Raw genomic sequence first — 144,179 nt, 5'->3', positions numbered from 1 at the left:
AAGGGTACGGGCGCTGCGCAAAGCAAGGACAAAAGGACGGTGTACCATCAAAGGCTATGGATCAGTGGCCTGCATGGGTCTAGGGGAAAGGTACGATGTCGGTTGTCAGGAAAAGGAGTGGTACGCATGTACCTTATCTGGTCTGGGGCAGCATGGGTGTCCACGTAGATGTACGTGTGGGCCACACAGTGGGCAGCCGTCCTTTGGTTCTTGTGCGGCCATCGTACGGGCACCCTAGTAAGTGTGTACGGTCTAAATTTTGGGGCGAGGTCCCCAAATTTGGGACGCCCGCCTCGATTTGCGTGCCGGACCGCCCCGGGGGTAAATTTTTTTTTTTTGTCCGAGAGGTTCTCCTGGTCGTTGGGGTTCAGACCGTTCGTCAATCGGACGCCTGGTCGTGCATTTATTAAGGTTTAAAGGTCGTCGCTTTTTAACTAAAATGACTACAATTTATGTGTAAGCTTTGATCCGGTGTCCGTTTTGGAAGCTGTAAAATCCTATATTAAGGTAAAATCGCGTGCAGATTCTAAATTTGGGCTCAAAATTTAAAGATTCTAAGTAGAAATGACTCAAATAATAAAATCATTGATTTTTATACCATAAAAACTCATAAATTTATCTATTACATGAACATTTCCTTATTAGTGAAGATGGGTATGTTACATGGTCATTGGAGGTGGACATTGATGAATCAAGGCTTATAAGAATATCCACATTTTGCACATGTGCACAATGGTGACACACTATGCCAAGTGTGTGTGAAAATTACATAATCCCATAAGCACGTTTTTATATAAAAGGCAAAGTAATGAGAAGTAAAATCAAGATACAAAATGTGCACATTGGATTTTATTTAAAAAATTAACCCCTATGAATTTTTCCATGCATGTGAATTTGTAAACATATTTATGCATATAAACATGGGCTAAATATTAATTAAAGCCTATAAAATAAATTAAAATAGACATGGTCAAGTAAAAAATAATTAATGTGTAAAATTGGTAAAGAATTGCTAAGATTGAAGCCTAGAAACATGAAAAATTAAAAGATTTGGTGGGAATGGTTTAAAAGGGACTAAAGGTCAATTTATTCAGATATTGAAATAATGCATGAAGAGATAATGTGGAAACCTTAAAGTAGCTCAATCATGCTTGCCCAAGCTAAGATTGGGCTAGATAACTAAAGGAATGTCCAATTTAACTAAATCCATGCAACTACACGCTTTTATGCCTAGGAGATAACTAAAGCTAAAAATTTGTATACATAGAACCCTCCCTCCTTCAAATTTTCCATGCCTTCTAGAAGAGTGTTTAGGATGATTTTACTATGCTATTTTTCTTATTTTATCACAATCAAGTACCTACATAGTATAAGTATATACTGTAAGAGCATAATTAATAGTCTATGTCCTATTTAGTTGTAGGCTCATATATGTAGATTCACGTCTGCAAGCTCACATCTCAAGCTCGTACATCTATGCTAATCAAGCAAGGTAGGTCAAAGAAACACCGCATGCCCATGGTCGATATTTTTTGGTAATCCAAAATTTCACCCCCAATTCATGAAAGCTCTATAATGATTCCCTTCCTTCTACTCACAGCATCACCGTGCTTCAAGAAAGGAGGTCAAATAGCCAAAAATGTTTCAAAAAGAGGTTCAAGAAGCACCTAGATCCGTTCGGCCATGTCCATGACAAACCACCCATCGTTCATGGTTTACCAATGTACCTAGAGACTAGGTGTCCTAAATTCTTCCATTCTCATTAATAACCCAACCTCATTCACACTTGCCTTATCAGCCTCATTATACATTAACAACTAATTCCCTATGTAACACCATGTGTAAGCATTAAAAAAAAAGTAAAATGAAAAGTGTCGAGGCAGTGTTGGATTTTTCACTAGAAAAAGCTTGTACATGGACCCACCTTCTTTTGCCCAATGCCCATGCATGCCACTTGTCGTATCCACCTTCTTTTTCCTAATATCCATGCACGCCTGCCATATACATGGGCCCACCTTCTTCTACCAAATTCCCATGCATGCCACCTGCCATATCCAACATGGGCTCTACATGTAATAGAGACTTAGGAACTGTTCTCTCATGAACTTGTGTTAAGCCTTATCACCGATAGTTATCCACGTACATTTCTAGATGGGGGGACCATGGTGGGCATAAGCTTGGCCCATAGTAGCTTTTCCTCAAATCAACAATACAATACTTCCGTGGCCTTGTCTTTGACCACACCGCCCATTTGATCCATGAAAAGATGCAAGGGGAGAAGAGAGCTTGAGCTCTTGCAACAAGTACGCACACACTCACAAAACCCTAAAAGAGAACACATGAGGTGAGAGGCTGAAAATCTTCTTCTTCACACAACACTCAACACACCATATACAAAGATAAGAGTACACACAATGAAGAGGTACTCAACCAAATGCATACTAGGGTTCTCTATAGTATGAACCCAGCTAAATGAGCTGGCGCTATAGCTATGCCAATCTCTAGAATGGCTGTCACACAGCCTATCATCCCACTGGCCACATATCACCCATGATCTCACCAACCATGCCAGTGGTGTAAGTGTGGGGCCTATCCCCTAGGCAGGTCATCCGTATCCACTGCCTCACTAGATGAGCTTGATATCTCAACACTCCCCCTTGAGCTCAACTCCATCTCATGTACACCAAGCAAAGCCCTGAATCTGCAGAGCTTCTCTGTACCCAATGCTTTGGTGAAGATGTCACCAACGTGATCCTGTGTGGTGCTGACATAAACGAGGTCAACGTCTCCTGCCAAAACCTTCTCTCTGACAAAATGGTAGTGGACCTCTATATGCTTTGTGCAAGCATGAAGAACTGGGTTCCTGGCCAACTAATGTTGTCACAGAAAATGACAACTTCAAGTAGCTTTCTCAACCAAGCTACCTCACATGCTGCCATAGCATCACCTCTGTACTCGGCCTCTGTACTGGATAGAGCAACCGTAGGCTGCTTCTTGCTGCTCCAAGTCACAGCAGCACTCCCCAAAGAAAACATGAAGCCACTCTAGGAGATCTTCTATCTGAGATACTACCAACCCAATCATAATCTGTGTACCCATGTACACATATCTCTGTCCCAGTTTCATAAAATAGTCCACAATGCAAAGTAGACCTCACATACCTCAATATGCATCTCAATGCATCCAAATGCGGCTTTCGAGGAACCTACATAAACTGACTCACCAACCCAACAGCATAGCTCAAATCTGGCGTGGTGATCGTCATGTAGATCAAGCTTCCTACTATGCGCCTATACATAGTACGATCCTCCAAAATCTCTCCTGAATTTGTACTCAACTTGCCATTCTGATCCAATGGCACTGAGATAGGCTTACAGCCTGTCATACCATACTTGGACAACATGTCCAAGCCGTACTGTCTCTGCAAAACAGTAATCCAATACCATGTGGTGACCTAATCACCTCAATGCCCAAGAAATATCTGAGCTCCCCTAGATCCTTCATCTCAAACTTCTGTCTAAGCAAGATCTTTACATCAAAGATCTCTGCATCATGGTTCCCCGTAGTGATCAGGTCATCTACATAGATGACAACAAGCACAACCCCTCTATCACTGTGTCTCACATACAGCGAAAAATTTGCATTGGCTACATGAAAGCCAATAGTGACAAGATATTCAGAAATCTTGTCAGACCATGCTCTTGGTGCTTGTTTTAAGCCGCTATACAAGGCTTTCTTCAACCTGCAAACATGCTTGGGGTGACTCGCATCCTCATAACCAGGTGGCTACAACATATACACCTCTTCCTACAAATCCCCATGCAAGAATGCATTCTTTACATCCATCTGATGTTGTAAAGACCATTGCTTTGACGTAGCCACTGCTATATCACAACTCTCACTGTTGCCATCTTGGCAACTGGGCTGAAAATTTCCTCATAATCAATGCCATATGTCTGCACATATCCTTTGGCTACCAATCTAGCCTTGTACCTGCTTATGCTTCCATCACTTTGTACACCCACTTGCATCCAATGGCTTACTTTGTACACCCACTTGTATCCAATGGCTTTCTTGCCTTCAGACAATTGCACTAAATCCCAAGTCTCATTTCCATATAGTGCATCCATCTCCTCATCCATAGCTTTCTCCCAACACACATTTCCAACAGCCTCATCAATGCACGTGGGCTCTACCACCTGTACAACTTTTGCCATGTATGCATAGTGATGTGCCACATAACCATCATAGGTAAACCTCTGCACAGGATTCTTCATTCTCCCAGATCTTCGCAGCTTTGCATTCATGGCTTCCATAGCCTTCTTTACACCAAGTGTTCTCATAGCTGGTATCCTAAGATCCTCATCAAGGCTCATCTCCGAGCCACTAGAGTCTCCATCAACATGAGAATGCCCTGCAGAAATGTCATGCATACTAAGGGGCTCAACCACTTTCTCTTTGCCTTTATGTGATGTACTAATCACATTTGCAGGATTGGTATTATGACGCAGCCTGTCACTCCATGGTCTATCCAACTGAACCACTAGATCAGGACTCTCTTGGTCCACTCAAAGACTGCGATTGCTAACTTACATTCTGTGCAACCGCATTTCCACTCACATCAACCCTAACAGCTTCTTTTTCAGCAGCATACTAGCTGCTCATCTCAAAAAAAACAACATCCCTACTTATCCTCAACTCACGTGTAGCAAGGTTATAACACCTATATCCCTTTTTCTCAAGGGAATACCCAATAAACACACATTTTTCAGCTTTTGGATCCAACTTAGTTCTCAACTCATCTAGCACATGCACATATGCAATGCATCCAAAGACTTTCAGATGAGCCAAATTAGGTTTTCTGCCAGTAAACCTCTCCTATCATGTATGGCTGTAGTTAGAGTCCTGTTCATGATGTAAACTGCTATAGAAACAACCTCAGCCCAATAGCTATGTGGCATATTCTTCTCTCCCATCAATGCTCGCACAATCTTAGCAATGTGCCTGTTTTTCCGCTCACAGCAACTCCATTTTGCTACGGAGTGTATCTGCATGTAAACTGTCTCTGAATACCATTCTTCTTCAAAAATTCAGAGAACTCATCGGAGAAGGACTCTCCCCCTCCATCTGACCTTAGGCACTTTACAGCAACTCCATTTTGCTACGGAGTGTATCTGTATCTACAGAGTGTATCTGCATGTAAACTGTCTTTGAATACCATTCTTCTTCAAAAATTCAGAGAACTCATTGGAGAAGTACTCTCCCCCTCCATCTGACCTTAGGCACTTTACATGTTTCCCTCTTTGCTTTTTAACCATAACTCTGAAATTCTAAAAATGAGTGAACACCTCACTCTTCTCCTTCATGAAGTATACCCACACTTTCCTTGTGTGGTCATGAATAAATGTCACATAATACCTACAGCCTTCCATAGACATGGTCTTCGTAGGACCCCCCATACATCTGAATGCACAACATCTAGTGCATTTCTGCTCACATGTCTGTCACGTGGAAATACATGCTTTGTTTGCTTTCCAAATTGGCATGCTTCACATATTTTCTACATACCTTCAACTTTAAACTTTAGCAGCCCTGTCACAATTCCTTTAGTCTGCATAGACTTCATTCTCTGAACATTCACATGTCCAATTCTTTTATGCCAAATGTATGTGTCTCTGCAATAATTCTTGAAACATTTGCAAACATCGCAGCACTCACTTCAGGCATGTTTACATTCAATGTAAACATTCTACCCACTATGTTGCCTTTTGCAACCAACCTGCACTTGTATTTAAAGTCTTCAACATAACAACCATCAGGGTTAAACCGAACCTGCAAACCCTGCTCAATCATCTGGCCAACTGAAACCAGATTCTTTGTTATGTTCGGAACATGAAGTACATTTGCAAGGTACTTCACTTTGCCATCCTGTATAAACAATGGCACATCTCCAACATGGGCAATTGGATGAGTAGTGTCATCCCCTGCTTCCACAAAACCTGGTCTTTCAAGGTTTTTCACCTCCTTGAACTACTCCCCACCATGACTTGTCATGTGGTTTGAAGCACCTAAATCAATGTACCATACATCATCTTTATGTGCTACTTCAACATTTTCAGACATGGCATTAACGACATGCTGCATAACAAACAACCTTTCATTATCCTCATTGTTTCTGCTCGAGGATGCATAGTTGTTTTGCTGCAATTTTCCATTTTGCATGTCAGCCTTCTTCTTATAACAATCTGCCTGCACATGTCCAGGCTTACCATAATAAAAACATCCACGTGTATCATTATACTGCCTTTGCCAATTTCCATGACCTCTTTGACTCCCCCTGCCTCTAAATTGGCCTCTTCCACATGTGTATTGTTGTTGTTGTGAATTCTCGGACTATTGTTGTTGCTGCTGTTGGCCATAATTCTGATTACCTGTTCAGCCACCTCCTTGGCTGCGTCCACGGCCTCCTCTACCTCATCCTCTTCCTAAACTTGTGTAGAAGGCCTGTTGCTCTGAACTGTTTTTGTTTTGTGAAGATTGTTGGTCTTCACCTAAGCTCTTCTCTTCTATAATCAACATAGACACCAAATCTGTGAAATTGGGAATGTTTTCTTGAGTCTGAAGACGTCTTGAATGCCTTGTATACTGTGGCTCGAGACCACGTAGATAGACTTCCACCTTATCATCATCATCTATACTGAAACGCCAATAGATGCAAGGGATTCCACAATACCCTTGATCTTCAATGCATAGTCATTCATAGACATACTTTTTTCTCAACAGTATGAAGTTCATTCTTCAACTGTATCTTTCGTGCCTTGGTATTCATTTCATAGAGTTTTACCAAGGTGTCCCACGCCTCCTTGGGGGACTTGGCATCCTGTATGTGCCCAATCATGATGTCCTGTATACTGATAGAGAGCCAATACATAACTTTTCTGGCTCCTTGGTTTGAATCCTTGAACTCTTTCACATCTGCAGCAGTCGGATTGATCTCCAGTATCTCCGGTGTCTCTTCATGCTCACCTTCTATGTAGTCCTAGTAACCCTTTCCCATCAGGAAATTTGTCAACCTGAACCTCCAAGCATGGAAGTTGTTCTTGTCAAGCTTCTCAGCAACAATCTGGCTTATGGCATCATTTGACATCTTGCCAGACACACAAATTTACCAGAAACAGCACTCTGGTTTGTCTTACACAAACTGCTGTATTTTCTGCAACAACGGTACTGTACTACACTCAAATGTCACAAACCAGTGGCCTCAATGTGCATACATACACCCAATGGCAACTGTTTGACCTCCTTGCAGCACACACAATGTCTGCACAACCAATCTGTCTTCTTGTAGTTCCTAAAACAGAGTTCTGCATAGAATTGATGACTTACTTGCAGTGCTCGAAATCGCCTGCTTTCCGAAAAACGGAGGTCCTAACATGCCCGAAATGCCTTTTTGGCCAAAAAAATGTAGTCCGATAGGACAGTATAGTTGCCCTATAGCTTTACTCCCACGAAGAAATCTCCTCAATCAGAGATTGTTTGCCGGTGCCTCCCGTAGAGCTCCCGACAAGGGTGTAGTCGCCAACACAAATAGGGAAGAGTAGATGAAGCTCTTAACCTCGTACCACTTCCTGTGCTTCTCTTGCTTGCAGCTCAGCCCTTAGCATGAACCAGGCTCTGATACCATGAAAAGATGCAGGGGAGAAGAGAGCTTGAGCTCTTGCAAGCACACACACACTCACAAAACCCTAAAAGAGAACACACGAGGTGAGAGGCTGAAAATCTTCTTCTTCACACAACACTCAACACACCATATACAAAGATAAGAGTACACACAATGAAGAGGTACTCAACCAAATACATACTAGGGTTCTCTATAGTGTGAACCCAACTAAATGAGCTGGCGCTATAACTATGCCAGTCATCTCCTTATGCCTCCATCTAGGTATAGAGATCTCTCCCTTTACCCATTTGCAAAGGAGCATTTTGGTGTGGTAATGGAGTGAGGATGTGAGTGATTAGACAAGCTAGAGAACCCATATTAGAAAGTTGAATTTGCAGTTTGAAGGCAAGACCCAACGACACATGCTTTAATAAGGCTAAGGTATTCACTTAACTTGAACATATTTAGTGGTTAACAAATGGCATGATTTGTGGTGACGATAAGCATAGTCTGCCATTCCATAGCAAAATACTACCTTCTATTGGATCAATTGAGTCAATTGTTACTTGGTTTTAGGCAAGAGGCTATCCAAGAAGTAAGCTTCTGCTCCAACAACTTGCTCCAACATATAGTCTATGTAATGATCGCGAACTATGGTGGCGTTAACCTTTTTGAGGTTTACATAGACTCTAAGCTTCTTGTTTTTTTTTTTGGAAATAATCACTATATCGGCAACATCAACCACCTAGTGTCATGTCGATGAGCTTGTATTGCCCTTCTTTGACCATTTGTGCTAGTAGGCTCTCTATTTGGATGGTTTTGTGTCTTCATGATGCTGAGGGATGGTGTGTTTTACCACTTCTTCTCAAGGAATTACCTTCATGTCAATATACTTCTAAGAAAAAATATCATGAAATTCAGCAAGGCTATCAATTCTCTTCATGTTATTATACTTCTAAGAAAAAATATCATGAGTGGCAAGGCTATCAATTCCCCTTCTTACTTAGGGGCAAGGTCTTTAGCAAATAAAGATTGTCTTAGGTTCTTCACTAGGGCCAGTGAAATTTAGTTCTTAGGCCTTGGTGAGGCCATTATACGAGGCATGAGGGTCTCCAACCAAGCTCTTCTCATCGTATACCACTCTATCCCCAAGGTTATAGGACTTAAAGTACTTTGCCTCACATTTTCCACTTGAGGTTCGATGAGCCCTTTGAGTTTGGCATCCTTCTTTGTCTCACCCTTGAATGTGTTGAGCTTGTGTCATAGAGCTTGGCTTGCTCAAAGCTCATGGGCTCTTTGTTACCTTTATTAGCCACTATCTTGGCCTAAAGGGTGACCTTATTTATGTTAGATTCCCATCGTATAGAGTAGGTCTCCTGTAAATCCATGGTCTCAACATAGCAAAGAAAATGAAGAGATGTCTCCATTAGGAGAAGATACTTCTCAGGTTTTCTATGCGGTTTTCTCCTTCTTGGCAAGGTGATTATGGTGGGAATGCATAAGTTACCTATGAAGGAATCTCGTTGGGACAAATAACTAACTACTCTTAGTTTAAAGTCATTGTTTGCTTCCAAAAGGACGTTGCACCACTAAGCATAAATTGGGATGCTATTTCTATCTTGTCTAGTCTTGCAAACCTTGTTCTCTAAGCTTGCAAACCTTGTTCTCTAAGCTTCTGTGGGATAGTGTCCATGGTTTTCCAAGACATAAATCCAATCCTTAAATTTGTCAGGCTCTAGAAGAGGCTCACAATCCTGATTCCCAACAACTTGTTACAACATTTGCAAATGTTGACCAAAGTGGTTCGAACAACAGTCATTATCTATGGGAATACCTTGACCCTTGGGATGAGCCTTCTATGTTTTTATGTTAACTTTTAAGGACTGCTTGCCTTTTCAAAATGTGATTGGTTTCCCAATTGTGAACTAGCCTTGTAGTATCTCTCATGTAAGTCTTTCTAAAGGATCATGATGTACGTCCCTCTTCTTTGGAAATCCATCACCATAAGAGTGTGGTGGAAACTTAGTCCAAAGATCTTAATCTTTGTATCTTGAAGTGCCCAAGGGTTTGGCTGTGTTCTCATTAGTAAACTTGACTATGAGGCTTGTGCCTATGATTGGCGGGCTTCTCGAGGCCCTCCAAATAATCCTTGTCCTTGGTGGTTATGCTAACACTAGCACCACCATCCAAGATTACAATTACTATCATTCCTAGGTAACACATTTGTTGTTTTTAAAGTAGTATCACAGCTTGTCCATGATAACTTTTTACTATCCTTTGGTTTTGGGTATGGAAGGAGAGTGCTCAATGTGGCATGACCCCCTCTTTAATTTCATGTGTACTTACACCAGTACTGCCATCCCAGATTGTAAAAATGGTCATTCCTTTGTGCACGACAAGTAACACTTTCATCACTTTTTGTTCATGGGAACTTTTGGCTATCCTTTGGTTTGGGGTATGGAGGGAGAGAGTGCTCAATGTGGCACAAGTCCCTCTTCAATTTCATGCAAATGGGCTCTTGGGTTCCCATTCATTCAATCAGATAAGTCTCCCCAAAGTTGGAAATTTCTTTGCAAAAAGAGTGAAAGATCCTTGCCCTCTCCGCGCAACGAATTCGGGGTGCTAGCAGTGGAAGTAGCACTTCTTGCGCAGGGCAGAGCCTCTCACTCAGGGTCTCGCCCATAGATATTCGGACAAGAGACTAATCCCTCGGTTCTTCCAAAACCGAACCCGGAAAAACTTCCCTCGCCCAGAAAGCACAGGCGATTCCTCCAGGATATTTTTATTCTAATGTAGTCAAGAGCCTTAACTAACCAAACTGATTCGACCGAACCCGTAAGTCACATGGTCACATCAAGGAAGAGACTTGCACTTGGATCATAGAGACCAATGCTTTTTTCCTCATCAAGAGGCACAGCCGTTGATTCTTTTCCATAGAACAAAGACTGTCCGGGATTTACTTCATCTATCATACCATAATAGAATTGAGTCTCATTTTAGAGATCCATCAGTCTAGCCTAACCCCATCCAGTCCCATGGGTTAGCCAACTGCCCAACCACTGTAGTGATAGGATCCATTTAGGAATTTGGTTATTTTTTGTCCCAGGTATGAGAGAAAAGAGTTCCCAGGCTCCCTAGTCGACGCTACAAGTAAACTTCAAGATAGTCACACCACTTACACACCCAATATGAAATTGCCTGTTTCACAGATTCAGCTGTCTTTAAAACAATCTTTTAATGAAACCATAGTATCACTGATCATAATCCTCCAAAATATCCATGTTGAATTCTAATTTCCAATCATTCTTTCATCGGTGTACCTATGGCATCATTGGCAACCAGAACGCTCACCACCTGTCCATTTTTCAATAGTTTCTAGCTCATAGTACCCAGAATTATATTCACTTATGAAAATCCAGATGGATTCTCCGTTGAAGATCAGCAAGATCAACCAACAGATCATATAAAAGAGCCATGGAATCATCCATTGAAGACCAGCAAGGACAATCAACCAGATCCATGCCCGAGTTCAAAAAACAACTCTAACTCCTTGTTCCATTTTCTTCCTTGACGCATGCGTGAGTATCTTCGGCGACCCAGAGCCCAAGCACCATATGGTCAGCACCCTCTAGGATCCTTCGCAGGTCACTTAGCGCTTCACTCATAGGCTGCTTCCTTGGTTCCTCATCCACCGTACCGGAAGCTCACCATTTAAATAAAACCGAGGCTGGTTAAGACCTCGATCGAGCTTGTTATGCGAGACATCCTTCGTTGACTCTCCGTTAGCTATTACAACTTTATCAATTAGGTCTCAACGACCTCATTCACAAGATGGTCAAAATGCTTTCCCAGCATTCTTGACATGAAACAGTCATTTAAAAACAAGTTTCATAAAATTACAGTTTCTAACGAACTATCATCTTTCCACATTGTTCCACATCATTTCTCGTTATTCCACATTCTTCTACATCAATTCACATTGCTTATTCCGCATCCAGTCATATGTATTCCCATCGTCTTCATCCATTCTCATCCAATCTCATCATATCACATCCAATCACATCATATTACATCTCATCACATCTATCCTCATCACGTCTCATCCATTCACATCTACCCATATCCACATCACATCACATCCATTCACATCACATCTCATCCATTCACATCTACCTAGATCCACATCACATCACATTCATATATCTCATCCATCCATTCACATTACATCACATTCATTTATATTCATTCAGATCCACATCACATCCATCCACATCGCATCCATCCACATTCATTTATATTCATTTAGATCCACATCACATCCATCCACATCGCATCTCATCCATTCACGTCTCATCACATCATCCTCACATCCATTTACATCTCATCATATCCTATTCACATCGCATCACATTCATTTAGATATCATCACATCACATTCACATCCATTCACATCACATCTCATCCATTCATATCCATCACACCCATTCACATTCATCACACCCATTCACATCCATCACATTCATTGCATCCACATCACATTACATACATTCCATCCACATTACATCACATCCACATCTCATTCTCATCCATTTACATCACATCACATCCTTTCACATATCATCACATTTCAATCTCATCTCATCACATTCACACCACATCCCATCCACATCTCATCACATCCACATCCACATCCATTTACATCACATCATATCCCATCCGCATCTCATCACATCCACATCCACATCCATTTACATCCCATCCACATCTCATCACATCCACATTCACATCCATTTACATCACATCACATCCCATCCCATCCACATCTCATCACATCCACATCCACATCCATTTACATCACATCACATCTATCACATCCACTCACATCTTATCACATCCACTCACATCCTATCACATCCTATCACATTGCATTCACATCTTATCACATCCACTCACATCCTATCACATTGCATTCACATCTTATCACATCCACTCACATCTTATCACATCGCATTCACATCTTATCACATCGTATTCATATCTATTCACATTTAGTAACATTTTCTACTTTCGATACCGATGGGACTTTTCTAAATTTCTGTCAATTACTTGGCCTAGTTAAAGGTACTTTTTCTCGATAGATATTTTCATATCCTTTCTCAAATTTCTCAAGTGACATATATTCAATATTCTTCTTTTGAGTAAAAGATTCATGGGATTTACAAAAATCAATTCTATCCATATTTTCCAATAAAATTAATAATGCTCAAAATTTCACTTTTGATAAATACTCATAATTTGAATTATGCTAAAAGTTTCTCTTTTAGCATTTAATTTCTTGGATCTCAAATATCATGGAAATTTCTCTTTTTGTATAAAATAAATTTATCAAAAATTTCTCTTTTACCATTTAATTACTTGGATCTCAAATATCATGGAAATTCCTCTTTTTGCATAAAATAAATTTATCAAAAATTTCTCTTTTACCATTTAATTACTTGGATCTAAATTATCATTGGAATTTCTCTTTTTATATAAAAATAAATTTATCAAAATTTACTCTTTTCTCATAATCAATTAATTATGCATAATTACAAAATTAATTCTCATGAATATGATGAAAATCATTCTTTTTGCATAGGATGTCCAATCCTAGAATATGGTAGGAAGTCCTCTTTTAGCATTATGCATAAAAATAAGATATGTATTATTTTCTAAAAATTTTACCATAGATTCACTGATATTACTGATAATTTTTAATTTTTCTAAAAAAGAATAAGACATTGCAATACAATTACGATAGAAGATCTATTCTTGAACTTAAATCCAAATTATGATATTAAATCATAAATTTAACCATAATCATAAACTTAATTATGATTATTCTACTAGATTATGCTATTTCTATTATTCCTCTTTTCCTAAAATGATAGGATTATCTCTTTCACATTTAAAATCACTTAAAGTAGTTTTTTAACTGCTTATAAATAATTTAAAAGAATTTATCATTATTTTGTTAACATAAAAGCATAAAAATACCATTTTCTTATCCTCTAGCTTAAGAAGCTTAGAGTTTGGTTTTGAATTAAGAATTTATCAACGAGAAGCATTCTTTTTCTAAGAATTAGCCATAGGAATGACTATTCTTTTAGGAGAGAGAGATATACATAAAAAGCATTCTAAATAATCATAAAGATTAACTTTTTTATGATTAATCATTAAAATTCTTAGAAAAAGCTTGATTTGCATTACAAACAACTAATTAGAAACTTCTCAAGCTTGAGAGGGGTTGAGAAGTGAAATCATTTGAGAATATTAACAAAAACCATAAAATTCCTTCTTACCTCAAGGTTTGGCTTGCTTCTTTATCCTAGGAGTGAAGCCCCCAACCAATCAATTGGTTTAGTAAGTTGAGAAGAAAGCTCCAAGAGTTGTTGAAGAGAGAGAGAAGCTCCAAGCTCTCCAAAAGTAGAGGATTTTTAAAGGATAATATAAAATATGATTATTTTAATGTAATACTGGCATGGTATAGCTCATAATACTGGCATGGTATAGCTCATAATTTTTTTTAAAACGACGAAGGATCTATTTATAGGTGAGGGAGGCCACTAACCAAGTCCAACTGGGTTCTAGAATTTTCAAGGTTCAGTTTGACTCAATTTGGACAAGATTTGGACTAATTTGGCTCCCTTTTTTATTTGGTTTGATCCAGGAGAGAGGAGAGATAAAAATATCACAATTTTTTTTGAATTAAAAACCCTTCCACATGTGTGGAATAGGCGCCTACCTCAAGAGTCCCCCTCTCCTTATTACCAAGGTGTCAAAAATGTATCATTATTCTAAAATATCTCATTTTTTTAGTAATATCTCATAGTTTTTAACTAATAAACCTTGTACTCAGTCAACTCTTCATCGTATGTGAGAATTTACTCATTTTTGGGTATTTTATTTTATTCTTTTGGATTTATCTCATCCCAACACTTGGATTAATCCAATTGTCCCATTGGAACCTTAATTGGACCATAATCCAAATTTTTTTGAAAATGTAGACCCTTAGGTTAAGGTCCTTTATACACATTTTTAATTAATTCCAAATGCACATTGGAAAGTTCATTTTGAATTTCTGTTTTAGGGGAATCCATTTTAGACATGAGGAGGATTTTTATATCCAAAGATATCTTAATTTTGGATTATCTCTCTCTAGACATTTTCTCTCTCTAGGCCAAAACAGGGTAAAACAAGATCTTTATCTATTTTAGAGAGGGGAATAATTACAAGAACAGAAGGGGAGGTTCTTACACCTTTACACCTCAAAAATTGGAGGGAGGAATCTTACAAAGAGAACTTATCAAGGCTTGGATTTTAGAGGACAAGAAGGATGCGAGGCTTGACTAGTATTCGCACTCAGTTTGTTTATACTCACTCAGTTTTAACACTCTTAACATGGTATTAGAGCCATCTTGGGCTCTTGATTATGGTGGATATCTATGTTTAGTAGCCTTTATGATGAGAGTTCGTTTAATTAAGTATATTGTATAATTTTTGAATCTTTTATTATGAAAAAATTAAGCACACTCTATCAAAATTTAGATTGCACTTGGAGTTATGGAAGAAGTGTAGACTTTAGCATTATGAAGGCTATGGAGTCTACATCAATAACAAAGGAGCTACCAAAGAAGGATTTTGCACTAAGAAAAGATTGGTTTTGTGAAATTTTACCTCATGAAGTTTTGGTTTGAGCATGAGAGACTGCTTAATGTGAAGAAGGGTTCCTAGTTTATGGGATGAGTGAATCCAATTGTCTTTTTGCACTTGGGCAAAGAGCATAGGTAGGTGCAGGCTTATCCAAGCAAGGGGAAAGCGGTGTGGGAAAGGAATGAAGCCCATGAATAAGCACATTGGCAGAGATGTGCTGATAGTTTTCTCAAAGAAGGGGAGCAAATTGTGTGGAGTATTTCATGATATTTTACACCTTTGGTTTCAAGAGAAACCATGTGAAGAAGCACCCTTGAATGGTTTCATGCAAAGGAAGAGCATGCAAATTTGAGAGCTCAATGGTAAGCTAATAGAAGCCATAGGATGAGTGGCTAGTGGCCTTGGATTGGGCTAAGACAGAATGTGTGAAACCTTATATGGATGTTATTGGCAGTTTGGAAAATTGCAAGCAAAAAGAAGGCTTACGAAGCCTTAGAAAGCTCAAGGGAAGAGCTAAGGTCCTCAATGCACTTGAAGAATCTCAATAGTGAGTTTTGGTTAGAAGCAAGGCAACAAGGCAGCCAACATGAGGGCTAGCATCAAGAAGCCCGCTTTCCTTGAGTTTTGGTTAGAAGCAAGGCAACAAGGTAGCATCAAGAAGCCCGCTTTCCTTGAGGTTACCAAGAAGAAATCAGAGGAGGCACAACTAGAGTCTAAAGAGTTAGAGAAAAAGAATGAAGCAAAGGAGGAGAAGGAGATAACCCTTAAGGTGTATATTGGGTGAAAAGAGGAGGCCCTTAGAATATCTAAAAGCAAAGGAAAGGATGGTCACAGCTAACAAGGACTTTGAATCCATGCAACTGGTTGACAAAAAGAGTGACGAGGAGTTGTTTTTAAAGTTAGGTGCTTGACAAAGGCAAGAAGAAAGAGGTGACAGTAAGTAGATATGGCAACTCTGCATAGCATGGAGAGTGCAGAGCTAGGTGACATAATCAAAGAGTGCATCTCCAACCAGTAGTAGTGAGAGCATCTCAACCAACAAGTATCTAACATCAGAGCCCCTTTTGGGCATGCTAGTGGTGTTGTGTTCAACACTACTATAGCCAAGGCTAGTGTAGTAGTCACCCCCCTCACTATGCAACTCCAACTCCACTATGCAGCTAAGCAGGCCATAGTTGATTGCAAAGAGGTGATAGCATCCATGTCACCGTAGAGAAAGAGTGGGCATGGGTGCCCACTTTCTCTGAGTTTCCACTTGCCACATGTTTCAATGTAGCACCACAAACATCGCTGCTATTGGTGCAGTATAGTGTGGGGGGAGTTCTCGATTTCAATAGAGGAGACAACAAAGGAAGAAGAAGAGGAGTAGCCACCACCATCTCTAGTATTGGTAACATATAAAAATAAGCGGTGCAGGAGAGAGCCATCATGTTTTTGTGTGTGTGGTGATATAGTGGCCTTATCAAGATAAAACGTTTTTGAATCACTGCAATATAAAAAGGATTGTATTTTCTCACCCAAATGATACGGGTCTCTGCTACCCAAGTCCGCAGGTGCTTGAAACGGTTTGTATTGTGGTGTACATTGAGTTATGCACCGATGGGCGATGCACTTTGTGGTTGGTTCCTTCTCCCGAGCACATGGGTGTCCAAAAAGCACTTGGGTGGCTCCACACCTGAGAAAAATGGACTCAACTATCTAGACTAGTAGACACATGCACACGCATTGAGTAGAACACTCCAATTTAGCATGAGGGGGAGTGTTGAAAGATAACTTCAACACAATGCCAAATTGTCATGGGTGAGTGTTTGGTTAATTGATTAGATAGTGGTCAAGTGTGAGTGGTATGAAAACACACTTCACTTAAGAGGGGGTGTTGAAATATGTAAGCTCGGTTTATTTGGTTGAGTGTGTGAACGCACCTTAGAGGTGCAAGATATTATCTTGTGAGTTATGGAAAGATAAGAATGCCACGAGATATTGTGTGAATAATGAGAGCCACATAAAAGAATGTGGAAAAGGGATTGCCACATGGCATGACACATGAAAGGAGATTGTCTTAGAGACTATCTATATTAGAAGCCTTTCATTGTATGGTTGACAACACAATTGCAATAGAGTTTGGTTGAGTGTACTACTTTGTCTCTCTCTCATCATGGAGTTTTTAGTGTGGTATAATCCACCCTAACTATTCTTATTAATTATGTACGCACCACCATGATTAATCCTAAGTTTTAACATTCTTAATAGAACTAGTTGAGGTGGTCATAATATCGAAGGTGGATATGGTAGTTCTGGCGGTCTATACCTCTCACTGGGTCTTGTGTTAAGATGTCAAGCTCAACACAAGTTGGCACTCATAATGTGCCTGGGTGACCATTCCACCTTTACACCACTGGCGCATTTGGTAGCTCACACGATGGATTTCTACAGAAGCTGGGGACTACACCTACCTAGTCCAACCGAGTTATGTCATACTTATCTGTATAGCTCACCTACTTAGCATGTTTACACTATGGACCACTTGTATATAGTAATCTAGTACTTATATTGGTTTTCACTTATATTTTGTAGATCTCTTTTGAGAGCAACAAGAAGAAGAAGGTTTCAGCCTTCCATCTTGGTGTGTGTCTTATCCATTGTTGTGTGTGTGTATGCTTACAAAGAGCTCACGCTCTCTCTCTCTCTCTCCTCCCCCAATCTTCTCATGGTATTAAAGCTTGGTTCACACTAAGAAGCTGAGCGAAACAAGTGAAGGAAGCTGCAAAAGCAAAGAAAGTAATGCACAGGTAGGAGCATCATCACTCTAGAGTCTACACGTCTACACGTCTCCGATTGAGGAGTTGTCTTCGTAGGTGCAGAGGTATGGTGCATAATACTTTGTACTGAAATTTTACGACGACTGGATTTGCATTTTGGCCTCTGTTTGGCCAGTGTAAGGTGTTATCGGGCACTTCTGGGAAGTTCTAGTTTGGAACTATCTCTGCACATACTCTAGTTATGGCAGTGCAACAGTGCAATTTGGGTGTCTAGATAGTGACTACACATGTATTCTTGATTGTGGGTATATGTACATGTACTCTGGTCATGTGTTGTCACATACAAATTGTGCAGAAGTATCACTACAAGAGGTATTGTTGTAATTATGTTACAGGTTACATGCACAAATTGTTTATTTATAGATTTTTTATTGTTATAAGCAAACATGTCATACAAATTGTTTATTTGTAGATTTTTTATTATTGCAAGAAAACATGTCAGACACATCAACTAAATTATCAGTGAGAAGCTTGACACAAGAACAACTTCCATGCATGGAAGTTCAAAATGACTAATTTTTTTATTGGAAAAGGATTTTGGGACTATGTTGAAGGAGACAATGAGAAGTCTCTAGAATTTCTTAAAGAGAACGCTACTAGTCCAGCAAAGATAAAGACATTCAAGGATTGAGATAGGGTGTAAGAAAAGTCATATATTGGCTTTCAGCCAGTGTGATAGACACTATGATAGGGTATATATAGGATGCCAATACTCCAGTAGAGTTGTATGGCAAAACCTAGTGAAGATGTTTCAGAAACACAAAGGCAAGGAAGTTGCATCTAAAACAGGAGCTATTCTAGAGAAGAAGAACACATCTATCAATGAGTATGCATTGAAGATCAAGAGTATTATTTGTGAATCCCTTGGATCTATTAATGTCTCATTAGAAGATGAGGAATTGATGAGTGTCTATTTGAATGGGCCTAGCAAAGAATATAAGCCATTCAAGACCTCTATTGTTGTAAGAGAGAATGTTCCCAACTTTCGTGATTTGGTGTCTATGTTAATCATAGAGATAAGTATTTGGGTGAAGACTCTTCCTCTCAAAGTAAGAATACTTCAGAGTAGGCCTTCTACTCAAATTTAGGTAGAGACCGTGGCTGAGGCCAAGGTGGTGGCCGTTTTGGAAATCAAAATTATGGACAGTAGCAGAGCAACAATAGTCCAATGATTTGCAAAGCAATAGCAAAAACACACAGGTGGTGGAAGAGGCCGGTCTCAAGGCAGGGGGGAGAGCCAAAGAGGCCAAGGCAATTGGCAAAGATAACAATCAGGATTAGGTTCAAAGGATTGCTTTTATTATGGTAAACAAGGTCACTTTGCGGAGCAGAATGTCACAAGAAACAGAGTGACATAAGAAGTGGTAAGTTGGAGTAAAACAATTATGCATCTTCAAGTAAGAAAGCTAAAGATAGATGTGAGCAGTTGTTTGTTATGTAGCACATGTTGCAAACAAGGTCACTCTGCAGAGGAGAATGTTACAAGAAGCAGAGTGACAAGAAGTGGTAAGTTGGAGTAAAACAATAATGCATCTTCAAGCAAGAAAGCTGAAGATAAATGTGAGCAGTTGTTTGTTATGTAGCACATGTTAAATTTAGTGACTGTAGATGTATCCACAAACGGTGATGATGTATTGTATGTGGATTTGGGAGCCTCTAACTACATGACTTGTCTCATGGTAAGTGGTTTAGAGGTGGCAAAAATTTTGAAAAACCAAGTTATGTAGAGACGGGGGATGACACGACTCATCCTATTTCTCACATTGGGAATGTGCCATTGGCTATAGAGGATGGCAAGATGAGGTACTTGGCTAGTGTACTTTATGTGCCTAGCATAACAAAGAATTTGATCAGTTTGGCAAATTATTAAGCAAGGTTTGTAGGTATGCTTTAACCCTAAGGGCTGCTATGTTGAGGACTTCAACAACAAATATCATTTGGTTGCAAAGGGTAAAAGAGTGAGCAAAATGTTTACTTTCGATATAAGCATGCCTGAGGTAAAAGCTGCTATGTTTGCACAAGGTGCAAGTATTATGGCTGATATAGATATCTGGCACAAACGTATTGGTCATGTGAATGAGCAACGATTGAAGTCTATGGAGAATTCAAAAATTGTTACAAGTTTGCCCAAGTTTAAGGTGGATGGAATGCATAAAGTATGTGAAGCATATCTATTTGGAAAGAAAACAAAGAATGTATTTCCACATGATAGAAATGTAAGTAAGAGAGCACTTGATGTGGTGCACTCAAATGTATGGGGGGCCCGAAAAAGATGATATCAATGGGAGGATGTCATTACTATGTATATTTCATTAATGACCACACAAGGAAGGTGTGGGTCTATTTCATGGAAGAGAAAAGTGAAGTGTTTACTCACTTTTAGAATTTCAGAATGTTGGCTGAAAAGAAAATAGGTTTATAGGTTAAGTGCCTAAAGTCAAATGGAGGGGAAGATTACTTCTCTAATGAGTTCAGCAAGTACTTTTGAGAAAGCATGAAATTTAGAGGCAATTCACATGCAGGTACAATCTGCAGAATGGTGTTGCTAAGAGGAAGAATAGGCACATTGCAGAGGTTATTTGTGCATTAATGGGGTTGAGAAGAGCATGCCTCATTATTATTGGGTTGAAGTAGTTTACGGCTGAAATTTACATTATAAACAAGACCCCCATAATAGCAGTGCATGGTGTGACTCTAGAGAAGAAGTATATTGGTAGAAAACCAGATTTGTCACATTTAAAAGTGTTTGGATGCATTGCATATGCACACATTCCCGATGAGCTACACTATAAGTTGGATCCAAAGGCTAAAAAAAATGTGTTCATTAGATTCTCCCTTGAGCAAGGGTTACATATGTTATAATCCTGTCACACGTGAGATAAGGGTGAGCAAGGATGTTGTCTTTGATATGAGATGAGGAGCTGGTATGCTATTGTAAAAGACTCGATTGGGACTAATGCATAGGAAAAGCAATCACAGATTGAGTGAACCGAGAGTCCTCCAGTAGTGGGTCTATTGATAGACCATGGAGTGGTAAGGTACATCAAAAAATCAATCCTACAATTAAAGGTAAAGAGAAGGTTGATGAGTGTCTTGGTATGCTTGATATTTCAATAGGGGATTCATATGTTGATGGATTCTAGTGGCTTAGAGCAAAGCCTTGATGAGGAGTTTGGGATTCCAACTATGAAGACACTTGGTGTAAGGAAGGCTAAGGCAGCCCGCAGGACACCAAGGATAGATCAAGGACCATGCAGGTCAGGTAGGGTCAAAAACCTATTGAGAGATTAATGCATGATGGTTATGTAGCTCACCATTATGTGTCTTATAAATCACCATGCAAGAACACATTCTTTACATCCATCTATAAAGACCAACCCTTTTCTATAGCCATAGATATAACATCTCTCACAGTTGCCATTCTCATAGCCGATCTAATTTTTTTCTCATAGCTAATGCCAACTATGCATAACCCTTGGCAACAACTAGTCTTGCCTTATACCTGTTCATAGATCCATCTGAGTTGTGCTTAAATAGCCCTAGTTCTCGGTGCACTAGGAGTAACCACCAATAATGAAATGCCAAGCTCATCATCAAGGCTATACTTGGGGCTACTAGAGCCACCATCCACATATGAGTGACCTGCTGATAAATCAGGAACAAAATGTTAATCTATATTTTTCTTCCCTTTGCATGATACATGTGTATCAGCACCTGTAGTAGCACAAGATGATGCATCTACATTCCTTGCATCTGTCCTCAACCTACTTGTGGATGACTATGCCGGTCCTTGCTAGGGAACTCAAGGACTACCGACACAAACACTAAGGTTGGGGAAAAGGGAGCGTGAAGCCTCTTAGGGAAGTATACCCGCCAAGGATGAGTCGACCTCATTGGCTAGACATGCAAGACCTATGCTCTACATTGTCTACCATGCTCTCCGACCACCTCTCCTAGCACCGTAGTATCCCTACAGGCCTCACACACCACTGACCCCTCACTCACCTCACTCACACAGAGAGAGACAAAACACCAATAGAGCACAACATTGTATACCAATTGTAATAGGCAAGAATCATACAAGAGAGACTGTGCTCCAAAATGAGAATGTGCTACAATGAATGTCCTCCACGAGAGAGTGTCTATCCGTGAGAGTGTGTATCTTGTTGCTGAGAGAGTGCTCCCCTTATCTCCTCCTTGGGTGTCCTCCTCCTCGGGTGGTGCTTAAGAGGATCTCTCCCTACCTTAGGAAAGGGAGAGGGGAAAGGAAGATGGTGCCAAGAGAGTGCTCCCCTCAGGATCTCAAAGAGGATCTCTCCCTGCCTTGGGAAAAGGGGAGGGGTGTTGCCTCCATGAGTGTCATCAGAGTTGGCCATGCACATCGGAGATGTTGGAGGACACCAGTGCGGTCGAAGATGTCGAAGGGCACTGGCGGCGGTCGGAGGGCACCAGCGGTGACGACGGTTGGAGCAGTCGGGGAGCTCGGAGGTGTTGGAGGGCACCGAGACGGGCATAGAGCATTGGCGGTCGGAGCCATCGGAGGGCACTGGGGTCGGAGTGGTCGAAGATGTGGGAGGTGATGGTGGGAAGCTCTTGGTGGTGTGGAGGACCTGGCTTCCCGTGTCTTCCAGAGGTCATCCACTACTACTCAATTCACCGTCCTGGTGAATGCCACAAAAAAAACATAGGTAGTTCTCTGTGGCAAGGTAGCCTCTAGGCAAAACATCCTATGAGTAGGCTCCGAGGAATACCTCATACAATGATCTTTCCAGGAAAACCTTCTGGAGAGATACAAAATAAATAAAAATGATTCAACTAGGCTCCTGGGGCAATCTTCATCTAGCAAGCAAGTTGTGGCAAAATGATTGAACTGAGAGCTCCTGGGCACTTCATCCAGCAAGCTATCACTAACTATATTACCACTATCATCCCCCGAGCAAAGGCTCCGACAAGATGGTTACTCTACACCAACAAAAGCACAAAAACCAATCTAAACAATAATCATCACTGGCCACTTCATCTGGGTAAAAGTTTCGACACAAAGTCTAGAACATAAAGATACAAAATGAACCTTGGCCATAGCTAGTACATGCCCATAGGCAAACAAAATATATATATATATATATATATATATATATATATATATATATAATTACAAAATAATGAATCAACCATCATAAGTGGCATGGGAGGAGGCATCGGTCCCAAGCCCTTTTGGACCTGAAGTGGATATGGAATGTGGGCGGCCAACGAAATGACACCGCTCGATAAGACGCTAGAACTCCACAAAGTCGTCCTCTGTAGATGAAACCTATTGATGGAGATCGGCTAACTCGAGCGCATGCTGCATGACTTATGAAAGAGAGCATCATCCTCATGAGGGGATGGATTGCAACCACTTATTATGTAATCAATTGCAGACACTTATTATGTAATCAATTGGTAGAAAAGAACTACAACACTTGAGATTCCCATGGAATGGTTACCATACTTCTGCTGGATGAGGGCACCCCAAACCTATCAACATCATCCCAAACCTCATCCACACCACTTACAAAAACCATCACCTTAGGTAACCCCTAACACCTAGCACTCCTCTTTCCTTATAGCATCATCTCGCAATCCCCCAAACGTCATTCTAAGCAACCCCTCAGGAGAAAGTGGGTAACCCTCTGGGAGGTCTCTGAGAGAAAGTGGGTACTTAAGAGTAAGTACAATGCCCAATAAAGACATGATGGCCACACCATTCAGCCAAAATCCTACCCATGTGTGGAGATATGTGCTAAGTGGGATTCCCACGGAGGATTTTGGCCACACCACTCAGCCAAAATCCTACCCATATGTGGAAATCTCTGCCAAGTGGGATTCCCAAGCAATAGAGTTTTACCCATAACCCACTCGATCTCTATCAAGATGTTAGAAGCTCAAGGATTCTATGTTGGAAATGTTTCCATTGGGTCCTAAACCTCACAAAACACACTCAAACATTATTTGAAGTTAAAAAAAGTTAGTGGCATACCTCAAAGCCCAATTTGAGCCCAATAGCCCAGACATTTAGGTGGGAAAAAATAAATTGACTGCCTCACGTGGAAGTGAGAAAAAAAATGGTTGCATCACCACATGGCACCGGCACTTTTTTAAAAACAATTGTTTCCCTCTTCCATTAGCTTCTTCTTTTCTTGTCTTTTGTGAGAAAGAACCATCACGAAGGACCATCTCTTGTTTCCTCAATATGGACATAGAGAGCTCTCCCTTCACTCCTTTGGCAAAAGAGCATTTCGGAACGGAGTAAGGATGCAAGGAAACGAGCTAGGATACCCACATAGGAAAGTTGCAGTTTGTAGCTCTAAGGCAAGACCCAATGACACATGTTTTGGAAAGGCTAAGGTAAGCTCTTAACTTGAACATATTTGGTACCATTGCTACCAGGGACTAGCCTAGAGCCTAGCTCCATTTACCTATCCATTCCAAGCTATTGGGATCCCCCAATATTACCCAATGTTGATTAGGAGGTCACACTCCAAAAAACATATGGTTTTAGAGTTATTGGACGTGTTTAATTGTCCATTTTGTTTTTTATTTGAAGTTTGTTTGAATTAGGGCATTCTATTTTCATCTATTAGAAGGGAAAAACCCTATATTATCAGTAATGAAATTAGATCCTAAGAAGAGGCTCAGATTTCATTGCTTTGAGCTAAGGATTAGCTCAACAATGGTGATTAGAGTGGAATCCACTCCAAAAACATGAGCATTCAGTTCCATAAGGTTGGATTAGAGTGGATATTCAATTTTTGCTCATCTTTTCATAATTTTACATGCATTATTGAGTAGGTAGCTTAGAAAAGAATGCTAAACCATCAAAAAACAATAAAAAAACATTTAATTACTTACATCACAATCTCTAATTATTATTAGGACCATTTATCACACCCCATCCAAAAAATCTTAAAAAACCACAACTAGGCCAAACCAACTCTCGGATAGGGAACATAAGCCCACAGCCTCGTGTTAAAAGACGTGAGCCTATAGACATGAGCATGGAGATGTGAGCTGTGAGCCTAGACATGTGACATGAGATTGGACACATGAGTCATGAGTTTAGACACATGAGCTTGGAGACATGAGTCTAGAGGTAGGTATACCTACATTATGTATGGATCTATTATTACTCCCATAAAGACTTGTACGGATAGCCCTACTCATGTCCTTGGAAGATTTCATATTATATAATATGTATAGTAGGTACAATTATTTAAAAATTATTATTACAATTATTATATAATATGTATAGTAGGTACAATTATTTAAAAATTAAAGTACACTTATCACCCCAATAAGTGCACACCAATCTTGTCATAGGCCCAGTTACTAATAATAGGTTTTTGTACCCTAGGTAGGCTTATTTCATACAAAGAAAGTACGTGAGCCAAGTTCATGAAAAAGACATGAGTTATAGAGATATGAGTCTAGAGGCATGAACCTTGACATGTGAGATTGCAGATTTGAACCAGTAGACATGAGCCTAGCAGCAAAAAAAAGTTTTTTTTTTCTTGAAACCATTCTGAAACCTATATTGAAAACACTAAGGACCTTGATGTAATTTTGACCTAAATACAGTCAACTATATCGCATCGAATCACGATGCCCCAAACCCATCAAGCCTCGATCCTAGAAAACGACCAGCACTCAACTAGAGTGCTCCCTTGTTAAGAAGGCTAGACTTCTTTGGATCCACCTCAAAGCGGCCGAGGAGATTTGGGAAGAAATGGCCCAACTAAATATAGACGTGAGTGGATGAACAACAGTATAACACGTGGAAATAGGAGCCACCTATAAGACCCATCGTACCCCCTCTAGATAAAGCTATAGTTGAAAAATTAACGGAGGATAAAGAGACTTACTCAAGGCCTCATATACTTCAATATCCTAACACTTAGCTCTCTAGTAGCTCTCACTTAATGGCTCTGGAATAGTCCTTACATTAGGCAATGGGTATGATTCCTCCAGTATTTATCCCCTTCATAATTCTCACAAGTAAGAAGCAATTGACGCCTCCCCCAAGGATCAACCCTGATGTCTTACTCCCCCGATTATGAAAGCATGGTATACCTACTTATTCGACCCAATTTCTTACTCACTTACTCTAATATTGGTTTTTCTAGTTAGTTTTTCTTTGTGAATTTGGTCTTTTTTAGAGAGAATCTAATTTTAATGTGAGTTTTCTTTGTTATAGGTGTACTTTTACGGGTCGAGTTAGTGCTCTCGGTGTGATTGTCCTAATAATGATTCCATGTCCTTTCCTTACAAAGTTTAGAGAAATCTTGTCCCAATAAGGTATATTTAAAAGAAATACCAAACACAACCATTCTATGATTTTTGTTGCGATATAATACTTAACCTTTCCTTATAAACGTTTTTTGATGATTGCGTGTACCCACATGAATTGTTAGCTTTGCATACTTATGTGAATCAAGAGTTAAATGGTTTACACTAATATAGTTAGATTTAGATCCTAGGATTGATTTAATATATGTCCTTAGTCTTTTCCTCATACCATAGTTTCTATTAGAGCTAATCATTGCTTTCTTCCTCATTGGATTAACAAAAACTCAAACATTGTCCTAGCATCAACTCACATATGGGCATTGGACCCAAACAAGTATTGTTAAGGGTTTAACCTTTACAACTTTTCTTCCTTTTCCTACTAATGGATAGAAAAAAAAGAATTAAATTATAACATCTACTTTTATAAAAACATAAAGATAGATTTCTATCTAGTTGACTATGATAGTTTTAGCCCTTTCTTACATCATTTTGGAAAAGATTTCTCATCTTCAAGAAGTTTTGCCATTGTTAACTCATAGGCTATATCAAGCATAACATCATCACCGTTGAAATTTTAGTATTAATACTAGCATTAACATGACATAAGCACTTCTAGGCACACTACTAGCATTGACAAACTCTGCTCCTAAATCTTGCCACAATATTCTTAGAGCATTGATTATCATAAAAGTAGAGCAGCAAAGTTGCTAAGAATCACAAAAGCCTAACTTGTTAAAACACATCACATTAGCATTACTAACATGCTAGATATCTCTTTCTAAACATCATTAGGGTGATGTTGAGATCATTGTGAGACTCTTGGTACTTGCTCTTTGGTCTTTAAACCATGTTGAAGTGACGTGATCGCTTTTGATGATTTCTGAGAGGCGGGATTAAGATTCTCGGGCCACCATGATTAGCTTGTTGACTACAGAATCACGGTGATAAAAAACTCGTAGATTTACTGACGTAGAGGTATAGGAGGGCTCCCTAATGCTTAGGGATCCCTATGCACACCATCCCTTGGTCTTCTATTTAATTTTGCCAAGCGTGATTCTTGAGATAATCACGATGATGGGAAATGGTTTTTGGTCAATGAAGTGAGGATCATGGTAAGGCCTTGCATCTCTCATCACATATAAGGTCTTCTGAGGATCATGGTGTATGGCCCTCTTCTTCTCCAAAAATCCATTCACCACAAATGTGCAGTTGAAGCTTAGCTCAAACGTTTTAATCTTTACATCCTGATAGATGCACAAATGTTTAGCTGGGTTCCCATCGGCAAGGTCTTAATCTTTGCATTCCAGTAAGGTTGACCACCATTATGAGGCTTATACCTATGAGTGGTGGGCTTTCCTAATGAGAAGAATTTGGGGGAGAGGATGACCTTAAGATACTTGTAAGAAAACACACCCATGCAAGAGTAAGAGAGAGAGATCGCTGAATTTTCTTATATTCTCTTCTCTTCCATAAACTAAAGAGATAAGAGTATATATTGTAAGGGAAAGTACTCTCTTAGTATAGCATACCAAGGTCAATCCACAGTGTGAACGAAGACTACATGAGTTGGCGCTATAACTATGATATAACTCTAGTATACAAAAGTGGCTATCACACAGCTTGGTGGCATAATCTCACCAACCCAACCAATGGAATAAGTGAAAAAGCTATCACCTAGAAGGTGGGTCATCAACACTAGTTGAACTCAATATCTCAACACTCCCTCTTGAGCTCAACTCCACACACTACACCCCAACTAAGCTCCTAAACTTTGTGGAACTTCTCTGTTACCCAATGCCTTGATAAGATGTCAGCCACCTGATCCTCTATGCTAACACTATGATTTGTCCTAGCATGACAGACTAGGTTGCAAGCTCATATTGTCACAATAAATGATAATAGTCCTATCCACCCATATCTAAAACCAAGCTATCTCACAATCTGCCTTAGCAATGTCCCTGTACTCTACCTCTCTACTCAACAAGGCAACTGTTGGTGGCTATTTCTTACTTCTCTAACTCACAACAAAACTCCCAACTGAAAACATTAAGCTGCTAGTAGATCTCATGTATGATGTCTGAGACACTACCAACCCAATGAGCATATGTATACCCATGTAGGTATATCTCTCTCTGCTAGCCTCATAGAAACGTCGATAATCAAATATGGACTTTATGTATTTGAGAAACCATCTAGCCACATCCAAGTGTGGCTTCCTAGGGGCCTCCATAAATTGACTCATAAGTGCAACAACATAGCTAAAATTTGGCCTAGTAATGGTCATGTAGATCAAGCTACCCATTTTCCGCCTATACATAGTCCAATGCTCACCTGTATCTTCGGGGAAAAGCTGTGTTCTGCTCCAATGGCACTAAAACAGTCCTACAATTTGTCATCATACCATAATTGGATAACATGTTCAAGCCATACTACCTTTGTAACAACAAAATGACATTATGTGATCTCACCACCTCTATACCAAGAATATACCACAACTCACCCAAATCTTTCATCTCGAACTTCTATGTCAAAAGGTGATCTCACCACCTCTATACCAAGAATATATCGCAGCTCACCCAAATCTTTCATCTCAAACTTTTGCTTCAAAAGCATCCTAACATCATGTATGTTAGCATCACTATCACCAATGATAATAAAGTCATCCATACAAATGACTAAGAACATGATCCCTCTATGTGTCTTTTTCATGTAAAGTGAAAAATCTGCATTGGATATCTGAAATCTAATGGTAACAAATCTTGTTTAACCATACTCTAGGTGCTTACTTTAAGCCATATAAGGCTTTATGTAACTTGCACACACAAAATCTAGATGTGCATCACTCTCGTAACATGCTGGTTACATCATGTAAACTTCTTCTTATAAATCACCATGCAAGAATGTACTCATAGCATCCAACTAATATCAAGCTATAGCCATAGCAAATGACAGGTTCTCACAGTTTTTATTCTTGCAACTGGGCGGCTGAATGTCTCTTCATAGTCAATGCCATATGTCTGCACATAACCCTTGCCTTATATCCTATTCACAGATCCATCTGAGTTGTTCTTGACCTCGTGCACCAGACCTTGAAAAGGATTTTCCATGAGATGATGCCTCATGAGCAACACCGGAAGGTGGAGTAGCAAAAAGCACATGGTCGATAGTGTCATTAGCATCGCGAAGTGAGGAGTGCTTGGCAGGAAGGGCATATGCACCGCATTGGGCCACACTAGATGGAGGAGTGCCAAGCTCGAAGATGTCACCTAAGAGAGATGAGGCAAACTCGTGGGTTGTGCCAAAGGGTGGAGATGCACCGGGTAGAGGAGCGGCAAGCTTTGATGGTTGCACCCAAATATGGAGAGGTACCTAATGGAGAAGTGGCTATCTCATGGTGGGCAACATCGAAGAGAGAAGTTCCAAACTCGAAGGGCGTGCCAAGAAGTGGAGAGGCTTCGAAGATAGGAGTGAAATGATAAAAGAGGAATTCCCGTGACATTTGGAATTCAATCATTTAAATGAGAAAAGTGGAATTCTTAGTATAATTGAATTAATGGATATTTTTATTTAAAATTAAAGAGGAATTTTGAATAAATTATTTTATGCATGAATAAATTTAAATGATGAAAGAGGAATTCCCATCATATTTGGAATTCAAACATTTAAATGGTAAAAGTGGAATTCTTGTCATATTTAAATTAATGGATATTTTTATTTAATTTTAAGAGAAATTTTAGTTAAATTTATTTTTATACATGAGAAAAACTTAAATGATAAAAGAGGAGTTCCCATCATATTTGAAATTCAATCATTTAAATGGTAAAAGTAGAATTATTGGTATATTTGAAATTTAACGCAATATAGGAGATAGAGCCCACTTATTTTGAGTAGGCACTTGGAAATTAGAAATGGAAAAATCCCATGGATGAGGAGATGGCAGCATGGATACAAATACGACATGAGAATTCGTACCTTTGCCTAAAGATAAGAAATAAATTGGATGTAAGTGGGTGTACAAGGTTAAGCACAACTCAGATGGATCTGTGAATAGGATATAAGCCAAGGGTTATAGACAGACATATGACATTGACTATGAGGAGACATTCATCCTAGCTGTGATATGGCATTGAGCATAGTGATGACTATATCCATCATATCTTAACCTGTCAACAACAGGGTATCTAACTTGAGTAGAGCTGCATTACAACTGGATCACTGCCATGTGTCCTAAAAAAACATGGCAGATACCCTGTCAACAACAGGGTATCTAACTTGAGTAGAGTTGCGTTACAACTGGATCACTGCCATGTGTCCTAAAAACAAGCTTGGTTTTTCATGTACTAAGAGTAACCATTGATGGAATGCCAAGCTACTCATTAAGGCCCTACTTGGAGCCACTAGAGTCACCATCCACGTAAGAGTGACCTGTTGTCAAATCAAGCACGAAAGGTTGATCTATCTTTTCCTTCTCTTTATGTGTACATGTGTATTGTCACTGTCTCGTTAAACCTGACCTTCGTTACATTCATTAGAGCAAAGGAACCGTACTGTGGTGTCCAAATTCAAGACTCTCTCTTTTCTCTCTTTTGTCACCCTTTTTTCCTTCTTCTTCGTACATCGGCTCAACCAAGTATTTTGTCTAAAAGCTATAAGAAAAGTTACAAGGAAAATTTATAATAGTAGAACTCTTGATGATGATGGAATATTGTGTCATTGGTGGGGCTGACAGCCGTAAGAGACACCGCTGGCAGTCTATTGATGACAGTGAACCCTTAGAGTGGTCCGACCAACACCTAGTATGCCCAAGCATTCCCAAGGGATAGAGCTCATTATTTGCATGCTTGTCTTGTTTGTGGGCTAACAAGTTTTTCCAAACAAGTTTATGTTCTATCCCAACCGAGGTGGCTAGGATTCTCCTTATCATTGTTCACCTAGTGGGTCAGACTATAACTATGGCCATATGGTCTCTGCCTCTTGCTAAGGTGTTTGTACCCTAGTCCTTTTTCTTTAGGCCTCTAGAAGTCCACTTTAATGACTCTTGCCTCCAGTGTGTACCGGTCCCTTACTCTATTTATTCATGGTGGTTTCCACTTCAACCTTTTGCAGCAAAGGCATGAGGTGTTAAGAGCTCAAGAGTGATAGCATCATCTTTGTATATATGCATTACAAGGTACTACCTCTGTCTCGTCTACCCTCACCTCTAGCTCCAACCATATGATTTACAAATCTTGTACTTCCTTTCGTAGCTACTTTCTTTGCTCTTTTAGGTTATTAGCATTTATGGATTCGGACCCTCCTTGGAGATTGCTCATTTGGTTCTTCCTAGATCCTTCTGTTGCCTCCATATGTGCCAGTTGTGGTCTCTCCTCCTACCCTTAGCCTTCATTTGGATTCTTGTCATCCTTCTTGTAAACAATTAATTCTCTATAGGTGGGGGAGGGTGCTTCTTAGTACTTGTTGAGGTACTCATCCCACATTGCTTTGAGCTTGTTGAGGTACTCATCCCACATTGCTTTGAGCTCTTCTATGGCATGCTCTTCCCATTCATCCATTCTTTCCACATCAAGCTCGTACATCACTCGGGTGGTCTCTACATTGTACTACATTTCCAACATGGCCTCCATGTAGGCCAGCTTGGCTTGGTTTGTCCTGCATGCTTCAGACCACCTCCATATATTCTCTCATAATGTTGTTTGCTCTTTGCTTGCCCCCCTCTTCTTTGGTCGTGGCATCAACAAGATTATGGTTTCATGCTCTTATTTGGCCACCATTGCCTTGAGGCTAGATAGATCTTTAGTGATATTCCTGTTCGCTTTTCTTTCCTACCATTTTCTCTTCCAACTTTTTTCCCTGTTGTAGTTCCACTTTGGTGATAGCATAAGTAAGGTTCTAGTTTCATGCTCTTATTTGGACACCATTTCCTTGAGGCTAGCTAGTTCTTTAGTGACATTTATATTCACTTCGCAGTCCTACCATTTGCTTTTTCCTTTTTTGTACTTACTGTAGCTCTGCTTTGGCAAGCAGCAACAGTTCTTATTTATTTTCTTGGAGCTCCTTGTCCTTCTGTTGTTGTAAGCTTATTTTGAGATTTTGAATCTCGCTTGGCTCCTCTGCAACGTAGTTTTATAGTAATCTAGCACTTCTTGTGCATATCTTACTTCCATTGTGATTGGAAATGCAAGGACCTGGTTATCACCACTACTTTTGATGTTGTATAAGTTGGGGGTAGAACAAGGACTTCTTGCCAAGAGTACTTGCACTATGCCTGCAAAGGTGTCTCTCTCCCCTCCTGCTATTAGCTTTTTTTTGCTTCGTGCTAGGTAGCCATGTTTTCCTATCTCCAAAGAAAAATTTTCTTTTTTGAGAGCTTCCGACGGATTGAGTGGAGACTCTAATGTTTCTTGTATTTTCCTTGGGGGTGGTAGAGGAGGGATTGCCACCACAGTGGTGGCGACTGGGGCTATCACTCTCTGCTTTGGTTTTCTACTAGGCAAGGGAATTGATCAAGCCAAAAGGCATGATGCAATATGCATAGGTTCCCCATTCCGTAGCAAATGATGTTTGACTTGGTTGAGAAGCCATCCAAGATGAAGATGACTTTGCTGCCATTCTTGAGTAAGCCCATTTTGGCATTGAGGATACTTTTATTAGGACACGACTGCCCGCAAGGTTCTCGAGGCTACACTATGGTGGCCTACACTCTTTGGAGATGCACCAGATTTGTCAAATGCTACAATGAATGCTAAAGGTCTGCCATAGTCCAAGAGAAGGACAAAATGCCCCCCTAACCCCTATAATTTGGAACAACCATTTAAAATATGGGGTTTACACTTTATGGGTCCTATTAACCCTGTCCACCACTTAAGGGAGCCCAAGCATGTTTTTATCATTATAGACATAGTATTAGTTCACGACATGGGTTGAGGCCATGTGTGTTTTATCATAGTCGCCAACAGATTACTTCATAAAATGGGCCGAGGCTAAAGCTACGTAGAGAGCTAGCATAAGATATACTGGCAAGTTTCTCTATAAGAATATAATTACCCATTTTAGTTGCCCACTAGAAATAGTGAGCAATCGTAATACACATTTTATAAATGAAGTGGTGGAATTCTCAAAGAGTTCCTTGTGGTGGCACAGAAACTTGACACCTTACTACCTACAAGCGAACAGCCAAGCTGAAAGCACAAACATGACGTGTACTATTCTCACCAAAATAGTAGAGGCATCAAGGAGAGCGATTGTGAGTACAAGTTATACTCTACTCTATGGGCCTACCGCATGGCCTATCTACCGGCCTACTGCAAAGCATACAAAGTGTCTGAATAACTGGTTATCAACAACACTAGAAATAGCACGCCTTTTCATCTTGCATTTAGGCTTGACGTAGTCATTCTAATGGAACACTTGGTTCCAAGCCTCTGAATTGGGACCAATCACAACCTCAATGGAAACCCTCTCACAGAGAGAGGTTAGTAACCTTAGAGTAACTTAGCAACAAGCAAAGATTGTAATCTGCTTATGACCTACTCAAGGACAAGTGTATGGAGATAGGAGACATGGTAACTTATGTATAATGTAAAGAACAAACGTAAACTTAAGTAAAGAGGCCAAGGTCCCTATCGAGTCACATATTCGAGGTGGAAATACCTACAAAAAAGATATTGTGGCCCAACAAGGCATAGCAAGAAGGTTAGACCACCATTGGGTATTGCAAACGAGATAGAAAGAAAGATTGCAAGAAGCTACAAGAACTCAAATAGAGCTGCGTCCTAACGTCATAATAAATTCTTTTTGAGGAGGCTAAGAGTTGACGGTAAAGGAATGGTGATGTTTGAGGATGTCTCATGCAACCTCTACACAATCATTGATATTCCTAGGGACTATCATGGATTGTTTCGACTCCTTGATGCACCCCTAGTGAGCATGGCTTAGTGTGTTTATGCGGGCAAACAAACTCTTATAGCCACATTTATGTGTGAGTATGATAATCGCATGTTTAGCCATGTGTCATTGCCCTAGTGTGGGTGATGTGTCAAAAGATAAGGCGATAAAGCTAAAAGCAAGCTTGAACAACATCAATCAATAGAATTATATTGTTGAGTGTGCATATATTCTCTCTTGTCTCTCGCTGCGCACACATACAAAACAGGATGCATTTGTTTGATCCCCCCATAGCTATTGCTTCATCTCTTCTGTGCTAACCCTCATTCCAACAAATGGTATCAGATTCGGATTCAAGTTCGTCATCGACCTTGCCTGGACCTCCTCTCTTTTGCACTACCCCTAACGGGCTTTCTGCTACGCTTGTCGCTCATTACCACTAGCTGAACAGCACCGCCTTTCTGTGTAGCTGATGTAGCCGCTGATCATCTTCTTCTGCAGCAAGACCACGCCAGCATTTCCTATCACCAGCTGCATCCGACAACTTCATTGCTGCGCCTAAGACTACCTCAGCCACAAGAAATTGGGGCTTGGGGCAAAATTGGCCTAATAACAGCTTCTACCCTATCGAGCATTTGGGGATTTTCTTAAATGTTGAGAAAATCATCAAATTGAAGATCCTCCATCAGTAACTTTTTGGGGCTTTTTTTAATACAAGAAAGCCTTCTGTGTTAAAATAAATGTGCTAGATCAACAAAAATGTGGGAGTTATTCATTACAGCTTCCAATGTGCTCTTTGCCATGGCTCCCAAGCCTAAAAAGTCTAGTTGTCACTTGGTGCAAGTGACATCGGCCTAGTAATGTCGATGCAAAACATTGACATTATCGGCATGGAGATCATTAAACTTTCAAAAAGTTACCTTTTCCTATTCATGTGTGTGTCATGGGTTCTCTCCTTGGGAGTCTCTCGAATTTCAAGTTAAAAAATCTAAGTGTTTTTCTTGTTATGTGTTGTATCGCTTTCACTTATAAAAGGCTCCTTGTTATCTTTTATCCCTATTATGAGCTAGGAGGGTGACAAAGAATTGGCCTTGTTGCTTCGATCACTCGTTGATTAGTGGATTAGCATGGCACGAGACGTGCGCATGGCTAGATCGCTCTCCCTGACAGCATGTGATGTAGTTAGAAGATAGCTACTTCCTTTGTGTGTCGGGTCTCACCACCTTCACTCCGACTGGGGGTATTTGGAGCTTTGTATGTGTGAACCTTCCCTTAGATGGCTTAGTGTGTTTAAGTGTGTGAACAACCTCTTATAGCCACTTTAATGTGTGAATGTGATAAGCAGTGATGCCATATGTTTAGCCATGTGTCATTGCCCCATTGTGTAAGATGCGTCAAAAGATAAGGCTATAAGCCTATAAAAACGATGTACTCCTTGAAGCTTGAATATCAATCAATAGAATTATTATTAAATCATGTGTATATTCTCTCTAATCAAGTTTGTCTCTAGCTTTCCTTCTCTACACACACTACCCAATAGCATGGATTTGTTTGATCCCCCATAGTTGTTTCTTAAACTCTATGCTAACCCTAATTCCAAGAATATGTCGATGTGTGTGTGTGTGTGTGTGTGTGTGTGTGTGTGTAAACACATATATACATATAAATAGACACTCACACTCACATGCCTATGTGTGTGGGTGTGTCTATCTAAACCCCTCCTCGCATACATGTCTCAGCTCTTTACGCCACATGTAGCCTCATACAAGATGAAATTTATTTCTATGCTTTGGGGAGGCTTTTGCTGCCCCAAAAGAAATGATAGAGCTAATCATGATAGTGTGATGGTTGCTTGATGCTTAACCTCTATCAAGACGTTAATTTAGTTTGAGGTTTATTCAATGGTGTCGCATGTTATACAACTAAATCACACATATCAGATCTATCAACCAAGAATCTCCCCTATCCAATGTGAGTTACTACTTCGAAATTCTCCATCCTTCAGGTCTCCTCTAATGTTTTTGGTAGTGAAGCAAAGAGGTTAGAGTGTGGGCTTCTTTCTTGCATCATCCCGTGAGTTTAGATTCTTGCAATGTTGCGTGTGTCCTCAAGGGTAAATCTCCTAGAGTAAAGATTTCCTTTTACCTCAAATGAATCAAATAAAATGAGAGAGAGAGAGAGAGAGACAGAGAGAGATTTTGTTCTCAGCATCCAAGCAAAACTTGACTTAAAAAAATCCAACTCTCTTAGAGTGTATACATGCAAATAAAATATATTTTTCCATACTGATTTCAGCATCCATATCACACCGTGGGCTGTATTTTTCTTCATGGTGCTTCACCGCCCAAACAAACCTTGATGCCCAGAAAAATAACTCACATACAACAGTCTTCTTAAAACTTTCTGTTAGGGGTGGAGGAGGAAGATATGATGATTTAGGAGCTGGTGTACCAAAATGCATGTGTCTGAAGAAAGAAAGAATCCTTGTATTTTCTTCCTGCACCAACTCGTAGCCCTCCTCCTATCCAATCGTCCCGTTGCACCCATGTGTCCCGGGCAAAGTCCAATATTCCTAAAATCTGTTTTTGAGGACCAGAATTAACCTTTTGTAAAAAACATTAGTCAGCAAAATCACTCTACTACAAGTGCTTCATGTAGTAACTTTTGGATCACACACTGACTTTGTATAGAAACTTTTGAAAATCCAGGGGTTAGATCTGTGCCAAACTAAAGCATCTCAGTTTGGCTACTCTGAGCCTCAAGTATTTGATATTTCTTCAACCATGCTCACTTTTTCCATTTTGATGAATCTTGTATTGTTTAAACCGTGTGTGCATGCACGTGCACACTAGTGTGCATGCTTGTGTGTGTCTGTGACACGTACATGTGTATGTGTGCATGGGTGTGGGCGAGTGCAGATGCGAGCAGGCACTGTGCTTGTGCGTGCGCACACACGCACTCACGAGCGCACACGCGCACATGCAAGTGCGTGGATGCACACTCACCACACGGAGGAGGTTCCTACCCACACATGGAGGAGAGTAGGAACCTGCATACCAGCGGGCAGACTCTCATCCGTCACACATGCATGCATGTGCATGTGTGGTTCTATTGCTAGACGGATTAGGAATTCACAGAAAATCAAGCCAATAAAAAGTGCTTTCAAATGAGGGCTTACCGCCCCACCCTTCCATGCAACCATGCTTGTTTCTATTCGAGGCGGTAATACCTGCAGAAGAGAAATTGTGGCAATCAAATGAATGACCCACTGAGAACCAGGGTCTAGGTTTGATACAGCTGCTCTTTACAAAACCCATAAATCAATATCAATAAACATTGTTATGGTGTCCTAATGAAAGTAAGTAATTTGACCTTTTAAAAAAGAGAGACCCACCCAAATGTGGTTGCTTGAAGTAGAAAGTACAAGAATGCTTTAAACAATCCAAAACAGGCAAAACTACTTCGTTCATGGTTTGTCAAGGTTTCAAGCTCAATTTAACAACCTTGCTGGCATAAACTCTACCTAGGAAGGGCATCACTCAAGCTCACTCTGGTAGTCAAGAAACACCATACATTGTCTACTGCCATCATTTTTTTATATTGTTATCAAGATGATATCTATGCTTACAGACTCTGATTCTCTTCAGATTCCATCCTACCCCTGAACTTGCAGATGTCATGAACCTCCAGATGTCACTCGGTTGAATGTAGCGACAGGCCATGAGGTAGAGTTGACAAGGGAGCAGTGGAAGTTCCAAGAATGTAAAGTTGTTGCACAACGGAGGTGTAGACACAGGAGCATCCTGTACTTCACTATCTAGCATACTGCGAGATCCGAAGACGCTTCCATTGCTTATTCAGAAAAGAATTTGGCCCCTTTTGTACGGCCATCGAGAATGATGACAGTGCATGGCCCTTTTCTTTCATGAGATTGAGAGAGAGAGAGAGAAAGAAAGTTGTTAGATATCCGTAACGCCGCTACGGGCGTTACCACAAGAGGGGACGGCCTCTGGCTCACCACCCAGCCATAGAGGAAGAATGAGGATTGCCCCTCATCCCCCAGGCTATATAGTGTGTGGCCTGCCGTCCACACTAGCCTGGCCGCCCATGACTCCGCATGGGCGTCCTCTCCCACTGAACCCCGGACATGGCCATCCGGTCTGCCGTCGGTCACAGGCGTTACAGCCTACGTGACATTACCCCCCCCCCCCCCCCCCCCAAGAAGAGTTTTCGTCCTCGAAAACAAACTGGGAAACCTTTTGGAAATTGCACTACGGCGTTCCCAGGTAGCTACCAGTGTTAGATATCCGTAACGCCGCTACGGGCGTTACCACAAGAGGGGACGGCCTCTGGCTCACCACCCAGCCATAGAGGAAGAATGAGGATTGCCCCTCATCCCCCAGGCTATATAGTGTGTGGCCTGCCGTCCACACTAGCCTAGCCGCCCATGACTCCGCATGGGCGTCCTCTCCCACTGAACCCCGGACATGGCCATCCGGTCTGCCGTCGGTCACAGGCGTAACAAAAGTTCTATTAACGTCCACAAAATATATAAGGGTCTATGAGACCAAAAGTGTTACAATGTGTCCATTTAGTGACAGGATCATGGAAAAAACATAATATAAAACCCAACTAGAGCTGAAAGAGAAAACTAGCCCTATAAGTGCCAATGGTACAATGCTACAATGATACAATGTGAGGGTCCACGACATCATCTATGACTATATAGAGGCTGTCCACATCCACTGCCTGAGGAGGGACACTCCTGTATCTCCAGAGGATCTCTCCGATCTGAAGCTGTTGGGTGGAGCATCTCCTCGGACTAGTGGGTCTTGGGCATCTAGCTCGCTGCACCTAGATCGCTCTGTCTAGGGAGACGCCCGGGAGATGGGGTGGCACATGTGTTGTCATGTGCACTGCCTGATCCGTCAAGTAGGGGCATCCGGGTCAGGGCTACTCCTGGTTGTTGGCGAGGATCTCCATCCTGGATCCAATGAAAGAAACTCATGATGGTGGTCTATGAGGTATCTGGGGTCTGCCTATGCCTCTCTGTGGTGGCGTAACTCCATCAAGTAAAGTCATAAGGATCGCTGGTGTGGGAAATTAATGATCCAAGACAATGGGCCGAATCCCACCCTGAAGAGGCAATGAAACCTATCTCGTATCTCATAGTACACTGGGCATCTGAAGAGATAGAGCTACTCCGTCTCGATCTCTAATAAACAAAATCCACAGATCCTGTTCTCTTTGGCAATGCCCTCTGCTCGCCCAAGTCCACAAAGCAGCAAAAGAACTTCCACCCCTTTGACCAGGTCTCCACAATGATGGCTCTCAATGTAGAAAACGATCCAGGGTGGAATCCTCGTCCCCTAGCTCTATGCCCATGTCTCTCTACAAAGGTGCTGACCTCGGAATTCCAGCCCTAACCTGTAAAGTTTGGTCAATGTGTGGCCGATCATGATGATGCGGTAGTTGTTTGGATCTAGTGGCTTCCTGGCCTTAGGGATCGGCACAATGGTGTTACTAGACCATGAAAGAGAGAGAGAAAGAAAGACTTTTTTTAAAGTCTACAAAAGATCCAAAGGGTCTATGAGACCAAAAATAGTACATGTGATCTGTGGGTAACTATATGCCAAAAAAAATGAAAGAAAGAAAACTCGCTACCCAAAGAACAAGAACTACTCACTATGAAGTCCTGCATGAATGTGATGAACCTAACTGGCCATGTGGTGTCCTGATCCAATAATAGTACCATCATCCTTCTTGACAGAGCGCAGGGCTGTGATGACCTCCTGTGGTCCATGTCTCCGCCGGAGTATGCCTTGGATCTCCAATTGTTGGGTGGAAGGTCCGAATCTCTAGGGGCAGGGACATCTGATTCTCAGAAGGGATCGTGCTCTCTCTCTAGTGACTCCACAGGTGCACGGGGCTAGAGGATCACGCACTTTGGTATGGCAATGGCCTGTGTGATCTCTCTGCCATGTAGGGCCTGAGTGGCATCCCTGACGCAGGCTGAGGCAGTCTAAAGAAGTTTGTAATGGCAGCCTGAGAAGCATCCTGCTGGCTACAACCCCCTGGGCACTGTGAGAGCTGTCTGATGGCTTATGACCTGGACGACTGGGCACATAGAGCATGGGCTTCTTCTTTGCTTGTAAGAGCCTACTAGTGCCCTAAATCTAACCTAAACTTTCTGCCAAATCAGGGATTAGCCATGTCCACATGTGTACACGTGACAGTTATAGACTCAACTATGCTATTCTTGATGGATGAGGATGATGATATCATCCCCATATGAACCCTCCTTTTCTTGTACCAACTAGGGGATGTATCCTCCATATGTGTTTTCACATGTATTCACATGCTCACCATACTGCACACCATACTCATGCTGATGATGATGATGAGATAGACATACAGCTACTCTACCTTTTTGTACGAGTTTTTTTCAGCTTTGTTAATCTTTTCCATGGCCCAATACCACACGGAACTCTTGTATCACTTTTGGTCTCATAGACCCATTGGGGGAAGCTGCACCAGATACACGATATGCCAGCTGTCATACAGAGGCTGAGACAGAGGCCCACCATATATGCCAATGCCCGGTACACTATGAGATCAGGAGGAGGTTCCACTCCCTCTTCCGAGACCGATTTGGACCACTTTCCAGGATCATGGGTTTCCTAGACCAGAGATGCCTGGGACTCTTCCTTCTGGAGCTTCGTAGACACAAGGAGTCCTTATTGCGTCCCAAACCAGCTGCACCCGCCTGAGGACCAGCACAGAGAGAGCTCACAGACTTCTTCTAGACTAGAGCTCCGAGAGCAGATTCACCCACTACACTTGACCTCCAGGTTCATGCAGGAGCCCGGCCGAGAGGAGTGACACTAAACAAAGCCATTGAGCTATGCAAATTCAACCCCGTGGCCCCCACCCACGCTCGCGTCACCATAGGACGATCAGAGCCATCATTTCCCACCACCACAAGCCTGTATCCCGCTGGCTCAGCTTTACTACATTGGGTACCATAATGCAGCACCCTATGCGGGATATTTTAGGGTGATGTGAGAGCTTGACGCTCTTTGTACTAGGATCAGCTTTGGCATTTCAGCTCTTGTTCCTTTCTTTCTTTTTTTAGTACCCAACCATGATGATGTATACCATGGACATGATGTAATCTTTTGGTCTCATAGGTCATTTTGGCCTTTTGTAGATGTTAAAATAGCTCTCTCTCTCTCTCTCTCTCTCTCTCTCTCTCTCTCTCTCTCTCTCTGTGCACCCCGAAGTGGATTGTAATGATTGTGATGTCATGTCTTTTGGTCCCATATGCCTTCAAGGCATTCCGTGGACGTTAATATGACTTTCTTTCTTTCTTTCTTTCTCTCTCTGCCCCAAGTCCACGACAGCTCTCCACACGGCACCACCAAATTGGGGAGAATCTCCAACAATATAGAGATACTCCCCCACTGAGGGTTGACTTGATGAGTCTCTCCAGCAGTCATAGACTCACCTATGCTAGATATTAAGGATGGATGAGGATGACGATATCGCACCCACCTATGCTAGATATTATGGATGGATGAGGATGACGATATCACACCCACACGAGTCCTTTTCTTGTACTGACTTGGAGATGTTTTCTCCACATATATTTTCACATGTACTAACAATCTTTTTGTAAAAGTTTTTTTCAGTTTTGTTGGCCCTTTTCCCTTACAAAGTACCACATGGAACTCCTGTAACACTTCTGGTCTCATAGACCCATTGGGTCTTTTGAAGACGTTTAATATAACTGTCTTTTTTTCTTCTCTCTCAAACTCATGCCGTCTCACGCGCACACCCTCATTCAACCTTCAAGACATCCCGAATTTTCATGATCTCACTTTGATGCAATTCAAATCATGCACATTGTTCAACTTAAATTGGGCCTTGTTTTTCAAGAAGTCAGGTAAAGAAGTAACATTACCTCAACTGTATCTATGGACTCATGCACAGGAATAGCTTGCAAAACTCTGCATTGATAGAAAACAGTCAGCATGATATTAGGCACAGAAACTTTACGAATGGAGGACAACAAATATCACATATGCATGAAGATACACAACTATATGTAACACTAATATATACAGGGCAATGATACCTGTCTTCGACCGCATCAATAAGACCAGGTATTGAGGCACTTCCCCCTGCCTGTGAAACAAGAATGCAAGAATTAATGGTTTACAACCACAAATCTCATTTTCCTCTTAAAAAATCCAAAGATAAATTTAAAGAGAGCAAGCCCTTCAAGGTTGATTGTGTGCCCACCAACTGTATACTGGAGAAGAGCTTCTTCTGAAGATCCATGCGACCTGTTTTCCCATGCAACAACATTCAATTCAATAGGGCCTCTAGCAATAGCGTGCCTTCAACAACTCATCCACAGGCTCATATTGACTAAACATGCCTGCTAACAGAATGCTGTTCACAATAGCTTCAGAGAGTCCCATCATTCGCTCTTCGTTTTTGGTTCTTGATTGACGGATGCTTCCATATACAGAATGTTCCAAGTGTTCAGAAATGAGTCCGTGATTCCCAAACGGCAATCCTGTTTCATAAATATCAGATCTCCTTCCGGTATCCACATGGATGGCATCATCCAGCATGATCTCTTCGCAATCTGTGTGGTACCTGATCCAGAAAGACATGCATAATCACAATATGTATAGACCACACTGTCTTGCATCAGACAATTGAGTTGACTACAAGCTTACCAGGGCCGAGTTAAAGGTACATATTCCTCGGGAGTCAATAAAGCAGGGTAAAATAGTCCCATTGGTGGAACCTGTAACAAGCCACTTCCAAAGACATGGTAATAATTATCCACAAAAAGATTCAAAAATATCTAAAGACCACACTTCCCCCCTACAGTGCGTAGGTTGAAAGACTTCAATTTTCAGTCCCACATTCTTTCCCCTACCTCCCTTCCCTCTTCCATTTCCTTTTTAATACCTTCCTTACCCCTGCCTGCCCTCTTCTCCCTTCTTCTCCCAACTTGAATCTCCCTTGCTGATGTGACATTTGGACAATCTGTTTCTGTTTCCATTTCATGTTTCTCACAACTATGAGAAAAAAACTATGCATAAATTGCATCACGCAAACTGATTGAGATTTTTTTAAAATAAAGAAAGCAAAAATAATAATCAAATAACTCTGATGGTCGATCTAAAATTGCAAGATCCAACCACTGAGATCAAACTTGCCGACCTGATGACTTAATTCTTTTTAGATATAAAGATGATTGACTCTAACTCTGCCAACAGAATCACAAAAAAGCATAAAAAGAAGCTAAGGAAAGACCAGGTTGTTTTACCGACATACCAACAACAACTACGAAGTTAGATGTTTTACTCTTAACAAATAGACCCTTGACAAGAGAACAAGCAGCAAGAAAATTCAGCCTTTAATTAGATTCTCTAAGTGATGATTGAGTTGCATACGTTTAGCTCTGATAGCATCACTCTGTATTTCTGGCTTTGGGTGCCAAAGGCATGAAATTGCAGCTCTACACAAGCTCGATGATCTCCTTCCTGTGAACCCGTTTCAAAAGAACAATAATATAATATTTTACAAATTTCTTCTTACAAATTGGTAGACCAAATCAAACATTCAAAAAAAGGCACAAATCATCCTTACTTCAATACAACAATGTGTTTCCTTCACTTTATCCAGCATTGAAAGGTCGAGTGGATTCGATAGGGGATCGCACTCCACATCATGAGGCCATGTCTTCAGCCGGTGTTGCAACCACAGCAAACATCTCGAAATATCCTACACAATGAACATAATAAAACTTGTGTAAGAAATTAAATCCACATTTTTACGTCAAAGACTGCTTATTTCATATAAAATAGGAGCTGTTTCATATAAACTCTCTTGAAAATCAGCTCTACGACCTAGAAGCGTAATTTAGCATGCATAGACAAATCAGGGTTTGGGGAAGGATAGGTTTTCTTTTACCTAGATTTGGCTCAAATTTTAAGGAATCCTTTTGTTAGCATTCATGGTGCAAGGATAGAGCATGTGCAAAGAAATGAAATGATATATTAACGTCTCTAAGAGGCCATAATGGCCTATGAGACCAAAACTAAGAGTACATCTGAAGTTGGTGTCTCATCAAAGAGAACAACTAAATGAGACTAAAAAACACAATAAACTGATTGTCCTACAGTTATAAGAACAGAACTACAAGACTCCGAGATGATACTCAATAGAAAATACTGGAAAATACTGAAAAATGTATATCAGGTAGATCCATGTATGCTGATAAGTTGAAGTGTTGCCCTCTCCTTAGATCAAGTATCTCCGCCATGGGGCTGTCTAGAATGGAGAGGTTGTAGAAGCGCGGTAGGCGCCTCCGATGCCGAGCAATAATGGCTCTGATCTGGCGATGGTGACGATGCCGTGGTCGGGATCCTGGTGGGTGTGGCCGACGAGCACGACATAAGATAACTGCTCTATCAGCGGTGACTCCATGGGAGCGTGGTCGGTGCCCTGATGGCCCAATGGAGGAGGTATCAAAAGGTGTGTGGGCTAGGTTGCTGGTGCTGAAGCTGAAGAAATCTGTCAGGGTCCTCTGTCTAGGTACATCATGGCTCGGCCTCTTGTCTGCCAAGAGGGTCTCTCTGTGTCTCCTGAGCTCTAGTAGAAACAATCCCAGGCATCTCTGATCCTCAAACTCCATGACCCTGCATAACGGCCCAAAACCTCTCGAAAGAGGCAATGATATCTCCCTCAGATCTCATAATAGACTGTACATCGGCAAATGTAGTGTTCCTGTGTCTCTACCTCCTGGTAGCATAGCTGACAAATGCGGTCATCCAAGATCTGATCCACATATCGCCTTGTCTCAATCCGCAACTGGTGTGATGAGGTCCGAATCTGTCCAGTGGCACAACATATCCCATGTGATAGGTGTACATCCATGTACGCCAGGCGGGTGATAAAATCATCTGGTGAGAGGTGTAGAAAATGGCTCTTGTAATGAGCCATTTTCGTGCCTAAGGGCTCAAGGGGGCTAGTCCATGTCCTCTCTGTGTCCACTTTGATGATATCCATCCTGATCACGCGGTTTTGCTCTAAGCGGGTGAGATCCAAAAATGGACAATCAAGACTGTACTGAAAGGGTGGTAGTGCCTCTATCTGCAAACCATGTAGGTCAAACCATGATCTCATCTGAGCGTACCAGCAATGAGTATCTCCATCCTCTACCAACTGTATGGATGAGGTCAATGCCAATCGGGAGTACCTCTGCTAAGGGAGCTCCCATAGCCGCTGTAAAAAGGTAACTGCTTGGAATAGGACCTCGGTTACTACTGGTGGGGCAGCTGATTTGCTCCGAATCATGCGGGCAATCATCATAATCAGTGGTCTCTCCACTTGCCTCCATCCCTCATCTGTCCCTCTCTGAGATCTGTGATGTATACTGGGCCCCCAAATTGGAGCTCCGTACAGGAGGATCGGTGTGACAAGCGTTATTGCACAATGATACAGAGAAATGAAATGAAATGAAATGTTATATTAACGTCTTCAAAAACCTGAGAGAGAGAGAGAGAGAGAGAGAGAGAGAGAGAGAGAGAGAGAGAAAGAAAGAAAGATTTTATTAACGTCTTCCAAAAGACCGAACTCGGCCTATGAGACAAATCGGAGTACCTGTATGGGGTATCCTCTGTCATCCCAACAAAATGAAAAAGTACTGAATAAAAAAGCTGAATCTGGGTGTGCAGGGGATGGAGCTCTACTACTAGAAGAATGCAAAGCTATATGCATGGAGTATACAATCATGATATGCAACCTAGCTAGCTCCATCCTGTACCATACTGGGGGTATAAAATGGTATACATCAGTGAAGGGGGTGTCCACAGCTCCCTGAAGAACATGCCTGGGTGTGCTCTGAAGCGAGAGAGAGAGAGAGAGAGAGAGAGAGATTTTATTAACGTCTTCCAAAAGACCGAACTCGGCCTATGAGACAAATCGGAGTACCTGTATCTTCAGAAGGCCAAAATGACCTATGAGACCAAAAAGGTTACAACAATTGGTGGATCTGAGAGAGAGAGAGAGAGAGAGAGAGAGAGAGAGAGAGAACCTAGAGGCCTAGAGGCTTGGAAGTTGGAAGACTCAAGAGGCTTGAGGGAGAGAGAGAGAGAGAGAGAGAGAGAGAGCGAGAGAGAGAGAGAGAGAGAGAGAGAGAGAGAGAGAGAGACCAAGAGTCTAGATAGTAGAGAGTAGAGCCTTGTGTGAGAGGCTTGGAAGTTGGAAGTTACTAAGAAGAAGCTTGAGGGAGAGAGACTAGAGAGAGTAGATACACTCATAGAGTGTAGCTTGAGGCTTGAGGATAGAGTGTAGCTTGAGGCTTGAGGTTTGAAAGTTGAGAGAGAGAGTTGCTTGAACTTTGAAAACTTGAAGGGGTGTGTGTGTGCTTGTAGCCTTGTAGCCTTGCTCTTATATAGATATTAGATAGGCAAGAGAGAGAGGCAAGGGCAAGACGAGAGAGAGAGAGAGAGAGGCAAGGGCCAAGCCTCAAGGGCCAAGGCCCAAGGCCCCAAGGCTCAAGCCTAAAGGCCAAGACTCAAGGCAAGAGAGAGGCAAGGGCCAAGGGCCAAGGCCCAAGCCTCAAAGGCTCAAGGAGAAACGGCCAAGGCAAACGGCTAGAAATGGCCAAAAAAAACCAGTCTGACTGCGCGCAACGGCTCCCAGCTGTCCCTGTTCCTACTGCCGTCCCCCACAGCCGTCCCTGTTCCTACTGCCGTCCCCCTCACCGTCCCTTGTGAGGGACGCCTCCAGGGGGACGTCCGACCGTCCCCTGCCGTCCCCATTGCTGAACCGTGCCGACCCGGCGTCCCTCCGTTCCAACAGTCCGTCCCTTCCGTCCCCTGTGACTATGCCTTTGATGCTACAACATGAAGCATCTCTATCAATATCTGAGTGAGCTCATCTAATGGCCGTCTCGGCTCCTCGGCACATAAGCGTCTGTATATCTCATCCGTGTACACGGTGTCAGTCTCCCTCGTAAAGGTATAACGAGTGTGTGTGGAGACCTGTCGCAATGGAGCTGTACTGAACTGAAATGTGAGAGTGAAGGACAAGATAGCATGATCCACTGCTACTCCAACCGGCCTAGTGCCTACCATAAAATCCTGAAAAGAGGGAATGAGCCTGGGCTGAGCCATAACATAGTCCACTGTACTAGCACCATGCCGATGTGGAAAGCAAGTGAAACCGCCCGCTGCCGAGAATCTCTGTGGGCCATTCAGGATGGCCAATCCATGTGCAGTCCCCATGTCTACAAATACGGCCCATACTCAGTGTGTTCCTCATCCTGTGAGAGTCTAGATAGGCCCATATCCCTAACATCAAGCTCCCTCAACATCTCCTCTGAGGTATCATAAAATACTGTCTGGTTATGGGCGGTCCTGGCATTGAAGTCCCCCAGGAGAATGATGTCACCATCCCTGGAGAACTCCCAAATGTCATCATCCAAAATAGAAAAGAGAGACTGCCCTCTAGGTGATGCATACACTGATGTACTAGGAGCAAAATAGCATATAGCAATGTAGAGATATCTGCCCGTCTCTGCCCTCAGTCTAACCCACATGTACCTAGCATGCTCATCTCTGCGGACTATATGTATCAGTGGCTGTAGCTCCTCTCTAAACAATACTGCCACTCCTCCTGAGCCCCATCCTCTATGCTCTAAACGAGTCTCCTATCTACAAGCTGTCTCCCATCGGTGTCCAGGAGCATGATGCGTCTCTCAGAGTAGAAGATGATGTCCCTCCCAGTGAAACTATCCTCAAAAGCCCCTACATCAAGGTGTAGAGATCCATTACAATTCCAAGTAGCAACTTTGAGTGTAGTCCCATAGGTCTCGCACCGTCATGAAGAGCGCCTCTCCATAATCACCACTCTACCATCTCTATAGAAGGCCACTTTCCCTTTCTCTCGGGCTGCCCTTATCTCGGGCATAACTTCTTTCATGTGGGCAAGTTGCAAGAGTGTGAGGTCATCTCCAAGAAATATTCCCGTCTTCTTGAGTGTAGGACGTCTCTTCAAGAAGTCCTTCTTCGCTTCCATGGAGGGGAAATGAATGATAAGTGCTCTCTCCTTAGAAGATTCGCCACTACCTTCTCTCTTCTTTCCCACTCTCCATGCCTTTGCGTGCTAGAAATGAAATGATATATTAACGTCTCTAAGAGGCCATAGTGGCCTATGAGACCAAAACTGAGAGTACATCTGAAAAAGAGAGAGAGAGAGAGAGAGAGAGAGAGAGAGAGAGAGAGAGAGAATAAGAGCGAGAGACAAATAAAGATGTGATAGCAAACAAGAGAAAAAAGACTGCACAACTCAAATGATGCTCAATGTTATTAGAACCACCCAAGTACATGCTTTTATAGGCATCAAGCCTTAGCTTTTGACCAAAACCTAATAAGGGTTGTTCGCACCCAAAGAGGGTGTTTACACCAACTAACTCCAAAATACCCAACAAATCCCCCTTCTGAGTGATGGATCATGGAGATGATGCCTCACAAACTTTCATTAAGTCACAATAATATGGACTCTAAAATGCAATCACATGATACAAAAGCCAACAGCCTAACTCTCATGTCGAGCCTGATATAAGAGCTTGACCACTAGATGACAGCCTACATTAGCCTATCAAAACAAACACCCCTTGCTCTAAGCAGGGGTAAAGAAGGAATGATGGAGCATTACAAAAGGAAACACACAAAATAATAATTCATATTTTGGGGGGCTTCCCGGGCAAAGAACCCATGGCTCAAACATAATCTTTTGGTTCAAGATCTTCTTCTTCTTCAGTTACTAGGTTGTCATGCTCTTTTTCCTCTTCCTTTGCCATTTTTTTAAAGCATCTTTGTTCTATCTCGAGCTTCTTGTAGTAACTTCACCTGAATGTCTTGCCCCCTTTCTTTCCTTTCCATTTGGTTGTCATAGCTCTCTACATATCAAATTTGTTTTCACTTTTCTCCTTAAGACGACGGTCTTTTAACACTGAAAGCCAGTCAACAAAGGGTGTCTCTCTAGCCACTCTCAAAAATTTTAAAATCTCTAAAAACTTGGGGATTTCTTCTATGCCGGATAGAAGAACAGCCTTCTTATCATCTTCTTCAACATTCACTCCCAAGCATGAGAGTTGTTGCAGAGTGGAGCCAAGTTTGCTCAAGTCCTCTCCTTCTTCACCAATCTTATTTTTGCCACCCATACCCATTTTGCTTGGTGATTAATTATAGAAATTAATCCCATACTCATTTTGCTTGGTGATTAATTATAATTACGCTTTGTATTAATGTGTTTTAAGCTTCTACCAAATGCATCTGAAGCCACCCTTGGAGCGTGAACATGCTCTTAAACTCTTAATAGACAAAGGCAAACATTTTTAAACCAAATAAATTTTTCTTCATCTTGTTGCCAAACAAATTTCCAATTGATCCGATACCTCATTGGCACTCTTATTGAAGTCCACATGGTGAACAAGATGGCCGGACAATGCAAGCCCGATGAACGCAATGGCCTTGTCATTTTGGCCTTGCCAGATTTGAATATTCTTCGCTCCTTCGTTATTGCCTGATTTCTTGTCGGTACAGTTGACCACGGACCATAAACTATCCCTCATCAGACGAAGCTTTGTCTGCGAAGTTGAGAAGTTAATGCCATTGAACTTTCCTATCCTGAAACTTCTCTTGCTGCTCTCCATATTTCTGATTTGCGCCTGAGATGACCCCTTCTGCTGATCATTTTGCTGTAAGGCAACCCCTCTTTAGCCTTGTGCTTTGCTTCAAGAGGTCGCCTTGATGTGCGTTTGGGACTGGATAGTGCAGCTATGACCTGTGTATGGTGCGTTTGAGCTCTTCTTCTTGCACTTGGCTGAGAAGTTCAGCACCCACAATGGCTATGACACACATGGCACTCAAGGAGAGGTACACAGGGCAGCACTGATGAGAAAATACACAGCTTCAAAAAGGAAAAATGCAGCAGGAAAACCCACAGCTTCAGATGAAAAAAACGCAGCAATGATGGTTGAAGGCAGCAGCGAAAAGCACATCATTTGCAGGCGTATGAATCATAACTAAGGTGGCTAAGCTGGCTCTTATACCATATTAGCATTCATGGTGCCTGGTTGCAGCATGTGCAAAGAGAGTGTAGCCACCCTCACTGCCCGTGCTCGGCAACCAAGCCCGTGAACTCCCAAGATTGGGCATCCCCAAGTCGGCATCTCAGTGTGTGAACCCCCAAGATCAGGCATCCCAAAGTTCGTGGACCTCAAGGGCACCCACAAGGCCAATCACCAGCCACACAAAGTGGAATCTCCGACGACCCCACTCCCAAGTTTGGCTACCCACTTGACCGACAAAGCTTCATGCTAGGCTTTGCACTTTCTTGGCTTACTCAATTCACTTCCTATCTCTTCCTTGTGCTCTTTGACACTACATTTCTCAACAGCCTCCCGTGAATCTCATAGTATTACTCAGCAGCGACATGTAATGCTCCTCTGTCTCAACCTCTATGTGGCATAATCAGCATATCCTCTCCTCCCTGGGTCTCCATATAAGCTCCTCGGCTCTGAAGACGTGCTCAACTCTTCATGTCTCAACTCTGAGGCGGTAGGATGAAAGCCGTATCTGGCCAATCGCAACCCGCATGGCATGGGACAAGTGAACACTTAGGTAGCTCAGCTGCTAGATGAATGAATCCTTAGTGAGTGTAAGAACGTGATCTTTGTAGAAGTGTATCTTCGGTTGGGGAGAGAAAGAAAGAAAGAAAGAAAGTTATATTAACGCCAAAATGACCTGTGAGACCAAAAGATTCCATCATGTCCATAGAATACATCATCATGGGTACTAAAAATAAAAGAAAGGACCAATAGCGGAAATGCCAAAGCTGATCCCAAGACAAAGAGCGTCAAGCTCTCACATCACCCTAAAATATCCGGCATAGGGTGCTGCATCATGGTACCCAATGTAGTAAAGCTGAGCCGGCGAGGGAAATTCCTATGGTGGTGGAAAATGATGGCTCTGATCCTCTTGTGGTGATGTGAGCATGCGCACGGGCCACGAGGGCGTCAGGCTTTGCATAGCTCGATGGCTCTGTCTAGTGTCATTTCTCTTGGCCGGGCTCCTACATCAACTTGGAGGTCCAGTGTAGTGGGTGGATGATCTCTAGTCTGGAAGAAGTCAGTAAGAGCTCTCTGTGCTTGTACTCGGGTGGGTGCAACTGGTCTGGGCCGCAATAAGGACTCCTGTCACCATTTGGTCCCTTCGCCAGCTTTGATCATTGTTTTGGGGTAAGCCCATACACAGAACGGAACCAAGGTGAGAATAGGGATTTTCCACAGAAGGAGTAAGTTGAGGCATTCACTGGTAAGGATTGGCCTGAAAGATGGTTGCAAAGCACGAGTATCATGGGATTTTAATCATTCATGTGACTTATAAGGTTCATGAGTCAAATGTGTTCAGACATCATTAAAAAGTTTGGTCAAACATTGGGTTGTTTGGGTATGGATCCCTCAACAAAAGAAGGTGCCTATGGCTGAGGACCAAAATTGGCGTACAAGCTTGGGCAAGAAGTTGGGAAAAGCAGAAAGGGGGATATTCTAGGCAGCCAAGGCCACTTTTGGCAAAAAGGGGAAAAACCATGGCTAAAAAGAGCTGGCCGACTCCAACTAAAGCGAGATAGGGCTGAATTGTAAAAGGCAGGGGACTGTTCGTGGAAGAGGTGGCACACAGGTTTGCAGATCGGCAGTAGTTGTTTCTCCCTCTCTCTGCTGGCCGTACCGGCGGAGTTCCTCTCTCTCCTCCCACCTTTAAGCTAGCAGACAGCAGTGGTTCTACTTCCTTTTTGCTCGCTGCCCTAGAGCTGGCTGTACAGCAGTCGCTTACTTTCTACTGGCCATCAGAAGCTCTGACTGGTTGACAACAGTGTTGCATCAGACGCCTATAAGCTGGCCAACTGCAGCAATGAATCTCTCCCTCAGCAGGCAGCTCTCCACGCTGAAAGGGCAGAAACTGGTGGTTTTGTCTCTCTCTCTCTCTCTCTCTCTCTCTCTCTTCTAGCCACCTTCAATCTGGTTGTTGCAGCCATGTAGTACCTGTCTTCTGCTGGTCGCCTACAGGGCTGATTTGGGATTGTTTTGAGACAGTTTTGGGACAGCTTTTGGGACTGTTTTGTCTTACTTTGAGCAATCTAGCTATTTATGTTTCTTTCTTGGCTGCAAGGCATTAAACTATTTCATGATTTCGGTATTCTATGAGATACGAAGTCATTAAGATTCAGGATCTACCTACCTTCAATGAGGATTTAATGGATTTTTACAACACTTTTGTTATTATGACTGTGCAAACACATGACAATTATATTGGGATCAGCTCTTGAATCAAGTTCATGCTTTATGGATTATGTTTTTGACTCCCTCTATTTGGGATACATTGGATTTATGGAATTCATGGATATCTCATGGATCGAGGATTGTTCTATGGATTTCTCTTGGCCGCCAAAATGCCTGTAAAACTATTGGCAGCCAAAATGCCCGTAAAATTATTTGGGGCCAAAATGCCTGTAAAACTATATATACCAAAAATCTTTATGGAGCACGAGGATCTCTATGCCTGAGACTAATTCCTATCTTATGTTACACACATGAGCCCAAACTACCAACACGGTGCCAATGTGGTAAAGTGGACATGACGCCTTGTTGGGACTTATGTCTACGCAAAGGGTCATGTGATCTAGCATCTCATTGTTAATGGACTATGTCTACGCCAACTGTGGATGGATTCACTCATCAAAGGATGGTAACCCTAGTGAGTATTATCGTCACTCATGCAAGAGTGCTAACCCGGGTTAGTGAAACATCGTGGAAGGGGAAACCCTAGCGATAAGCACTCATGGAAGTGTAAGATTCCTCGCTCCAAATTTTGATGATGTAAAGATGTAAGAACCTCCCCTTCAGTCTCTTGTAATCATCCCCCCTTCTCAGAATGGAAAAGAATTTGACCCTGTTTTGGACTAGAGAGAGAATTTAGTCTAGAGGGAGGTAGAATATTTTTGGAATATTTTTGAGTAATATTATTCCTTAAGATATTCTAAGATGATCCCCTAAATCGGAATTCTGATCTGAATTTTCTAAGTTGCATTAGTTTTGGATGGTGGGTGAGCCAAGAGGACCCTAGTTCAAAGTTCTAAGCCTTGCAAATATTTTATTAATTTAAAAATAGGATATCCTTATCCAATAAGGTGGATAATTAGGATTAAAAGAAAAATGAGAAAATTTGGAATTATCCACAAGAAAATAGTAAAGAAAGGCTCACATGAGGTGGAGATTTCATAATCATGAGTTTCTGACATATAAAGAAGACTTTTTGGAGTCCTTTTGATACCTCAGGGGAGTGGGAAGCAAGCTTCAAGAAGGCTCCTAGAAGTCCCATCAAACTCCCATTTTTTTTATTCAAAAATACGCTAAAAGCATGGGATATTTCATCTCTCATCTCTCCTCTTCCAAACTAGATCAAAAAGTGGACATAACTAGGCCAAATCTTGTCCAAATTGAATCAAACTAAAGCTGGAAGCCTCTAGATCCCAGTTGGGCTTGGTTGGTGGCCTCCCTCACCTATAAATAGAACCCCATTCTTTTGTATTTTCATCTTAGTGTATTTTTACTTTAGTGTAATTTTCATTTTAGTGTATTTCCTTCATCTCTCTTCCTTGCCTCTCCATTTTGAAGCTTTGGTGCTTCACTAAACCATTCTATCTTTCCCTAATCCTCTCCATGGCAGCCATGGGTCTCTCCTCTTAAATCCTAATCCTCTCCATGGTGGTCTAGCCTCTTCTCTTGATGATGAACCCTCTCGAAGGCTTCCTTTCTCTTGAAGATTACCCTCTTCTCTTGGTGGCCAAGCCTCTTCTTTGAGGGCTACACACCTCCTTGCAAGATAAAGAATCAAGCTCATACCAAGGGTAAGCCTAAACAATGATGTTTATACTATCTTCTTCTCCTCCACATGCTTTGGAAGCATGGAGATGCATGATTCTCTTCTCTAAATCTTGTTTTATGAATTAAGTAGATATTTAATCTCTTCTTTAAGCATTAGGGATTCTTCTCTTCTCTTCCACATGCTTTGGAAGCATACTACTCTCATGGTTATCTCTTTAAACCATGCTTTCTAAATAAGTGGATGATTAATGATGAAGATGTTAATCCTCTTGCTTAATACTTGGTTTAGGGTTTATAATGATGTCTACATTATGAACATGGGCTTTATGTGGATGAGCTTTAACTAAGCTATTCCCTCTTCTAAACTTAGAATAGCCATGAAGATAGTGTCTAACCCATGCATTGAGGATATCCATGTAGACTCATGGGTAGAATCAAATCATTTAAGTTAGCTTCTTAACTATGAATAGAGGTATATATTTTTATGTCCAAAAGTGGACTCATGAGTATATTTTTATGCTTATATCTATGCATGCTTATGCATAAGTAATTAGATGCTAAAAGAGGATGTTTGGTCACATTTGTATGTTTACATTCATGTATGTGTATGCATGAATCATATAGATGTTAAAAGAGGATGAATGGTCACATTTGCATGTTTACATTCATGGTATGTATACATGAATCATGTAGATGCTAAAAGTGGATGTTTATATACATTTCCATATACATATTTATGATATGTGTATGCACGAGTCATTAGATGCAAAAAGAATGATCTTTAGTTACATTTTCATGTTTATGTTTATGCATGCATATTTATAGATGTTAAAAGAGGAAGTTTTATCATACTTTATGCTTACTTTTATGCAAGTATACGCATAAATGATTTAGATATTAAAAGATAAAGTCTCATGATATTTTATGATGTGTTTAATTGATATTTATTCATTTCTTTGGAAAAAGAAATGAAAGAAACTCTTAGGATAGATAATTAATTATTCATTTTTCAAGCTTCTTAAATATTAGGATAAAAATTGCGAAATCATTCGAAAAGCAGCCAAGTTATGGCAAAATTTTCCTAGATGTAATTATCTTTGAAATAAGATGGTCGACGACCTAGTTCAATGGCCGTGAGTTAAGAGACGAGTAGAAATAATGGATAAAGACCACTTAGTCACAAGGTGAAGACCTGTGACGCATAAGAACCTTCCCTTGTTTTGAAGAAAAGGGGAAAGAAATGATCCTAGTGAATATAATCAAACTCGAAGGTTAGACCCTCGAGCGAAAAGGCTTCCTTGATGGGAAAGATCCCTAACAAGAAGTGAATTCGCCCAATGTCTGTGACTATAAATGAAGTCGTATAGAGAACCATCCTATAAACGTTGGTCTTGAAGAAAGGATCAAGGATCAATGAAACAACAAGATGGTCATTCTCAGAATGGCCGAGAATCGTAGTGGGATAATGGCCGTGTTGTTATCCTCGTTGAAGGATCGAGAGAAGAATAGATTTTTATGATGTTGTGTGGATAAAGGAAAGTTGAGGGATTATATTTAGATTTTCTTTCGAAGAGATAGCTCTAGCTCATCTGTGGGCGTAATAATTCATTCACCCATATCATGGTTGATTGGAAGAGATAGCTCTAGCTCACTGTGGAGCTACTGTGTCTGGTGATTTTGCACCTCTGCATAATGAAATCTGCACCTGTGTGAGAACCCTGGTTCTGCTGATTTTAATCAGTCATAGCAAGCAACATCAAAGATTATGTAATTGATAACTCTGTGGTGGAAGGAACTAGCTCAAGACTTGAGCATTCTGAGCAGCAATCGGCCTCTGTTCAGCGCTTATTTTCAGGCATTTTGAGTGCTGACTAGTGGCGCATATCAGATAAGAGCAGCTTCACTGGCTGCATTTTCAGTAACACTGAGTGCACTTTATGAATTCAGTGGTTAGCTCAGCAAGCCTCTGTGATCCAGCTCAAGACTGAGCTAATCCCAGCAAAAAGACACCTGTGCTTGGTGCACAGCAGAAGACACGGGCAGCCTGCATTTAGGGCAGTTTTTCAAATGCTTCTTTTTCCTTGGAAGAAGGGCCACTTGAAAGTATTAACCTTTGTGATTTCTCCAAATTGTGGAAACCTTAGTGTGTGAAGGGATATGTGACAACCTTGACGTTGGAAAATCTCTATTGTAGTCCCATTCTATAAAGGGCATTCCTTGTGTCTGAACACATTGTGTGTGTGATGAGAAGGCCAACATGATGAGTTCAATTTTTTACAAGAGTGAAAAATTTGATGGCTCCATGTATTACACTAGATGCATGAAGATGCAGATGGCTCTAGTGGATAGAGACATGTGGGGAGTGGTGAATGGCATGGATAAAGAAACCTGTTAGGGATCTTGATCTCCAAGCTAAGTGGAACCATCTTGATACAAAGGCACTTTCACTTATCGTTTCAGAACTAAGTGATAATAAGATACATCATGTGAGCTCTGCTAAAAGATCACATGAGGCTTGGCAACGCTTAAAGTTAATGTTTTAATACGTACTGAAGTGTCAAAGAGCCAACAACTAGTACGCAGCTCCTGGAAATGTGCCTGGAAACACTCTCTCCAGACGGGCTGCAGAGGTGTGCCCCCTCACTAATCGGTCAGTGGTAATCGTGGTCATGCAAAACTGGGGGCTGTAAAAGTGACTCCAAGGTATACATATTTCTGCACAATCTCCGCTTGGGGCCACCCCTGTATAAGAAAGATAATCGACCACATAAAATGTGTTGAAGACCATATCCTTGGTTTTTCCTAAATTGACCGTAAGGTCTCTCCCCCTCCAAAATCTGTCCAATGCATCCAAGTGTTTCTGCAAACCCTCGGCTGAATCTGAGATCAAGACAACATCATCAGCATACAGCACTATGGGCACTACTGTCTGGGCAAATGGTGAGCCTCTACCTCCAAAATTGTCGACAAATACTGCAATCTCATCAATGTATAGACCAAAGAGTGTTGGTGAGAGTGGGCAGCCCTGCTTAACCCCAAGAGTGCTACATGTATCTCCTGAGATTCCACCGGGTGCACGCCTAGTGTAAGGGGAGGGATGACTCAAGTGCCAGTCTTGGGAGACAGTCCCTAGTAAGTGTATATACATGCTGAATGTATGTGGTGGTCTGGAAGAGGGCCTCTGTGACCAAGGGGGCTGCCCCAAACTCTACTAGTACAATAGCATGTGGCACTGATGCTTTTCTCCTGATCAAACATGATAGCATCATTACTTGCAGTCTCTCTATACTCTTCCAAGAGCCCAGTCCCCAAAAACATGCACCATACATCGCTACCGGGCATAACAGTGTGTCATAGAGCCAACACTTGGTACAGGGCTTGTGGAACTGGGCCCAAAAGCAGTCTCTCCAAGCGTGCTAGGGATGCATAGCCCCTCGCCAATCAACACAGATTGCACACATCATCCAGACCCCATTGTCCTATACAACCAGAGCCCTCTATCCCAAGTAACTTCATCAATAAATCTAGAGTATTTATGTCCTTTCAGAGCATAACACATTACACAAATAACTCGTTTTTAGCATCAAACAGTCAATCCAACATTACGATCTACATTTTTAAGTTACCAAGAAGGTACTATCCAACTTTCATGTGTTGAGAACATTTTGCATACCTCTCCACCAAAAGGAAGAACCACCCTTGTTGATGGAAGAGCAACTCCATCCTAAAGAACAAAAAAAAAAAAGCATTGAGTTTTCCTATAAATACGGTAGGGCACACTGATAATTTTCGAAGTTTAAATCCGCTTTTGCTAAGTTTCTTCTTTTTGCTTTTTGACTCTCGCAGAGCAAGCCTTAATGGCTACTGAGGGCCTTTATAGACAGACCCCTTGCCCAGCTGGACAGGTGAGGTTGGGACAGGAGATCCCCTGCCCATGAGGGGCAGTGGGCAGGTGAGATCTCTCCTTTTCAGAGGTGAGGGTTATGTCTACAAAGACCCCAAGTCCTCCTCCTGCACACTAGTTTTGAATCCAACAAATAGCTTCTTACCTCTACACTAATTACCACAGTAACTTGGGCACCAATGTTCACGACACATCCTGATGATACTCCACTTCCAAAAGTGACAGCAATGCTTTCCTATCATAAACAGTTACCAGTTGCAGAAATACATTTAAATCAAGAAGTAAATGATCACATACATATGTGCGACTAAAGAACGAACTTTTATCCACTATGCAATCAAAAACTCCAAAAACAAAAACTATAGATCTTCATTAGCATCTTGTTTTGTCACATGCACAATCGGTATATGATGTCCATTCAAAGGAGAAGAGAGTTCTAAAGTTAAAACCCCATGTTTGCATTGCTCAATTGTTATATGAATTTGAAAACTACCCAAATATAAATATTTGATTACAAGACACAAAAAAAAATTTAAGAGTACTAGACTTGCATAGATAGAAGTTTCTCTAGGTGTTGTGCAACATGTCCAGTTAAAAGCCCATGACTACCAATGTCATTACAAGCATCTAGCTTTTAAAGCATATTTATTTCCCCCACCAGGGGGATTTAGGGTTAGGGGATTTCAGTCATGAGCTGAGTATGTGACACACATGAGGTTGAGATTGAGAAAAGCAACAAATATCTATTTTTCCCATATTTTCCCAGTCGTGGGTACCTGCAGGGCAGGCCGACTTGTGCAAAGGGAAGTTAAATAAGATGCGAATCGGTAATTCATTTTTCTCTCACAGTTCTTGAGCAAGACGGAAGTGCCAAGCAAGAAGGTCATTTTGTGAGGCTAGAATCTGCACAAAATCAGCAGGAAGAACAAAGTTCAGCCTTCTGGATCTCAACAGGCATCCAACAGTCAGCCTGGATCAGTTAAGACATGTCTAGAACACTCAGTCCTCAGCAAATCAATCCATTGGCAGCACCTATCTTGTAATTTGAACAATGCAGCAATACAAGCAAATACACCGCTTGCAGTGGGGGCTCTTTGTTGGATGATTGGGACCCAATTGATTGTTGCCATTGTTCCCCTTCTCTCTAGTCTAACTCTCCTCTCTCCATATCTGAAATTAAAGCACACCTTAATCATCATTAGTACTTCTGTACCCAGCATACTATGACGTCAGAGCCACTTCCACTGCCTTTTTAGAGAGGATTTTAGCCTCCTTGGCTGATTCAAAAGTATTTGTCGCTCTTCTTGCGCAAGATAAACAGACAACAAGATCAACTCCTGAGGAGATAGAGGAGGAGGGAGAGGACCAAAGCCACAGCCAAAAGCCCCTGAGTAGCTTCTCCTCAGCAATCAATTATCAAAGTCACATCCACAAGAGGATAGAGCTTCCACATATTCTTATATTCCTTAATAACTCTATAGATCTGCACTTCCTTTGGGACTGGCTGCTGGGTCCATTTCACTGAGTTGAAGAAAATAGAAAAAGGGTAGAGTGTAGTTTATAGTGAATTCCCCCTCGACCTGTTTCAGCTTGCAGTATGCGACCTAGAATATGGAGGAAATGCCCAGAAAATAAACGAAAGGCCTTATTTATACTGCTAAGCCTTGTCCGAGCTCTGGCTGCCAAAGACTGCATCCCAACTCCCCAAAAGGTCCTTCAAACCTGCTAAGTGCTGTCCATGAAAATTCTGCCATAAACCTGGTGTCCAACTTCCCTATTTTCTGCTCTGATGTTCGCAAGCTGCTCATGCTCATAGGCCGATACCTCAGGGCAGTGTTTCTCCAATCAAGTACAAAAAAACATACCGTAAATATGTGCCCATTTATCCTCCTGGAAAAACTCATTTACTTCACCCCACCCTCCTCCGATTCTTCACTACAGAACGAAAATGCTTCTTTCATCAAGTGAGAGAAAACAAAGACTCTGCTGATGTATGCACCAGACAGATCAGCCTTAGGCATACTCTTCTTGTCCACAATAAACTATAGGCCATTATTACTTTTTTAAGGACCAACATTTTGAACTGTACTGGCAACTTCATAGCCCTGACCCAAAATCATCTCCTTCATATAAGTAGCTTGAGAACCATGATAAAGACTGATAGTACACCAAAGACAGTGGCCCATCTAATGGGTACCCTCCAGTGACAGCAGCCAGTTCTTCTGGGATATTCTAGAACACGCAAACTTCCTGCCATGCTCCTGCAGTAGACTCTAGAGATGGCTGCACATGGTGGAAATCTACTTTTAGAAAATAAGCTCTACCTTAACAGAGCCAGAACCTTCAAAAAGACAATTTGAATCAATAATTTTGCAGCCATGCTCAATTTTTCTGTATAGTTATTTTCAGTCTAGTCTTTGTTTCATACTGGCAGGAGTGTAGCTTAGTCACAATGTGTTTGAATACCTGTCGAGTGAATGGTTGACCAGTTTTTTTACCATGTGAGACCTCATCAACGTTAAAATGTTGTAAAAACCAAAACCTATTTTGGAAACTTGTTGGCTAATGTTCATCGACCTTAAAATATTGTAAAATTTGAAACCTATTTTGTAAACTTGTTGCCTCATCTTCACAGATCCCTGAAGAAATAATTAATATAGGAATTAATCATTTTAGTGATAGTTAGAAATTGAAAACGAACACTGCACTTCCGATGCCTCACATCAGGGGAGAGCCTAACCACACAACCTGACCACGGGTTCAATCAAAGGGCTCATTACTTCAATTCCAGATTTTTAATGAAGGTGTCCTGGCAGATGCTGCTCACTTTGCTACCCATAGGCGAGAGGGGGAGGGGGGAGGGGGGGGAGGGTGCGGGTGCGGGGCTGGGGGGGTGGAATAGGGGGAGATGGTTCAACTTAAATGATACTCTCTAGAGATAAATGAATTCATAAGGGGACTGTTTGGTCTTTTTTTTTTTTAATCCGTAAGGTTCTAAAGAAAAGTGATAAATTTATAAGGCCAAATTCATTGTTGAAGATGTCTGTCTTAGCTATGGTTATGGATACTTCCAGCTCTGGCCAAATACCCTTTGAACAAATTGATATGTAGGATTTTTTGATAGCCAACCCCCTGAGCAGTAATATAGCATGTACCATGGCTCTGGCATAGGTTCCTCAAATGGATTCCCTTGATAGTGGACTAAGCAAGAAAGACTACTGGGAACTAGACAACTAGGCAAATTTGGAGCGTAGGATGAACAGAGTCCATCGCCGGGTACTAGGGAATTTCATAAACTGTCACTATCCATCATCCGGTCTGATACCGCTCACTCTCTTTCTGCAAAATTCATCCCTAAACACAGGCCCAGCAGACTGCTTTCATGAGCATTTGGCATGAGAGTCCTTTCACTCTATGCTACAAGGATCATATGGTGTTATTATCTTGAGAAGGTCATAAAAATGCTTCAAATATCCAAAAATATATATGTATCTCTCTCAAAATAAAACAAAAAAGCCAATGAGGTGATAGCTCAAGTGGTGAAGTTGTTTGCCTAGGACCAAGAGGTCCTAGGTTTAAAACCCCCCTTGGCGCTTTCTCGGCGGCATAACCTACAGGCGGATAACTACGTGCCTATGGGCGGGCGACTAAGGCCAGTTGGAGGAAAAACAAAAAAAAAGCAACTAGCTACTCTAGCTTGAAGAGCGCAATGCTTGGGTGCACTTGGTGTACCTGGTGAATCACTGCACACCTGAAATGGAGATCTCGTAAGATGATTGTAAGCAGCTCTTTGATTTCTGCATTAGCCCAAAAAGTGAGCAGAACACAGCAGCAGGCCGAAAACTAGGTACACACAGAGTATCAGAAACAACCATATAACAGATTTGACTAGCTTACCAACTACCTACCTACTTACCTGACTGACTTGACACACTGACTAGCTACCTAATCTTACCTCTGCTATCTAATGTCTCAAGAACCACAAAAACAGCTGAAAATGGCTTACTAGCTAACAAACTAAGCTTACCTCGGCTATCCAACGTATCAGGAACCACCAAAACCGCCGAAAACTGCTCCCGCCGCTTTGCATGCAAACCCAGCTTGGCTGCCAATGCCCAGTCCCATATTACACATATATCATCACATACCTGGTACAAAATTCATAAAACAATTCATAAACAACTTTAGTTTGGATAAATCAGTCAACCCTCATTAGGATATCCGAGGCACCTACTTGAGTTGGCAGGCCCTTGCCCAAGTGGCTATTAAACCACGCTGCCTAGAAGGGAGCAGGGTACAAACCCCAATGCCACACACATATGCACACGCACAGACACACTTTATCCACTACAACAAAAGGATACTTAAACTCTTATAATCTTGAACAAATACCTGCTGGAAAGAGTAACGTTCTGATGCATTGAAACGACCACGGCAAATCGGTCTGCGCAAGCTATAAGCATTTGTTGAAGGAATCCTCAAGGCCTCATCCCCACAGATAAATTTACGGTTCCTTTGAGAATGTTCTCCATCTGAAAATGTGTCTATAGTAAAAATGCTTGACTAGAATGCTTGATGTATGTGACAAAGTTTGCACAACAACTGCCTGGTGGTTATCATTTGATTCAAAAGAAGATGGCTTCTGACCCCCTTCCAACTTCACGTCAGTCCAAGTAAAATGTGTGTCCTCAGGATCAGCACTGAAGGTCTCCAAAGCATCTAGCTGCTTTTCCAAAAACAGAAACGAGTAGAACCCAGAAGCATGAGTGGATGAAAGATAGTCTGCTAGCTTACCAACTAAAATCCTCCAATGACTTTAAAGTACACAAAATACGGCATGTATCATAGCAGAGCAACAATTCTCCACCAATGCCTTGCCTTAGCAAGCAATCAGCATCACAAACTTGCTTAGATGGTCAGCAATGGACAGGCATCAAGTGTAAGACTAGGGTGAACTTAAGTATCTATAATAGGGTATGTTAGAGTCTAGCCTAGGTACCTTGTAAAGTCATCATCAAAGAGAGAATAAAGTCTACAATAAACTTCAACATTTTCAAAGTCTATGCAACTGCAAGAGAATAAAAGAGAAAAAGAAGCAACCGAAGACTTAAACTAAATTTCAAGCACACAAAGATAGATAAACTAAAGTATCATATACATCCAATTGTATTGATGAAACAGGTTCGCTGAAGCTTTCGCTCCCCCCCCTGCTCGCGCTGCCGCTTGCACGCACTCCCCCCCTCCCCGCCCTCGCGACTGTTCCCCCGCCTGCCTTGTCCTCTCCGCCCTCACGTTTGCTCTCTCTCCCCCCCCCCCCCCCCCCCGGCCTGGTCTTCTCACGCCCGAGGCCCCTGCTCTGTAGCGCTCGCCGCCCCCTCTCCTTCGCGCCCCCCTGTTTCCCCTTCCTCAGCGACCCACCCCCTCCGCCTGCCTCCGCCCTCTCCCCCCCACCCCCCTTTCGCGTTTCCTCCACCCCCCCTGCCTTTTCGCCGCCGCCTTACGCCCCTCCCCCTCTTTTTGTGTTTTTCTTTCCGCCCCCCTCTGTTTCTCTGTCTTCCGCCTTTCCCCCTCCGCCTTTCGTGCAGCTCGGCTCTTGCAGGACTCGCCGCCTTCGCTTCGCCTTCGACTTAGCTTCAGACACTGATGGAGGCTCCTCCCGCCCCACCTCAGAGGGACTCTTCTGCAGGCCCCTCGCCCGCCCCTGAGGATACCCCCATCAGGCTTTCTCTTTTGCCAGAAGAGGAAGCGAGCCTCGCCGCAGAGGTGGAACACCTCCAGGCACATTCCACCATCTACCGTATAGTCGGCACTCGCCCCAGCAGAGGGGAGATCCGAGATCTTCTCCAGGCCCGCCTTCTTGCAGATGTGGGCAAGATCCTGGACGTTCAATTACTGGGCCGTGGACACTACCAGATTGAGTTCGAGACAGCCCAGAGCGTGGCCCACGTCCTAGCCAAGAGTCCCCTTGACATCAGGGGTGCTCGGGCATTCTTCAGACCTTGGTAGCATGGCTTAGACCCAGCAGCGGCCGAGCAGGGAGAGCGCCTATTCCATGTCACAGTTTGCTTCCCTGGACTCCGCCGCGAGTACCTTCCGCTCCTTTCTAGGCTAGGAGCATTGGTGGGCTCGGTGCTTGAGACTGACCCCATAGCAGCTTCAGTGGTGGCTAGAGCAACTGGTCTACCTTCGGTCAAAGTTTTGCTTCCCTCGACTCTGCCGCGAGTACCTTCCGCTCCTTTCTAGGCTAGGAGCATTGGTGGGCTCGGTGCTTGAGACTGGCCCCACAACAGCTTCAGTGGTGGCTAGAGCAACTGGTCTACCTTCGGTTAGAGTTTTGGTTCCTGACATCTCCTCCCTTCCGAAGGTCATTCAGCTACCTAGGATAGGGGGGGATGGATTGATCAGGGAGTGGAGTTTTCGGGGCTCCCGAACCAGTGTTTTATATGCAGGCAGGTCGGCCACATGGCCAAGGCCTGCCCTCGGAGGAGACCCCGACCTTCACCGTAGCAGCAGGCCCCCAATGGCCCGCCCACAGATGCGGCTCGGCAGGCAGCCTCCGGGACACCTGCTCAGCCCATTGAGACCTCAGAGTGGCAGCCTGGACAGGGGCGCCGTAGAGGGAGACAGCCACAGCAGCACGCCCAGAGACCGATGCAGCAGCAGCTACAGTCTCAGCATCACTGGGTTCCAGTGAGGAACAGCTTTGCTCCCCTCCAGGAGGAGACCCCAGCGCAGGCTGAGGATCAGGAGATGCCAGCACCCCCTCCTTCGCCCCCTCCCCCGTCCCCTCCTCCCGCCTCGCTTCCACCTTCGCCTCCTCCCGTTCCCGCTCCCGTTTTGTCAGCGGCTCCTTCTCCACCCCCCTCTCCCCCCCCTCCTCCCCCTCCGCTCGCCTCAGCTCCCCGGGAGGCCCTGGCAGTACCCTGGCGCTCACCTACATCGCCATGGGACACAGCCACTGGCGCCTGATCCGAGATTCTTGCAGCACACCGGGTGGGCAGATTCGTAGCTACTCGGATGGGGACTATTCTCCATCCAAGCTGCTTGCGAAGGCCCGCCGTACGGCTGAGACAGCCTCCACCTCAGCAGTCATCCATGAGGATCATCTCATGGAATGTACAGGGCCTTGGCAGCGCACACTATGTATGTTATCATGGCTGCTTGAGGCAGGAGCTTCAGAGATGTCTGGTTGGGGGAAGTATTGATATTCTGATGATGCAGGAGCACCATTTGAGTGAGAGCAGGATCCGGAGATACGGTTCGGTGATGCCTGGTAGATGGGACACATTTTGGTCTGCAAGGTTTGGCCCCTTGGGTGGGCAGGGAGGAGTATGTATGGTCATTGCGGATGTATGGCGGCAGGCCATTGTGGATCGCGGGGTCATTGTGCCTGGTAGAGCACAGTATGTAATTCTGAGGATGCATGATGAGCTCTTTGGCATGCTCAATGTCTATGCGCCCAACCATGCTAGTGCCAGAGCAGAGTTCTGGACCCTTGTTATGGATGCATTGCCCGAGGCCGCACATTGGTGTGTCGGAGGAGACTTCAACATGCTTGAGGACCCGGCCGATAGGGTGGGAGGCAGTCATGTTACAGTGCACGGCACGGAGCTTGCAGCTTGGGAGCGATTTTGCATGACACTGCGGATCACTGATGCATGGCAGCATGAGGCTTTCTCCCGCTCTCAGGATAGTCTTAGTTTTTCTCGGTCGGATCGCCGGCAGGGAGGGACTAATTTATCACGGATTGATCGCTTCTATGTGGGCGACAGGTTTGGGGAGCGTGGGGGCTCCATTGGCATTCTCGCTATCACCTCTTTTTCAGACCATGCGCCAGTTATTTTGACACTTGAGGACAGGACACGGGAGACCAGCTTGCAGTTGAGGATCCCAGAGAGGGTACTTACAGATCCTAGTCTTTCTGAGGACATTGAGAGGATATGGCATGATAGCCAGAGCTCTCACCAGGATGCAGCAGGCCAGTGTGCCCAGGGACTCATCGAGCTCAGCTCTTTTTTGCACGCTGTAGCCTTGACACGGCTGGGAGAGACACGAGAGCGGGAGCATCATTTGAGACGTAGCCTTGCTTCGCTCCAGCGCCTTCAAGAGCAGCAGCCTACATGTGAGTGGGTGGCGTCCCAGCTGAGCCAGGCACGCCAGGAGGTTAGAGAGGCAGAGGAGCAGAGACATGAGTTCTATTATCATCGCCAGGCCTCTCAGTGGACGCAGCTTGGTGATAGAGTGACTAGGGAGTTCTTTGAGATTACTGGACCCCGCCATGCTCGAGCAAGAGTACGCCAGCTCAGGAGGCAGGACGGATCGTTAGCCACTGAGCCCGGGGAGATCAGAGCCATTGCCACTGAGTTCTATAGAGACCTGCTTTCAGCGGAGCCAGCCACGGAGGCACGGGATGCTTGAAGACAGACTGTGTGGGCCCATGTGCAAAGGAGGGTCACAGATCGTATGCGCACAGTTCTGGGTGAGCCTCTTTCAGAGGCTGAGCTTGCTGAGGCTTTGAGGGTCCTTCCGCGCCATAGTTGCCCTGGGGAGGACGGATTGACGCCTGCCTTTTTTATGCGCTATTGGGACCTTCTGGGGCTAGGCCTCCGCAGGGGCTTTCAGTATGTTTTGGACACTGGGGTGATGCCACAGAGCTGTTCAGAGGGCTTGATCTTTCTTATCCCCAAGGGGGAGGGAGTGTCACATGATATTCGGCATTGGAGACCTATTACGATCCTCAATACTGTCTACAAGGTCTTAGCAAAGGCCTTGAGTTTGAGGATCCAGCCCTTCCTTGGGGAGTTGATTCATGCTACCCAGACACGATTCGTCAAGGAGCGCAGTATCCTTGACAACATTTTCACCTTCTGGGAGGCAACGGCCCGAGCTAGATTTCTCGGTGAGGACCTGGTCGTGATGCTTCTCGATTTTGAGAAGGCATACGATAGAGTCGATTGGGGTTTCTTAGAGAGCACTATGCTTCGCCTGGGCTTTGAGCCAGTTTGGATTCGAGGAGTGGCGGCTCTATATTCCACAGCTCGTAGCCAGGTGCTGATGGCAGGAGGACGGGGGCCGAGATTTGAGTTGACCAGATTAGTCCGTCAGGGGTGTCCTCTCGCCCCGTCTCTTTTACTCTTCTTTGCTACTCTTCTTTGCTGAGGCTATGAGCATGTATCTGACGGCAGAGGAGGTTGGTTTGAGAGGACTCTAGCTCCCAGTCCGGGGTGAGGACCTGCTCGATGCTGAGTTTGCTGATGACACGGGATTGTTTTTGCATGGCCAGGAGGCCAATCTTCAGAGGGCAGAGTAGTCGCTACAGGTTTTTGGTGCAGCTTCGGGAGCATTGATCAATTCGCGCAAGACAGTGGCCTTTTGGATCAGTAGTAGCGCTCCCACTCCGGCATGGAGCCCAGACTTTTAGATGGATTCCTCCTGGCACAGCAGTGCGGTATTTGGGATGCCAGATTGGACTAGATTTGTCACCTGAGCAGCAGATCGCCCCGCTTCTTCTGAGCATTCGGAAGAAGCTTTTGTATTGGAGTACAGCTCGGCTATCCTTGGCTATGAGGGTGGTGGTGACAAATCAGGTGCTTTTAGCGACCATGTGGTACATCACGTCTTGCTGGATCTTCTTGAGCTCTTGCATCAGCCAGGTACAAAGGCTGATCAAGAACTTTCTTTGGTCTGGGCGGGATGGTCAGCCAGCCCGGGCTAAGGTTGCTTGGGCAGTTATTACGCTTCCGCTGGCCCAGGGGGCTTGGGCATTATAGATCCAGTTGATCAGAGTAGAGCCTTATTGGGGAAGCTTATTGTTCGGGGGCTGCTTCCAGGCGCTGAGCCTTGGAAGGAACTTCTTTTTCAGCGACTGCAGGCTAGGGCTCCCCCAGCAGGGGGCACTTGGGCACCAGAGATACGATGGATCTTCATAGAGATGAGGAGGACAGGCCTCAGTAGAGGATGGGAGGACAAATTTGCCTTGAGCATCCTGCGAGCTTGGGAGTTGCTGAGACCGGGGCTTTCTCGAAGACCTCCTACTTCTTGTGATGAGGAGCGGGCCAGACAGCCGCTCATCTGGAGCCCAACGGTACGCACAGAGCAAGGTCATATGCTGGGATCTCGGCCTCGTCTAGCCTGGGGACCATTGGCGGCAGGCCCAACATGCAGTTTTGGAGACTGGCAGGCCTTCTGCAGTCTCCCAGAGGAGATCCAGGTGGAGAGGCTGAGTCACTTCAGAGGGGGCTGATTATGAGGGATGACATTCAGGAGGCACTCACTGAGGGTGGTTCACGCCTCTCGAGCCAGCGGCCCCACGGTGGATGGGAGCCTTTACACAGTTGGAGATCCTGATTGCTATCAGAGCTTGCACTGAGGATGGTAGATGCCTCTACTATGAGATCCAGGATGAGGGCAGACGTCAGAGAGTGGAGGCGGAGTCGCCTTTGGTTGCGAAGTGCATCTTTCAGAGGATATGGGTAGTGGCTGCCGCTTCCTGCAAGTGGCATATTGATCCAGACCCTGCAGATGTGGACTCTAATTGGCGCATATGGGCATATGCTGCACGCCCCTTGGCCCAGCTCCAGTGGGACCCTGGCGAGTACGAGTGGCATGATCCTTATGCATCCCCCGAGGCCACAGAGATCACCTTTTTCCAGTACACTGTTCGGTTGGGGAGACATATTTTGACTGCGAGGAGGATGGTCTCTCCAGCTGCATCGGAGCATTGGCGGCTACAGGGACTCTCACAGGAGTTCCTGGAGGATTTTTGGACCAGGCTCTGGGCTAGTCGACAGGCACGCAAGATCTCGACTTTCCAGTGGCTGGTTGCCCACAGGGGCTTTGCAGTTGGCACCTGGCTTGTCTACAGTGGTCTTCCGGCGGCCTGCGTCCGATGCGGCTACCCTTTGGAGACAAAGAGACACTGCCTATGGGACTGTCCATAGGCGCAGCAGATTTGGCTGTGGATGCTGCGCATTCTGGCCCTCCTCTCTCCAGAGGGCATGTATACGTGGGGTGCCGCTGCTTGGTCGACTTCGTCAGGGCCTGCTCTGGGATACGAGACGGAGCAGGATAGCCAGGCCATCAGATTCATTAGGGGCCAGCCTCGCCTTGTTCCTTCACCGGATTTCTCGTCCCCCGGCTGGACACAGGAGAGGGATTTACGATGGGAGCTCCTCAGCAGCCTCACCATCTGGTTCACCTGGAGAGCCCGGTGTTTCAGGGCCTTTGAGGGGAGACTGGAGCCACCAGCAGAGACTGTTCGGGGGATTTGGGAGGAGTTGATCCACACCCTGCGAGGACAGTATGACCGCATCCGGGGCGACTCGGATGAGGCGATCTTGCGGCGCCAGGCCTTTCACACCACTTGGCGCAGCGGCCCCTTCTATACCCTACACACGGGTACCCCCCACTCGCACTACAGGCCACCTGTTTGGCTTTTCCCCCCTCCTATTGTATGATATAGCCTCTCAGTTCTTTGTACTGATATTTGTACCTTTTTGCACCTAGGGAGAGTCTCCCTAGCTGCCTTGAATGGATCTCTGCTCTACCTTCTTATGAGCAGGAGAGGGTTTTTGTAGCCCAACGGGCGTTTTTTTTATATAACTAATGAAAGGATCTTTTCTCGGGAAAAAAAAAGATAAACTAAAGTATCTATAATACTTCAGCCAAAGTAGACTTGGGCTAAAAACTGAAGTGTACTACAGAACAAAACATATTTCTTTCTTTCTTGATTTTTTACAATTCGTGTTCCACCCAAAACTCTAAATCCCCATAGCTTGAGATAGTCTCATGTGTAGATCTGAAGAAACAAGGGAAATTTGTTGAGGTCTTGGGCGTGAACATAAGTGCAGTGGTGAGATCAAAAGTTAAAAAGGACACAAAGCTTGCACAAAGAGAAAGTGAGTCAAGCATCAAAGAACTCGACATCTGAGACTGCTCCTGTTTCAACATGGCAGTCAAAAGTTAGTGTCCAGTGGAACTGGACAATGGGAATCAAAAGAAGAACTGGATGATATTTGGGAAACTGGAAGAGGAAGAGGGGTTCCAAGGATGCATGTTGATGTTGTCTTCCCTGCCAATCAACTCTCAGTCCCATGGCTACATAGAAGTAAGGCTCAAACATGCATGCTCTACAGCTGGCTTCAGCTCAGTCCCCTACCATTCTCAGCACGCCCCCCCACCCCACCCCCCCCCCGCATGCTTCTCCTGAGGCACCTCTTGCCCGCCCTCTTGCTCGTCTGCCCATCTGCCGCCATGTGCGTCCTCGTCCTCCCTTCCACCTACCCTCCTTCGTCCTCCTCCTCCTGCCTCCACCTTTCTCCCCCCTCCCCTTCTCACCACACCCGTCCCCCTTCCCCCCTCTTTCTCCCACCACCTCTTGCCTCTTCTTCATCTGCCCTCCCTTCATCCTCCATGCTTCTGCCCAGCCCTTCATCCCTCGCGGCCCCTTGTTCTCGAGTGATTCCTCCCCCAAACCTCCACTTCTAGGTTCCAGCGCCAGGATTTCAGTTCTTTCAACGAGTGGCGGCTTACTCTGGTCTTCACCCCCTCACAAGGACTCCATGGAAGCCACTCTGTCATCTCCTCCGAGGCTGCCGCCCCTTGCCTATTCTCTAAAGCAGACCTCCAGCTCTTGGCTTCGACAGTTACCTTCCTCCGGGCCTCTTCCTGTAATTCCACCGATTGGCGTGGAATGTTTGGTGGAACACAATGCTAATCAGTACACTTAAATACACTAAGATTTAATGGACAACAAGCACAATACAAAATGTAATTTGTTGAATTGACAAGAGACGCACAATGAACCAGAACGGCCAACCCCTCCCTCAAATAAGGTATATTGATCTTGGGAGAATCAAGTACATAGCATCACGAGCATTTCTGACCAGATTTCCATACCAATGCATATGAAAACAGTATTGCAAACAATATGGTTGTCGATGAAGATCTCCAAGGAGCTGCCTTCTCACACTACCCTCTCAAGTGCCCATGCGCTCTCTATTGTTCCACCCAAACATGGTGGAAACAATCTTCAAAAGAGCATGTAGGAGGAGAACACTACACAAGGTATGTGAAAACCGAGTCGTGTCCTTCCCTCTTGCTACTTGCAGCCATAACTGGTCATGTGACTTTCCAATTGCAAGTAGAATCGACGACAACGGAAGTCTTCGCGATGGAAGTGTCCAGAAGGCTGAAATCTTTAATTTGTCACGATCCTTCACGACAACAGTCTTCAAGCAAGTGCAGGGAACCCTGGGAAAACTTCCCCTATGGTTCTACTCAAGAAAGGATGGCTGAAATTAGGGTTTTCAACCAAAAGACTAGAAATTACAGCAAACAAATGGACTGTTTTTTGCTGAATTTGAGCCATTGGGAGTGTGTAAAAGAAAGAATATGAACCAAAAACAAACTCACATGCTTGAGAAACACTCTAGCAAGCTTGGAAATGGAGTTGGGAGAGTAGAAATGCAGAAAATACAGCCATCTAGCCCTCTTGAGTAGGCGCCCACTTTTGAGAAGAAAGGAGAGAAAGGGAGAGAGGTGTCACCTACAAAACGGTAAGTGCAAAGGGGTGCAAGATGGAGGTTACACATGGCTGGATACTTACTTTGGACAAAGTGATAAGGCTTGGGCACCAACACACTGAGTTGTGACCGCCTTGGGACTTCAACGAGTGTGTACACATGGCTGGTCATAATTTATAAGTGAGTTTTGGTGACCCAAAACTTATTAAATTGTGAATACACTCGCTTATAAATTAACACCAAGTCCTGAGAGATAAATTAATGCAATTTGACCAATACTTACCACTGTCCACATCAACATAACCATGTCAGCAAACAATTTTACACGCACAGTTCACGGACGGGCATCCCCTTACCCGAAACTACACATTGGTCATGCAAACATGAAAACAACATGCAAATTCAATTTGCAAGCAGACACGTAAAGATGCTATGCAATGCAACATGGTATTGTCACATGCACCTTGCACTAGAGTGCTATGTAACACACTGGCTCTACATCATTGCAACATTCATACAGTAGGATTACCTTCTTTAGGAATATTTTGTCGTATGCCATGGCCCCACTGTGAACCCTAGTCTGGGACATGTCAGGCACGAGCTAAGTAGGTCAGTCTCCACAGCCATAGAGAGTCTACATGTATCAATCCTCTTACCCAAAGAATTCATCAAATAAGTTCATGTAGAAGTCAACCTTAGCTTTAGACAATGCATTAGCAAGCATGTAGAAGCTTAGATGCATGTTAAGCAAGCCTATGGGACAGCCCATGCCCATGGGGCATGGTAGGCAGCATGACCAGCTCATAGAGTGGGCTGGTGTCCAGTCAGCAACCCTCAGCAACTGGCTGACAGCATAAAGAAGCAAACATGTGCCAATCAGCCATCATCCAGCCCCATCAGAAGGTAGTCCAGTAAGTCCTGCCAGTCGGCCAGCATGAGGGACATCATTGGATACATGCGCAGCATTTAATGCTGAATATAGCATTTTTTGTCCTATCAAAACAGGCTGACAACTTATGGATGAATCGACTAGCAGCCTAAAGTCACATATAAGCAAGTGCTTCATGACAACATAAATCATCATTCATAAAATCAGTCTTCAGCAGTACAACAGAAATTATGTGTACTTAGCGCCTCCAGCTTCTTGAGCATACATTCAGCACTCAGCACTTTATTGTGCTACAATCCCAAGGCCAACGTGAAGAGCATCCTTCAGCATTCAGCCAGCATATGTGCATCCCTCAATTCTGGGTTTGCATGGTGGTCATCGAAGAGCTGTTCAAAGGAGCTTGGCCAGCATATGGTTCAGCCTGCATTCAATCTACTTCGTCCTTGCGTTTGGTAGATCTCAGTCATCTTTCATACCCATTGTACAAAGTTCTCCAAAGAAATACTACTCCTTGCAGGGGAGCCCTTTAGTGGGTAATTGGGACCCAATACTGTATCGACTCTATCTTGTCTCTCTTTTCTCTTCTCTCTCAAGTAAAGTGGAATTGCAGAAACTCACGGGTATAAAGAAGTCTTTGTTGCACGTTACGACGATCAACCTATTGCACGCTACAAGTATGGACGATCTCCATTCATGAGATTATACCTAAGGGACATTTCCGGGCAAGTACAGACCCAACGGAAAGCCAATCCTCCAGGCCTTTCCAGGCAAGTACATGAGGTACCAATCCCAACAGAAAGCCAAGTCCCCAGATATTCAGGACATGTGCACACAAGCACAAGTCCCAACGGAACATCTAATGCCAAACATGACATTCCCAACATGAACACATCAAGTCCCAGTGGATCATGTCCACAGTATCACATATAGGTATCAATCCCATGCATAAGCATAAACCAACAGCCATGGATACCAATCCAATGCATACACATAATAGTGAGAAAACAAGGTTGGACCATTTGGGTGGCCAAATGGTGACATTCCCCTGACTTCTAAATAGTTGTCCATAGCTGAAAAGCATCCAAATATGTTTCAAGCAAGTGCGGGCAATTTCTAACGAACTCTTCATCTACCCATTTAGCATAGATGGGAAGATAGTCCTTGAATTTCACAAGGTAACGTCTTACACGTTTGCATCCAGCAAGCTTGCGTTCCTTGTGATACATAATCTGTTCTAGTTGCAAAATCTCCTCGAGCTCATCTACTTCTAGTGGATCATCAATGACCGTTTCACTGGGCTCCGGCCCTACATTCTTGCGAAGGAGACTCACATGAAAAGTATTGTGTATATGCCAATGACTAGGCAATGCCAACCTCAAAGCCACTTAATTGATCTTCTTGATCACTCAAAAAGGCCCATAGTACGTGGTTGCAAGCTTAGGATCTACACCCTCTTTGCCATGCCTCTTTCTAACTCTTGCTTTCTCAAATTTCAGCAATACCCAATCATTCTCTTTGACATCTAATTGCCTTCTATGCTTGTCAACAACCCTTTTACGTTTGTATTGTGACCTTGCAATGGCTGTACGCATGTGAGCAAAGGAAATATTACATACTCATCAACTACAAATATCTGATCCTTTGTGCGAACCACATTACCACAAACAATCCAAACGGGGCCTTTCCCATAGATGCATGCACTGTGTTGTTGTATGCAAATTCTACAAGCGGTAAGTACTTTTCCCAAGACTTCTTATCTGCTACATAACATTTCAAGAGATCTAACACGACTGAATTTGCACCCTCATTTTGCCCATCCGTTTGAGGGTGATAAGCTGATGAGAAGTCCAATTTAGTCCCCATATTATCAAACAAGGCCCACCAAATGAGCCTCGTAGTCCTGGGATCTCTATCCCCTATAATGGACTTCGGCATTCCATGATGTTTGAACACTTGTACAAAATATATCTTAACCACATGCTCAGCTTTGATAGTCTTCTTACCAGCAAGAAGTGAGCTTGCATGTCCAAATACATCATTACCCTGTTGGATCTGTGGTAAATCCATAATGATATCCACTGTAATACTTTCCCATGGCTACGTGGGAGGCTAAAGTAACCCTGGTGCCTTTTGCCTATCAAATTTCACCCTTTAATAGGTGATATATGCACGTACATGTGTGGATGGGTACGAAAAAAGAGGGGGGGGGGAGGGGAGGGGGGAGGGGGGAGGGGGGAGGCGTGGATGCGCGGGATGGAGAGAAGGTAGAGGGAGAATTTAAAAAAGCAAGGTGTAATGTGTGTTTTCTTAAAAAAAGCAAGGGGCCACGATTTGTTTTTTGAGAAAGCAAAGCTTTTTTAAGCTGAGGGTTCAACTTTGGTTTTTTTTTTTAGATGCCTTACAAAAAAAGCAAGCAGTTGAGCTTTAAAAAGCTAGAGATTAAAGCTTTTTATAAAAAATCAAATGATTAGCTTTTGAGAAAAGCGCACAGCTTTTTTTATCTCCTATAAAAAGTTCTCTACTCTCATTGGTTTGATAAACCTTGAACTCTCTCAAGAAGCTCTAAAGACACACAAAGCAAGCTGCAGGTGCGATCTTCATCTAAGCCCTCTCGGGTTCACACAAGATTTTTTGTCTCTTCAAGACCCTTCTCATCATCTACCCCGTCAAATGTTCTTTAACCTTTCACTTCTTTCCTATAATCTATCCAGCCACTCTTTATTTTCTCTAAGTTTGCATGCAAGTTTCGTGTGTGGGAGAGATATACGGAGTATGTGGGTAATAATTCCGTGAAGTCAACGGACTTCGAGCACATAAAGCCACCGGGTTGGCTTGGACTATATCCTTCACCAATAGATATGTTGAAGAGTGATCACGAAAGCTTTGTCAAATCCAGGCTCTGATACCAATGTAAAGTCCTCATAGACCATGCCAATGGATTATCTAACATAGACCCACTATGGATCACGATAGATGTTACGTACCTAGTACTAATCTTTAAGATTAGTTGTCACCATTTGGCCACCCAATTGGTCCACCCGTGCTTTCTCATCATGTATGTACATTGGATTGGTATCCATGGCAGTTGTATATGCCGGGGATTGATGCCACTCATGTGATACTGTGGACTTGGCTTTCCGTTGGGACTTATGCCTCTGTGTACATGCCCAGAAATGCCTGATGGATTCGTGTTTCATTGGGTCTGGTACTTCCTATACTTGCTTGGAGCACATCTATTTTGGTATGGTCTCATGTATGGGGATTGTCCATACCAATGCTGCATTACATAGCATCTTTATGTGCTTGCTTGCAATTGAAACTGCATGTTGTTTTCATGCTTGCATGTGAAACTGTCTGATGACATGGTTATGTGGCATGTGATAGGTGGTAAGTAGTGGTCATAAACCTAACCTTAGGAGTTAGCACTAATTTATAAGTGAGTGTGTATACACTTCATTAAGTTTTGGGTGACCAAAACTCACTTATAAATTATGACCAGCACAGTGTTCACACACACTGATGTCCCGAGGTGGACATAACCCAATGTCCACCGCCTAGACCTTATCCCCTTTGTACAAAGGGAGTAACCAGCCATGTGTCCACTCTAGTTTGCTCCACAAAGCACCTACCTGCCACCTACACTGGACAACTCACCACCTCACTCTTGCTCCTCTCTCTAGAGATTGGTGCCTCCTTCATGAGGGCTGTTGGGCTGCATTTTTTGCACTTTCTCCTTGCCAACTCCATTTCCAAGCTTACTAAGGTGTTTTTCAAGCTTCCAAGAGTGTTTCCGGATGCTAATCACTCTCCTACACACTCCCAATGACTGAAATTCAGCAAAACAGCTCTTTTTATTGCTGTAATTTTTGGTCTTTTTGCTGAAAACCCTAATTTCAGTCCTCCTTTCTCAAGTTGAACCATAGGGGAAGCTTTCCCAAGGTTCCCTTCATCCTCTTGAAGACTTTTGTCGCGAAGAAATGCGACAAATCGAAGATCTCATCACTCCAAAGACTTCCATTGCGAAGACTTCTGCTGTCATCGACTCTACTTGCAATTGGTAAGCTTTTATGCTTAACTATGAAAGCAAGTAGTAGGAGGGAGGAACCGGATTAACAGATCACATACCCTGAGTGGTGTTCTCTTGTCCTACATGCTCTCTTGCAAATTGTTGCTACCATGTGTTGGTGGAACAATAGAGAGCAGATGGTAAGGAACATGGGCACTTGAGAGGGTACATCGACAACCACTTGTTTGCAATACTGTATTCACATGCATTGGTATGGAAATCTGGTCAGAAATGCCCATGACACTATGTACTTGATTCTCCCAAGATTAATATACTTTATTTGAGGGAGGGGTCGACCGTTCTGGCTCATTGCGCGTCTCTTGTCAATTCAGCAAATTACTTCTTGTATTTGAGCAAGTGTCTATCAAATCTTAGTGTATTTAAGTGTATTGATTAGCATTGTGTTCAACCAAGTTACATTAGTAGTCTAATCCAACAAGGTAAGGAGACCCGTGGGATAAGAGAAAGCAAGTGATATAGGTGGCTAAGGCTCATGGTTAATATTACCAAGTATACTAGCTATTTATGACCGGACAGTTATTTATAGCAGCAGTAGCCACTATATAAGTGAGACTTGGGTTATTAACCATGAGCCTTAACGGCCTGTATCAGCATGCTTCCTCTGAGACCAGGGCTCCCCTAACCTTGCTGGATTAGACCACTAATCCTAAAGATTAGTACTAGGTACATAACATAATCTTGTTCTTCCTTCCTTGATTTCTCAAATCAACTGCCGCTTCCCCTCAGTCCAAAAATCCACCAAATAGAAATATAGATGTATCAATAAACCCTACATGTAGTGGATCTTAGCATCCCATACCACCAAGATACACTTCATACAAGACCCCCTTTAGACATAAGATTAAGTCGAGTGATCAAATCCTTTCCTACCTTGACACAACCAGACTCCCACCTAAAGGACACTGACTATTTCATATCTAGTACTTATCATTAGGATTCGTGGTCTAATCCAACAAGGTAAGGGGAGCCCTAGGAAAAGAGGAACCACAGTGATACAGATGGCTAAGGCTCATGGTTAATATTACTAAGTATACTGGCTATTTATGACCGGACAATTATTTATAGCAATAGTAGCCACTATATAAGTGAGACTTGGGATTAACCATGAGCCTTAGCCGCCTGTATCACCTTGCTTCCTCTAATCGCAAAGCTCCCCTAACCTTGCTAGATTAGACCACTAATCCTAAAGATTAGTACTAGGTATGTAACATAATCTTGTGCTTCCTTCCTTCTTGTAATTGATTTCTCAAATCAATTGCCACTTCCCCTCAATCCAGAAATCCACCAAATAGAAATATAGATGTATCATGAAACCCTCTTGCATGTAGTGGATCCTAGCGTCCCATACCACCAAGATACACTCCATACAAGACCCCCTTTAGACATAGATTAAGTCGAGTGAACAATTTCTTTCCAATCTTGCCTTGACACAACCAGACTCCCACATGAAGGACATTGTCTATTAAGTATCTAGTACTAATCATTAGTTCTCAATCTGCCAGGCAACAAAGATTGCACATGTTCAGCACCAAGAGATCATTTAATTGGTCAAGATCTTCCCATGATAATACTGAATAGGTTATGTTGGGTATGGGTGTCAACCCAAGTTTCCCTTGAGAATTAGAACTTGAAGATGTACTTCTAGGTGTATTGCTGGAAAGAACTGTCGTGCTATACATTCAATTTCACAGTTGTGCATTTGGCAGAGGATATGGTACAATCGGAGAGTTATATCGTGGGTGTTCTGGCTTGGACACGGTCTTGATATGAATACTATCAGAGGTCATTTATGACAAGTGCTCAGATATGTGATAGTTTTGTGCTTCTCAAAGAGGGAAGGTATTTTTATCCCCTGGGTACGAGGAATTACTCAATCCTTATAGGATAGGTAATTTGATTGGCTACGACAATTTTCTCTGTAAAGTCAGATTATCCGATTCCACGGGAGTTGGATTGAGGGATTGTTATGTTCCTCACAACTTTGATCCGAGTTGGTCTGTTTTTAGTAGTTCCACTGAGATAGTTGTAGGAACAGTGGTTCTAGATTTAGTTGGTTCCTATATCAGAGTTATGAGTGGAAGTGCATGCATGGTGAACCAGATTATGGAGACAATTTTGAGATGTAGTTTCAATTTCCCCTATTTATTTTCAAGACTAGGAATGTCTTCAACTTGGGAGCCAGTTGCTAGTTTACACCGTAGGTTTCCCAGTTTTCTTTTTTAGACAGATTTTGTTTCCAAGAGTGAAAATGTAAGCCCACTCGGGCGTGCAGTGACAGACTCAACCACGTGTCCAAGAGATAAAGATATAGAGAGAGAGGGGAGAGAGGAGAGAGGGAAGGGAATAGGGATCTTGCACAATACACCACACTGCGCGGGGAACACATCCCGCCCCCTTTCAAGAATTTATTCAATACACAGGTGCGCTGGCCAAGATCAATACAATCAATGAATACAAAAGCAAACAAATATATCGATGTAGAATCCCCAAGTTGAAGTCAGTGTCGAGGCACGAGATCTCTAATGTCGAGCATACCACCCCACAAGAATCTCTCACCGGGCTAGTACCAGATCCAATATCCAGATTCAAGTCCAAGTCCATATCCAAATCCAAATCCAATGAATCCAAGTCTAGATCCAAGTCCACATCCAAGTCCAAGTATCACTCGCTCATCCCATGAGTAATCTCCAAACTCCTACAGCCTTTGTCGATGAAGAAAACCATGGAAAAGCTTTTTTTGGCAAGAAAACTGATATAAGACCTGTTTTAATGGTTTTCGGGCGATCAAAACCTTCAAAAGGCAATTTTTAAGGTTTCTGAAGCAATTTTAGGGTTTCTAAAACTTTTTGGGTTTCTGAAATTTTCAGTTCGTACATGTCCATACAATTCCGTACGGTTGTACGGATCCATACAGTCGTACGGGCAAGTGATAACGTGGTACTACAGCTAATGGAGGCGCTCAGAATCAGCGGGCAGCGATGAAAAATTCCAAGTCGATGATAATGGAGAAGATGATCTCCATGCTTTAACGACGATGGCAACGCGATGAATAGGTTTTTCTTCAACTTGATGCTCAAGAGAGGCTTGTGCTTCTTTTATACTTGGGGAAGCCTTGCTTTTTGCCAAAAAGTGATGCTTTTGCCTTTTACTTTGCTTTTGGTCTTTTTAATAGTAAAATATTACTCAACTTTAGTTAAAAGTTCTTGTTTTGCTTTTCTAGCTTCAGGGCCTTGCTTTTTGGCCCTGGAGCTACTTTTTGAAAAAGCGGCTTTTAGCTTTTTGGTCCGGCTCAGTCTTCTCTTTCCAATGGTGCCCTTGGCTCGCGGTCAACTGTGTTTGATTTTTTCCTTTTTCCTACTTTTTGACCAAGAATGGTGCTTTTTCTTAATCAAACCTTATGGACCCTATCCCCATGTCTTCTTCCACCTATCCAGTGTCTGAGCATGGGTTTCATCATGTGAAATAGAGCTAGAAGGGTCAAATAGTTACAATCTCTCCCTCTTATATCGCAGTTGTCCTCAACTGGGGACTGCAAGTGTGCCAAGCGCATCAATATGTTCCATGTATATTCATGTGTTCCAAGTACATCATGTACATCCATATGTTTTCAAGGTACCAGCCCCATCTGGTGAGCTTGTGCATCTAGTCTTTCCCCATATCTGTGGTGTCATCTGCTCATATGGCAACATCTCAATGCCTTTTTCTTTGACCGCCGATAGCTTTGTTCTTGATGGTACTTCCTCATGGCCTATCACATGTGTTAGATAAAATGAATGCATACTTACCTTCTGCAACAAGCTAGTCAACAAACAAATATACATCATTCGCGTCTATTGGGTATTCCAGGTACTGGCCAAGTAGTCTGGAGCCTAGTGGACTATCACATGCCATAAATCCAAGCATTGTCCACACATCAAAAACAGAACACAAATTCAAAGAAATTTAAACATACATCAGTATGCAGTGCACAAGTAATGATCCTCCTGTTCATGGATTGCCCTGTCTAGTTTCATCGGAAACCTTGCTGAACTATCTGGCTCCTGAGGGACACCGCTCAGACTATCGCTCAAGGCCATCTGGTCACTAGGAGCCCAAGAATTCTTCCATAGTCATCTGGACCATCTAGTCGCATTGACTGCCCGACTATGTAATCCAATACAATCATCTGGGCCATATGGCCTAATGACCGCCTGACTATGAAATCCAATACAATCATCTGGGCCATCTAGTCGCAATGACCGCCCGACTGCGAAGTCCAATACAGTCGTCTGGGCCATCTGGTCGCAATGACCGCCCGACTGTGAAGTCCAATACAGTCATCCGGGCCATCTGGTCGCAATGACCGCCCGACTACGAAATCCAAGATATCTGGCATCGTTGCCTCCCATATACAAATCTTGCTCCTTGGGCTATCGGACATTGTTGCCACCCAAACTAGAGCACGTCCAAGTAACCATTATATAAGCAAAATAATGGTCAATTCCAATCCAATATATATATATATATATATATATATATATATATATACAATGAAGAGGGCTAGAGGTACTATCCCTCCCTCTTGAATCTATCTTGATTGCAAGACGTCGATATACATGTACTTCAAATATATCTGGACGAACCACTTTCTCATAAGCTCACAGTATATCTGGATAGCCCTTGAAGTACTTCTCTGAAAGGTCCAACCAATGACATACATGGTTGATCTTCCTGGTAATCTGAAAGGTCCATATACCATCATTCCCTGACTTTAGTAATCCAAAGATAAAATCCATAGCAATACTCTCCCATAGAACATTCAATGGGTGCAATAATCCTGTTGGTGTTTGTCGATCAAACTTGACCTTCTGACAAACCAAATATTCTCGAACATATAACTCAATGTTCTTTCTCATATACAAGGCCAATAAAAGTAGCTTAAGTTGTAGTCAGTATGCTTCTTTGCCCTATGTAACGTGGAGCATGGATTTTCTTTGTTCACCTTTGGCCTCAAATCCTGTCTGCCATAAACGGGTTTGCATCATAAGGAAACCCTTTTTGATGACATAAGAAGTCAACAAATCTTCATTCTGCAATTTGTTCCAAAATATCTTTGAAATCCTCTTTGGTAGCATAAAGATCCTTCATCAAAGTGAAATCCATATGGTAACCCATAGAAACCACATGGCTCAAGGGTCTCCAAGGTAATGCATCTGCTTCCTTATTGTCTTTGACATTAATAGGCCACAACATGGCCTGCTTGGTTCAAGACTGCTCCAATGTAATCTCATCATGTTTAACCACAAAAAGGTCTAGAATAACCAACATCGGTCCTTTGCTAGCATGAAGTCTCAATGCTTCAAAAGGGTTTTGTTTCAGCTTTGGTCCACAAAGATTCCAAAGCTTTATTTGTCGAAACATGCAATGGGCTAAGCACCACTGCAAACCATTCGTCGAACTTCCTGGTATGATGTCAATCTGATGATCTTCCGGTCTCTCTCGCTTCTTTGCCTTCCTTTCCCTTACCTATCCTGAGGAAACTGCATCTAAGAGAGCAAGCCTAGGAGTAGCTTCCTTGTCTCCTCCATGATAAATAGAGCGGGTAGCTCTAGATCCTTCTGCAATGGTGATTCCTTTGGCCCGAAGATAGGCTTTAGCAACTTCAACTCCTTCAGCTTCGCTGGCTCAATCTTTGATGAAATCTCAAACATTCGAGCCCTTCTTTGGTTCTTTTCCTTCTTGGCTCTCCAAGCTAGGAATTATTCATCTTGGAGAAATTGTTTGATCTATTGAAAGTCATGGTACTCTTCTTATGCCATGGCCATGGTCTCATGAGTAATGGATCGACGACCCTCGTTCCCATCTTGAAGTCCTATATTGGCCTCATAGTTGTTCCCTTCATTAGGCCCTTGGTATCCCTCTATTCTTGCAATGGTTCTATCACCCTAAGAAAGTTTCTTCAAGAGAAATCCTACTCTGATACCAGTACAAGCCCAACGCAATGTGCAGTGAGAGACTCAACCATGTGTCCAAGAGATAAAGATATAGAGAGAGGGGAGAGAGAGAAGGGAATAGGGATCTTGCACAATACACCACACTGAGCGAGGAACAAGTCCCGCATCCTTTCAAGAATTTATTCAGGAACAATCCATGGACACGCTGGCCAGGATCAATACAATTCATGAATCCAAAAGCAAACAAATATGTCGATGTAGAATCCCTAAGTCGAAGTTGGTGTCGAGGCAAGAGATCTCTGATGCCGAGCACACCACAAGGATGATCCAAAAGAATCTCTCACCGGGCTAGTACCAGATCCAATATCTAGATCCAAATCCAAGCCCAAGTCCAAGTCCAAGTCCAAGTATCACTCGCTCATCCCATGAGTAATCTCCACAACTTCTACAGCCTTGTCAATGAAGAAAACCATGGAAAAGCTCTTTTTGGCAAGAAAACTTATATAAAACCTGTTTAAATGGTTTTCAGGTGATAAAAACCTCCAAAAGCAGTTGCTGGAGCAGTTTTAGGGTTTATGAAACTTTTAGGGTTTCTGAAAGTTTCAGTCCATACAGTTTCGTACGGCGGTACAGATCCATACAATCCTACGGACAGATGATGACGTGGCACTGCAACCGATAAAGACGCTCTGAAATAAGCGGACAACGATGAAAACATGATTTGGTCATAGATGATAATGAAGAAGATGATCTCCATGCTTCAACGAAGATGGCAATGCAATGAAGAGGTTCTTCTTCAACTTGATGCTCAAGAGAGTCTCATGCTTCTTTTATACTTGGGGAAGCCTTGCTTTTTGCCAAAAACTGATGCTTTTGCTTTTCTTTTGGTCTTTTTAATAGTAAAATATTACTCAACTTTAGTCAGAAGTTCTTGTTTTGCTTTTCTAGCTTCAAGGCCTTGTTTTTTGGCCCTAGAGCTGCTTTTTGAAAAAGTGGCTTTTAGCTTTTTGGTCCGGCTCACTCTCCTCTTTTCAACGGTGTCCTTGGCTCACGATCAACCATGTTTGACTTTTTGCTTTTTCTTGATTTTTGACCAAGAATGGTGTTTTTTCTTAATCAAACCTTATGGACCACATGTCCCCATGTCTTCTTCCACCTGTCTGGTGTCTGAGCATGGGTTTCATCATGTAAAATAGAGCTAGGAGGGCCAAATAGTTACAAGAAATGTCTGAGGAGGGGAAGTATGTTACGAACCTAGAACTAATCTTTAGGAGTAGTGGTCTGAGTAGGGGAAGTATGTTACGTACCTAGTACTAATCTTTAGGAATAGTGGTCTAACCCAACAAGGTTAGGGAAGCCCTAGGGTTAGAGGAAGCAGGTTGATACAGGCGGCTAAGGCTCATGGTTAATAATACCAAGTATACTGGCTATTTATGACCGGACAATTATTTATTGCAACAGTAGCTAGTATATAAGTGAGACGGGTTATTATTGTTCAAGAGAGTTATTCACTCTATGATCTGTGATGGACCAAGATTACTCTCGAGAACATGATTGGATTCGACAGATCACGAACAGTCATGCTAAAGGCCTCAACGGACCAGCGACGTTGGTGGTATACCACTACTGACTGGCATTGTTCGTGGGATTGGAGCCTTGGCCTCTGGCTCGGGGGAGGTTTGCGAACGCGAACCTACGGTTGGGTGGTGAGCTAGCCTACATCCCTCTTAGGGGGTTTGTTATAATCACTCGTGTTTTGAGTTTAGGAGATCCCTAGGGTTGTAACAATAGAGGACGTACCTCAGAAACCCTAGCAAGGTTTCCATAGACCCAACGTCAAACACATCGCATGACCACGATTGATTGTGGCTAGCGACTCACTACCCAACTGTAGGTTCAGTACCTCAAACCATCCCCAAGCCACACGACAGATTGCCACGAGCTTGCTAGTCACCGATGACCCCAACCTCGCGTCCCATGCCACCGAGCCGAATCACCCACTGACAGCTCCATGGCCTAGAGATCCTGCATGCTCCTTCATAACCCCAACCTAATAACCTCGCTATAAGTGGCTTGCTTTTATTTATAAATCTTTCCTACTTTATTTATAACCTTTTAGCCATTATTAGCCCTTGGTTATTATTATTAGCCCACGGCTATTATTTCCAATCCAATCTAAACCTCTTGCTTAGCCTTAACCCTAATTCTCGATCCCTAATCTTGGGTTAGTCCACGTGTTAATTCCACATGTTTCCCACCCTAGCCCGAGGCCGGTCGGGATGTAACATAACTCCCGACAATTCCGCAAAGCCCTAGTCTCCAAGCACCAGTCCAAGATGGTCGATCATCACAGCAGCATAGCTGCATGGCATATCTGGCAAGCCCGTTCTGCAATGAGGCCATCAAGGGTACTCTCACCCCTCTAGCTAAGTCCATCCACTCCATCTGGACCGACATCATTCATACCCTTTGTGGTTAGTGGGGGAGACTGCAAGGCAGGTTGGATCGTGTGTAGATGGCAAGAGGCCTTCCTACTCGCATGGCACACGGATAGATGAGGTCACGGACTTCATAGACAGAGGACGACTCTCAAGGGTTTTGGTCACTTTACTACTCTATGGGGATGACATCATTCTGATATTTGACTCGCAGGAGGGAATGCAGCGCCACAGAGAGGCCTTTCAGTGAACCTTGGGAAAACCAAGGTCATGATCTTTCACACTTTCAGATGGGTTATGAAAGATACAATGATCACATATAGAGGCAGTCAAGGGGAGGTGACAGAATCATATGTATACTTGGGTATTACCTTCACTAGTAATGGGAGTCATTTCTCCATGAGACAGGCATCACAGGACAGGCTCACCCGAGGTTATGCTGCCCTTGCATTGATGGAGCGACAGTGTCATCAGGCTCTCTTCCAGGAGCCTCGCACCAAAGGATGGCTATTTGACACCTTTGTCACCCCAGCGATGATGTACGCACCACCGGTATGGGCTCCTAACCTCTCCACATATGATTGGCGTCGGATCGAGAGACCGCAGATCCTCATGATCTCCAGGATGATTCGCAACAAACCATCAGTACCACATGAGATTGTCAAAGCAGAGCTTGCAATGTCCCCCATGATGGTAAAGGCTCTATTTCAGACCATAGCCTACATCAGACGCATCATAGCCATAGGTCCAGAGAGACTACCCCGCTTAGCCATCGAGTCCTCAAAGAGTATTGCCACAGAGGGCCATCACCCATCATGGTATGCTGCAGCAGATGAGTGGTTCTCAGCACATGGGCTCGACATGGATAGATTACTGCTCTTCCAATATGATGATAACTCCCCATACTTTACACTCCCGAGAGGAGAGGAATAGAGTTCTAAGACAAGATTTGATCTAGATGCACACCAGGGAGACTTGGTCGGGTCCCCTTCCCACCAAGATGCAGTACTAGAGAGATCATTTCCTTAGATAGATTCACAGAGGATGGATTTGACAGATGACCAGCCTACATGGATGTACACGTCTCACGCTATGAGGGTGACTATTGGTCAGATCAAAGTTTCCTCTCACACTCTGGAGATTGAGGCAGGAAAGCAGCAGAGTATGCAGATTATGCCACAGAGAGGTAGAGTCAAAGAAGCATTACATATGCAGATGCCCTATATATTATGATATGAGAGGGAGATACCACTACTTGTTCAGAGAGGGTTTTGGCCCACTTAGCCGGGTGATGGAGTATCCTGATCAGAGATGCCTAGTCCTTTACCTCCTTGAGCTACACCGACATAGAGAGAGGCTCCTACGGGTGCAGAGCCAAAGTTCCCAGCCACAGATCACCAGCTTCTTCAGGCCCATCAGCAAGCCACATCCCCCTCCCCCTATATCATCTACCTCCCGACGAGGGCTCACACACTAGAGAGCCTCGGAGATCAAAGCTGCCAAGAGACCGCGACTACCCGGACACAGACCACCACTACTCCATCAAGCCTAGTCTGCCTAGATCCAGGCACGATACCGCAGAGCTATAGAGGAGAGAGTCCAGAGGCTACACCAAGGCACAGCAGATGTGAGAGTCCTCGCCCGATGCCCCGTGTATGATGTACTACACCCCACCATCTCCACTGGGTGGAATTAGTAGTATACCACTTATCATGATTGTACATCCATAGCATGCTAGACAGTGACTGCATAGTGAGCTGCATATGACTAGGATTAGTTTTTCATTTCAGTTTTTCTTTCAATGATACTCAGGACATGGACTTGTTGTATACAAATTTGTCTCATAGGGCAATCTAGCCTTCCATAGACATTAATATATCTTTTCTTCTCTCTTCCTGCTTGAGCTCCGCAGACACAGGGACACCTTCTTGAGAGAGCTTCGGCCCCAGCCACCCCGCCCCCTCCCTCGCCAGCCAACCATCACCAGTTTCTTCCGGACCCAGGAGGTGGAGGACACCGACATAGTGGATCTTGTGGACCCTCCACGAGCTGCTCTGGACCTACCTCGCCCGAGAGGAGTTACCTCGGACCAAGCCTCTGCACTCTAGCGTGCCCGACACCCTCTGCCCCCCCGTCGGCCACAATCACCTCATCAGCTCCAGATCCAAGACATGCTCCACCGCCATCGAGCTACCTTTCCACATGACATGGCTGAGGGAGACCTCTCGGCCATACTCATTAGCCCCATGCTTGATATTTTAGAGAGCGGTATACCATCTACTCGGAGCTGATGTTGCTCTCATGTTTCTATGTTCTTAGTATTCCATGATGAGTTTCCATGGACAGTTTTGTATCACCCCAGTGAGATAGCTATGTTTATGTTTTCTTTCTGTTTTATTTTCCATTCCATGATGAGATATGCCATGGACATTATTGTATCACTTTGGTCTCATAGACCCATTGGGTCTTTAGTAGACGCTTAATATATCTTTCTTTCTTTCTCTCTCTCTCTCTCAAGAACAGATCGGCAGAGCTGAATAAAGTTAAAGAAGCAAGAAAGAATGGCAAATGGACAATATACAGACAAGGACAAGCAATCATTAAAGAATTCCGTACCCCACCCCCCTCAAGAGCAAATCCATCCATAGATGAAATATAGCTATTTTTATTTTGAACCTCAATTTCGAACTAGATGCAATAGAACCCATTGTAATTTAAACTCTTAAGAGTCTTAAGAGTTCATTTTGAGTTATTTTTTTTCAGTTTTATGCCTCTTTGGCATCGATACCCAGAGTGGAATGTAAATGGATGTACCTGATCTGTCCCATAGGTCGGATTCGGCCTCCCGTGGACGTTAATATAACTTTCTTTCTTTCTTTCTTTCTCTCTTCGCCCCCCCACCCCCCCCCCCCTACATTGCATTCTTGTATACCCTGGATAGGTGGAAGGCAGACATGCAGGCATACATGGCAACTCAACTAAGCAAGATGCAAGAGGAAATGGTCCAAATGTTGGATGCAAAAACCAGCCACCACACCTCACTAATCACAGAGCTGGAGGCCCAAGTCGCCACCCTTAAAGTGGAAAACAAGACCTTGAGGGCACGTACTCAATTCGAAGAAGGAGAAATTCAACTATCCCTCAATGATGAGCTGAATACACTTAGAGAGCAAATGAAGACCATCCAGGAACAAGAGGAGCAGAAGGCAAATGAGGCAACCACATGGGCCGAGGTGATTAAGAAGACACAGAAACAAGTGGAAGAAGCGGGCAGCTGGATTGAGGTTGCCAAGAAGCAACAGAACCCACCATCATCCCCAAACATCATCAATGACACACTCGAAGAGGAGAAAAGAAGGAAGATTAGGGCATTGAATGTGAGAGTGGTGGTATGGAAGGAAGGAGCCTCGCCGAAAGAGGATGCCATAGCACTATGCAGAAAGCTGGAAATCCCTGATACCCCCTTCGTCGAGGCATGGAGGGTGGGCAAAGACACCACCAAGAAACGCGCACTCATCCTCAAGTTTGCGGGGTTGGAAGCAAGGCAAGCATTCCTTACCAAAAGGCGGGCACTAAAAGGAGAAAATACTTACCTCGAAAACGATCTCACACTAGCGCAGGTGGCACACAGGAGGGAGTGCATGCCACGCATCTTGGATGCATGGAAGGCAGGGAAATGGGCAGTCTATAGAGATGGGAGGGTGATCATCACCGTGCGACGTGCCCAATGACGGTGCGAGACCTATGAGACCAAGCTAGAGATTGCGGTTTGCAATTGCAATGGCGCCTTGAGGACTGATGCAGGTCTGTTCAAGGAGACATTTAGAGGGAGAGACTTGGTCTTATACACAGAGACGCATCAGTGCCAGGGAGTCAGCTTCCAGAGGTGAGAGGATACAGATGGGAGTCTAATCACAGCACACACCCACACACAGCAGGGGGTACCCGGGGGTCGGGAGGGGTGGCTTTACTATACGGGGCGGAGCTTCAACATGTGATACAGGTGGTCGGACAAGATGAGGCTGCACGGTTTTTGTGGGTGAGGATCCAGACAAAGAGGGCCCGAGACATCTACCTTGCAGTGTGCTACTTTCCACCCTCCACTTCTAAATATGCCACCCATGGAGAGTCCCCATACCTGCCCCTTTATGATGACATTATGAAGTTTTCCAGTCTAGGGGACGTCCTCCTAGCTGGAGACTTCAATGCCCGCACCGCAAGTGCACAAGTACCCTTCTTTGAGACAGATGATCCCATGTATCAGGAGATTGACACGGTGGGTACGGATCTGGAGCAGACATCACAAGATACAGCAGCCCGCACAGACTATGGAGAGTATCTCTTAGCCCTCGGTGGGGCTCATAGGCTAGCCATTTACAATGGACTGGCTCGATGGCCTAGATCCAATCCTTCACCTCCTACCCCTTCAGACATGGAGCCAGTACAGTGGACTATCTAATGGGATCCCACTCTCTGATGCCACTCATTCCGGAGTTTACCATCTCGCCTCGCCCCATCGGTGTTGCAGCCAACCATGCATACCTGGCCTTCTCCCTCACATGCCGATACACCATCCAACCACCTGCTTTGCCCCATCACCATCCGAGATACCACTTCACCAGAGAGACCTCTTCCATCTATTCCGATCACGTCTACCGCATCCTCTCCAACTTCGACCCCCACATCCCACTTGATGTGCTTACCACACACCTCTCAGCCACCCTCCATACGTCCACTGCAGCCGCCTTCCCGCAATCCAGAGCCACCCCTACATCACCAGGAGGGACTATCCCACAGAATAGTTGCTACGACGAGGAATGTCGTGATACCCGAGCCCGTTTACATCGAGAGATGGCGCTAGGATCCACCACTCACCAGCAAGTGAGCTTTCGACGTCTCACACGGAGAAAGAAGAGAGCCTACCTAGCCACGCGTGAGCAAGAGCTATACCAGCTATTTCTTGGAAGGGACTATAAGGAGGCCCGGAGGATCTTCCAAGATCATCGCCTTCCAATTCCGATTACTTCACCCGGCACCTGGCACACCTATGCCACCTCTCTCTACCATGCCCCCGGGCAACCACCTCTCCCCCATCCACCCGGACCTCGTCCCCCCCACTCTTCCTTCTTTCACCTCAGCATGGTGAGAGATGCTATTGACAAGATGGAGACTTGGAGAGCACAGGATCATTATGGACTCCTCACCGAGCATTTCTCCCATGCTAGGGACACGCTAGCCCCTTTACTAGTTCACATGTTCAACAAGGCTTTATGTGAGGGCTTCCCCGCCAGCTGGTCATCAAATACTATTGTACCTATCTTGAGAGTAGGTGACCCCATGGACCCCAACAACTACACGACTATCATGATTGATCACACCTTGGCCAAGATTTATGGTTCGATTTTGGAGCATGATCTTAGTAGATGGTCCGAGGAGCAGACTCAGAGCACCAGGGCAGGCAGGGTTCAGGAAAGGGCACTCCACACGAGATCATATCTTTACACTATGGCGGATCATCGAGGACGGGAGAGCTCACAGGCATCGGATATAGTGATGCTTTGTGGATTTCCGCAAAGCTTTTGATACCGTCCCACATGCCAGATTGATGAGGAGACTGCAGGATATGGGAGTGCCAACAGAGATGCTTTGGGGGATCATTACACTCTATGAGTCAGTCATCACAGGCAGAGTACAGGCTCCAGGAGGTGACTCAGAGATCATACACAACACTATCGAGGTGAAGCAGGGCTGCCCCTTGTCTCCTACTCTATTTGGTTTATACATTGGCGAGATCTGGGATTACATAGACAGACAGGGGGGACCAGGAGCACATTTGGCAGGAGCCCTAATACCAATCCTCTTGTATGCAAATGATATTGTTCTTATTTCTGATTCACGAGAGGGGCTGCAAAGGCATTTGGATGCATTACGTGCCTTTTGTGAGAACCAGGACCTCACTATGAACCTGGGAAAGACCAAGGTCATGATCTTTATCACCTCCTCACAGTGGATAAGTAGATCTGCAGTACAGTTTTCATACAGTGGAGAGCCTGTGGAGTATGTTACCTCATATGTATACCTTGGGATCACTTTTGCTGGACCTCAGTTCTCGATGCGGAAGGCGGCGGAACCTAGATTGATGAGGGGATATGCAGCCCTTGGCTCGCTAGAGAGGCAATGCTCACAGATACAGTTTCAAGAGCCGAGGACGAAGCTTTGGCTATTTGATACTCTAGTTACACCTACACTACTATATGGTGCCCCCATCTGGGGTCCTAGCTTATACCATAGGAGGAGCGAAAGGAGAGAGCCGGCCGAGACAGATACAGAGGAGGTATATGATGGGTGGAAGCCGATGGAGAGGCCCCCTAGTGGCGATGATCTCACGCATGATTAGGAGTAAGCCATCAGTGCCACATGAGATTGTGCGGGCAGAGATGGGGGCTGTGCCGGTAGTGACAGAGGCTCTATTCCAAACAGTGACATACTGGCACAGGCTATGGGAGCTTTCACTTGATAGATACCCCCGACTAGCCCTGGAGTCCTCGAGACAACTGACACTTGAGGGAGATATAGAGTGCTGGTATGCAAAGGTAGGCACTTGGTTTGGCATGCACGGTATGCAGATGGAAGCACTCCCCCCGTTCCAGTACAACATGGAGGCCCCCTCATTTGCTCTTAGCCGCACAGAGCGAAACAAGGTTATCGGGAAGGACATTGTCAGACTGGATACTCAGAGGACATCGTCCACTGGGGACGAAGATGACCTTCTACAGAGATCACCTCCTATGCCTAACAGAGGATGGTTTCATCATCTGCCCACGCTACATGGGCACACACCTATCCTTTGGGGTGAGATGTGTGATCAGCTAGATCCGCCCCTCGTCCAACCAGCTGAGAGTGGAGACTGCCAGATATGGGCCCAAGGCGGCCGCACCATAGGACAGGATATGCCAGCTCTGTCACACAGAGCCCGAGACAGAGGATCATTACATATGCCGATGCCCTGTATACTATGAGATTTGGGGGAGGTTCCACTGCCTCTTCCGAGATGGGTTCGGACCACTTTCCAGGATCATGGACTGTAACCTTTTAGTCTCATAGGTCATTTTGGCCTTTTGAAGACATCACTTACTTGAGCTGGGAGCGCAACACCATCTCGTTATTTATAACGGGATGAGACAATGGCAGGATTTAGGAGCACTGACATGCTTTCCATGATCGGGGGCGGGCGGGGGGGGGTTGGGGGTAGCACAGTGGACTACATCATGGGGTCCATGGAGACCACACAGGCAGTGACATCTTTCACCATCCCCCCCTGTCCTATTAGTGTGGATCACACGTACCTCTTACTGTCACTGGCGAGCTCCACACCAGCACCCACACAGCCCACACAGGCATCGCATACAACTTTCTACTTCACCCATGACTTGGCAGACATATATGAGTATCATGTATATGACGGGCTATTCCAAATGGATCCCCTGTCACCTCTAGACACACTCACCACCCAACTGTCATCTCTACTACATACGGCCGCCGCCTGCAACTTCCCCCATCATACACACATTGCACACACAGATAGATCAGGAAGCATGCCCCAGAATTGGTGGTATGATGATGAGTGCAGAGAGCTATATAGACACCTCCGTGCCCAGAGAGCACTGGGGACCATTACACAGAGACAGGCGAGCCGACAGATGAGGATCCTCACACGCCGTAAGGGGCGTGCATATGAGGAGGCACAGTACTGGGATATATACCACCTGCTTATGAGCAGAGATGCAGCCACTGCATGGCGCAGGATGAGAGAGCCTCGCCCTCGTACCCCGATTGAGGATCCACACACATGGCACACATATGCAAAGAGCCTCTACCATATCCCTCAGCAGCTGCCCATACCACAGCCACAAGAATCCCGCCCTACCACCTCTACATTCTTTACCGCCTCAATGGTAGCGAGAGCTATCCGCCGGTTACAGCATGGGAGATCGGCTGACCACACAGGTATACAGAGTGAGCATCTTATTTACGCAGCTGACACACTGGGACCCTTTGTTGCTCACCTCTTTAATAGGGCACTAGTGGAGGGCCTACCAGCTGAGTGGACTATGCACACCATCGTGCCTCTCCACAAAGCGGGAGACATGCTAGACCCTAGCAACTACAGGACTATCATGATTGGTCATACATTGGCCAAACTTTATGGCGCATTGCTCGAGGCAGAGTTGACCTCATATGCAGAGAAGGAGGGATTGCGAGCACCGGGGCAGGCTGGATTCCGACGAGCTTTCTCCACTATTGACGATATATTCACTCTAAGATGTCTGATTGACCAGGCTAGGGTGCAGGAGAAGAGATTATACTGCTGCTTTGTGGATTTCCGCAAAGCATTTGACACGGTGCCACGAGAGAGACTCTTCGAGCGCCTATAGTCATTGGGGATCCCATCAGAGATGGTTTGGGGCATCTATGCTTTATATGAGCAGGTCCTCGGGCGCATACGATGCCCCGGGGGGCTATCTGATGTTGTTGCTAGCACCATAGGTGTGAAGCAAGGATGCCCACTCTCTCCTACACTATTTGGGCTATACATTGATGAGGTGGCTGACTTCATTGGTCACGGTGGTGGGGACCGGGTAGACATCTCAGGTACCACAGTCCACATTATGCTATATGCAGATGATATTATTCTGGTCTCTGAGTCGCGGATGGGACTACAGCACCATCTCCATGCACTCGATGACTTCTGCACACAGAGGGGGCTTACAGTGAACCTTGGGAAAACCAAGGCCATGATTTTCCACACCTCAGGGCCGGTTCGACGTCAGGCCATCTTCACACTAGCAGGAGGACAGGTAGAGGTGGTAGACTCATATGTGTACCTGGGGATTACATTAACGACTCCGCCAGGAAGATTTACTATGGCACAGGCAGCCAGGGATAGACTCACACGAGGGTTTGCAGCTCTAGCCATGCTAGAGAGACAGTGTCACCAGGCACACTTCCAGGAGCCCCGCACGAAGGGGTGGTTGTTTGACACACTAGTCACCCCTGCTTCGATGTATGCTGCAGCAGTTGGGCACCTGGGCTCACCACCTCCACATGGTATCAGATAGAGAGACCTCAGATTCTCATGCTCTCATGGATGATCCACAGCAAACCCTCCGTCCCACATGACATTGTCCGGACAGAGCTTGTTGCACCTCCTATGCTAGTAGAGGCCCTCTTCCAGACCATCTGCTTCATACAGAGGATCAGAGATATGCCATCAGATCGACTCTCACATAGAGCTTTTGAGGCGTCCAGGCAGCTCGCAGAGAGTGGAGATAGGAGATCATGGTATTCACACATGATACAGTGGCTCACTGAACATGGTCTTGACATAGATCACCTGCCACCTTTCCAGTATGATATACATGCACCACACATCTAGCTCTCTCACAGTGAGAGGAACAGAGTCCTTCGGCAGGATTTATGGCAGCGATACCGCCGAAGATGCCATACTACAGAGATCAGTTTATGCATATCTCAGCGGATGGATTCATACAGAGACCTGGATACATGGATGTGTACATGCCTCACAGTGCCCGAGTGGTGATTGGCCAGCTCAAAGTGTCATCATACCAGCTTGAGATTGAGGCAGGTAGGGCAGCACGGATCCCCAGAGCAGCAGAGGATATGCAAACTATGCCAGGAGGAGATTGAGAGTGAGGAACATTCTGTATGCAGATGCAGAGCATATAGTGTCATTAGAGAGAGATACAACACCATCTTTAGTGGACATCCCTCACTCCGCCACATCATGGAGTCCGCAGACCAGCGCAGATTTGGCCAGTTCTTGTTAGAGACACAGCGCCACAGAGAGACACTGCTACGGACTCATACCACAGGGAGAGGTGGGCGACAACTCTAGCTCACTGATTTCTTCCAGAGATCTATCCCAATGCCTACCCTGACACAGGAGGGGGTTACACTGCAGCGCGCTGTGGACCTCCGAGCCAGACGGAGACCGAGAGCACCAGCTACCAAACTCCCAGACTACATCAGAGGGAGATCACAGAGATACAGGCTCAACATCAGCACCATATCCAGGAGCGGCTAGCTCACTTACACTCACACCCGGAGATCATGCTCCGAGGTATTTTTGCCTCGCCATCGCCTATGTATCACATATTACACCCCCATTATAGTACTAGTTGGAGCTAGACAGATCTGCATTGCATTCTTGTATACCCTGCGCATATAGGTTGCATACTGAGCCTCTTGCAGTAGTGCTTCATCCATCACACCCCCCCACTAGCTCAGTACTATCATAGTTTATTTCATGTTCATTTTGTCCTCTCTTTTTTTTGGGCATCCAGAAGACATTGACAGTTGTACATTGATTTGTCTCATAGGTCGAGTTCGGCCTCTAGTAGACGTTAATACAGCTTTCTTTCTTTCTTTCTCCTCGTATGAGGTAGTTTCCCTCCAAGAGCGGCCAGCCATGGAGGGAAACATCCTTCCCCCATATGTATTTTTCCCTTTTGAGGGTGCTGAGCATGTACATCTAGCCCTCGGGCTGCCATTTCTTAACTAATATAAGGATCTTTCTCTTGGGAAAAAAAAAAAGGTGATGCATCATGCACACAGCATGGGCAGCAGGTAAGAGGACAAAAGGAGAGGAGGCCTGAGCCCACCGGGGCAGGGGGGGCGGGGGGGTTGGGTGGTTGTGCACCTTGTGTATTTTTTCTCAACCCTACACTCAGGACTGGGATTGGCAATTGCTTATCTGGGGCAAAAACATGAGATCGGAGTTGTGACCTACAATTGGTGTGGCCAATACTGTTTGGTACATACTACATGGTTCAACTTAAAAGCATATTTAAAGGCTAGGTGCAAATGTGAAGCCAACTTATAACTCACTGAAACTACAGATAGTTCTCTGGGGCAAAAACATGAGATAGGAGTTGTGGCCTTGGTAGTGGTAACAAGTACAATTGGTGTGGTTAATATTGTTTGGTACATACCACATGGTTCAACTCAAAATTATACTTAGAGGTTAGCTGCAAATGTGAAGCCAACTTATAACTCACTGAAACTACAGATAATAATGTATAACCAAAATATAGATGGTTTCAAACTCAAATCCCTTACAAAAAGAGCACTTATCTTGAATTAAATTGTTTTGTGATTGTAAGCAAGAACTTCTTTAAAACAAGTAGGGAAATGTTTCTGATTACAAAAGCAATACCTTTCTCTGCCAGCTTCTTCCTTCTTCCTTGGATGGAGGCTGAACTCTAAGCTGCATTTCAATCTGGAAAGTACATGGTGTAATGTAATTTTTAAGAAGAATATGAGAAAATAATAACCAATAATTCAATAGTAATGATGAAAGATCACAAAGAGTCAGACTTCCCTCGTAGCTACAGAATGGCTACAGAATTCTGAGATATGCATCACTAAATAAATTTGAGCTTTTTGAAAAAGTGCATACACACAATCATGAACATTAATGATGAAAGATCACAAAGAGAGAGAGAGAGAGAGAGAGAGAGAGAGAGAGAGAGAGAGAGATTTTATTAACGTCTTCCAAAAGACCGAACTCGGCCTATGAGACAAATCGGTGTACCTGTATGGGGTATCCTCTGTCATCCCAACAAAATGAAAAAGTACTGAACTAAAAAAGCTGAATCTGGGTGTGCAATAAGTACAATGAGTGGTGAAGGGGATGGAGCTCTACTACTAGGAGAATGCAAAGCTATATGAATGGAGTATACAATCATGATATGCAACCTAGCTAGCTCCATCCTGTACCATACTGGGGGTATAAAATGGTATACATCAATGAAGGGGGTGTCCACAGCTCCCTGAAGAATGCTGAGACATACATCACCAAATAAATTTGAGGTTTTTGAAAAAAAGGGCGCACACATACAAACATGAATATTTATGTGTGTGCATGCAAGTGTGTACGTTTTGAGCACTACTCAAAATCCATCCAAATTATGACAAACTCTCAATACTTAGTGTGTCAAAGACTGAAATTTGTTTTCCATAAAAAAGAAATTTATCCCAAGAAATCAAAATGAAATCTGAGTAGCTGAAGAGATTTCATGCATACATACATAAATATATCCTATGCTATGCTATGCTAAACTATGCTATTGTATGTGAGAGCATGCGTGCACGTGTACGTCTATGATCATCATTCCAAATTCATTTGAATCACAACAAATTCTACATACTTCGTGTGTGTCAAAGACTGAAAATATATCTCAGGAGAAAGAAACCTCACCATCTGAAGATATTCTTCTCTTTCGCTCTTCTTTGCTGCAGTAAGAGAGCATCTGCCATACTGGCAATGCAAAATAAGGTTTATCAGTCAGTAAACTTCACATGGTCGTGTTACTGCATTTTGCTCAAGTTTGTTTCATCAGTATTGTGATCAAGTATTTTCTATCCATAGTTTTATGGCATTCACTATTTCACAAAGAAGTGTTACATATTCAACCTTTTCTTCACCAACAGCACCCTTTTGGCTCGGTCCGGCGTTCTCCCCATCTGATTGTTCCTTATTGATTTGCCAAGCAATGACATGAGGCACTACTAAAGGGGATTGGCTTGACGCTAGCCCCACCCTAAGGTTTGCTGAGCCTGTGACAAAGCAAAGCCAACCACAGAAGCCATAAACTCAACAGTTAAACAATATAAAACCCTCCACAGGTATGTACTAATCGAGACTCATCATTTGCAATGTGAGACATGGCCATGGCATGATAGATCTGAACTCAAGAGGACATGCTTGATATTCTCCATAGGGGTGCTGGAGATTAAGCAGCATACTGCGCTTCCCTCACATGCTTGAGGGATCTGTCAACATCCAAACCTTTTTTTTTGCAAAGGGATGACTACCGCCATCCTTTACCTTTATCTCAATCCACACATAGCTGAATCCTAGTATTTTTATTTCAAATATTATCTGTTTAGACATATACTTGCATGTGTGAGTCTCATAGGCTTTATTCAGCCTCAGAAGATGGTAAAACCATTTATCTATCTATCTCCACACACACGTGCACATACACACACAAAGATATAAAATAAAGTGCATTAATGTGCTCTTCATTGGAAAAGAGGGCATAGCAACACAAGCAAAAGAAAACCCATTCTGCACCTGGATTGATGACAATAACATCTGATCCTCTGTCAGCAATCAGTTGCGATGGAACCATCAATTTGTAGTATTCCTGTTTCACCCGGTTGAAACAACTCTAACAGTTACTGACTTGTAGCTTGCATTTGCTCTGCTATTAACTTTGAGATTTATTATAATAGGCACCACTTTCAAAGCTGCAACATTCCTTCTTCAACAATGCTTGCAAATCATTATCTAAAGAGAGCATTCATAATACACAAATGCCTTTGTATTGCACTTCTGAGGGCCCCTTATTATTCGCATCCTTCCAAAAAGCCCTCTGAAATTCTGGATCTTAAGTTCTTGTATTTGAGTTGGTCAGACAGTTAGATCATTGAAGTCTCAACCTGCTGGTCTTGGGTTCAGTTCTCTCTGAGTTGCAGCGGTGGACACCTTGTGAAGCTTACACTGTTATGCATGTTGATTTGGGAGAGGGGGGGCTGGCTGGTAAGGGTATAAAAATCTCTCCAAAAAGTGAAGTTTTTTTTGTATTTCAATGTGTTGGTGGTGGTGGTGGTGGTGTTGTTGTTGTTGTTGTTGTTGTTGTTGTGTGTGTGTGTGTGTGTGTGGGGGGGGGGGGGGGGGGGTTAAAGCATAGTGGTTGCGTACTTGCGGTACTGTATGGTATGCGTACGAGTACGTAAAGTATGCATTGAGATAAGTACTTTAAGTACGTTAACTTTTTTAAAATAATGTATATATTATAAACCATTCATAATTTAGCAACACTGGTACACAAAATTGCGCAAAAAACACTTGAAACTCAAACATCTATGCTCTATAAATGTCAATTCAGCTGCGAGCATACAACATGAAGTCCTGCTCAATCTGAAATCCTAGCGCAAACACCAGTAGCTATATGGCCGGCACAAAAGAATATGACATCATACATGTTTGATCATAAATCATGAAAGTACAAGCTGAATACGTGACTAGTCAGTGGTCACTACTGAAATAAATACCAATATGCTAACTACTAACTAGTAAGAGCGACTAGTCACCACAAGGCCATTGGCTAATAAATCAAGTCTCATGCGTCACCACTCGCTTATCATCATCCAAGCTTGAAGATGAGGATAACGAGTAGTTTCCATCTATGAGGAGATTCCCATCAAAATCATAGTGACTCCATGCATCTGGTGCTTTGGATCGCCTGTACCGGTCGCTCTAGCGGCTCAGAGGTGGAAGGACGACTTTGCTGAGCTCAAGAAGTGAGGGAAGTGGTCGTGACTGAGAGCTCGAGACTGAGCTCGAGTGATTCGTCTATCAAGGCCCTCAAGCTTTCTGTGAAGTTGTCTCTATATCTCCTCCTACTCATCACGTATTATGTCGCTCTCCTCAGCATGCTGCTGTTTGCGATGCTTGAGCTCCTCAACATCAACCTACATAACATGTATTCGCTAGTAGTTATTAGTGACTAGTCACTTTAAACTCTTTTTTTAAGTACGAGAGTACAGAAAGCATGGTACTAGTACGGTACGTATACCGAACAGATGTGTAAGAGTACAGAATGCAACTATGCGCCCAAGGGTGCGTGGATAAGGGGGTGAAAATCTCTTTTTTTAAAACGCTTTTTTGCAATTTAATATGGAGAAACACACATCCGTGCTAAAAACATTATCAGCTTTTTTGGGCCGTTCTAAAGCTTGTGTATAGCTTTCACCACCATGTCTCCTATGAAGAAGATGGATGTGGTGGGACGTGCATGAGGTGGATGTGGGGAGGGGGTATACTGCGTGTGCATATGAGTGCCCGATGTGTGGGCCTGTCATGGGGATGGGTAAGCGATGTTCCCGGATCCTACGCCAAGCCTCATCAGAATTCCCGCTCAAGAAGAGTTGGTATAAGTCCTCGCGCTATTTACGACAATGTGCTCATTTCTTGCGGGTGAGAAAGGTACCAGTTAGTCCGTTCAGCTTCACACTTCTAGATTTGACCAATAGCTAACTCACGCAAAAGACATGCACGTGTGATACAGCATTCGTCGTCATACCAACAATTCTGAGGCATGGTACTTGTGCGGGCTTTGGTGATGGACCGGCTAGTGTGTGGAAAACCGTCGATGGTGGGTGTGTGGATGATTGTTGTGGGTGAGGGTGGTGAGGGGTGCAGATGGTCTACATCCAGGAGACGACAGCAGAGCTGATTTGCATAGATAAGATCACAATCATGGGTGAAATAGATCTAGGTGTAGTGTGAGATGGGTGGTGTCTATCTTGGGGTAGGTGGTGTGCAAATGAGGGTGAAGAGGAGGTAGTTGCGGTCGGCACCAAGCGGGCATGGTGGGATGGTAAAGTCATATATTAGCGAGACTAGTTCCAACGATCCCATAAGATAATCGACTATGATGGTGCCCCCTTGTATGGAAAACTAGTAAGCCCTCATGATGCATGCAACTATGCCATCCCATTATAGATAGCGAGGGTGTGATGTGAGCCAAGCTGTGGGAGGCATCTCCCATAAAAAGTGATGGCTCCATCGTCCTAGGTTGTAAGTGTGATCTGAATAAAACCGCTACTCCTGATCCCCTCACCCCTCCTATTGTTTGGATCTTTCCCTGGTAAGCTGACTCCCACTAGTATCCCGATACATGTGGTAGTCCCTCTCTTGGCTCTAGTGCATCTCTGTGTAGAAGATGATGTCCCATCCTGTGAAAGTCTCCCTGAATCCCCCAATATTTGACCTTGTGTCCCTATTTGGGACGTCTGTATGTTATGATGACCATGCCATCTCTATAAAGTGCACATTTTCCTACCTTACGGGCTTCAAGCACCTGCAGCATGCTCATTTTCCTATGCTCCACCTATGTGGGAGTGAGGTCATCACCAAGATATATTTTCTCACCTTTGAGGGCTGCTCTATGATCCAAGAATGCTTGCTAGCTAGTGGTGTCCTTGAATTTGAGTAGTGGGCGGACAAGTGTGGTGTCCTTACCTGCTCTCCATACATCCATATATGGTGTGCCTTCTATGCCCATTTTTCAACATAGTATGGTGACGTCTACCTTGGCAGACTCCCCTTCTTGCAGCCCAACCACCCACACATGTAATGCCCGAATCTCCCTTTTTTTATTCTCCTCGATCGTGTCATGAATAAAAGTGGGCGTGTGTCACGACCCTGTGTTTTTCTCTAGACAGTATGCAGGTGTGCACAAGGACATGGTGGACAGTGTGAATGGCATCACATTGGAGTTAAAAAAAGAAACCCATGTGTGGACAACCCCAAGTGTGAAGGGGGCAAAGAGATTTTAACTTATAAGGTTTTAAAAACCTTTAAAAACATTATAATGCCCTTTATGCAAGTAAACGTCTCTTCGCAAGTGGCAGGCTGCAGGGTCCTTTTGTGCGCAGGCACATACAGGGCTGCAGGAGGCGGACAGAGCTGGTGCAGGCTGCAAGGTCCTTTTGTGCGCAGGCACATACAGGCTACACGCACAAGAGCTTTTGCCTGTGGGAAGATAGATGCGCTTCAATCTTGGGGAAAAAGTAGGGCAGCTGCAGAGGGGCTCTCTCTCTCTTGTTTGGAGGAGGCGGCGGGCTGGAGCTGCGGCGCATGCTCTCTCTCTCTCTCTCTCTTTCTCTTTGGCGTTTTTCTCTTTTTGAGGACTGTCAGGGCTGAACTGTGTTTTCTCTCTCTTTTGGAAGGGGGGTGGCCAGACTACAGGCAGTGCACAGAGATGAACAGGCTTATCTCTCTCTCTTTCTTGTTTGGAAGAGGGACGGGCAGAACTGCAGGAGGACCACAGGACAATTTTGAGACTTTTTATGGGCTGTTTTTGTTTGGCAGCAAATTCAGCTATGTGCTTGGGTTTCCAGCTGCAAGTACAGGTCACTTGAATGTGTTTCTTGGCATGGGAGTGATGCAAGCTCGCATGGTTGCATGCTCATGGAGCAGATTGTTTTCTTCCTGCTAGAAAGGAACACAGGGACCTACAGTTATGGGCATCTCTATGTTTCCAGATGTTTCATGAGGGAACAGGTAACTAGATGTACGCCGTTGTTGGCACTGTTGTTGAATGGTGCTATGAATGGTTCTGTATGAAAACAGGACAAAAGTTTCAAAGGGAAACAGGCCTAAGGGTTTCATGTGGAAATAGGTCGTAGGTTTCTCGAGGAAACATGTATTTGGGTTTCTCCAGGAGATACGTCACATGCAGGCAGAAGGTACAGGAATGGACACATGTTTGGTACAGCCTTGCTACTGATTGGACAGGGGACAGGGAATCCATGACAGAGATGGATAGTACCCTTGGAAGGTAGAGAGGGTTGGTACAGGTGTGTCGACTGTATGGTATGCTGTGCTGTGATGCGAGTTCTCTTTTGGGAGACAGTTTGAGAGTCCTCGTTGTGATGCAGAAGCACTGGATGTGTCAGGGTGTGATGCTATTCATAGGGTGAGAGGCTATGGATGGTTGTGGCAGCCCTGATCTTGGGAGAAAGCTTCTGTATGCAGGACTCATGTGTGTGAGTCTTTTGATGTGAACAATGGCTGGATTTGTTTGTGGCTGCCGAGTGGACAAGAAGCCATGATGCAGGGTCTTTGCAGGCTTCAGGAGTTCTATTGTGACGGCTGAGTTTCCAGCCTTATTGTAATCAAAGCTCTCTTATAATCAATTAAGGAAATACAGCAAGGGGCGCCACTGCGTTTTGGGGCCAATCGGTGTCCGTGTACTGTTTGCAGGAGCACTCTAGCTCCCCCTGTTTGTTTTCCTTTTCTAGGTCCTCGATGGTGTTGAAGTGTTTTGTGTGCAAGTTTGTTTTTGCACCGCCCTTCGGTTTTGTCTGAAGACCGAGGCCGGTTTACAACATGTGTGGTGTCTTGTGTCTCTTGGTGACCTTTGTCCACTCCTCAACTTCTTTCTTCACTACTGCAGTCCACCCTCGTTCAATCTCTCTTTTGATCTCCATAATGTCCTCTTGAAGCTTCACCTTGAGGTCTGTAACTTCAAAGAGGATAGAGAGACTATTTCTCCTTCTTGCAATCCTGTATTTCCATTCAACCCTTTCTCCATTCCATCTACCTGTCTAGCATGTTGTTCTTTCATCTTGGCCATCTCTCGTATTTTTGCCATCTCCCGTTCGCGGTGATCTTCCTGGATAGTCAAAATTTCTTTCAGCAGCCGTAGGCAGTCTTTAATAAGCACACCGCGTCCATTTGGTTCCGTACTTGCATCGACCTGGGCATCAATCTTGTCGAATGCTTTTTTCAATTACCCTTGCAATCCATCCCACCTGCTCAATCTGGTCATTTTTGGCTTGGGCTACTTCCAGCATTTCTCAAGTTGGACTCAAGAGTCCGGAGCTGGCCCGATGCGCGATGAAGTAAGGGTGGGAGTAGCTTTTGGTTGATGGTTCAACCGTTAGTCTGGGGTTGGGACACAGTATACTAAGGGAGCAAAACGGGAGGCGGAAACGGGAGGCACAAAGCAGAAGGTCGCAGCGCAGCTAGCACAAGGTCCGGCGGGAAGCGCGCAGCGTGGGCGGCAAGGTAACGTGGAGCAGCTGCACAACTTGGGCCAGAACGTGCGGGGTGGCATGGAGGTGGACGAAGCAACTGTGCAGCCAGAGCAGGATGGCGCGAACTCTCCTTTCTCACATTTTTAAGGATGATCTCCCACCCAGTATCCCACAGTTAGCAGAACCTCCTAGCAAGTTTCCCTCTTGTCTTTCCAAGACATTCAAAGGCAAGCAAGCTAGAATAGCAGTCAGTTCTTAAACATTTGAAAACTGTTCCTTATGGGCGCATTTTCACAAACCACCAAGCACTTAAGTGGCTCCCAACGATGCCAAGTGCCCAGTGGAGTGATCAACACACTAGACAGGGTCAGCTCTTCCACCAGTTTGGAGGAATGATCAAGTACATCCCTGGTCAGCATAACCCAGTAGCAGATGTTCTTAGTAGAAAGACTAGCATCCAGACCAGTCAGGTATCTACCATTCTCAACATCTCTGGAAAAGACTTAAACAACATAGAAGATCAGTATGTCGATTCCGCAGAGTTTGGTACTCAACCCAGTTTGGCCCTCAATTTTGAGCCTGGCAATTATTCGGTTCACAGACAAGCATGTAAGTTTAGATGAGATATCCACTTCAAGGAAGGGGATTGGGTCTATCTGCGTATTATGAAACAAAGATTGAAACAAGTGGGCAAACATTGTCCCAAGCTTTCATTCCATAGTTTTGGCCCTTTTCCAATAGTCAAAAAGTTAAGTGATGTCTCCATGAAGTTAAAGTTGCCTACCAGTTGGACAATGCATGATGTTTTCCATGTTTCTTGGCTAAAACCATATGTTGGTCCAGAAGTGTTTGACGTTTTAAATGAACAGCATCTAGACGTGGTAGACAAAGCAGAAGTTATTGAGCCCGAGCAGATCCTTCATCATCGTTGGAAGCATGGTTCCGGTCGACGGATACATCAATTCTATACGAAATTCCGAGTTCGAGGTACCCACGAAGCCGTATGGCTAGACGAGGAGTTCTTCCATGAGTACCCCCAATTGTTAGCGGACTACTTGGAAGCCATGAACCTGCCGCCAAGCTAAGCAGGAGGGAATGTCACATGCACTCTGCACTCAGTGCATGGTAACAAGATGGCTCATCATCAGCAGTGCAACATTTGTACATAATTAAAACCCAATAGGATGATATTTGTCGTATGCCGTGACCCCATTGTACATCCTCAGTCCAGGATAAGTCAGGCAGCACGAGCTACGTAGGTCATTCCTCAACCTTAGCGGGTCAGTCAATCAGTCAAGTCCCTTAACCCACTTGGAGAGAATCATTCATGCATGTAGAGTCAGTAGAAGCCTTAGGGTTTGCATTAGAAAGCACTTTGCATTTTGCATAACATGCATTCATATGTATGTGCATCATTTAGAACATCTTAGAAGCCTTAGAAAATTTACTAGGATTTATCTGGTATTTTTCCAATATTTTATGGTATTTATTTAGCATTTAATGTCATTTATAAACATAAAGTTTATTAAATAAATGACCAACCAACTTGACCAACCCCTATCTAGTATAAATAGGCTTGCATAGGGCTTAGTTCTCCCATTCAGTCTTCAGAAAGCTAGGCGCCTTTATCCTCAGCATTTGGAGCATTCCCCGCCTTCAGCCTAGACTAGTCCCAGCCCTTCTGGAGCTTTCGTTTTGCTTCCATCAGTCCCCTGCAGTTTAATGCAGCACATCAGCAGGCTTATACAACAGTTCAGCATTTCATTCAGGCCCTTGCAGACCTAGGCGCAGCATACAGTCCATAGGCGCCTGCATTCAGCACCCTTTCAGGCCCCAGATCAGCAAGTACTTCTGCGTTTTGAGCATATATCACAGCCAGCAGCTGTTCAGGCCAGTTCAGTCTTGCGTTTGCAGTTCTACAGCAGTTTACCTTGCATTTCAGCCCTACAGCAGTGCCTCTGCCTTCTATGCATCATCCATGCATGCTACAGTCATCTGATGAAGGTAACATATCATTCATAAGCATTTTCAGCATATTTACATAGCTTAGAACAGTCCACCGCAGTCCTTTCTCAGTCTCAGGTGTGCAGCCCTTCCTCATGCCCGTGGGAAGAGTGCATAGGCTCGAGATCAGTTCATCGAGGTGTTTCTACAGCTGTGTACAGTTCAGCCAGTCATCTGGTGAAGGTAACATATCATTCATAAGCATTTTCAGCATATTTACATAGCTTAGAACAGTCCACCGCAGTCCTTTCTCAGCCTCAGGTGTGCAGCCCTTCCTCATGCCCGTGGGAAGAGTGCATAGGCTCGAGATCAGTTCATCGAGGTGTTTCTACAACCGTGTACAGTTCAGCCAGGCTTCCGATCCTCCGAGATCTTGCGTTTGGCTTATCTACAGTCCACAGTCATTCTCTCTAAAGTAATAAAGCAAATACTATCTTGGTAACGGGATAGGGGGCCATTCAGTGGGTAATTTGGGACCCAATCTGGTGTACAGTTCTCATCTCTCTCTCTCATACCTCTCTAAAGTTTGAAGTATTAAAGTGGATTGCTAAACTCGCGAAACTCAGGATACAGAAGACGGTATGAGCATTTGTGTGACAAGATCCTCCAATACGAAGACTTCCGCTGCATATTACAGTATGTACCTACTTGAAAGCATTGCCTCTCTAGGCATCCTAATGCATAACCCTAGCGAATCTTTGGCAACATTGAGTGAGGAGGAGTCAATATGCCACGCCCACCCCCAAAAGCCAACAATCCACACTCGCTAGAGAATGGCATAGCAATCTTCCTTCAGGATCCCTGCAACTTGAAGGTGTCCGAACTTGCCAAACCATAAAACCACTAGGAGGGATGTCCTCGCAAAGGGCAAAGATCAAGAGGGGTGTCGTGGCACGAGAAGATTGCCACCCTTACGGGGAGGCCAGTCAAGGGGAGCGCCAACCACTCTTAAGGAATGGCCAAGTCCATGTCGTCGATGAGTTTTACCCCCACCCATATTCAGGCGAAGCACTCAGTCTAAGTCCAACAAGGACAGCTGGGAAAGAGGGGCCAAGAAGTTGGAACCCTAGGCCACTTTAAGGTATGTGGGATGCAGGGGACAACCTAGTACCTAGTAAACAGAGGCACAACAAGAAGTTCCAAACCAAAGGTTTCGGCAAGCACAAGCCCAAGCTTCAAATATGTTCTCGAGGAGGTGTCAAACTTGCACAGAGGGGAATAAGTGAAGATCCACAAAGTGCTAGGGATCAAGGACCTCCATGGGTAGGGGTGTGGCCAGCAATCTAGGATAGTAAAAAATCCTTCAACTCCCCCCCACAAGCTAGAGACCACCGGCAATGGATTTATCTAGGAGTGCCCTGCTCTGGATCATCAGATCAATGATGCCCACCCCACCCTAATGGGGAGGGAATAAAGGACAGCAGGAAATCCTTCAGCTGCCCCCCCACAGGCTAGAGTCCACCGGCAATGCATTTATCTAGGAGTGCCCTGCTCTGGATCATCGGATCAATGATGCCCACCCCACCCTAACGGGGAGGGGATGAATGATGACACTCCAAGGCACCTTGGTCCGGACAGTAGAGCCGTCACTCCCTGCCCAAAAGAAGTTGCCAATGAGCTCCTAGACTTGGCATCTAGAGGATCTCAAAAAGACCAGCATGGAGTGACATACCACAAGGTGGCACGAACCTAGTTAGCAACTAGAATCCAACCTGCTGGGGAGAGCCTCACTACTCCAATATGGAAGTTTCCGCCATATGTTCAAGAGAAGGGCAGCTATCTCCTGCTCCAAGGAGAGATCAATGCCTACTTGTCACCTAAGGTAGTGCACAAGAGTGCCCCAGGGGATCCACACCCACCAGAAATCTGCAAGACTTAGGCCAATTAATATTTGCCCTTAAGGTGAGGCAAAACTCCTCAATCACTACAGCAAAGTGTTGTTTGTTTCGCTCTGTGCCAGCAAGGTATGCTGCCTTCTCGTCTGTGAGCTCCGAATCCACAAGCTCTTACATGGTGCAATTGAGAAGCCCAAGGCCCTAGAGACCTATGTTCTAATGCCCAAGGTAGTTGCTCAAGTCCTACTGATCTAACCATGCAGTTGGTGTCACCTCCCAAAAAAGAAAAATGTTATCGAAGAATCAAGATGCTCATGTCCCTGATGAAGCCAATTTGGGTGCAATGGATCGTGTTAGAAGAAAAGGTTGAAGGCATTAGCTGATGGCTTTGGTGAGGATCTTGTAGGATGTGCCTAGCAAGGTGATGGGTCTCCATTGTCCTCAGGGATCAAGTGGATGAGGCCCTCTTAGGGCACTCTGGCAAAAGTCCTATCGTCATAACCTCATTGAAGGCCTTCCTTAGACCAATCTTCAAAAGATCCCAATGATGCTGAAGAAAGGACACTATACTAGAAGGCTCTGCAGATCCACCGGGTGTGGAAAGGCGGCTCTGTGCCTCTCCAAAACCTGCTCGAGCTGGGGCTGATGTCTATGTTGCTGGCGAGGTCCAGGGAGTCTGGGGTGTCGGGCTCGCTGTAGTGCCGTGGCCCGGTCTAGAGTCACACCAGAGTGGGGTCTGGCGGGGGGTCGGGCACTCAAGAATCTGTAGCTCTATGCGGCTGTGGGTATGTCATCCATGGCTAGTGGGGCATCCCCTAGTGGTCGCAAGAACCAAGTGATGGTCGCTTGGGGCCAGGGTGGATGTCTCCCATGGAGTCTCAACTCCCTAATCAATGAGTCTCTGTGACAATGAAGCTCTAGTTGGAAGAGGCCCAGGCGCTAATCTGGGTAATCCATGATTTTGGACAAGGGTCCAAACCCCTCTCTAAAGAGACAGTGGAACATCCCTCGAATCTCATAATATACGGTGCACCTACATATGAAGTGCTCCTCTGACTCGACATCCTTCTAGCACATAGTGCATATCCTCTCCTCACAAGGTATCTGCATGGCTCTCCCTGTCTCTATCCTCAGGTGGTGTGATGACACCTGCAACTCGCCCACTGCAATCCGCATGGCATGTGACATGTATATGTCAAGATATCTAGCCCTCAATATGAAACCATCCTCTGTAAGCCTCATGAAAGTATCCATGTAGTACTGCCGTTTGTGTGAGAGTGGCTCATGCGCTATGATCCAGGTAATCCTGTATGTATAGTCCCAATAAATCACACTTGATCACCCCCGTCCCTGTCATCCTGAGACAGCCTGATGAATGGGGAGTCCGGGTCATTCTGGAGTTGGGGGAGGCAATCCATCTTGAGTCCCTGGCTCGTGAACCAGGTGCATCCTCGGCTATACCATGACTCGTGCCTATCTGCTGCTAGTTGCTAGGACTGTAGGGCAAGCCTCAAGAGTCTTCAAGGGGGCATGGCACTGATACTGTGAATGTATGTGGTTGTCTGGAAGAGTGCCTCTACTACCATGGGTGCTCTAGCAAACTTCGCCAGGATAATATGATGTGGGACCGATGGTTTGCTGCGTATCATACGGGAGAGCATCATGACCAAAGGCCTCTCTATCCTCGGCCATTTGGCCACTGTAAGATCAGGTGCCCAAAAGGGTGCTCCACCAAGGTGTTAAATAGCCACATCTTGGTCCTCGGCTCCTGGAAGTGGGCTTGCAAGCACTGTCTCTCCATGAGAGCAAGAGAAGCATACCCTCGTACCAGTCTAGCCTCTACAGCATGGCTCATCGAGAAGACCGGTCCTATAAAAGTGACTTCCAAGTACACATATGGGTATGCAATCTCCACTGGGCTGCCCATATAGGTGAAACTTAGTCGAGATGTGAAAAGAAGGGATGTGTTGAAGACCAAACCTTGGTTTCCCAAGGTTTATTGTGAGATCCCACTGTGCACAAAAGTCCTATAATGTGTCAAGATGCCTCTGGGGAGCCTCTAGAGAGTCTACAATAAGCACAATGTCATCAGCATAAAGTAGTATGGAAACAAGGATGCCTGCTAGTGATATGCCTCCTCCCCCTCCTCTATCAATGAAGGCCGAAATCGCGTCGATGTAGAGGCCAAAGAGAGACAGTGGGAATCCTTGCTTCACTCCAATGAGATCTCCTCTGATAATCCTCCTAGAAATCTCACCCGCCCTATGACCGACTCATATAATGCCATGATCCCCCAAATCATGTCTGATGGTACCCCCAAATCCTGGAGTCTCTACAATAGTCTAGCTCAACTCTCGAGTCACTATATCAAATGCTTTGCGGAAACCCACAAAGCAAAAATAAACCCATTGATGTCGTGCTTTGGCCTCTTCTATGATGGCTCGGAGGGTGAAGATGTGATCCAAAGTAGAGAATGACATGCAGAAGTCTGCCTGCCCTGATGCTCTATGCCCATGTCTCTCTACTACTGTGTTGAGCTCAAGCTCAAGTACTGACCCATAAAGTTTGGCCAGTGTGTGGCCAACCATAATAGTCCTGTAGTTGTTGGGGTCCATAGGATCTCCGGCTTTATGAATGGGTGTGATGATATGGGCTGTTCACGTGGGTGGGAAGCCTTCGAAGAGAGCTCGGTTGAACATATGGGCCAGGAGGGGTGCAAGAGTCTCCCCCACATGGGAGATGTGCTCTCCCAAGAGGCCCTCGTGGTCCTGTGATCTACCATTTTTGAGTCTCCGGATGGCTCGGGCTACCATGTCGGACGTGAAGAAGGTGGATAAGAGAGAGAGAGAGGAAGAAGAAGAAGAAGAAGAAGAAGAAGAAGAAGAAGAAGAAGAAAGTTGTATGGCCAAAATGACCTATGAGACCACAAGGTTACATCATATCCATGAGGTACATAATCATGGGTACAAAATAGTAATAAAGAAAACCCATACCACAGGCTAGTGTAGGAGCTCGGCCGAGAGGTGTGACACTCGACACAGCCACTGGTTATGCAGAGCTCGACGCCCCAGACCTGCCCTCACCCACGGCCACGCCACCACAGGAAGATCCAGGCCATCATCTCCCATCATCGCAAGACCTTCTCGCGCCACCTCAATTTTACCACCTTGAGCACCATGTCACAGCGGCCCATGAGGGATGTATTAGGGTGATATGAGAGCTCTCTACTCATGTACCTAGATCAGATTAAAGTTCTAGATTTTTGTTATCTTTCTTTATTACTATTTTGTACCCAAGATGATGTACCTCATGGATATGATGTAACCTTTTGGTCTCATAGGTCATTTTGGCCTTTTGAAGACATTGACAGTTGTACATTGATTTGTCTCATAGGTCGAGTTCGGCCTCTAGTAGACGTTAATACAGCTTTCTTTCTTTCTTTCTCTCTCTCTCGTGGAGGGTGACAAGTTGCAAGAGAAACAGGGGGGATCGGTGTTGCTGGACAGAGACAGCCAACTGTTGATTTCTCTCTCTCTCTCTCTCTCTCTTTTCTTTTACAGGCTTGTGGGTGGTGTCAGACGCACACAGGTTAAAACTCCTCTTCCTTCCGGCTCATGGGTTGTTCGGGAGTGTCTCTCCTGGTCCCTTGTGAGGAGGGATTTGCAGCCTAAGAGGGTAGAAACAAGAGTAAACTTAGCATGTTTTGCAAGAGATTATGAGCTGATGTATGGCTGTGTTTTTGGCTATGTGCATGGGCCAGTTAGATGCGTATTCAAGGCCTCGTGGATGTACTATCTTGGCTGCTTAGAGGTGAATAACAATGTGGTGTTTTGGGGCACAAGGCTGTGTGAAACCTCTATGCTAAGAGGTCCAGAGGACTAGCAGTTTGGAAATTCATATGTATAAGCTGTATGGCCATGATGTACTTAGTTGAATTCTTCCATTGAATGTGAATAAAGAAATACCGAAATGGGCGCCAAGCTTTGGGGCCAACAGGTGTCGTTGTTCTTTTTGTGTAGGAGCACTCTATCTATCTTATTTGTTGGATTACAGCTGTGTTTGGGTGACTACTAGTCTACCGCACTTTAGTTTCTACCAAAGGCCAGTTTCAAGGTTTCGTGATGTCCTTACAAAGGCCAAAGATCAAGAGGGGTGTCGTGACTCGTGGCACAAGAAGATTGCCACCCTAACTAGAGGGAGGCCAATCAAGGGGAGCACCAACCACTCTTAGGGAGGAATGGCTAAGTCTATGTCATCAATGAGTTTGCCCCCCACCCATAGTCAGGCAAAGCACTCGGTCTAAGTCCAACAAGGACAGCTGGGAGAAGAGGGGCCAAGAAGTTGGAACCCTAGGCCACTATGAGGTATGTGGGATGCGGAGGACAAGCTAGTACCTAGTAAACAGAGGCACAACAAGAAGTTCCAAACCAAAGGTTTCGGCAAGCGCAAGCACCGATCTCAAGGTGGCCAAAGCATGAAGAAGCTTGGCTTCAAATATGTTCTTGAGAAGGTGTCAAACTTGCAGAGAGGGGAATAAGTGAAGATCCACAAAGTGCTAGGGATCAAGGACCTCCACAAGTGGGGGTGTGGCCTACAATCCAGGATACCAAGAAATCCTTCAACTGCCCCCCATAGGCTAGAGGCCACCAGCAATGCATTTATCCAGGAGTGCCCTGCTCTAGATCATCGGATCAATGATGCCCCACCCACCCTAACGGGGAGGGGATGAATGATGACATTCCAAGCCACCTTGGTCCGGACAGTAGAGTCATCACTCCCTGCCCAAAAGAAGTTGCCAATGAGCTCCTAGACTTGGCATCTGGAGGATCACAAAAAAAGACCAGCATGGAGTGATATACCACATGGTGGCAAGCACCTAGTTAGCAACTAGAATCCAACTTGTTGGGGAGAGCCTCGCTACTCCAATATCGAAGTTTCCACCAGATGTTCAAGAGAAGGGGAGCTATCTACTACTCCGAGGAGAGATCAATGCCTACTTGGCACCCAAGGTAGTGCACAAGAGTGCCCCAGGGGATCCACACCGACCAAAAATCTGCAAGACTTAGGCCAATTAATATTTGCCCATAAGGTGAGGCAAAACTCCTCAATCACTATTGCAAAGTGTTGTTTGTTTCGCTCTATGCTAGCAAGGTATGCTGCCTTCTCGTCTGTGAGCTCCGAATCCACGAGCAGATGAAAATCCCAAGGCCCTAGAGACCTATGTTCTAATGCCCAAGTTAGTTGCTCTCCGGCACAAGCAAAAAGAGGAAAGAAGCTAGGGAGTGGCCATGGCAAAGTAAATAGGCGATGGAAAAGTGGCCCCTAGCCCCCCTGAATGAGGATTGCGCTGCGTGGCAAAAAGAGCCAACACTACTCTCACTGAAGTTGTTGAAAATCTAATATGGACCATAGTGCCCTCCAAAAAAGCCAAATCTACATGGTTGTCAGCCTTCTCATAGTCCAACAAGAGTACCACCAAGTCTTGCTGATCTAACCGTGCAACTGGTGTCACCTCCCAAAAAAGAAAAATGTTATCGAAGATGCTCATGTCCCAGATGAAGCCAATTTGGGTGCAATGGATCGTGTTGGAAGAAAAGGTTGAAGGCATTAGTTGATGGCTTTGGCGAGGATCTTGTAGGATGTGCCTAGCAGGGTGATGGGTCTCCACTATCCTCAGGGGTCAGGTGGATGAGGCCCTCTCAGGGCACTCTGGCAAAAGGCCTATCGTCATAACCTCATTGAAGGCCTTCTTGAGACCAATCTTCAAAAGATCCCAATGATGCTGGAAAAAAGGACACTAGAAGCATAGTCACCAAAAACAAGAAATGGGAACGGAAACGTTCGAGGAATTGAAACGGCGAAACTAGTCTTTAGGGGTGGAAACGGCCATTTCCTATGATAATATAACTTGGGAAAAACAAGAAACGGCCATGGAAACGGATGGGGTCCTGAAATGGAGAAACGCATTTCTAGGGACTGAAATGGCTGTTTCTTGTGACTATTTACTACTAGAAGTCCATCCTCACCTAGGCACTTCCTCTGAGGTAGAGTCTGTAGAGATTTTTCCAACTGAGAACAGAGACTAGGAAAGAGCTCAAGGTCAAGGAACTGCTTCCAGACTCGTCATCGCCCCCTGTCCCATTGGGATGAGTCTAGATCTGCAGTGAGGAGCGTCTAGTTGAAATCCAAGGTGATGGCTCTAACACATGGCGGATCCAACTCAACCGCTCCTTTTCAACAGTGGAGGCAGCAAAAGCCATCACATCTGTGGTGAGATCCAAAAGTGAAGAAGACTCCCTCCATCCTATCCCATGCCTGAGTCCACAAGGAAGCTCTCACATGGTATCGGAACTCGACCCACTGGTCTCAAGTGCCTTGAAGGAAGTGAGAAATGTAGGGGGCCTCCATTTGGACACTTATCCAAGGGCTAGCTGGAATCTGCTCCTGCATGCTCTGTAATGAAGCTAAAGTATTGCATTGTGTTCCCCCTTTGAAGGGAAGACTGTCTACTGCCTCTAAAGAACAAGACCGTGGCTATTTTCCTTTTAACTACCTTGAACAAGAAGGTATATACCAGCACACAAATGCGTGTGTACATATGTTTTGAGTGTCTGTTTTTGTGGGGAGGAGGAAGGGAGGGGTGGGACAGCAACATACATACACAAGCAAATATATTTACACCATAATTTAAGGAAATTCACCAAGATGGAGGGGTCTCCACATTGAAGCATCTGTTTAAAGGGGCTCTCATCTGCGAAACTGTTGCCATTTCCAAAACCGCAAGTTTCCCCATTAACCCTCCTCCATCTTCGTCGTTTCGCCAACAACACCAACCATTTCTCGTTTGCACAGTACATTTGAGTTCAAATATGGTCGAAAAGGTTGTTTCGGCTTCTATGTTCCCTCCCATCCTCTTTTGTCTCCTCTCTTTTACTTTCCTCTTGCATTATCTTTCCTCTCAAACTCTCTCTAGCATTTCTACATGTTTACACATGCATGCATGTTTGGGGGGAGAGAGAGAGAGAGAGAGAAGAGTGTGTGTGTGTGTGTGTGTGTGTGTGTGTGTGTGTGTGAGAGAGAGAGAGAGAAAACGAAACAAAACAAAACAAGTCCTTTTTATTATGCTACAAGCGTGCAGGGAGAGAAGGTACCATGGTGTAGAACTGCACTTGCGCTCAAGCCCGCGGGCTCGACGAAAAAGAATTTATAGGCTAGTAGTGGAGAAATTAGAGCTGACAACTTCGCCTCCCGACATTCAAACCAGAACCCATGGGGTTCGTCTCGAGTTCGAACCTTGGCACTAATATAGCTTAATAATAATTGGACTCTTAAGATAAAACTCATAACACTCATCTAATTAAAACAATTCAGATCTTTGTTTTTTTAGCATTTCCAACTTTACTTTTTAATCTTGCCTTATGCAAGATATTGTAAGGAATGGGGGAGCATTGTCAAGTCAAAGCTATAGAGGTCAATCATCAAGTAATCCAAGTGTGGAGATTCAATAATAACAACCTTTCGTCAGCAGCATGAGCCAGCAAAATTCAAGCAATGAGATTAACAACTGTGATGAGGCTAACACAAGCAGTGCACTTGGCTACATATGTGTAGTGAACAATGTACTTAAAGGTATACTAGCTTCATATTAAACTTTTTTATTTGTTTAATGCCCACTCTACATTTTAATTTTATTATTTTATTTTTGTCAGCCTGCAATGCTACAATGCTAGAGAACACTGAAGGTGAGATTAGTGCCTTCTCTCATGTCTAATCTAGAGACTACTACTAATCCTATATTTAATTAGCTTAAGCATTCCTATAATTAATATATTTGTTGAATATGTATAGATAGATAGATATATATATATATATATATATATATATATATATATATATATATATATATATATATATGATGTCTTTTAAATTTGGCATGATTATTACTAAGCTTCCAATTAAGAAGGCACAAAACAAGCTAGTATCAATTACTAAATCATCCTAATCCTACATTCAATCTTGTTCTAAGTTTGTCTTTCATTTAATCGCTAATCTATTACTAAACCTCTAGCAATGCAATTGCTAATCCTACATTCAATCATTGTTCTAAGTTTGTCTTTCATTTAATCGCTAATCTATTACTAAACCTCTAGCACTGGTTTGTCTTTCATTTAATTGCTAATCTATTACTAAACCTCTAGCAATGCAATTGCTAACAATGGTTTGTCTTTCATTTAATCGCTAATCTATTACTAAACCTCTAGCAATGCAATTGCAATGGTTTGTCTTTCATTTAATCACTAATCTATTACTAAACCTCTAGCAATGCAATTGCTTTCAAGTTCATTGGCACACATGCGAAGTGTGTTTCTTCTGGCAAGTTGATGACCCTTAGAGAAAATGGCGTGGCAAACCATTACTGTTTCATGCTCTTGGTATTCCATGATAAGATTATTTTTATGGATAGTTTGTATGACTTAATGAGATAGTTTTGATTTGTTGTATTTTATTTTCACTTTGGTCTCATATGCCCATTGGGTCTTTAGTAGACTCTCTCTCTCTCTCTCTCTCTCTCTCTCTCTCTCTCTCTCTCTCTCTCTCTTCAATATGCCGAAACTATAGGTGGACCTAATACTCCTAGCCTTATCAATTGATTGTTTGTAAGCAAATAATTGTCCGTCTGATGTGATTATGATATAGGTGAGTGTGGAGAGCCTATCACACCACTATGCCGAAACTATAGGTGGACCTAATACTCCTAGCCTTATCAATTGATTGTTTGTAAGTATATAATTGTCCGTCTGATGTGATTATGATATAGGTGAGTGTGGAGAGCCTATCACACCACTAGTCTTGCTTCAAGTGCTTGTAAGGGGGGTGTTGCATTGGCCCCTCTAGAAGGATTTAACTATTATACCCCATTTGTCCCAATAGTAAGATTAACTATAATTCGCACAATCCTAATCTTAGATGTATAGCAAGGGTGGCCAATCATGCATATAGATGCTTTTTTGAACATACATCTCAAGGAATCTCAAGGAGGAGGTGTATGTGGCTCAATCACTTGGATTTGTGATCCCTTATTTAGAAAGTAAAGTTTTCACTCCACTTAAACATGGTACCTACTTCGTAAGTATTGGTCTTTCCTCTTAACATAGCAACTGCATGATTATTATCCTATTGTCCCTTTATGTGAATGACCTCATCTTAATGCAAAACTATGAGAAGAAGATATCACACAATGAGAATATATTAAGAGAGTTCAAAACAACAGACCTTGGGCTCCTACATTCTTATTTGGAAAGTCTTGGTTTGGATTTTCATACATCGGCAAAGATATACTGGTGAGATATTGGAGACATTTGACATGGCTGAGTGTAAATTATGACATGGCTGAGTGCAAATTATGGCACCCCTCCGAAGGTTAAAGCAAAGATGTCTACATAAGTTACTTATTGGTGGGCGGATGAGTCATAGTGGGGAGTATAGTTTTCTTTTGCAACACACAATCAATCGGCACCCCTCCGAAGGTTAAAGCAAAGATGTCTCCATAAGATGCTTCTCTCTTGGTGGCAGATGAGTCATAGTGGGGAGTAAAGTTTTCTTTTGCAACACATAATCAAACATCAGCTTTGTAGTTGGTGTGTTGAGTAGGATCTCCAATAAGCATTGGGAGAACAAAACAAAAAAGTCACCATGAAAAACTATGGTGTTTAAATACATCAAAGGTACACAAGAGTATGCCATCTCCTATATCTCTAGTAAGACCTTGGCTCGATTTTATGACTTAAATTAGGCAGGTGATTGTGATAGATCACTAGATTGGTTATTATTTCACTCTTGGATTTAGTGTTATCTCATGGATCATTAAAAAATAGTTTGACGTGGCTCTTTCATCTTGAGGTACAAAGTTACATCTTGAGGTACAAAGTTACATGTTTTGCTTCATGTGAAGTAGTTTGGTTGAGGGATATGAAAGTAGTCCATGAACACCCAACAAAGCTATAACAATGTGACACTCAAAGCTATGTAACGAGTGCCCAAATGACATTGGATGAGTCTAAAAGTAGCACCAAGACCTACGATAATTTATGTAGTTTAATTTTACTAGTTAGATAATATGGTTAGTTAACTGCAATTGAACTCAATGTAGGGTGATAAACTCAAGCTAACCTATCACATAACCTCTCAAGGGTACTATATATAGATGTGTTACATATCCATCTATTACATTAGATTTTAATCTATCTACGTAGGTTATATGTGTACCCTTATTTCATGTTTTATACAAATCTATCTACATTTGTTGTATTTGTACCCTTATTTCATATTGCATACAAATCTATATGTGTACCCTTATTTCATATTTGCATACAGTCTTCATCTCAATGTACGCCTAGAACATCATCAGAGTTCCCATCAACTAGAGTTACCATCAATTAGAGCACACAATTGGAAAACCTTGCCACCATTTGTAATCATTACTTTGAAATAGTAATTCAATTTTTCGATTGCAAATTGTGCCTAGTGTTGTCTTGTGAAGATCTTTGCTATATGTATTAATGCGCAAGTTATATTTTCCTACGGTTACAACTAGCCCCATAAGAGGACAACTGTCATGTGGTATGTGTAAGGCACATGAGGCTCGACCAGGCTTCGAGTACACACGCAAATTGTGCCTAGTGTTGTCTTGTGAAGATCTTTGCTATATGTATTAATGTGCAAGTTATATTTTCCTACGGTTACAACAACTAGCCCCATAAGAGGACAACTGTCATGTGGTATGTGTAAGGCACATGAGGCTCGACCGGGCTTCGAGTACGCACGCAAGAGTACGGGCGGTGTGTAAGTTTGCGGTTCAGGGGTGAGTCATCTGGGTTGGAGTACCGTGGGCGACCGAGCTAGTGTGGGCAGGCAAGCCATTACATATAGCTCGGTGGGATGGTTGCATGCTCATTCTACTATATGGTTGGGAGGTGAACAAGTGTCCTTCCTCCCCCGTCTTTGAGTAGCTACCACGTAGTCGGGAATGTCACAACAGCCTTTTTATTTGCAACCTTTTTGATCATAGTGTGGGTTTTAGCCTTGTAGTGGTATACAACCTTTAAAAATGTCTACAAGGCAAGCTTAAACAATTATATCATTTTTAACATAAAATTTCCATTATTTTATATAGCTTTTGTGATATAATGTAATACTTAATAAGATTCACAATACTCTCAAACATTTAATAAAAATATTTAATTGATATTTAGCAAATAAATTTAAAATAACTAGTAAGCACATGGATATAGACACATGCGCTTATAGATGTCAATATTTTCAAAATACTATTAATAGTAACTTTTTGTACATTTAAAAAACACTTAAAATGATTAATTAGCACATGGACTACATGTGCCCATTTCTTTAATTTTATTAATATCTTGGGTAATTTCATATTTATTTACACGTCTAAAAGTTATTATTTATTGTTGTTATTATTTCATCTTTGTGCATTAGATGATGTTAGATTATGTGTGAACCACACTACATAAATCAAATTTACTATAGCTTTTGGTGCTTTTTAATTGCGGTGCAATTTTAGATTTTTAAAAAATCGGCCACAAATCTATCTCCCAATCTTAGTGGAATCTCTTTTCCTATGTACATTACTCAATCATAAGACCTAATCATTTAGCTTGTTTACATTATTACTTGATAATAACTCTTACAAAGTCATAGCACATATGCACATGACTTTGCAATTGAGTAGCTCTTAATTCATAACACATATGCGCATGACTTTGCAAGCTATGTCAGAACACATATGTATAAACTAAGTCACAGCACATATGCGCATGACTTTGCAAGATAAGTCATAGCATATATATGCATGACTTTGTAATTTAGTTGCTCTTAAGCTAAGTTTATAACATTCAAAATTAAAGGCCTACATTTAACAACTTCTGTGAAAGCTTTTTTACTTATGACTTTTCTACTTGATTTTGTTTTGGCGATGTGAGTCAATCATATTTCAATCCTTGTTTGTTTGTTGCACTGACTTTCTCTTTACAGGTAACTATTGAATATTTTATCATTTTACTCAAGAAACATCCATTTGCATTAATTAAGTACATATATGTGTATTCTACAAAGAGGTGGTTGGGTTACATATCAAATCATTAAGAAATTATTAGTTTTATTACTATTAAATATAAAGGCATGTGTACTTTGCAAGGAAACAAGTGAGTTAATTATCAAATATCTTGGGAGAGTACAAAAAGCATGTGTACTTTGCAAGGAAACAACTGAGTTAATTATCAAATTACTTGGGAGATTTGATTATATTCCTTGTGTATTCACATTAAATATATGGTTATGTTATTCCTGTTATAAAAATCTCTTTGTACTTATTATCACATGTTCAATCCAAATTTCTAAAAAGAACAATTGAATAAGTAATTGACATTAATTTGCTCAATTAATTTTGTTCCGTGGAGAGTTTTGGCTATTAAGAGAGGCACAATGATTATTTCAATCTTATTGAGGTGGTACTTTTTCTAATTATTTTTGTACAAAATTGTAGGTAGTAAAAGCAATGAAATGGCATCAAAATTTGGCATGAATCATGTAAATAGTTGTGATGTAAATGGTAAGTAAGTTGCAATTGTTAAATGATGTTATGTCTTGTATGATGTCACAACCCCACTACTTCTCAAATTGTAGCCATTAATATGGTAGTGATGTGTGGATGTAGGCTAATAATGGACTTGGACACTTTTTCCCTCTTTAGGATGTAGTCTAATAATGGGCCTGGACACTTTTTCCCTCTTCACGAGGTTTTTCGCCCACCATATATACACACTCTTATGAGTGTGTATAAGGGACCTCATCATGTCACTTCACTTGTACTTCACACACTCTTGTCAATCTAGTTTGAGTGTTGTTCTTCTCTATATCTCTTCTTGTGTTGTTGCTACCTTCGTCTCCAATTCAACAATTGGTATTAGAGTAGGTTCTCTTGGCCCTCACCCCCTTGTCATCTTCTCCTCAAGCAGCTCATTTGATTGTCTCGAATTGAGCTACCCTCTCAGGTGGAGAATGTACATCCTATGATGTGATGTTAACTATGCTAAATGATATTTTGTATGTTTCAAAGTGGGTGCGGGGCTCGTTCCCATGCTGTAAGGTTTTCACAGACATCCCGAGGGAGTGTCAGTTCGAATTGCTTTTGTTCAATTTGGGGTTTCTTACACTGCAGTAGCATTTAGTGTGCAAACAAGACCGTCAAGCAGCTCATTTGATTGTCTCGAATTGAGCTATCCTCTCAGGTGGAGAATGTACATCCTATCATGTGATGTTAACTATGCTAAATGATATTTTGTATGTTTCAAAGTGGGTGCGAGGCTCGTTCACATGCTGTAAGGTTTTCACAGACATCCCGAGGGAGTGTCAGTTCGAATTGCTTTTGTTCAATTTGGGGTTTCTTACACTGCAGTAGCATTTAGTGTGCAAACAAGACCGTCATCATCATCGAGATTGTATCTTCAAGCTCATCATCAATAGCTTCAACAACATCGTTAACATTATCATCGATTTTCTACATTCTTGCTAGTAAATTTTCTACACTCTATAGTTTTCTATTTTTCATACATTTTGCAGGTTTCCTCCATCATCGTAGTGATCTACTAGCAGAGCCATCTTGGTTGCATTCACTAGGCACTGACAATATCTATAGGTAGTTGGGATATTTATATTTTGTGTTATTTGTAGGTTGAAATGGTAGGTATAGTGATGTATTTGGGATGCTTTTCGTAAGGAAAATCTTGACGGGAACTACCCACTATGGTCATATATGATGCATCATGTATTGGTTTCCAAAAGGCTTTGAAATGTTCTCATTTTGGCATTGAGGCATGCCCTATCTCACTAGAAGGTACTTTGGATGGTGATACTAGTTTAGATGTAGCTTTGACATCTGCCTCTGCACCACCCATAGGCGAAACAAGCTAGGTGTAATGGTAGGGATACACATGCATATACATTGGGGGAACTTTTTGTGAAGAGGACCATTACTCCTCATATTCTCTCACGCAAAATTGCCAAGTAAACTTGGGATGCACTTGTTGTGCTTGATTGTGTGAGTGACCTATTTACATAAGAAATTAGAGTCCTAGCATATAAATGAGGAAGATTTAATGGATGAGTTCCTCACAGGGATCAAAGATCTCAGGGAGCAGCTTGAAGTATTGATGAGCCCTATCCATACAGTTCATTGGTGTCTATTATTCTCATAACTTTACTAGATTCATATAAGGGTTTTGCATCCACACTTTAGCTTATGAGATGAAGGGTAACCCCAATGCCCTTTTGTCTGATGAGTTTCTTGCGGTGCTCTTGTAAGAAGATTAATCTTGGCAAAACCAAACTAGTATGCACATGGGAGATCAGACATTTGTTGCCAGCCAAAAAGGTAAAGGCAAAGCCTTTTCTCAGGGTGGTTATAAGCTAAAGGTAGAATTAGCCCAGTTTTCTAGAAGAAGGGTGATAAGCTTAAGAATTAAGGAAAATTCAAATATTGTCAAAAGCCAGGCCATTAAATCAATGAATACAAAAAAAAAGGCTAGACAAGGGGAAGAAGAAAGAGTTAGGCATGGTTGTAGCTGATACATCCACACTAATGCTGAAAAGAAGGAGTCAACGAACTACGTACATGATGATTGGGCATTCTTTGTGTACTGCACTTATGATCCTTCTATCCATGATGTATGTGTGTTAATGTTAATCCCATTTTGGATTAACAAAGATGCTCCTCCATTTGAGGACATTAATAAGTGTTATGTAACAGCACTATAAAGGTTGTACACTATGACATACTGGCGAGCCAAGGCTTTAGTTGTTTTGGGCACCCAAGTCTAAATAAGGGCTAGTTAAATATAAGGCAATTTCTCATAATGGAAAGAGACAGTCCCCCTTTGTGCTATGAGAGATCTTGTCTTGTCTTATGTATGAGAGAGAGAGAGAGAGAGAGAGAGAGAGAGAGAGATTACTCTAGTGCATGTGCCTCTTCTATGCTTGGGTGTGGGAGAGTGAGAGGAGGATTGCCTCTTGCATTGTGGTTTGAGGACTCCGCGGCGGCGGTGACAGAGTGGACATGGAGATTGGAGGATCGGAGCTTCTACAAGCGACCTTGGAGAGCCACAAGGGACTTGAGCTCGGAACATTGGTAAGTAGCATTTTTGTTTATTGCTTGTTCCATTGGTGAATGTGTGTTCTCTTGGGAGGTGCAATGGGCCATAACATTTTTGGTGCCGTTGGCCAGGAAAACCACCATTGTTTCTTCCATCTTCTTAGAGCTTCAGCTCCCACTATGCAAGATTCATTGTTGCCTTTGCATTCTGGAAGTGCATTGTGAAAAACTGTGTGGATAAGGCTTGTGTGGAAGTGAAGGAATTATATTAATTGTGAAAGTTTGTGTGAGTACTTGGTAATGCTTGGAGGAAAGAAACACTTGGGTTTACTTCTGATTTTAATGTTTTTATCACCCATTTTGCTATCTTGAGTTAGCAGTTGGTGATACTCATTTTTTTGTTCTTTCAAAAAATCACAAAAATAAGGAGCCATTGGTTATGTTTGCTACTTGCATTGCATTTCTTTTGCTAGGCACAACCATTTTGGATTCATTGGTGTGCAGGGAAATCAAACTCCAGATCACTTAAAAAATCATTCTATTAGCTCGACTAGAAAGTGTAAGAAAGCATTTTATGATGTGAAACATAATTACATTTCACGGTGTGAAATCCGACCCGCCCTAGCACCGAAAATCTCGAGATTGCCTTACTAAAGTTAATGCATCTTATCTTGACATGACTGACACAAGGAAGCTGAAAAAATCTTATCTCGTGAAACGGGTACATTTCACGACGTGAAATGCATATGCATTTCATGGTGTGAACTATATCTTCCATCTCACGACATGAGACAGGTCGAGTTCATGGATTGAAGGATTGTCATATCTCGGGCAAGAGAGAGTTATAAGGGCACTATAGCAATCTCCCCAACTCAAGTCAATGAAAATCTAGCCTGAAATTACAAGGCGTGAAACACAAGCTATTCACGACGTAAAATACATCTAACGACGTGAAACCCATTTCACGATGTGAAATGTCAGTCTGATAGACAACCGAGCAAAAAAGTTATAGTGAGTTGGCCTACTGAACGGTTTTCTCATGCACTTGAGGTCACACAAACTTATATGAGATGACCCTGCCCACCACGACAGTGCATCTAATTACCTAGTATCTTCCTACCAAAAAAGTGTTGGTTCAGGTCGCTCGACGAGCATTCAATTGAGTGTGGCAGCTTGGAGAAATCTAACCATTGCACAAACTAGTAGTGAAGAATCCATGGAAGAAGGACTAAGATTCTCCGAACTTGGAGAGGAAGGGAAACCCACTTCTCTTGTGAAATCCAGTGGAATATTTGATATAGCCAAGGGATTCTTTGGTCTCCAACCCAGCACAGAAGATGAAGCTCAATCTGCGGCGGCGGACAAGGGTCCGTGGTGCGGGACATGGTCCAAAACCAGACTTAACAACACCTACAACCCTAACATATGGCCCCAAGAACACTAACACCTTGAGACTTAGTGGAATTACTCCTAGGATTAGATGAGACAGGAGAATGCTGTTAAGATGGGTCAAATCTTGTTCCCCACATCTAAGGAAGTGGAGATTGGCATTAAGATGGCTGAAGTAGAGCGTCAATTGCAACTTCTGAGCTTAAAAAGGCAAGAGCTCGATACGCGTAGAATGGTGGCGGAATAGAGGGAAATGGATAATTTGCTTTTATTTACGGCCGCATGCTAAGGAAACAGAAACATCTAGAGATGCCACAGATAACATGGAGATTGGAATGACATAATGAGGGATACTAGCCCTAGAACCCATGAATGAGGAACCCAAGGCTGGGGAAGACCTCAAAATGGAAGAAGAAGAGGAGGATCTACCTAGGGCATCTGCACAGGAGAAGAGGACCAGCTCTACACAAGAGAAGAGATAAATGAGATGATTAATAATCCCACATAGAGAATGGATCTCTTAATTCAACAAGGTGGGCTGAGGCCGCTAATGAAGAGCCAGGTGATGAGGAATTGTTTGGAACCAACCGTAGACGTGGATTGGATAGAAGGACCTATGTGGGAAAAGGACGAGGTCTAGGTAGGGGGGGATAGCTCCTCGGAGGTCAATAGTGGATCCCCACACAAGTCTAAATATGACCACAAAGGCTGGTTTGTTGAATATGGTAGTGGAAATGGGCAGAGGCATGGTTAGGGAACTGGGTGGTGCCCTTGAATCCAAACCGTCTTTGATGAAGCTACACATCATTTGCAAAAGTTCTCAAGAGATGGGGACCTAATCCAACACCTAGGTGGCCTATGTTGTTCGGAGACGCCATAGAAGTTGTAAAAAGATGTGAGGAATGTTAACAATTTTCCATTCCGCAACAAAAAGACAGGATGCCACTTACCCTGTAATTGTGAGACAGCCTTTTGAGAAATGGGGCATTGATTTTGCTGGACCCATTAGTCCAGTAGCGCATCCATAAGCTCGATATGTGATTGTGGCCACCACAGATTATTTCACCAAGTGGGTAGAGGCGAGAGGCGAGAGGCTCTAAAAAAGTTGATGCTCAAACTATGACTAAGTTCTTGTATGAATAAATCATTTCCAGATTTGGGTGCCTGTTGGAGTTAGTTAGTGGGCTTCACATTTCATCAATGAGGTGATTGAACATTTACTCATAGGATTCTTTGTGGTACGTCATAAATCATCACCTTACTATCCACATGCAAATGGCCAAAGCTGAGAGCACGAACGAGATTCTATGTGCTATCTTGACCAAGACCTTAGAGGCCAGCTAAACAGATTGGGAGCACAAGTTGACTGCAACTCTATGGGCCTATCGTACATCGTATATGGTAGCGATGGGATATACTCCCTTTTGTCTAACTTATGGCATCAATGCAGTAATGCCCATGGAATTCCTAGTTGTGCAAGCCTAATTGCAGTACAAGAAAGGCTTACGGAGAATGCATTAGCCAAGATGTTGATTGACTTGGAGAAACTTGATGAAACACGGCTAATTGCATCGCATGGGATTATGGTCGAGAAACTACAAAGGAAGCATTGGTTTGACCATAACCTGAAATACAAAGAACTTGAAAAAGGGGACCTTGTCCTAGTGTATGGTGTTGGAAGCACCAAGAAAAAGAAATTGAAATACCGAGGATTAGGATCTTTTAGAGTGTTCAAGCAAGGGTTAGTCAGAATCAAAACTATCGATGGGGGTAGAAATGGAGGGTTATATCAACGGAAGCAAGTTAAAAAAGTATTACGGACCCTTGACCCAAGAAATTATCGCACAAGTGCATCTTTTGAAACAAAATAAAGAGCTAGAAAAAGAAAAAATCAAACAAGCTTAAGTGGAAGCTAAGGCTAGGGAAGCCAAAACAAAACAGAGACTCCAGGGGAGAATGCTACATGTAAACATGGATTCACTCACATTGCTTGAGGATGGATATTGAACTTGAACGCCTAAGTGTACACGTCTCTACAAAGGGTAGTTAAACAAAGAGCAACTGAACAAGACAAGCAGGATGTGACTATGGTGCTTGGAGCAGAGCAAGTATGGCAAAGAGAGACGTTGCCGTGAAGGTCATCTACAGTGCTGCGTAGTTGTACAACGAGAAGCTCATGAATGGAGAAGAAGATGATCTCGTGAAGACCATGATGACCAAGTGGGTCATTGTTCACAACTGGTTACACTGGCCGCGTTGCAAATATAACTGGCATGTAGCATATTGCATTGATGAATTCAATGTATCTGCAAAAGGGATGGTTAATCTCGATGCTGCATTTAAGAGTTCATTCAAAGAGCACACCATTAAAAAATGGCATGTATCACACACACTCAAAAGAAAATATATATCCTTGTTTGTATGAAAAATAAAAATAAAAATTTTGAGGGTATGTTCATGTGTGGGTTCCCTACCCAGCTTCAGCCAAAATAAAGCTTAAAAAAAATAAAAAAAAATTCATTCACCCACAATTGATGATGGGCAACCGTGCCGAGCTTGCGTGCTCAAAACGAGATATGTATTTTTTGTTCTCACCCATTGATATGAGGGTTGCCTTGCTCGAGCTCACCGAGAAGCTCGAAATGGTTGTCATGATGTGTGCATGAGCAATGCACGTGTGAGGTGCATGCACATGGGTTGGTTCCCACCCGAACTTCTACATTCAAATTGGACTCAGTGGTTCCGTTTGCTGCTGTGAGCGAGTCGGCTCAAATAGGACTTGGTGTCTAAGATGGTAGACATGCTCACACATGTTTGGTTGAACACTCCAATGTATCATTGAGGGGAAGCGTTGAGAGGCAGCGATTACGGTTGTGCAATGCTACATTGATGGGTGATGGGTGAGTTGTGGAATACCTCGATTAAGAGGGGGTGTTGAGAGATGTAATCGCGGTGTTGTGTGTATGTGGGAAAGCACCCTAGAGGTGCAATCTATTGTGGCAAGATAAGAATGCCACATGTAATATTGAATGGTGTGTGAGTGTTGACCAAAAGAGTGAAAAAGGGGTTGCCACATGGATGATGACATGTAAAGTGGGATAAGGCTAGAAAGCTTATATCATTGTATGGTTCATTGTGAATGCAATAGTGAAATAGAATTGAGTGTTGAGTGTGCATTCTCTCTCTCTCTCTCTCTCTCTCTTATATGGAGTTCTTAATGTGGTATGATCCACCCTAATTATGTTGCTTAATCTATGTCTATCACCATGATAAATCCCATTTTAGGATTGTTAACAATCCAAACAGAGCAAGGGAACCTCCTTTTCCAGTATCACAGCCCATAGTGCCTCAAATTCTAGAAGACACAGATGTGCAATACAAGCTGGAGAAAGTGGGCTTAGGAAGAAGGATGGCCGAGGTAATCCCCAAAACATTCAATCAAACACTATGTGCACAGTACCTCAAAACATACAACAAAAATACCAAGAGAGTAACCATCACCAAGCCCGATGGATCCAAAGATTAGATCCTTATCATAGAAAACATGATTAGAGAGGCCCTCCTCCAGTGGCAACACATCTCCATGACATTGATCAGATGCCTGTGGAGGATATGTTGAAGAATCTCTCCTACAATTCTAATAGGGAAGAGTACGATAACATCAAGGGAGAAGTGGATGAGAGAGCCTGCCATGCCATGTCCATGATTATGCAAATCAAGCCGGTGGAGAGGTACAACCGCATACGACTTCACAAGATAGCTAGGGTTCATGAAGAGAGGGAAGATGATTGGGCATGGTACCTACACAAAGAGATGGAGAACTACCTCAAATCTCACCAATTGAAGGTTTGTAACCCCTATCTCCTCAAGGTTCTAAGCCATGCAGGCAACATTCTCATACCCACAACCCATCAAGAACAAAATGTCTCACAAGTCTAGCAAGAGGTGATGCCAGCTCCTGCACAACTACAAGCAAAACTGTAGCTACTAGGGCAAGCTGTTCTCAAGGACACCAAAGAGCTCATGAAGGAGATGTCCAAAGGCACTAAGGAAGGAAAGAAAGAGAAACCAAAACATATGAGAGGCAACCTTGCAGATCCCTTCAGGAAGCAAGTAACCTGACAACAGGTTGTAGCGGAAGCCAAATGACTGGAGGAAGATGTGACCAAAGAAATCGCAGAATATAACGTATCCTTGGAAGGAGGCCAGGAAGTTAGAAAACTGAATTTTCTAGCTTCAGTTTGGTTGATAAATTTTAGATAAATTTTTTTGCTGCATGAGTAAATTTAAATAATAAAAGAGGAATTCTCATGACATTTGGAATTCAATCATTTAAATGAGAAAGGTGGAATTCTTAGTATAATTGAATTAATGGATATTTTTATTTAAAATTAAAGAGGAATTTTAGATAAATTATTTTATGCATGAATAAATTTAAATGATGAAAGAGAAATTTCCATCATATTTGGAATTCAATCATTTAAATGGTAAAAGTGGAATTCTTGTCATATTTAAATTAATGGATATTTTTATTTAATTTTAAGAGAAATTTTAGTTAAATTTATTTTTACACATCAAAAAAACTTAAATGATAAAAGAGGAGTTCCCACCATCATATTTGGAATTCAATCATTTAAATGGTAAAAGTAGAATTATTGGTATATTTGGAATAATGCATGTTTTTATTTAATTTAAAGAGGAATTTTAGATAAATTCATTTTATGATAAAAGAGGAATTTCCATGATAATTGAAATCCAATCATTAAATGAGGAAAAGAGGAATTTTAAGCTAATTCAAAAAAATGGATATTGGTATTTAGTTAAAAGAAGAATTTTTATGGTATTTAAGTAGAGAAAGAATTGAATTAATTTTGGGTGAAGAATTTTTATGGTATTTAAGTAGAGAAAGAATTGAATTAATTTTGGGTGACAAAAGAGAAATTTTCACCAAAATTTCACTTGGAGAATTAGGGTTGATAAATTAAGTGGTAGAAAGAATATCTTTAGATATTTTATGTGGTTAAATTACTAAATTGGTATTTACCCAAAAATAGATTCAATGGAAGAAGAGTATTTTCATTAAAATCCAATATTCTCTAATAAAACCATTTCTTAATCTACTATGGAAAAGAAGGAATGAAATTCACAAAGTTGGAATTTCCTTACGATTTAGAAGTTCAGTAGATGTTTATCTGAAGAAAATCCTTGTTAGAACTAAACCGAATGATTTTAGTTAAACTACGAGGGATGGACAGTAAACCTACTTGTCCATCTCTCGATCTAAATCAAGTAAAAACTTTGTGACCAATTCCAGTTCTTAATACAAGGAATAGACTGCCGTTGAATTAACCTAGTTTTCCCTTGATCGAAATCACCAAGAATCTAGTTGGACAGTCAGTCAAATGATGGGTAGATTACCTTGAGTGATGAGAGATCAAGGATTCTTATTATGAAATTGGGGATTAAGAAAAAAGGGTTTTGTGGAATCAATCGCAAACTGGAAATTTTACTTACACAGAACCTCTGTTTTCTTTTAAAGGACTGTTTTATGCCAGAATGCTGGAGGAAGCATTTGGTATGTGTTTAATCGTTGCAACAACTAGTGGGGAGTCGTCGAGGGACGTCGCTCGCGGCGGCAAAGCCTGCCGAGGTCTTGACTAGCCTCGGTACGGTTAAAATGGTGCGCTTCCGGTACGATGGGCGAGGATCGACGAAGCGGTCCCTGAGTGAAGTGCTAGGACACCTAAGTAGGATCCTAGAGGGTTCTGATGACCAGGTGATGCATGGGCTTGCGGTTTTGCTAGGACACCCATGCGTGCGTTGAGGAAGATTCAGATGGACTAAAAAGAATGACTTTTGTGTATCAAATTTTGATATTAGATCTCGTTGGTTGGCCAGCTGGTCTTCAACGGAGAGTCCAGATGACAAATTTTGTAATACAATGAACTCAGAATTTTGGAGGATGATGATCAGTAATATTATGATTTCATTGAAGGATTGTTCTAAAGATAGCCGATTCTGTTATAATGGCAATTTCATATTGGGTGTGTACGTGGTATGCCTACCTTAATTTTTGCATGAAACATCTAGGGGGCCTGGGAACTCTTTTTCTCGGTACCCGGGCAAAACATAACCAAATCCTTATAAAGGAATCCCACCAATACAGTGGTCGGCTAACCCATGGGCCGGTTGGGGTAGGCTAGATCGGGGGATTTTTATGATACCATTAAGCTATGATTAGTTACGTTAGTTAGATTAAGTCCCGAGAAGACCCTTATTCTGTGGGAGGGAATCAGCAGATGTGCCTCATTAAAGGAGGAAAAAAGGGATGATTCTATGGACCATGTGCAAGTCTCTTCTTTGATCTGACCATGTGACTTCAGATTCGATCGGATTAGTTTGAATAGTTAGATTAAGTCCTGAGAAGACCCTTATTCTGTGGGAGGGAATCAGCGGCGGCTGTGCCTCATTAAAGGAGGAAAAAAGCGATGATTCTATGGACCATGTGCAAGTCTCTTCTTTGATCTGACCATGTGACTTCAGATTCGGTCGGATCAGTTTGAATAGTTAAGACTTTGACCCGTTAGATTAATTCTCCCGTTCGAAGATTTTTTGTGGAGGAATCGCCTGTGCCTTCCAGGCGAGGGAAGTTTTTCCGGGCTCGGATTCGGAGGAACCGTCAGACTAGTCTCTTGTCTAGACATCCGTAGGTGAGGCCCCGAGTGTGGATCCCTGCCCTGCGTGAGAGTCTGACACTACTTCCGTCGACAGCGTCCTCAGAGAGGGCACCGCGGAGGGGGCGGGGGTCTCACAAGTGGAACTTAACAAGCTCAGGAAGCACAGAACAAACACCAACTAAAGGAGGCTCATACAACCTTCAAAGCTAAAGAAGAGGGGTTTACCAGATAGATAAGCAAGCTGAAAGAAGAAAAAACTATCGCTCAACAGAAAGTGACGACCTTACAAACCATTAGGGGAAATATGGACTACCAAAAGGGCCCTTTAGGATTAATTTTAATGACATTTTAATCAAGTTTGGACCAATGGGAGGGGGAGGGGAGTGCACATTCTATCCACTAGCTTTAGGACCTAAAGTAGGGGTATTTATTGATATACTTTAGGCTTGTCCCCTTGGTAACCCCAATCACATCACCTTTTTTATCTAGTATCCCCACTAGTGTCACTTCACCTCCGTTGGGCCCCACTAGTGTCACTTCAGCTCCGTTGGGCCCCACCAGACCTGCAGCACGGCCAAAATGTAACCCAAAAAAATAAATTTTGCCCCCTCCAAAAATGTGATTTTATCCCCAAAAAAGTGCTTCCATATTATTCTATAGTGAAAAAAGAATTCTCCAAGCTTCCTAGCCTCTTTCTATGCTCTTAAACTAATTACACATGTAAACCATTAGTCCTAGAGCTCTCTAATCCCTCTCTAATCTTGCCACCTTCTAATCTCTTTTTAATCTTTGTTGTAAGCTTGTAATCTCTTTTCAATCCTCTTGTATGTCTTTAATCTCTTCTTAATCTTGCAGAGCAAGTTTTAAAACCTCTTTGCAAGATTCCATATCTCTACTAATCTTGCTATAATCTCTCTAATCCCTCTCTAATATTGCCTGCAGCCTTCGAATCTCTTTCTAATCTTTGTTGTGAGCTTGTAATCTCTCTCCAATTCTTTTGTGTGTCTTTAATATCTCCTTAACCTTGCAGCAGCAAGTTTCTAACTCTCTTATGGGCTTCCATATCTCTACTAATCTTTCTATAACCTCTTTAATCCCTCTCCAACCACTTGTAAATCATGTTGCAAGGTTTAATGGCTCTCTAAGCTCTTGTCTAATCCTCTAGTAGCCTTCTAACCTCCCTATTCCTCCTCTAATCCCACATAAGTCACTTTATCCTCTTGTAAGCAAGTTCTCAGCCATGGAAACATCGAATAGGAGACCCAGTGATTCCATCTCTAAGTATGCTCTTAACAACTCTAGGAATGAGCAAGGTATGTGTGTTGGATAGAGATTCAGGGTTAATGATTGGGTTACTTACAACCAAGCTTAAGAGGTCCACACAGAGTCAAAGCTTGTGGTGTTTTGGAACATCATTGGAAGGGAAGATTTCTAGCTTTCAAGAAAACTTAAAATGAAGGCATGGTGGTAGTGGTTCAACATGTCTACTGGCTTCAGACATTCATCTTCCTCCTCAAATGGCAAAAACCAAGTTTCCTTGTAATTGTAAGTATTTTGTTACTAATGTGGTTCTATTCAAATCATTTTGTTATACCCCTTGTTGTTCACTTCTTTTTTTTTGGTGGTTTTGTGTATGCAGACATATTTCCATCAAGTTATATAGAGGAACAACCATTGAAGAGCATAACAGGGACATTCAGTGCTTTCCATACCACCATAGGTGAGGTTTTATTTCCTAACAAGAACCCTAGGACACTTCTTGGCAATAGAATATTCTTTTTTCACACACTCTTACATAGTTCCCTCAAAGCCTAAAGACTATGGAAGACTTGAAAAGCTTCCATTTCTCTCATTAGGCAGTGTAGAGTGGCCAATCCCAGACAAATGGAGTGTAGATGCCTTCAAACAAAAGATGATTAGTGATATCCAATCGTCTTTAAAATTTACAAATCCCTCTCGATCATTAGGTCTTAGTTGGTATGCTCCCATTCATCTTTTTGTGCACATGTTTTGTAAGTTCTTGCCAACAAGCCACTCCAGCAATGTTTATTTGCAAGAAATTGCAATATGAGCAAATGAATGGTTTATTTGGAAATGCATGGGATATAGTGGAAGGGGTGGTGCATAAGGGAGATGTATATTCTTGTAGAGTTGTGATTTATAGTATCACACTTCGATATTTGAAAGCACGCTTAAATTTATACATCCGATTCTACTATGAGCGATGGATGAAGAAAAAGGGGGAGTGGATACCATTGCAGTCATGTGAGGGTGTTGATTCACCCATAGAACTACCGGTCAAACTACCCAATGGCACCATTGACCTTGTCAATGCTAGTAAAGAATGGAGCTTAGCAGACGTTCAAGAACACCTACTAATCATGGGATTTGAGGAAGTACTGAAAAGATGCAGGGGAGAAGAGAGCTTGAGCACTTGCAAGCACACACACACACGCACGCACGCACACACACACACACACACACACACTCACACAAACCTTAGAAGAGAACACACAAGGTGAGAGGCTAAAATTTCTTCTTCTTCTTCACACAACAAAAGAGGTCTACAAAGGAGATAAAGTGACTAACACACATAGTAGAGTATATATAAGCAATCCATAATGTGAACACGCTTAGTGGAGTGGATAGGTGTGGACTAGTCTGTATAGTCTAACTATAGAATCTCTGGCGAAGATATGTTGGTGCTAGCTACCAAACTCGCCAGTGATGTAAATGTCGAACGGTCATGCAGGCGCCTCGCGAGTGTCAGCTCATGTTGAGCAACACCACCCCTCAAGCTCAACTCCAGCTTGTGAACTCCAATCATATCTCGAAATCTGTGGAGCTTCTCAGCTCCCAAGGCCTTTGTGAAGATGTCATTGACCTGATCCTGCGTGCTAACATAGGCCAAGTCAATGTCGCCTGCCAGACTCTCTCCCTGAGGAAGTGGTAATGCACCTCAATGTGTTTCATCCGTGCATGAAAAACTGGGTTCCTGACCAACTGTATACTGATAAGATTGTCACAATCTATGATAACCTTTCTCTCCACATGAAACCCCAAATCAGCAAGTAGTTTGCGTAACCAAGTTACCTCACATGCTGCTATCGTAGCTCCTATGTACTCGATAAGGCAACTGTGGGCTGCTTCTGCTGCTCCATGTCACAATAGCACTCCCTAATGAAAAAGTAAATCCACTAGTAGATCTCCTATCTGAGATGCTACCTGCCCAATCTGCATCTATGTACCCATATAGCTCCAATAGTACACATGTTGTATTATAAAATAGTGCATAATCAAGTGGCTCTCAAATACTAAAGTGTACGTCGCACACTGTCAAGATGTGGTTTGTGCAGAACCTCCATAAAATGGCTCTTTAAGTCAATAGTGTAACTCAAATCTAGCCTGTTGATTGTGACATAGATCAAACTCCCCACAATCTTCTTGTACATAGTGGGGTCCTCCACCAACACATAACTTACATCTACACTAAGCTTGCCATTTTGATCTAATGGCACCGAGATTAGCTTTACAACAATCAACCATCCCATACTTGGACAACATGTCCAATACATATTGTCTCTGTGTGACAGCCAAATACCATTAGGTATGCGAATGACCTCAATGCCCAAAAAGTAACGTAGATCTCTCAAATCCTTAATGTCAAACTTCTTTTTGAGAAGGCTTTTCTCTTCCAAGTTGTCACCCCCAACAATAAGATCATCTACATAGATGGTGATGATCACAATACCCTTATCACTCTTGCGCACATACAAAGAGTGATTTGCATCTACCATATGAAAACCAATAGTGACAAGATACTCAACAATCTTGTCATGCCATGCTCATGGAGCTTGCTTTATCCCATACAAGGCCTTACGAAGCTTACATACATACTCTGGGTGACCTATATCCTCAAAACTAGGTGGCTGATCCATATACGCTTCTTCTTGCAACAAGTCACCACCCATGTAAGTGTTGAAATATACAAGTGAATGGGTGTGTGTGGGAACAAGCCCTTAGCAAGAGGCTGTAAAAGAGAGTCTGTAAATGAGTGGGTGGTAGTGAAATATACAAGTGAATGGGTGTGTGTGGGAACAAGCCCTTAGCAAGAGTCTGTAAATAAGTGGGTGGTAGTGAAAAGGTGAGTGGAATCTACTGGGAGAGAATAAAGGGTAGCATGAGAAGATCTAGGGTGTGTGGAGATATTCTAGGAAAAGTGAAGAGGTAAAGAGAATCAAGTAAAAGGTGTCTCCCCAGATGTAGGGGAGGTGGCACAAATTAAGGAGAGATCAGTGGGATTAGATGCTTGGCATCTTGTGGATGTAAACACTATAAATTGAGGCATTGGCCTAATGAGTATTTACTGGTTTTTGAGTATCCATGCCTACATTAGCTATCAGTTAATTAGTCACTAATCTCATCTTAATTATCGTTAAATCACTAATGATGTTGATTCTTACATTTGATCCACCATAACTCATCACTTTGCTTGCATTTCAACTTGGTATCAGAGCCAAGCTTAGGATTAATCTGATTTTTAAGCCTAATTATCTTGCTAATTAGCCTATTAATTATAATTAAGAGATAATTATTTTTAAAGTCAATTTTCAACTAGTTTCTGTACGCCCAGCTGGTGGAGGAGCCCTCTCCCTCCAACCTTGACATTAGGCAAATCCCTCTTAGCCATAGATAGGTGATCTCTCAATGTAGGATTATGGCATCTATATCCCTTTTACTTTAAGGGAATACTCAATAAACACACATTTTTCAGCTATTGGATTCAGCTTAGTACACAACCCATTTGGCACATGCACATATGCAATACATCCAAAAACTTTCAAGTGAGACAAATCAGGTTTCTTGCAAGTAAACGTCTCCTCTGGTGTTACATCATGTATGGCTATAGTAGGAGTCTTGTTCATGATATAAACTACTATAGACATAGCCTCAGCCCAATAGCTATGCGGCATATTCTTCTCTACCATCAATGCTCGTGCAATCTCAGAAATGTGCTTGTTTTTTCGCTCAGCAACTCCATTTTGCTGTGGAGTGTATCTAGATGTAAACTATCTTTGATGAATGCCATTCTTCCGCAAGAAATTAGAGAACTCATTGGAGAAGTACTCTCCTCCTCCATCTAACCTTAGGCACTTCACATGTTTCCCTGCCTGCTTTTCAGTCATCACTTTGAAATTCTGAAAATGAGTGAAAACTTCACTCTTCTCCTTCATGAAATACACCCACACTTTCCTCGTGTGGTCAATGAATGTTACATAATACCTGTAGCCACCCATGGATGTAGTTTTTGCAGGACCCCATACATCTGAATGCATAACATCTACTACATTCTTGCTCACATTTCTATCATGTGGAAATACGTGCTTTGTTTGCTTTCCAAATTGACATGCTTTAATACTTTCTACATACCTTCAACCTTAAACTTAGGCATCCCTGTCACAATTTCTTTAGTTTGCATAGACTTCATTCTTTGAACATTTACATGCCCAATTCTCTTATGCCAAATGTCTATATCTACAATAACTCCTGAACTATTTGCAAACATTGTAACACTCACTTCAGGAATATTTACATTTAATGTAAACATTCTTCCCACTCTGTTGCCTTTTGGGTGCTTGTAAATATAGAATCTGAGGTGCACTCCCTTCACTTGTAGAGCCTCCTTGTCCTATGCCTACTGCTTGGACTTCCTCTCATGTTGGAAGGGGACCCATATTGGTAGGGAGGGTCTTCCCAGCACGTTGCCCTCTTGGAGATGGAATATTGTATCTTTCCCATGGTGGAGGACCCTGCTTCTACTCCTGCTTGCTTTGTTAGTTGATGATTCCGTGTAGTCGGGATTGCGAGGGCACTTTCCTACTACCAGTAGGAATAGCAGCATTGGCATGACGAGGAGGTACTTTACGTGCAATATTCTTTGTTCGAGCCATGGGTGAGAAAGTGAGGAGAGTGAAAGCAAAATGGCAAAAAATGAGGCCATAGAGTCTTATTATAGGTACTTCAAAATTAGGTCAAATTTTTAAAAATGATAATTTAGTGTGAAACAAAAAAAAATTATCCTATACAATTTAATGTTGTTTCACCCAAAATTTACCATTTCTAACCATTGTAGCATGCCATGTATCATGGTGTGTTAGCCCACTACTTTGGTTCCATTTAGCCTTATTGGTCTCCTTCATGTGTGGAGTTGGACTGCTTTTGAAATTTGAGATGGCTTTGCTTTCTCCTTTAATAAGCTTCTACTCAATGTGTATCAAAAAAACCAATCAAACATTTCAATGAGGTAATTTGTTCGTGTCACCCCTCCACCATGATGAGTGTTCTTGAAATAGATTCCCTTTTCCCTATAATATGACTTCTCCATCCCTTGGGTGCTCCACATGTTGAGGGAACCATACTTTTCCAAGTAATATGATCCATGAGCATAAACAATATGCTGGAAACAAGTAATTGCGTGAGTGATTAAAACACATATAGATTGTAACAACTTGATAATAACAAAAAAGTACCATATAATGGGTGATTGATGTTTTCTCCCAACTGTCAACGTGGTGACTTAATCACCTCAATGCCCAAGAAATATCTGAGCTCCCCCAGATCCTTCATCTCAAACTTTTGTCTAAGCAAGATCTTTACATCAAAGATCTCTGCATCATGGTCCCCTGTAATGATCAGTTCATCTACATAGATTACAACAAGCACAACTCTTCTATCACTGTGTCTCACATACAGCGAAAAATCTGCATTGGCTACATGAAAGCCAATAGTGACAAGATATTCAAAAATCTTGTCAGACCATGCTCTTGGTGCTTGTTTTAAGCCATACAAGGCTTTCTTCAACCTGCAAACATGCTCGGGGTGACTCACATCCTCATAACCAGGTGGCTATAACATATACACCTCTTTCTGCAAATCCCCATGCAAGAATGCATTCTTTACATCCATCTGATGTAAAGACCATTGCTTTGACGTAGCCACTGCTATCACAACTCTCACTATTGCCATCTTGGCAACTGGGCTGAAAGTTTCCTCATAATCGTGTTGACAAATAACCTTCTAAGTTTTCACAAATAACATTATGGTCAGGAAGGTTGACGAACATAATAAACAAAATAAAATCACAAAGAAATCATGATTATAAAACATAGCTTAACAAACTCTACCATACTATTAAGATGGAAGAAAAAAGAGGCTGAGAAGAAGAAGAAGAGATGAAGCAGATATGGCAGAAATAAGTGACGTTGTAAGAGAGGCGAGAAACAAAGAGAACTAAGTTCAAATTGTGGAGAAAGTATTCAATCAGACTAGCTTTCAAATCAGTCTGGCCTTTTTTCCTGATATTCTTTCTGACATACGTTTTGGTAGGTGGTATTCAGGCCTGACATTCTTCTATTTTTTGAATTTTATGCCAATATATTTTATTCCTTTTTTTTTAGCTCCAAATTGTGGGGATCACGCTGATAAAAAAGATCCATGTTACATGGATCTAGAATCCAAGCACTCTCATTGGCCTTATATTGTTTTAATGGGTTCTAAAAGGGTCCATTTGGAACCTGAATTTTCCTTAATGCTCACAATCTCCTCAACTGGGGGCCATTCAAGTAAAGAATTCAAAGCTCTTAATATAAAGAATAACCTTTATATGGTTTGTGTTATGAGACTGACACGAAAAACTATAAGGTAACACTAGAAAAGATTATTTGTATGTGAAAGATTTGTATATAAATAAGGTTTAGGGGATTTCAAGTTGGAAATACCTAAAGCAACAGTTAATAGGAATTAAGGTTAAAGTAAGAGGGATGTAGATGGTGCATAAGGAAAGCCCAAAGGCCACAAAAGTAGGTGCCCCCTTCTAGGGGGAGTTGAGGAGGCATTGAATAGTGAAAGAGCCAAACCTAGCCAATGAAAGGTCAAGGGGCTAAAGTCAGAAGGTCATGCATCACTTAGGCCTATATAACCATGTGTTTAGGGTCCATTTGGGATATGGTTGGGTGGAGAATCAAAGTTCTAGTCTTACAATTCCTCAATTTTATGATGCAAGGAGCATTACATTGGTATTAGAGCTAAGTTCTATCTCTTTCATGTTTCCATTGAGCTAATCATTGCTACCTCTAATCTCTACTCCTTAATCTCTTCTCTATTCATTTTTATAATCCTTACATTTCTCAAATCTTCTCTATACAAATACTTATTGCTTAATACATTAGGCATACCTCTTTCCTAATTGATTGAGCACACCTCTTGGCTAATAAATTGGGCATACTTTGGAGATTCTACATGAAGCAAGTGTGGAGTACATGACAAACTTGAAGAATCGTTGAAGCAAACATCAAGCAAGGAGGAATCAACGGAATTGTTCTTCACATCATTTAAGATAATTCATAATTACCCAACCAAGTAAGGTCGTTGTGTTGAATCTTTTTTGCTTTGTAAGAAACTTTCCATTTTGCTTATTGTTAGAGTAAATGGCTTCTCAAGGTGGGATGGATGAAAATGGGGAGAAGGGGAAAAACCTAATGTCCTCTTTCCACATGGAAGAGGATATTACAAAAACAAATGAAATAGATATGTAAGATTTAGATCTTAATGAGTATGAGGATATAGAAATGAAGGAAATGAAAGAAAAAATCTCTAATATAGATTTTAAACTTGAGAAAATGATGGGTCTTCTTAGCTCCTTAATGGGATTGGGAGTAAAAGAAATATCTAAAAATAACATTGATGAGGGAAGGGAAAAAAACTCTAGAAAAAGGATTGAATGAAACCATAGTTGAACAGGGTCCCAAAACTAGAGATTAGGGTATGGTATTCAAAGATTTAAAGGCACCCACTTTTAGTGGAGAAGAGAAGGAGAGACTAGGGTATGGTATTCAAAGATTTAAAGGCACCCACTTTTAGTGGAGAAGAGAAGGAGATAAATAAAGATGCGGTCTATATTTTTCTACAAAAATGGCAAGATTTCCATCTTCTAAGAAATGTGCCTGGTCATAACTGCCACATTGAAGCTAGCCTATCTTTATAAGTGGTGTGAGTTTAGTGGAAGCTAGGCAAGTACCCAATTCTTGGGATTCATTCAAGGAATTCTTCTTAAAGGAATATCTTCTTGAAAATGAAGAAGATCTAAATTGGGAGGAGTGGGATAATTGTTCTATGGAACAAAAGAATTTAAATCTCTCTCAACATATAGCTTGCTATAGAGAAATCGTCTCAAAACTTAGGGAATAGACAATTTTCAAAAAGTAAGAGGCTTCATTAGGGGCCTAAAAAGGGAGTACAAGAAGGAAGTTCACTTCAAAGAGCCGAAAAACTTAGATGAGGCTATAAGATTTGTAAAAAGTTTGACGATACCATAGGTAATGATAATCATAAAGAAAAATATAAGAATTTTTCATATTTGCCTCATGGAGAAAATTTTGGCTCTCAAAAAAGAAAGGGTTTTTTCTTTAAAAGAGATGAACCTTCAAAAAAGAAAAAAATCCAATCCTAGTAAGTTTTTAATAAAAAGGTAAGATTTTGAGAGAGCGGTTTTAAAAAAAACTTTGTTTCTCTTGTCTTGAGCCAGGACATGATAAAAAGCATTGTCATAAGTCCCAAGGACAAGAACTTACTAGGAATGGTAATGATAAACCTAAAGGATAATCAGTACACACTATTCAAGTGTTTAAGGATTCTCCTAAATATAAATCGGTCGAGGTTTGTCATTCTGATGAAAAGAATTGTTGTATGGTGGCAAAATCTATGTGGGAACCATCATTTGGACCACATGATTTGGTCCGAGTTCATGGAACTATAAAGGATAAAAAAGTTAGAATCCTCGTGAGATGATATAGCCACACATAACTTTTTAATTTACAACTTGGTTAAGAAACTTAAGTTGCCTCAAGTCCCAAGTTCTCATAAGTATATAGTATCACTAGCCAATGGCTATGATAAAGATGAGTGGGATACTGTGGTAAACCAAGTTGGGATAAAGATTCAAGAATATGAAGCACTTTTGGATTTTCATGTGATGCGTCTGTCGACTGCAGATGTAATTCTTGGGAGAGAATGGTTATTTTCATTGGGGAAAACACTTTCAAGAAGCTATTTGCATAATACACTAACATTTGAGCATAAAGGAAATACTTTCGAGAAGCTATTTGCATAATACACTAACATTTGAGCATAAAGGAAATACTTTCGAGAAGCTATTTGCATAATACACTAACATTTGAGCATAAAGGAAAATTTATTACATTGCAAGGAGAGCATAATGTACCATCTTCTCCTTTGAAATGTAATATTAAGATCCAAATGCTTCATCAAGATAATGGAATAGAATAAATGTTTTTCTGTTATGCAATGCCTCAATTTAAAAACCATTGAAAAGTTTGATTCAAGTATTTGTGAAGTAGTTAATTCTTCTTTGAAAATTTTATAAGAAGAATTTAAAGATTTTTTTCTGGAAACATTGTCAAAAGTTTTACCTCCAGATAGAGGGATAAGTCATCCCATAGAAGTTTTAAAGGATTCAAAGCCAATTATTAAGCCACCTTATAGAGTAAGTTTAACTGAAAGATAAGAAGTTGAAACGCAGTTGGTTGAATATTTAGAATGCTTTATTAAGCCAAGTAAGTTTCCTTGGGCTTCACCCCAATATTATTAGTGAAGAAAAAAGATGGATCTATGTGCTTGTGCATAGATTATCGTGGATTGAATGCAATCACAATAAAAAATATATTTCCTATTCCCAAGGTAGATGAGTTGTTTGATCAACTCAAAGGTGCTAAATATTTTAGTAAGATAGATTTAAGGTATGGATATCAATTAGAATTGAAGATGTGCTAAAAACAACATTTAGAACATCTTTTGGACTATGAGTTTTTAGTTAACCCTTTTGGTCTAACTAATGTGCCCACTACTTTTATGACCATGATGAACACTATACTTCATCCTTATTCATCCTTATTTAGCAAGGTTTGTGGTGCTTTTTTATTGATGATATAATACTCTTTAGTCAAAATGAACAAGAACCGCCAGTACCTCCCATTGGTGCTCAAACGAGATGGGATGGAAGAGATGCACAGGCACATGCTCTGTGAAGCGAAGTGAAGCGAAGCATTATTCCTCATATTTGGTCATGTAAGACTTAAAAACATGCATGGAATGCACTTGCTACATTATACCAGGTGCGTAATGAAGCACATGTTACATATCTGCACAAACAGTTGGAGTCTGAGCACATGAATGAGGGAGACTCAATGGACACCTTCTTAACCAAGATTAAATATTTTAAGGAGCAACTCGCTAGTGTGGATGAGATATATCCTGATAGTATATTGGTGCCCATAGTTCTCAATGCATTGCCGGATTCTTATCAGAGTTTTGCATCTACCCTTAGACTCATGCTGAAGGAAAATCCAAATGCCCTAACATTTGATGAGCTGGTTTTAGTACTCTTGAAGAGCAGTCTAGGGAAAACAGATCTGTTATGCAAGTTGGTGACCAAGCTTTTGTTGCCAGTCAAAAAGGCAAAGGTAAAGCTTCTTTGCATGGTGGCTATAAGACAAAATCAGAATCCTCAGGTAAGGATGCAGAGAAAGAAGGTGATAAGCCTAAAAAGAAGGGCAAGTCTCACTATTGCAGGAAACTAAGGTACTACATAAATGAGTGCAAGAAAAGGCTAGAGAAGGAGAAAAATAAAGAATCAGGCATGGTTGTGGTGCTAATGCATCAGCACCAACTGCAGAGAAGAAGGAATCTGTAAGTTTTACTCAAGATGATTGGGCATGGACTGTACATTGCAGTTATCACCCTTCTGTTCATGATGTATGCATGCAGTGCAGAATCGGATGCTTGGTACTTTGACAGTGGTGCTAGTAAGCACATTACTTCACAAAAAAAATTATTCTCATCTCTGGAATCTATCCCAAGTGCAGGAACCATCACATGTGCAAATGGTTCCTCATATCCTATTAAAGAAGTTGGTAGAGTTGTGCTCACTGCTGCAAATGGGGACACATTTTCTCTTTCTAAAGTTTTATATTTAATAGGCATTAAGAAGAACTTGCTGTTTGTCAGCTTCAGCCTTAGCCTTGTCAGGCTTGATGGTGAAATTTGTGGATGACAGATGTACAGTTCATGATAGAAATGATGGCTATTCTATCATTGCCTCAAGTACCTTGTTTCATGGCCTATACAAGATGGATGTATTTGAGAAGTTGCAGCATAATGCTTGCTCATTCTCCTATGACTCGTACTATGAGTGATGTAGAATTATGGCGGCATGCATGATTTGGCCATCTGAATTATGGCAGTTTGTTACGCCTTCAAAGGCATGATATGGTGTCTGAGTTGCCAACTCTTGAGATCCCTGCTAGACATGTATGTGAGGGGTGTATTCTTAGTAAAATGCATCAGGTATCATTTCCAAAGGATGGATCTATGAGAGCTGTTAAGAAATTAAAGCTTATACATAGTGATGTATGTGGTCCTATGAGGACACTATCTATTGGGGGATATCTCTGCTTCGTCACTTTTATTGATGACTAATCTAGATATAGCTAGGTGCATCCATTAAAGCAGAAGTCAGAGTTTTTTATATGCTTTAGGCACTTTGTATCCATGGCTGAAAATGCATGTGAATGTAAAGTTGGCACCCTTCGTTCAGGATTGAGGAGGGGAGAATATGTTTGTTACAGCCCTAAGATCTCTCTGGATAATTGTTATGCATAAACATGCATAAATCAGGCATAAACTCATCCACCCGACCACCCCCGAGCCTAAGGGATGCACACATGAATTATAATAAAGTACATCATACCTTTACCATGATGTCCCATACCATCAAGAGGTATAACTCCAATCCAGTAGCATGTAGCTATAGTGTGAAATGGTAGTAGGTAACTAGTTATGATCCTCTACACAAGAGAACATAACATAACCTAGCCTCAAGATAACATCAAGAGACCATAGCCTCAGCCTCCAAGATAACATAGCCTTCGCCTCCCTTGAGTGTGCCCCATGCCCCTATTATATAGGAGGGCCCTCAAGTGACTCTTGACTCTCCATTTCCCATGTGTGACCCTTGGATGCCTGACCCTAACCTTAACCCTTAAGGTTAGTCCTAACCCATGCTCCACTAGAGCTTGTTCCCATGCTCCCATGCTCACAAGCCTAATGTGGGTTAGCCTCATAGTATATGCACACATAATGTGCATATAACATACTTCCCCTCTCTCAAAACATTGCACTCTTGCAATGAAAAGAAGGAGAACTGCACTAAACAATCTCAACCGACTCCCAAGTCGAATCCTCTATTTCCTTATCTTTTC

At 43.0% G+C, this 144,179-nt stretch overlaps 1 protein-coding gene across 1 annotated transcript; it reads right to left on the bottom strand.

Moving 5' to 3' along the window:
• Positions 1 to 36,576: 36,576 nt before the first annotated feature.
• Positions 36,577 to 114,912, bottom strand: ARP9 (actin-related protein 9). Its single transcript, XM_086773472.1, has 20 exons — positions 114,762 to 114,912; positions 98,295 to 98,367; positions 97,632 to 97,774; positions 97,416 to 97,475; positions 96,372 to 96,434; positions 62,913 to 62,988; positions 62,658 to 62,797; positions 62,293 to 62,413; positions 61,998 to 62,062; positions 58,411 to 58,500; positions 58,035 to 58,085; positions 44,053 to 44,187; positions 43,857 to 43,946; positions 43,131 to 43,201; positions 42,824 to 43,047; positions 42,685 to 42,728; positions 42,518 to 42,567; positions 42,344 to 42,389; positions 37,559 to 37,609; positions 36,577 to 36,959 (listed from the first exon to the last, which is right to left on the bottom strand). The coding sequence occupies exons 1-20, from the start codon at positions 114,762 to 114,764 to the stop codon at positions 36,816 to 36,818; spliced, it is 1,740 nt and encodes a 579-aa protein (XP_086629598.1). The 5' UTR covers positions 114,765 to 114,912; the 3' UTR covers positions 36,577 to 36,815.
• Positions 114,913 to 144,179: the final 29,267 nt, after the last annotated feature.

The sequence above is a fragment of the Cibotium barometz genome, chromosome 3, assembly GCF_041138505.1.
Source record: "Cibotium barometz isolate CiBa-2024 chromosome 3, ASM4113850v1, whole genome shotgun sequence".
NCBI lineage: Eukaryota > Viridiplantae > Streptophyta > Polypodiopsida > Cyatheales > Cibotiaceae > Cibotium > Cibotium barometz.
The sequence above is the reverse complement of the archived record's forward strand: the minus strand, read 5'-3'. Positions and strand labels throughout refer to the sequence as shown.

Coding starts and splice junctions, on each gene's coding strand:
- ARP9 (XM_086773472.1), bottom strand. Junction 62,989..96,371: donor GAAGAAGCTGGCAGAGAAAG/GTATTGCTTTTG, acceptor TTGGAAAAGCAG/CTAGATGCTTTGGAGACCTT. Junction 58,086..58,410: donor CTGTGGTAATTAGTGTAGAG/GTAAGAAGCTAT, acceptor TTTGTTCTTTAG/GATGGAGTTGCTCTTCCATC.